Below are 144,179 nucleotides of genomic sequence, written 5' to 3'. Positions count from 1 at the left end.
ACTAGCCACACTTTACATTTCTGACCACAAACCTCAAGTGGGCACTCAGCTTGCCCAGAGATCCTATGTTTCTCTACTAAATTCACTGCCCCACTTTCCAGATGAGTGTTTCACATCTTCTCTCTTCTCCAACCCTCAACACCTCCTCCTTGTTCCCCGCTGTTGGCTAACCACCTCCCTTCTTATTTTGCTGAGGAAATAGAGGCTTGCAGGAAAAGTGTTTGTCATCTGGACCCTCATCCCTGCCTTCCTTTCTTACAATGGATGGCCTCCCCTCTGGGTCTGGGCCAGCCACTCCACTCAACGCACCAGATTCCAATCCCGTCATTACTCGACGACTTTGCCCCAAATCATCCCTCTCCCGCCTGTGCTCCACGGCTGCCCCTATCAGATCTTTCTCATTAGCGTCAAAACTTGCTATCATCTCGCACACTTGAAAAAACAAACTCTATTTTGACTCTCTTTAGCTCCTGCCCCATTTCCTTCCTCCCCACATCCTCACCCCCATTTCCCGCTTAGCCCACCCCAGCTAAACTTTTGTCTCTGCCACTCCATTGAAACTGCACTTGTCCAAGGCCTCAATGGCCTCCTTGTCAGCACATCCAAAGGTCAGTGTCCTCTCATCTTATGCAGCCACGGAGAAATCGCTCCTCCTTGAAACCTTGGCATCCAGCACGCCACACTGGGCTGCTTTCCTCTGGCCTCGAGGGCAGCTCTTTCTCGGGCTCCACCTCTCCTTGACCTCTCAATGTTAGCATGGTGCAGGGACTTCTTCCCTATTATGGTCCCTCCCTCGTTAGATGCCATTGAGAGGCTGGAGCCTTCCAGAGACAATGGGGAGCAGAGTAGAGCAGAAACAGCAGCTCCAGCTCTGGAGCCCCTGCCTGGGTGGGAATTGCCCCGATGTGCCAGGTGATGTAGTTGGTAAATAATCCTCTGTGCCTCCGTAAGATGGTGCCTTACCTGGGCTCTTCCCAAAGCAGAGTGAGACAAAGGCTTAAGTGTGAGAAGGTTTTTGGGGGGGCACAGGCCCAGGGAGCAGGAGTGAGGCAGAGGAAGAGTGAAACAGGGATGGAAGGCTGCTGATCAAAGGTGTGGGAACAAGGTAGCCGCCTATGGGTGACTGCTGCTCAATCCAGGAACTTCGAGAAGCTTTATGAAATGTTTCAGAACCTGTGGGAAGAAGGAGGGGTACTTATCCACTGGCTCCGGCCAAGTTATCCTGTGGACAGGAACACCCCTGCACTTCTGGGTGGTTTATGTGTCAATGCCAAGTGGGTTTCATGGACGTCCCCCATGCTGTGGTGTCAGGAGGTAAGAGGCATGTGGAGGGACACGGTAAGGCTGCATTTGCACGGCACCGGTCAAGCCCTGGGCAAAACCGGTAACCGCAGCAGTGGCTGGACCCAGAAGTGAGAAGGGGGGCATCTGATGTGCCCAGTACAGACAGGAATAATGACGGAGCCTTCCACATAGGCCTGCTGGTCCTTAGCATCTGGCCATCTCCATGCTGGTGACTCTGACCCTGACATTGCCCCTGCCTAGTAGACATCTCAGAGGCCTATCTTGTCCAAAAGAGAGCTCTGATCCCCTGTCTGTCCCCCACCCCAACTTTTCTTCCAGTCTTCTCCACTGCAGTTCAATGGCCTGGATTCATCTCTCTCCCCCACTTCTCACATCCAATTTATCATCAAACCTTAGCTCCAAAATATACCCCAGTTTGACCTGCTCATTAATGTCTGTCACAAAGCGACCACCAGCCCAGGCCAAGTGGCCATCCCCTCTGGCTAGCCCACCGCAGTGACCTTCCAACTCTCTCCCACCTCTGCTCTTGCTCCCTTACAGTTTATTCTCCCACAGGAGACTGAATGATAATGTTACTCCCCTGATTAAAGCAGCCCTCCACTAGCTTCCCATTACCATATTTATTTATTTATTTATTTATGTTTGTTTGTTTGTTTGTTTTTAAGTAGGCTCCGCCCCCAGCATGAAGCCCAGTGCGGGGCTTGAACTCATGACCCTGAGCTCAGGACCTGAGCTGAGATTAAGAATTTGACACTCAACTGACTGAGCCACTCAGGTGCCCCTTCCCATTATCATTTTTAAATAATGGCTTTATTAAGATATAATTCACATACCATACAATTTGCCCATTTAAGGTGTACGATTCAATGGGTTTTTTTAGTCTATTCACAGGGTTATGTGACCATTAACCATAATCAATTTTAGAACGTTTTCATCACCCACACCAAAACCCTGTAACCACTAGTATTCCCTGTCCATTTCCTCTCAACCCTCCCAGCCCTGGGCTAATCTACTTTAGAGACTAATCTACTTTCTATCTTTATAAACATGCCGATTTTGGACATTTCACATAAACAGAATCATGCAATATGTGCCTTTGTGACCAGTTTCTTTTTCTTGTTGTTCTTAGGTTAAGACCCACACTGCTTGCTGTGGTCCGGTGCCCACCTGAGGCCCCCCAGCTTGCTGTCTGCCTCTCCTGGTCCACCTCCCCAACCTCACTAATTGTGTTGTGGGCAGGCCCCACTCCATCCCCCTCGGGACCTCGACCCTTGCCTTTGCCCTGAAGTATCTTTCTCGGATCTGCGGATGGGCTGTTCATGATTCAGATGTTTGCCCAAATGTCACTTCCCTTTTTTCAGCCCCACCCGTTCCTACTCTTTCCCCTTATTGTCTGAAATGTTTATTTCTTTGCTTACTTACTTGTTTACTGGCTTTATCCTCCTGCAGACCCCCTCCATAGTGTAGGCATTTTGTCCTGTTCACACCTCCTTCCTCAGCACCTAGAACAGCGCTGGCCACGCAGTTGGTGTTGGGCCTTTGCTGCACAAATGATTGGATAATGCTCCTGGGAATCCCACTGAGAAGTTTCCACAATTCCTCCCACTCACTAAAACCCGCGACACACCTTCAAAGCCACGAGTTGTTCCTTCGGTCTAATGAAAACGCTCTGTGCTGTGGTTTACATTTATTCTTTTCCCGCTGGATATTGTGGTCCTCACTCATGTACACGCCCTGCCCATGCACACACACCAACTAAACTCACTTCCCTCAGGTTCTCCTCAGAGATTCTCTTCTTGGAGCCCCTCACTCACCTAGGGAAGGGTACTCTTCTTATCGGCTGTGGGGGTTACTGCTCCCACACAAATAAAACACCATGGTCTGGGACACCCAGTCCTTAGCTATCTGTGCACCATCATCGGCAAAGCAGAGCGTTCAGGGCTCCTGCTCTGGACTTGGCCTTTTCCTTACCTCACTGCTTTGGAGCCCCAATATTGACTCCTTCCTTTCTCTTTAAAAATCTCAGCCTCGGGGCGCCTGGGTGGCTCAGATCTGTAAGCGTCTGCCTTCAGCTCAGGTCATGGTCCCAGGGTCTTGGGATCGAGCCCCACATGGGGCTCCTGGCTCAGCGAGGAGCCTGCTTCTCCCTCTCCCCTCTGCCTCTCTCCCTGCTCATGCTTTCTCTCTCTCTCTATCTCTGTGTCTCAAATGAATAAATAAAAAAATCTAAAAAAAATAAAAAAATCTAAATCAAAATCAAAATCTCAGCCTGGTGGGAAAATAGGCCTCTCATGCATTGCTGGTGGGAATGAAAATGGCACAACCTCTATGGAAAACCTCTAAGTTTGCACAAACCCTTGGACCCCGGTACCTAATGCACATGTGAAAGGACACATCTGGTACTGAGTGACAGCAAAAGCCTGGGGACTGACCACCTAGTGCCTTTATTTTTTTTTTTAAAGATTTTATTTATTTATTTCAGAGAGAGAGAATGAGAGATAGAAAGCACGAGAGGGAAGAGGGTCAGAGCAGGAAGCCCGACGTGGGACTCGATCCCGGGACTCCAGGATCATGACCTGAGCCGAAGGCAGTCGCTTAACCAACTGAGCCACCCAGGCGCCCCACCTAGTTCCTTTAACAGAGGAGTGCCTTAGAACAAGGAACACTCTGCAGCTATAAGAAAAAATGGAGGACCTTCTTTGTGTGGATAGAGAACAATCCCCAGAACATATTATCAAGAAAAACCATGATTCTGTAGTCATAAACTACCTATGGAATAGTAAAGAGATAGACTAAGAAAATACATTTACATAAAGAAATACCAGAACGATATGCAATTCTTTTTACATGGGGAATGGGAATTGTTAGGGAAAAATCAGAAGGAAGACTTCTCTCTGAGATTTTTATGTCATATTGGAACCATGTGACTGTATTACATACTTTAAAATAAAGTAAATACATAAAAATATATCGAAAGAATCACAGTCCTATTTGAGGGGTTCTCATTTTCTAAGGACTTTAAGATCTCTCAAGACATTGGAAGTGCTCAGTAGTCATGTTTGGGTGCTGATAGTAACCCCCCACCATGTTGGCTATGAGGTGAGCTCACCAGGGAGCCTTGTTTATTCATCAGTGTGTTCCCAGCAGCAGCCTAACAGCCGGCACACAGTAGGCACTCACTAAATACTTGTTGAAAGAAATACAAAGTAAACGCATGAATAGAAAGAGCCCTAAGTCGATAACAGAGACTTTTGGTTTGGGCGAAGGGTCACTACTGATATAAAACAGTCAAAATGGATGAATCTGAGCGAGGTGAAAAACCATGCCGTTTATTTACTTATTTATTTTTAGACTTTATTTATTTGAGAGAGAGAGAGAGAGCATGAGCGGGGGTGGGGCAGCAGAGGGAGAAGCAGACACCCCACTGAGCAGGGAGCCCGAGGCAGGGCTCCATCCCAAGACCCCGGGATCATGACCTGAGCCAAAGGCAGACACTTAGCTGACTGAGCCACCCAGGCGCCCCAAAAGCCATGCTGTCTAAATCAGACGCAAGAAGGTAGCACTCCAGATGTGTGCCATAGCTCTCCCAACCAGAGATTTTCTGGAATGTTCTTTTTTTTTTTTTTAAGATTTTATTTATTTATTTGAGAGAGAGAGAGAGAGAGAGAGCACATGAGAGGGGGGAGGGTCAGAGGGAGAAGCAGACTCCCCGCTGAGCAGGGAGCCCGATGCGGGACTCGATCCCGGGACTCCAGGATCATGACCTGAGCCGAAGGCAGTCGCTTAACCAACTGAGCCACCCAGGCGCCCTGGAATGTTCTTGACACCTGCACTCTGGACAACCATAATGAGTAAATGCCAAATATAGTGTAATAACAGCCATGAAAGCATAAATAAATAAACAAACAAATAAATAAATAAATAATAACCCAGCATTGTCAGGGTCACCTCATCATGGGCCCTCTCATCCTAGCCCCCTCTTTTCAGCTCAGCGTTGTCCCACAGGGCTTTGCCCCAGATGCCTGAGGGCAAACCATAGTAGGCATCTGACTCCCAGCCAGAACTCCCTGCTCTTAGCCACGTGGCACTGCAGCAAATGGGCCAAGCAGAAATCTGGAATATACAATGGCCTCCTGGAACTGGCATATGTGGTTGGCATTGGTTATACCCTGTCAGGAGTGTCAGGTTACGAGGGAGCCAAGAGTGAAGCTTGCCTGGTGCCTGCCCAGCAGTCACCCTTACCTCCTCCGGGCCTCGCTGCCACCTTGCAGCAGACCTTTTCCTCAGGCAGGGGACTGAGGACCAAATCCGGGCTTCTGCGGGGCCGTCTCTTCCCCCTCCTCCCCACATCTGACTCAGGGGTTTCTGCAGATGGGTAGCTCTGTTTCCTTTCAAGCTTCCTTTGCCAAATAGCCCTCCCTCTTTCCATCCTGGGTGGGGGAGTTGTCTCTGAGGGGGAGCTGGGCTTTTTCTGCAGACTGGAGGCCACTGAAGGCCTGAACCAGAGGCCACAGGGCCTCAAAGGGAAAGTGTTGTATTGAAGCAATTTGCCTGGAGCTGAATGTGAGATAAGCCAGAGCCCTGGGCGCTGTCACTGCCTGTGCCTATCAGATTCCCACCTTCCCATTCTTCCAGCTCCTAAGTCTGGGCTCTGGACCCAAGGGAACTGCCCTCAACTGTTGCCTGGGGTGGAGCGCTCCATATGGCCTCAGCCAGATGCCCCCCCCATTCGGATGCATGCCCAGAGGCCGTGGGTGAGGCACCGGCCGTTGGGCAGGCTATTACTTATGGGCTGAGCCTCGGGACCCTCCTCCCTCTTCCTGGGGAAATGGCCTAGCAGGAAAGCTCCTATGCTTTTTGCTTCATTGCCTCACGAGTAGTGTTCAGAGATATCCCTGGAGCACATCGGTCTGGCCCAGAGGTCAGCTAGGTATCAGTCCGGGCTCTGTGGCAGCCTGCCCTTTTCTAGGCTGGACAGGAACAGAGACTGCCGGGGTCCTAGCATGGTGGGTTCAAGGCTGTCTTGACCAGCAGAGTCCTGGCTCTGCCAAATCTCACTTCCTCCTCTTCCTTCCTGTCCTTCCCTCTCACCTCTCATACTCAACTCACCCTCTCCTTCAAGAGATCGGCTCCTCCCCTTCCCCAGGGGGAATGTCAAGCCCACACTAATGAGGCCATCAGCTTCTTCCAGAAGTCAGCGGTACTGGAGCAAGGGAGAGGCTGAAAGGCCCCATGGAGAGGGTCTTGGCCACCTCCCAAACTGAGTCCCTGCCTTTGGCTCTAGCAGAAAGCCCAGCAGACCCCTCCCGTCTTTGGTCACTCAACCAGAGCACTCCCTGTGGCCAGTCCAGGTCAGAGGGCTGCAAGACCCTCCCATGCCAGCCCCAGCAGCCTGACCCAGGGTGAGGAGCCCCTCCCAGGCGCCTCGGGCCAGGGGCCTCTCAGGTTCCCTCCAAGGGAGGGGGCTGCTGCAGAGCCAGCTGCAGCTGTGGGAAACCACACACCGCAGCCTGCAGGTGCAAGGGGCCTGGGGGAAGGGGAGAGGATTAACTATTTCTTGGGAGCAGGCCTTCTCCATTCCTTCCATTCCCTGACTGTGGCTGCCCGAAGACGCTGGTTACCATGCTCGGGAGCGTGGGCCGGGTACAACACCACACAAAAGTCAAAGAACTTGTGATCCAGGGATGTGAGAGAAAAACCCCTACCTGAGGGTTCCTGAAGGCTGCAGACAGACGCCAAGGCCCCATCACTGACTCTGGCCCGGCTTCGGAGGCCACTGAGAAACCTTGGGTATCATGTCCCTTTTCGTGTCTGCCTTCCCATGTCATGGGACCCTCCTGGGGAGAGGTGAAGGGGAGCCTCATCCTCAGAGTGTGGCACGGCACACCACACACACCTGCCCCTCCGTGGGTCTGCCCACTGAGGACCCCTCCTAGGGCTGCCTCAGGGAGCTGTAGGCCTGGCCTCAGAGGAGGGGCTGGGGGCTGAGCAGACCTACTCCCACACAGCCCAGGGCTCCCAGTGGTAACCATTAGTGTCGAGTAAACCATGGCTCGAGTAAACCATGGCTTGGTCACTGCTCTGGGGTTGTCGCAGGAGCTGGAAGCCATTCAAGGGGAAAACTTTCACATCGTTCCCAGAAGGGCTCCTTACAGCTCTGTCTGTCCCCAGAGGTTCCTGTGGGGCTTAAAGCTGCCCATCTGCCTGCCTGCTTGCCCAGGTTGGTCTGACTTCTCATCCTGCCAGTGCCCAACAAGAGCAGTCTTCTGGCAAGAGGCGCAGAGGGTGCAGGATCCTGTGGGAAAGGCCAGCCTTACCTTTGTTTTAAGCGCCCCCCCCCCCGCCGCCTTCTTCCTGGTCTATATAACTCATCCTCCTACTCTCTTAATCTTCCCTAAATGTGAGAAAGGTGACATTTTCTAGGAGGAAGAGAGTTCATTCTGCACACAGGTCTGAGCACCCACTACTTGAAGGCTGTGCTAAGGCTTGGAATGAAGGTTGTGCTGAGGCTTGGAACGTAGACGTGTCCTTGCCCTTGGAGGAGCTCACAGTCTGGTGGAGTAGACATTCACACTCTGTTCAGAGAGATCAACAGTCATAGTCTATTCAGAGAGATAGACATTCACACTCTATTCAGAGAGACAGGGCTCTTCAAGGGAAGGCACCAAGTTCTTCAGGGACAGAAGAGAGGTCAGTAACAAAAGTCTATAGAGAGCTCACAAATGTTATACAGAACACAAAGGGCTGGTTGAAGCAGAAAGGGGCAAGGCAAGGTGCTTAGGATCAAACTGGGGAGATAGGAATTGAGTCACAACACAGGGCAATGGGGGACTGACTGACCCAAAGGGCGTTTGGAATTCAGAGCAGGGTAACTCCCCACTGGGGTAATCAGGGAAGGCTTCTAGAAGGAGGTGGTATTTGAACTGGGCAGAATGACAATGGGCTAAATTGAAGGAGGGCAGACCAAATCATAGGGGCCTTGGTGCCAATTCAGAGACCGGGGGATGCCTCTTCCTTCTCAATGAAATACCTTGGTGTAAATTAACCACATTAATTAAACAAGATCAAAGAGTCTATCATGATACTAAAATCTAGGAGTTGTCTCTCCTGCTTTTCCTCTGCCTCCACTTCCGGGAGGGAGGCGGGGTTCCTCCTTCTCCTACACATCAATTTCTGACATAAATTTGCCCCTTCCTACCTTTCCATCCTCAGCTCCACTTTATTTGCCCTACAGGAACAGTCCGTGATTAACCATAGTATAATAAAAATAATATATTTGGTCTTTGTCCCCCTTTCCTGGCACAGAGCTTCAAAAACCCCTGTTATTTCCTGAGTCATAGGAATGTCTTTTGTTATTCATAACGAGCCCTTTTCACCGTCCCTGTTCGTGCTAATAAGATGACTCATGGTGGGCTCTTGGATAGTTTGAAGGGAGGGGCTGGCCCTGCGGGAAAGACATTGGGAAGGAAGGCTGGGAAGGTGTGATTGGAGGGCTGGAGATTTCATCCCTACCCCCTCCCAACCTCCCTCCGGGCAGAGGACGGGACTGACATGGAGTTCACTCCTGTGGTCAATGATTTAATTAATCCTGCCTATGGAACAAAACCCCATATAAAAACTCTGGACACTGAAACCCAGAGAGCTTCCCGGTTGGTGAACACACTGATGTGCTGGGAGGGGGAATGTGCCCAATTCCACAAGCAGAGGGCAGGGAGCCCTGCCCTCCCCACCCCCACACCTTCCCTATCGGTCTCTTCCCTTTGGCTGTTCCAGAGCTGTATTTTATAATAAAGCTCTAATTATGAGTATAGCACTTTTAGTGAGTTCTGTGAGTCATTCTAGCAAATTATCAAACATGAAGTGAGATAGTGGGAACCCTGAATTTGTAGCCAAGTCCTACAAAAGGGTGGGCAACCTGGGGACCCCGTTTGTGTCTGGCATCTGAGGTAAAAGCAGTCTTGGGGTCTCTGCCCTTTAATTGATGGGATCTGACCCTAACTCTGAGGGGTTAGTATCACAACGGACACTGAATCAAATTGCAGGACACCCATTTGGTGTCAGAGTTGTGTCAGTACAACCAAAGGGGCCTCCTTATAACCTTCCCATAAATCACATGTACTCCTAACCCCGCCTCTCGCCTGAAATGGTGCTCTCACTTCCCACATCTGCTACTTGGGGAGGCTTTGTTTTTCCAAACCCTTTCTTCCCTTCAGAGCCCACCTCCTTCACAACTTTGTACTGGAGTTGCTGCCCTGAAGCCCCTCCTTGTAGGCAGAGGTCTTCCCTTCCTGCTAGACCACCAATATTTTGTGGTGGGGCTTGGCGAGTGCCTCAGGCCAAGGAGTGGCTTAGTAAATGCTCCTTGGCGAATGGGAGCTGGGAGCGGGCTGCCCTGAGTGAGGAAGGCTGCTAGCCTGGCCAAGCAGTCCTGGAAGATGAAGGCCTCTACTGCAGGCCTCTCCACCTCTCTCCTTCCTCCGTTTCTGTGAGCAGCAGTGTGTCGGGATGGGCCAGGGCTGGGCAGTGGAAGGCTCTGGCTCTGGAGCTCCCAGCATCATTGGCCTTGTTGGTAAATATAGAGTTTTGGCATCTTGTCTTTTGTGATTGCCAGTGCATACCCAAGTCAACAAACACAACCCCTCTTATTGTGTGTGTGTGTGCCTATGTTCATGTATATGGATGCACACATGCGCGCGCGCGCACACACACACACACACGCATACAGGTGGGAGCATGCCAAGCCCATGTCTACATTGCTCAGGGCCGCAGTTGAGAAGCACTAAACATCATCTTGGTTTGGCTTTCCTCCTCTCTCCCTTTGCTTTTTGCCAGCATTGGTCTTGGCAGCGTGCAGCCTTGTAGATTAAGGCCAATGGAGCCTGGCGTGTTCCCCCTCTCCCACACCCTTGCCCCCTCCCTTCTACTCTACACACTCCACCCCAGGCTGAAGCTGCCTCCAAGAGGTTGTGGTTCCTTTTTCAACAGCCCCAGACAGAGTCTCTTTCACCTAAGCCACATAGGTAATCTGGTGGGAGGCCAGAGAGCCTGGAAGATGAGCAGGTAGCAGGTCTGTGGGAGCTAAGCTGGGCTCTTCTTCTCAGGGGCTGCTGGGGCCTGGGAGGTCAGTGTGGAAGGTCAGAAAGTAAACGAGATGCATTTAGGAAGTCCGAGGCCTTTGTCACACCGCCGCCACAGGGAACTGGTCTGAGCCAGCAGGCCTAGAGGCTTCGGAAAAAGCATGACTTCTGTGCTATTTGGACCCCCACCTTCTCTTCCTCTTCCAGTCTCCACCACCTTGTAAAGCCTCTCCCAGCATACTCTAGGTTCGAGAAAGGTAGGCTGTCACCTACTATACCATCATGAGAATATAAACGTTTGTGGCAAGATTTAGTTTTCACTGTGGCCTGAAAGGATTAATCCCCAATTGAAGGAATTTTAAGGAGGAGTTTATGTGGGGAGGAGCATTGGGAAGGCTGAGATCTTTCCTTCCTGGTTTCCACAGCCCACCACCGTCTCCTTTCAAGGGTGCCCCTTCTCCCAGCTCATTCCAAATTGGGGGTGAGGGGCTATAACTGAGGAATGAACTCAAACTATCCTGAAGGATTCAAGCCCTTCACTGAGCATGGGAGAATCCTCTATAAAATTAGATCTTTTTGGGCGCCTGGGTGGCTCAGTTGGTTAAGCGACTGCCTTCGGCTCAGGTCATGATCCTGGAGTCCCGGGATCGAGTCCCGCATCGGGCTCCCTGCTCAGCAGGGGGTCTGCTTCTCCCTCTGACCCTCTTCCTTCTCGTGCTTTCTATCTCTCATTCTCTCTCTCAAATAAATAAATAAAATCTTTAAAAAAAAAATTCAGATCTTTTTGAGGTAGTTTCAGTCCAGCAACCTACATCTCTTTATCATGGGGATCTGGGGAACCCAAACCATTCCATCTCAGGTCCTAAGCTGAATCCAATTCCATTTTCTGTAGGCCTCAATCAGCCTCCCCTTCTGGCATCTCTCCCCCACACCCCCCAAGCAAGCACACGGCTGCTTCGGAGCACCTGATTCTCGCACCCTAAACCTGGACAGACCCCAGAGCTCACCAATTCCAGCTCCCCACGTTACAGGGAGGAAAGGGAAGTCCAGCCCAGTCACACAGCCACAAAGTGGCAGGATTGAGAGTAGAACTTAAAGAGTTTTGACATTTAGCCAGTGTTCTTTCCGCAGACACTTTGTTCACAGATGGGGACCTAATTATTTTGGGGTTTTTTTAGGTCCTAATTTTAGAGACGTCACTGGAAGTCCCGGGATGAGGTCCTTATTATGAATCAGTCCTGTTTGCCCCCAAAGCTCTTGTTTTGGGTTTTGTTGCCTCAGTGAACTGCAGCAGGGCTCCAGGGGAGGAGGAGGAGGCAGGGGTGAGGGGGGCTGCTGAGCCGTGCCATGGCTCCGCTGGGCTCCCAGCCTGGGCTGATGGGGGCTTGTCCAAACCGACCTGGGGAGCAGATGTGGGCCCTCTGTCCCCAGAGCTTCTCAAAGAACAGTTTGTTCTGCAGGGGCTGCAGCCGGGGTGGAAGGAGAGTGACAGACACCAGCACAGCCCTGGGGCCTGCTGCAGCTGCTTCCTGTTGTCAGAGGGCTCCTCGACTGAGGGGCTGAGCTCCTGGGCACCCCCATGCCCTGGCCTAGCACTCCATGCGGTCAGCTGCCTCAGTGGGCCAGCCGCGTGCCACGGACACAGAGACAGACAGACGGTGTTCAAGGGGAGCAAGCACAGAGGAAGGAAGGAGCTCACGGCCGGGCACATTTCCAGTCTCATTCCTGCGCAGACAGGGTCCTATTCCTTGAAAGTACACGTGCATTCCTGCCTTGTCTTCCATTCCCTGTTGTGAAGACCTTTCCCGCCATCTCTGCAGAACCATCCTCCCCAGCCTGTGGCCCTCCCCTCGGCCTTGTCCACAGTGACTGCCCCTGCCTTCCCACCAGCCATATTGGACCGTCCAGCATGAGCATGTGGGCCCCAACCTCGCACTACCTTGTTCTGTGGTTTGACATTTTACCTGGGTTTGTTTTGTCTCTTCTTTAAGACTTAAAGACAGGAGAATTTGGGTCCCTAACCGCTGCCTCCTTCTTCAAACAAGATCCCTTACAGAGCTGAGCTCAGAGCTGACCCTACCCTAAGGGCACAGTAAATCCCCCTGGAGGTCTCAATGTCTCAATGTCTCTGACTTGATTCCTGCCTGACACGCAGTCACCTCAGACCAGGGTACGTTGGGAGGAGAAGGAGGACGACTTGGGCTCCCCTCCCCAGAATTTTCTGCCTGTTAGTCATGATACCTCATTACAGGAAGCTGACCAAGGCCTTGTCCGTCTTCCGGCTTGCTTCCAGGTTCCCCTCTGACTGATACGGAGCATGTTATGGGGCTGGCCTGAATGGAGCACCTCCTGCCCTACGAAGAATTTCCCCAGTGTGACTGCTTGCAGGTGCGTGGAAGAGGAAAAAGGGGTGGGCACCTGCCAGGTGGCCCCCACGCCCGACTCCAGGGCACCGTTCCCAGAACATTACCAGTGGGAGCTCTCCAGCCTCGGTCCTCCTTCAACCCAAATCTCACAAGGGGCCTGGATTATTCTCCCCAAGGGGTCTAAGAGGGGCTGAGGTAGGGGTGGAGTGAGCAGTCACCCGGGACTCTCAGCCCAGCGCTCTTCCCCCCATTGTGAAATGGCCTTGGATGAGGGCCAGGCAGGAAGCCGCCTCTTATGGCCTCTAATCCGAGGCCTGGCGCCCAGGGTGTGAGGATGGGCCCCAGGCTCTTCCTTCCCAAGGGAAGGCCCAGGCTGACACTGAGCCCACCTGCCAGCAGACAGCCTGAGCCGCCCTTGGCGGATCAGGAAAGGCCCATGCCTTCCCTTCTGCCCTCTGTTCCAGCCCCATGGGGCATCAAAGGGGTATAAAGGGCAGTGCAAAGTGCATGGTCCTGGGGCTCAGGGCTTCCAGGCTCTACTCTGCTATTACCAAACTCTGTGATCATGGGCAAGCCACTTTCCTTCTCTGGGCCTCAGTCAGTTCTTACTTGTGAATAACCGGACGGTAATGGGTTGGACTAGAAAGATCTTGGAACCTCTTGCAGTTTGATATTGTGACTCACTAAAGTCAGTGATTCATTGACGTTATTAGCAGGATTTGGCTCAGATCTGACAGTGAGTCTGTTCATTGTGTTTGTCTAGGTTTCCTTATATAAGTCTGCATCTGTTGGTCTCTCAGAGCGGTGGAGTGGGCTTCCCTGGACAATCAAGGTTGAATGATGGCAGAGGCCAAGAGATGAACAGCATCTGTTACTTTTGGGAGTTAGGACACCTGAGTAATTTGTGCAGAAACTCTTGCTATATAATTATCTGTCCTTGACTTCCAAGGCAGGAAATTAAAAATGTTGGGACCCCTACTCATCGTGAATAAACGGGCTCCTCCTCCTACACACTAAACTAAAAGTAGGGGGAGGAGGGAGCCTGGCTGGGACTGATTGAGCAATAACCATGCCTGCTTTTCTCGGTCTCGGTTTCCCCTTGTATATTGGTATTCCCCTTGTATATTGGAGAGGGCATGTGGCAGCCCTCTCCTTCCTGAGGTTTAGCAAGGAAGGAAATTATCGATGAGAGGGGGAGAACCTGTTAAAGGTCACTGTTTCATGAGTCCCACCACTGGATTCTGTACACAGCAGACCTTCCAGGCACATGGACCAGCGGTGTAGTCTATGGAGGTATTGGGAGTTCCTTTGTACATCCCCCAAATCCCAGCACCTGAAATCCCACCATTAGAGTCTTCTCTTTGTTTAAGAAACTTTGCCTAAGTTTCTTCCAAAAATTGTGTGTGAAGTATGTAACCATCTGTCGTGAACCTGTTAGCATGATTAAGTCACCAGATGGGTTGCCTCTGTGTGGCTAGCTGAGGTCAAGGAGAGACTGGGGTTTTGGTGGGGTAGAAGGGAGGGTGTTTTAGAGGACTGAGTATTTGTACTCAGGGCACTGCCTGAGCAGGAAGGGGGGAAATAATGATGAAGCCCAGCCTTCCTACCATGCTTTCTCACTTATGAAGTGCTTTTATATACATTATCTCTTTTAAATCCACCATAACAGTGTGAGGAAGGTATTCCCATTTTACAGTTGAGGAAATGGAGGCCCATAGGGTTCAAAGAAGTGATTTTCCTCCAGAGAGAGCTAGAAAACGCTGTGTTGGTCTAGAGTGTAAGGATGGAGGACCAGACAGCAGGACTTTGCCAGCGCATGTGGTGGTGGGGTAGGGTGCGACTGGAATGGGGCTTGGGATAGGGATCCACACCAACAAGGAAGGAGGGGATGGTGAGATGTAGAGCATGGAGTTCCAGGTTTTTTTTTTTACTCTACCAAGAGTTGGCCCCTTTTCCAACTTCCCTCCTCCTCTCCATCTCCCGCGCCCCGTCTCAGCACCTCTTTGGACATCTGAAGGGCCCTGTCTTCACTGAGCTGCTGAAGGCAGCGCTCATTTGCCTGTTCTTCTCTTGCACAGGGACCGAGCAGCAAGGTGGGAGGCTCTGAAGGCAGCTGGCCCAGATTCAAATCTCCATTCCACCTCTTACTAGTGTGTGACCAAGGCACGCCATTTCACCTCAGCCGGAAAATGAACATAAAACAACACTTCACCTCACAGGATTATTATGAGGGCTCAAGAGAGAATATATTTAAAGCGCCTAGAAACGAACCTGGCACTTAGTAAATTCTCAAAAAAATAGAAGTGAGCTATGATCTGAGAAAAAAAATAATCCCTCCCCTAATGCAGACCTCAGTCTGCTTCCCGTGACCCCAGCACCTAGAATAGTGCCTGGCACAAGTGGGTGCTGATTTAGTCCTTGTTCAATGATTGATGAAAGTTTCTTTCCATTACATAGAAACCTCTAGCCTCAGCAGAAGTGATTTGGAAAAATAATGACAGTCTTGGATGTTCTTATGGTCTGAGGTGATGGGACAAGGGCTGGGAAGGCTGGGACCGCCTGCGGCTGTGCTTGTCTGACAAGGTCAGGGCGTCCCCTGCTGGCCCCAAATTGCCGCTGCATGCTGGGCCCAGTGGGCTCTCTCGCCCCTGAAATGCCCACCTGGAGGGAAGGCGTGGTGGCATTGCCTACTTCTCCTATCTCACCGTGAGTAAGGGGAAGGCCTGTGCTCACTGCTGACACTTGTGGGTTCTGGAAACTTCCCTCGGACCCTCAGGAGAGAAGCAGTAGCTCTCATAATTTTGTAAGTGGGAGTGACCATCACAATCTAGTCTAAGCCCTTAACTAACAGTGAAAAAATTTTTAAATACATATTTTGGGTGCTTCCTGAGTCAGCCCTTTATATGGATTATCCCACTGAAACCTGAAAACAACCCTTTGGGTAGGTACTAGGCAGAGGAAACTGAAGATAAGTAACTTGCTCAAGGTCCCACATAAAGTAAGGAGCCAGTGGCTGACCCAGGTCCCCTGACTCCCAGTCCAGTGCTTTCATGCTGTCTCTCCAGGACACTAGACCCAGGACTTCACTGGAGCGGCACAGGCAGAGGCAGAAGTCCCTGGAGCCCAGTGTCTCAAGAAGATACCCAGTGAACCCTTGTTGATTGGCTGACTGGAGGAAGGAATAAGGTGTCTGGTTGGATTTGGTCCAGGGAGTGTGACTGCCAAGGCTACTGGGAGGATATTTGCTGACACTGGACACACAGACTCCCAAGACAAACCCTCATCTCGCCCCTGGCTACCCCTCTGGCCATCTCTAGGATGCTTCCTCCAGAGCTAATTACCTCCAACAGATTCAGGGGCTCTCCAGGCCTTAGGACCCCACTTCTGTCTCCCTGAACCCAAACCCACCCATTGCCATTCCCTGCTGCATTGTGTTGATTCCCTCTCTCCTTTCCCTCATTCTGAGCTGACTTCAAGTCAGCACAGCGGGGTTACAGTGAGGCAGTTCAGAACGTGGGGCCCTTTTCAGAGTGAAACTGGAAACAGGCAAACTAACACAACATCTGGCAGGGTGGGCACTAATCCATGCATATTGTGCTGTGATCTGCGTCAGTGGAATGAATCCACCTTGACAAATAGGAAGGGGGAAGGGCAAATTCCCATCTTAAGTGACTGGGGTATAATAATGTATGCCATAGCTCATTTATTCCTCCCCATGGCCCATTGAGGTAGGCACTTGAATTACATCCCTATTTTACCGGTGAGGAAATTGAGGCACAGAAGAATTTAAGTAAATTTGGAATAAGCAAAAATAAATAAATAAATAAAAATAAAAATTCTTGCCTATGGATATACAAAAGAATTCCGCTTAACCATCCTCTGTTGTTGAAAGTTCGATTTTTCTTCCATTACATATTCATTTCAATATATCTGCTCTATGAGTATGCCTGCTCTTTGGATTCTCCTTTGAATGGGTTGCAATATCTACCCAGTTCCCTCATTAACAGTAAGGTAAATAGGGGCGCCTGAGTGGCTCAGTCAGTTGGGTGTCCAACTCTTGATTTCGGCTTAGGTCATGATCTCAGGGTCCTGAGATCGAGCCCCATGCCAGTCTCTGCACTCAGCAGGGAGTCTGCTTCAGATTCTCTCTCTCCCTCTCCCTCTGGGCCTACACCCAGCCCCCACCCCTTGTGCACGCAAACTCTCTAAAAATAATAATAAGGTAAATAGATCTTGAGTATGTGTATGAGAGTCACGACTTCACTTTTTTTTTTTTTAATTATCTTTTAACAGGGCTCATGTAATTTGCCTCCAGTCACTTAGACAAAAAGAGGTAGAGCAGTATGGAGGTTCCTCAAAAAGTTGAAAATAGAGCTACCATACGATCCAGCAATTGCACTACTGGGTATTTACCACAAAGATACAAATGTAGGGATCCGAAGGGGTACGTGCACCCCAATGTTTATAGCAGCAATGTCCACAATAGCCAAACTGTGGAAAGAGCCAAGATGTCCATCGACAGATGAATGGATAAAGAAGATGTGGTATATATACACACAATGGAATATTATGCAGCCATCAAAAGGAATGAGATCTTGCCATTTGCAAGGACGTGGATGGAACTGGAGGGTGTTATGCTGAGTGAAATAAGTCAATCAGAGAAAGACATGTATCATATGACCTCACTGATATGAGGAATTCTTAATCTCAGGAAACAAACTGAGGGTTGCTGGAGTGGTCGGGGGTGGGAAGGATGGGGTGGCTGGGTGATAGTCATTGGGGAGGGTATGTGCTATGGTGAGCGCTGTGAATTGTGCAAGACTGTTGAATCACAGATCTGTACTTCTGAAACAAATAATGCAATATATGTTAAGAAAAAAAAAAGAAGATAGCAGGAGGGGAAGAATGAAGGGGAGTAAATCGGAGGGGGAGACAAACCAAGAGAGACGATGGACTCTGAAAAACAAACTGGGGGTTCTAGAGGGGAGGGGGGTTGGGGGATGGGTTAGCCTGGTGATGGGTATTAAAGAGGGCACTTTCTGCGTGGAGCACTGGGTGTTATGCACAAACAGTGAATCATGGAACACTACATCAAAAACTAATGATGTAATGTATGGTGATTAACATAACAATAAACAATTTAAAGTGAAAAAAAAAAAGAGGTAGAGCGGGATGCAAACCTAGGCAGTCAGAACATGGCATCTGTGTTTATCACCCTCACTCTATATTCCGGGCACCGCAAAGCTTAATTACATTAAGTAACTGCACTTGTAAATTAATCAACTTCAACCTAAATAAGACCCTTGACCCTACTTCAAACTCTAGCCCTAAATAAAACCCAATAAATAAAATTGTAGTCTGTCTGAGGAAAGGACACGTGCGACCAGAGCATTTGGGAGAGATGATCTTTGGTGGCACAAGCAGGACAGACACTCCTTTAGGCCCTTAGGCCCCTACGCTGCTGAGGAGCTCGGGGGATTTTTCTCTCCCAGGTTTTCCACAGCAGCTAAGGTTAGTCAAGTAGATGCCGGTGTTCTGTGCTAAGGGGCTCCGTGTTGCTCTTGGTGCTGCTTCGGCGTTTGCTGAAGGCCCCAGGATGTGGGAGGGGATTTGGGAACCATTTTTATTTCCCAGTTCTCCTGAGGGTGAGGGAGAAGGCGCAGGAAGGTGTCTGGCTGCGTGACTCGGAGACAGTGATCCAGCTCCCTGCCTCATGTATTCCTCTGCTCCAAGGGTCAAAAGCCACCAACTTAATTGCAAGGTAGGATTTGAGGTGCTTGAAAACATTAAAATTTATGTCTTATTGATATAGTCTCTTAATTTCATTGTTCACTGGGCTAACTTCATTCCTGACTAACCATAAACAATTCCATTTTTTTCTCATTGAGGAATTTCTTTTCAGATACATATTTTTATAAAGCAACTCACTTTTGTTGCAATATAAAAGCAATTATTGCTTTTGTTCGTTGTTTTAAAATTTTTAATCTAAAAATTTTAAATTTAACCATGTTATTTTTTTCATAGTTATATTTGTGATTCCTTTTATTATTTAATGATATTGGTTTTCCATTTATGAAAAATGATATATAAATATGTTTAAGTATAAAATGAGTCAACTTAAAGAAACATTTTAACTAATAATACAGGTGATATTGGGATAATGGCAGAAATCAAGGTGGTGTCCAAATGACGGAAGGTGGCTGGTCTATAAATAATAACACTGTTGTTTATTACTGTTATTGAGCATTCATTCTTCTTTTTTTAAAGATTTTATTTATTTATTTATTTAGGGGGGGCGTGCACAAGGGGGGGGGGGGGCAGAGGGAGAGGGAGAAGACTCCCCCCTGAGCAGGGAGCCCGACATGGGGCTGGATCCCAGGACCCTGGGATTGTGATCTGAGCCGAAGGCAGACGCTTAACCAACTGAGCCACCCAAGTGCCCCTTGAGCATTCAGTCTGCCAGCATCAGTGCTATTGACATATTCTGTAGTGCTGTCCAATAGAATCTATGGTAATAGAAATGCTCTATATCTGCACCAGATGTCATGCCGGATGGCTGGCATGACTAATGACTCTCGAGTGGAACTGAGGTGTGACTGAGCCCATGGGAAGCAGTGAGATATGTGCACATTGAAGCCTAATCTGGATGAATCCCCAGATGAATAGTGGCCTCTGGTGCTCCTTAAGGGCAGGGCCATTTCCTTCACCCTGGTGCCCCCAGCAACAAAGTCACGGCTCCACAGAATATTGCTCAATGCTCCATGAATGATAGAAGTTCAGAGCACAGTGGTCATCATTTAGGCCAACACAGCACTGTACCTGGTTCCACCTAAATTCATAACACAAATATCAAGGGGGCCTTCATATTCCCTGGCAATCTGACAACACAGCTCAAATATGTTCACTCTCTGATGATTTCACACTTTCTTTCAAGCGTACCCTTTGCCCACTTCTCACCCTAGGCTGTTGATTTTGTGTAGCAGACCCATGCTGGCTTTTGGTTCTCTGGGATCTGAACCTCTTTGTAATCCCCCATTGTGTGGGTCTTGGTGAAAAGCAAGTAAAATAAAAGGGTCAGAGAGTCACTCTCTCACCTGCCCCCAGGACTTGGGCTCAAGTATAGACCTAGGGTTGGCCAAACTGGAGCTCCCAGCTAGGACTCTGACTTCTGAGCCAATGATACCAAGACCCAGGGCTGTTTAGAGGCTATTCATAGTGGTGGTCATCACAGAGTAGTCCTGTGCTGGCAGGCCTAAAGGAGGGGGACTCACCAGACTGTTCCCATCTGTTCTAGTCTCATGACATATGAGACCCCAATTTTTATGTATAACTTTGACCTCTTTCCTGAGCTCCAAACTTGTATATTCAGCTGCTTATTTGATAGTTCTACTTGGACATGTGCAAAATAATGATTTAAAAGAAATATCTATTTGGTCATTCAGATGACCAGAATATATTTCTCAGATGTATTTGCTCTTCATACACAGTTCCTGAAAACATCTCAGAGCCATAAAGGCGAAAAGAATGTCATTATTAACATTTATCATATCCTTTAATAAACTGATAAATGTGTTTCCCTGAGTTCCGTGACCTGCTCTAGCAAATTAATTGAATCTGAGGTGGAGATCGTTGGAACCTTTGGGCTAGTGACTAGCATTGGCAGTGGGAGGTCAGGGAGCAGTCTTTTTTTTTTTCAGGGAGCAGTCTTACAGGACTGAACCCTTAAACTGTGGATTCTGATACTATCTTTGGGTAGACAGTGTCAGAATTGCTTGGTGTTGTGTATGTGGCAACCTCCCACTGCACTATGACATTGGAATTGGGTCTGGGAACCCTAAAAGAAGATGTAATACACATTTCAGATAGTACATGACCAAAACAAAACTTTTAATCTTCTTACAAAACTTTTTACTTCCCAGATCTTTCCTATCTTAGTAGATGGCACGACCATCCACCCAGTTGTTCAAATCAAAAAACCTTTGACTCACTCCCAATTTCTTTTTCCTTCTAAAGTTCACATCCAATTGTGCATAAGTCCTGTTGATGCTACCTTCTAAGTATACCCTAACCTGATTGCAAACGTGCTTGCACCTGGACTTTCGCAGCAACCGCTGTGGTAGCCCCTCCTACTCAGCCAAGATGTCTGTGTCCAAATTACTGGGAATCTATGAATATGTTACCTTACATGTTTAAGGGATTTGCAGATGTAATTAAATTAAGGATCTCGAGATGAGGAGATTATCCAGAAAGGCCCAGTGTAATTACAAGGTCCCTATAAGAGGGAAGCAGTAGAATCAAAGTAGTAGGAGATGTACTGGAAGAGGTTGTAATGATGGAAAGAAGGGGCCACAAGCCAAGGAATGAACGTGGCTTCTGGTAGGACAATGAAACAGATCTTACCCTGAAGCTTTCAGACACAATGCAACCCTGCAGACACATTGATTTTAGATTTCTGACCTCCAGACATGTAAAGTAACAAATTCATGTTGTTTTAAGCCACTATGTTTGTGGTGATTAGCAATAGGAAGCCAATACAACCCTCTAATTGGTCTCCCCATATCCTGCCTTGTCATTCTACAGTGCGTTCGCCACACCACAGATGGAGGGAGGGGGTGCTTTTAAAATGTAAATTAGATTGTCACTGTCCTCTTTAGAAACTTCCTTAACAAGCTTCTTTGTGGAACAAAATCCAAACTCAGCCTAGCCATAGGCCCTTTATGAGCTGGTCACCTGTTATCTCTTCAAGCTCTCAATAGTCCTTCACTCCTCCTTGTGGACCCAGAGCAATCTTGTGTCTTCATCCGGGCCTTTGTTCTAGCCATTCCGTGTGTCTGAAACACTGTCCCCAGATCTTTGAATGGCTGGTCCCTTTAGCTTTTGGCTCAAAGTTCTGCTCTAAGAGATTTCCCTGACCCCAACCTCTCTCTCATCTGTATCTGTTGTCTTCAAGGTCTCATCATTATCTAAAACTATTCTTGCTTATTTCCTGCCTATTCCTTTAACCCCAGTTAACCCAGGAAACCAGGAACTTCGCTTATCCTGCTGTATCCTCAACCCGACAACAGTGTCTGGCTCAGGCAAAGAGACCCTTGGTAAAAACCCCTTGTATGATTAAATGCTTGACTTCACAGAGGGCCTGGGGTTCAAGTTGGCTACTGGCAGAGCAGGGCCTGGAAATCAGGTCTCCTGCTTGAATCCCGAGGTGAAACCAAGACTGGGCTCCAGTCCCTCTTGAGAGAGCTGGGCTCAGCCTTTATTTAGGGCACCAGCCTGGTCAGAGTAGATAGGAGAGTTCAGAGGACCGTCATGGGAACTTACTATAATGATGACAGTGATAATGGAAACAACAATAACAAAGGCAGTTAATGCTTATGGAGCACTTTCTGTGTGCCAGGCACCATTCCAGGTGCTAAATTAATTTACTCTTCACAATCACACTCTGAATTGGATACCGTTTTTGTCACAGGCTCAGGAAACAGAAGCACTGAGCTGTTAGGTAATTTGCCCAACATACAGCTGAATATACTATAGGTATACTACAGGTCTCCATCAAAGCCCTCTTTCGCGCTTGTCACTCCCTCACACTGACGCGGGTGAGAGAACTTCGAAGCTGCTGAAACCCCGGGCCGCCCGAGGGCCCTACAGCTGGTCAGTCTACGCGGGCGGGGGGAGGGGGGGCGGGCCGCAGAGCGCAGGCGCTGGTGGAGGGAGTGGAGAGAACGGAGGCAGGGATTGGTGGAAGAGTTGAAATCTAATAGCGGAAGTCCCGCCCATTCTGGGCGAAGCTTCCGGCTCTAATGGCTTGGGCCTTATGCTGACGCAGGGGAGCTAGCGGTGCCGGGATGGTGCTGCTGGAGAGTGAGCAGGTAAAGCCAGAGGGTCGGCTGAGGGACGGATATAGTTTGGGCCTTAGCTGGGGGCCTCTGCCTTCTACTGCGGGAGGGACTGGGACTTGACGGGGCGAGGATTTGGGACTGCTTAACGGGGCCCGGCTTGTGTTCCAGTTCCTGACGGAGCTGACCAGACTCTTCCAGAAGTGCCGGTTGTCGGGCAGCGTGTTCATCACCCTGAAGAAGTGTAAGCAGCTGTAGACGCAGCAAGGCCAGAAGGAATTTGGGAGGCCGAGCAACGCCCCGGCCGGGCTGCCCAGTGTCCCGGGGTGCCCAGTGTCGGGAACCAAGGGCGGAGTCTGCCGCGCATCCCCGCCTTCCCCCATATTCCTCCCCCCCCCTTACTGGGAACATTCAGGGCTGGGGGACCTGAGCATTAGGGATTGTGGCGCCTGCGACACCCCAGCATTTAGCTACCCAAGCTGGTTCTGTGTGCACCAATCAGAGAGGGCTTCTTTGGGGGGGGGGCGGGTCAAGGATCCCAAACCCCCGCCACCATTAGTGAGATTTAATCTGCTTTGCAATTGCTATGTTCCCGTTATGGAAATAGCAAGTCGTTTCCCAATTTTGGCCAAATTTGATGTAGTTAACAGATCTAGAGAGGTGGAGATGAATTGGGTGTCGTCTTCGTATCCCTTCCCTACTTACTAACGTGTTGTCTACCTGTTAACGTTTGTGGCTGTGTTCACCAGGATGTGTTTTTCATGCAGATGATGGCCGAACTAAACCCATTCCAAGGAAAGGTTCTGTAGAGGGCTTTGAGCCCTCAGACAACAAGTGTCTGCTAAGAGCTACTGATGGGAAAAAGAAGATCAGCACTGTGGTGAGTTGGATTCCTGAGAGTACAATTTTGGAGCGGGAAGACTTGAACTTAACTGAGGATGGGCATATCTGAACCAGGTTTTTGGCTAGTAAGGGTGTAGCTCCCCAGCTGTTTCAGGATCAGGGCCATCTTTTATTACCCTAGTAGGAGGAAATTCAAGAGCAAAATGAAGTTGAAGAAGTGAAATACTCATTGGTTCTACTGAAGTTTTTGTGGAAATAAAATTAGCATATTGATCCTTACACATAGTGGCATTATAAGGAGCAGTTGGCATAAATATTTGATTCTTAATTCCCTTTACTGGGTTGGGCCTTCAATGAACAGTTTCTAGGTACCAGATGATTTTACTTGTAAGCTGATAATTTGCTTGAGTTTGTGGTTGACATAGCATGCATGTAGCTGTATATTAGGCTTGCTACTAACAAACAGAGAATATGAATTTAGTCAGCAGCCCTAGTGTTCCCTTTCAAGGTGGAGGTTGAATGTGGCAAAGCAATAGACTTTCTGGATTCTGAATGAATGCTTCTTTACTTTGCTGGAGCAAAACCAGACTGCTCTTCAGTCCATCAGGATAGGACATTCATGAGAATGTAGACCATAATTGATAAGTCTCCCTTTACCAGTTATCTTGAGAGGACTTTTATAGTAAAGCAGACTTGATGTGGTTTTATTTTATTTATTTATTTTTTTAAAGATTTTATTTATTTATTTGACAGAGAGATAGAAAGAGAGCACAAGTAGGCAGAGCGGCAGGGAGAAGCAGGCTCTCCGCTGAGCAGGGAGCCCGACATGGGTCCCGATCCCAGGATCCTGGGATCGTGACCTGAGCTGAAGGCAGACGCTTAATGACTGAGCCACCCAGGCACCCCAAGCTTACGTGGTTTTTAAAAAATGAACTTGGGTATCATGAAATGTGAAAACCTTGGGAATCTTCAGAAGTAGAATTTCTCTTGTGGTAGCTTGCATTTTGCTTAAATAGGCCTGAATTAATGGAAGGTAGGTTTAAAATAAGATGAGGGAGTAGTAAATATATCTTGCACAAAAGATTAAAATGAAGTTCTCTGACCTCTCTGGAATCCAGGGAGAAAGTCAGTGCCATGTGTGTAAGAAATTTCAGAGGTGAGAAGCTTAACTTCTTTAGGAGCCCCCTTCTGCCTCTTTCCCTTCTTGGTACAATTCTTATGAGGAAAAAAGTGCAGAGTGGCTTTGCTTCCTCAGGCAAAGTAAAGTGGAGGAGAAGAATAGCTGTTAGTGTATTATGACCCCTAAAGTTGGAAAGATATATTTTAAAGATTATGATGTTGGGGTGCCTGAGTGGCTCGGTTGATTAAGTGGCTGCCTTCGGCTCAGGTCGTAATCCCAGGGTCCTGGGATCAAGGCCCGCATCGGGTTCCCTGCTCAGTGGAGAGCCTGTTTCTCCCTCTCCCTCTGCCTGCCTCCCTCTCTGCCTCTCTGTCAAATAAATAAATAAAATCTTTAAAAAAAAAAAAAAGATTATGATGTTGTTTTAATGAGGTTTTTGAGTTATTGCCTGCGGTGAGACAGAGGATTCCTATATGGGTAATAGAGGTGCACCTTTTATTTCTTTCCCTTTTCCAGGTGAGCTCCAAAGAAGTGAACAAGTTTCAGATGGTGAGTGTCTGGTGTTCCCTGTATGCCCTTTCTCCGGGCAAGAGTGAGCACAAAATTGAACACTGGGTTAAGAATGATATTTCTTATGTTTTGCCAGTACTTTGAGTAAAAGCTGCCAGGGTTTGATTTTTTACTTTCAACACTGGTATTGTCTTCCTTTTTAGTTTTTTAAGGTAGATTTTGCATTCAGCTTCAGATTTGTTCTCCCTATAGTATAGTTAAACAAGAAGTTGCCTATAGTTTTCCCTTTTTGGTTAAAAAATGTCGGAAGCTGCTGTAATGTGAGAGTGTGTTTTCCTTTTACACCATTTTGCATAGGATACAAATATCCCATGCTATTACATGCTTTATCAGGTAGATAGGCTTTCTAATATTGACTACTCTAAATTCACTGTGGAAATGGGGGCAGCTGCTCCACCCATTTGCAACTCTTCCCACTCAGTTCGTGCCGTGTGTCTTTTAGGCTTACTCAAACCTATTGAGAGCTAACATGGATGGGCTGAAGAAGAGGGACAAAAAGAGCAAGAGTAAGAAGAGCAAAGCAGCGCAGTGAAGGGCACCGGATATCCTTCTTTCACCAACTGACTACCGAATTACTGTTTTTCCTTTGGTTTTTACTTATGGCCACCAAGCTACGTTTCTGGTTACCCTATAGGAACTTTCCATGTGAGATGAGGGTCATTTTGGATGGAAGAAGGGCTGCAGTGTTTACAGGATAGTTGTGAGAAGCCAAGTTTATTTTAGAATTGGCTAATTGGTCTGTGTTGTATTGTTGTATATCCTGGGATTATAAAGTCTCTGTAGCCATCTGTGTGAAGAAAAATGGATCATTAAACCTGTATTTATCTGCACTGACCATCTCTTATTTGTTACTTTTCCCACCCCCTATTAGTAGTTTCTGGCAATAATTACTAATTCTGGAGTGTTATGATTATGAATAGGCTTTACCCCTGTGTTCTGGGTTATTGGTATTAAAACCTGACAGTTTGGGGCACAAGGATGGCTCAGTCGGTTAAGTGGTTTCGGCTCAGGTTGTGATCTTAGGGTTGTGAGATTGAGCCCCACGTTGGGCCCCAAGCTTAGTGCAGAGTCTCCTTGATTTTCTCTGCCTCTCCCTCTCCCTGTAACCCTCGCCCCCACTCATGCACTCTCTCTCTCAAATAAAATTTTTTTAAAGATTTTATTTATTTATTTGAGAGAGAGACACACAGATTGTGAGAGAGAGCACGAGCAGGGAGGAGAGGGAGAAACAGGCTCCCTGCTGAGAAGGGAGCCTGACATGGGGCTCAATCCCAGGACTCTGGGGTCATGGCCTGAGCTGAAGGCAGATGCTTAACCAACTGAGCCACCCAGGCATGCTTCGAATAAAATCTTTAAAAAAAAAAAAAAATGACAGTTTTATAAAAAGCTGTATTCTTCCCAACTGGCTGTATAATTTAACATCCTTGTTCCTTTCGCAAATTTGAATGTGTTCTCGGAGCCTGGGTGGCTCAGTCGTTAAGCGTCTGCCTTCGGCTCAGGTCATGATCCCAGGGTCCTGGGATCAAGCCCCGTGTCGGGCTCCCTGCTCAGCGGGAAACCTGCTTCTCCCTCTCACACTTCCCCTGCCTGTGTTCCCTCTCTCGCTATGTCTCTCTCTGTCAAATAAATAAACAAAATCTTTAAGAAAAAAAAATTTTGAATGCGTTCTCATAGCCAAATGAGACTTTGCTTAATCACCTTAAGGATAAGCACATTACAGAATCAGCAGGAATAATGATTCCAAGTTAAATATGATACTGTATTTCTTTAAGCCCTTTGGTTGGGACATTTTCTTTTTGGGGGGTGGGGGGAAGAATATTTTACTTTTTTCAAGAGCACAGGTTGCAAGATGGGTTATTGGGTAATCTCTACTAGATTTCTTAATACCTGCAGCCAAATGAAAATTTTTTTTTAAATTCCAGTATAGTTAACATACAGTGTTGGAGTAAGTTGAGGTGTACAACATAGTGATTCAGCAGTTCTATCAGTGCTCATCAGGATAAGTGAATTTTTAATCCCCTTCAACTATTTCACCCATATCCCCACCAACCTCCCCTCTGGTAACCATCAGTTTGTTCCCTATAGTTAGAGTCTGTTTTTTGGTTTTCCTTTGTTTTTGTTTTGATTTGGTTTGTTTCTTAAATTCCACATATGAGTTTAAGAATATGGTATATGTCTTTCTCTGACTTATTTCACTTAGCATTATACTCTCTAGCTCTGTCCATGTTGTTGCAAATGGTAGGATTTCATTCTTTTTTATGGCTGAGTAATATTCCACTGTGTATATTTATACTACTTCTTATCCACTCACCTACTGATGGACACTTGGGCTGCTTCCATAATTTGGCTCTTGTAAATAATGCTGCAATAAACCTACGGGTGCATGTACCTTTTCAAATTAGTGTTTTTGTATTCTTTGGGTAAATTCCCAGTAGTGCAATTACTGGATTATATGGTAGTTCTTTTTTAATTTTTTGAGGAAACTCCATACTGTTTTCCACGGTAGCTGCACCAGTTTGCATTCCCACCAACAGTGCATGAAGGTTCCTTTTTCTCCACATCATTGCCAACACTTATTTCTTGCGTTTTTGATTTTAGTCATTCTGACAGGTTGGAGGTGATATATATCTCATTGTGGTTTTAATGTGCATTTTCCTGATGATGAGTGATGTTGAGCATTTTTGATGTGTCTTTTGGCCATCTGTATGTCTTTGGAGAAATGTCTTCATATTTTATGTCCATTTTTAATTGGATTAATGGGTTTTTTTGGTGTTATGTAAGCTCTTTATATATTTTGGATACTAACCCTTTATCTGATATGTCATTTACAAATATCTTCTCCCATTCATTAGGTTGTCTTTTAGTTTTGTTGACTGTTACCTTTGCTGTGCAGAAGCTCTGTATTTTGATGTAGTCCCAATAGTTTATTTTTGCTTTTGTTTCCCTTGCCTCAGGAGACATATCTAGAAAAATGTTGCTATGGAAGATGTCAGAGAAATTACTAGTTGTGCTCTCATCTAGGACTTTTGTGGTTTCGGGTCTCACAATTAAGGTCCTTAATCCATTTTGAGTTTATTTTTGTGTATGGTGTAAGAAAGTGGTCCACCTTTTCTCAACACCATTTGTTGAAGAGACTTTCCCATTACATTATCACGCCTCATTTGTTGAAGGCTAATTGACTGTGCGTCATGGGTTTGTTTCTGGGCTCTCTGATCTGTGTGTCTGTACTGTTTGATTACTACAGCCTTGTATCTTAAAATCTGAGATTGTGTTATGTCCCGGGTTTTTTTGTTCTTTCTCATAATTTTTTTGGTTTCTTTATGGTTCCATACAAATTTTAGGATTGTTCTAGTTCTGTGAAAAATACTGTGGGTATTTTGATAGAGATGGCATTAAATTTGTAGATTGCTTTGGGTAGTGTGGACATCTTAACAATATTTGTTCTTCCAATCCATAAGCATGGAATATCTTTCCATTTGTGTCATCTTCAATTTCTTTCATTAGTGTTTTATAGTTTTCAGAGTATAGGTCTTCTCCTTGGTTAAGTTTATTCCTAGGTATTTTGTTATTTTTGGTGCAATGTAAATGTGATTGTTTTCTTAGTTTCTCTTTCTGCTAATTCATTGTTAGTGTATAGAAGTGCAATGGATTTCTGTATATTGATTTTTGTATCCTGCGACCTTACTGAATTCATTAATCAGTTCTAGTAGTTTTTTGGTGGAGTCTTTAGGGTTTTCTATGTATAGTAGTATCATGACATCTGCGAGTAGTGAATAAAGTTTTACTTTCTTGGGGCGCTTGGGTGGCTCAGTTGCTTAAGTGTCTGCCTTCAGCTCAGGTCATGATTCCAGTGTCTTGGAATTGAGCCCTGCATTGGGTTCCCTGCTCAGCCGGGAGCCAGCTTCTTCCCCGCCCCCCTTCCCCCGCCCCCTGCTCGTGTGCTGCTCTCTAATAAACTTAAAAAAAAAAAGTTTTACTTTCTTACAAATTTGGATGCCTTTTATTTCTTTTTTTGTCTGATTGCTGTAACTGGGACTTCCAGTACTAAGTTGAATGAAAGTGGTGAGAAAAGACATCCTTGTCTTTTTCCTGGTCTTATAGGAAAAGCACTCATGTTTTCACCACTGAGTATGATTTAGGTGTGGGTTTTTCATATATGGCCTTTATTATGTTGAAGTATGTTCCCTCTAAACCTATCTGTTGAGGATTTTTATCATGAATGGATGTTTTATTTTGTCAAATGCTTTTTCCGCATTTATTGAAATGATGTTTTTTTAATCCATTCTCTTGTTGATGTGATGTATCACATTAGTTGATATGTGCATACTGAACCACTCTTGCATCCCAGGAATAAATCCCACTTAATCATGGTGAATGATTTTTTTAAAATCATTGTTGATTCAGTTTGCTAATATTTTGTTGAGGATATTTACATCTGTGGTCATTAGAGATATTGGCCTGTAGTTCTCTTTTTTTGTGGTGTTTTGTTTGTTTCATTTAAGTTGCTCCACACCTAGCATGGAGCCCAGCGGGGGCTTGAACTCACGACCCAGTGATCAAGACCTGAGTTGAGATTAGGAGTCAGATGCTTAACCAACTGAGTCACCAATGTGCCCCATGTTGACTTTTTTTGACTACTGATTTAATTTCATTGCTGGTAAGTGGTCTGTTCAAATTTTCTATTTCTTCCTGATTTAGTTTGGGAGGTTGTATGTTTCTCCTAGGTTGTCTTAATTGGTTGGCATTTAATTTTCATAGTATTATAATCCTTTGTATTTCTGTGGGGTTATTTCTCCTCTTCCATTTCTGATTTTGGAATCTTTTTAATGAGTTTGGCTAAATGGTGTCAATTTTGTTATCTTTTCAACGAACAAGCTCCTGATTTCATTGATCTTTTCTATTGTTTTAGTTTCTTTTTTTTTTTTAAGATTTTATTTTTATTTATTTGAGAGAGAGAGAATGAGAGATAGAGAGCATGAGAGGGAAGAGGGTCAGAGGGAGAAGCAGACTCCCTGCTGAGCAGGGAGCCCGATGTGGGACTCGATCCCGGGACTCCAGGATCATGACCTGAGCCGAAGGCAGTCGCTTAACCAACTGAGCCACCCAGGCATCCCTTGTTTTAGTTTCTATTTGGTTTATTTCTGCTCTAATCTTTATTATTTCCTTCTTGGTTTGGGGTTTTGTTTATTCTTTCTAGCTCCTTTAGGTGTAAGCTTAGGTTATTTGAGATTTTTCTTGCTTTTTGATGTAGACCTGTATTGCTATAATCTTCCCACTTAGAACTGCTTTTGCCACACCCTGAAGATTTTGGACCATTGTATTTTCACTTTCATTTGTTTCCATGTATTTTTTTATTTCCTTTTTGATTTTGTGGTTGACCCATTCACTGTTGAGTAGCATGTTATTTAGCTTCCATGTATTTGTGCTCTTTCCAGATTTTTTTTTTTAATTTTTTTTTTTAAAGATCTTATTTGGCAGAGAGGGAGAGAGCACAAGCAGGGGGAGCAGCAGGCAGAGGGAGCAGCAGGCTCCCCGCTGAGCAGGGAGCCCGATGCGGGGCTCGATCCCAGGACCCTGGTATCATGACCTGAGCCGAAGGCAGATGCTTAACCCACTGAGCCACCCAGGCACCCCTCTTTCCAGGAAGATTTTATCTTGTGGTTGAGTTCTAGTATCATAGCATTGTGATTGGAAAAGATGCCTGGTATAACTTATTTGTTGAGGCTTGTGTTTTGGCCTAATACGTGATCGCTTCTGGAGAGTGTTCCATGTGCACTTGAACAGAGTGTATATTTTGGTGTTTTAGGATGGAATGTTCTGAATATATCTGTTAGATTCTTTTCTAGTGTTATCATTCAAAACCAGTTTCCTTGATTTTCTGTTTGGATGATCAGTTGATGTAAGTGCCGTGTTTAAGTCCCCTACTGTTACTGTTATTACTCTTGACTACTTCCTTTGTAGTCAAGCAGGTAGCAATACCTGCTTTAGGTATTTGGGTGCTTCCATGTTGGGTGCATAGTTTTGTTACATCCTCTTGTTGGATTGTCCCTTTATTGTTATGTAGTGTCCTTCTTCAGTCTTTTTTTTTTTAAGATTTTATTTATTTATTTGACAGAGCACAAGCACGGGGAGCAGGAGTGGGAGAGGGAGAAGCAGGCTCCGAAGGAGCAGGGAGCCCGACGCGGGGCTCAATCCCAGGACCCTGGGATCATGACCTGAGCTGAAAGCAGACGCTTAACCAACTGAGCCACCCAGGTGCCCCACGATTTTATTTGAGAGAGAGAGAGAGAGAGAGCGAGAGAGACTGGGGGGTTGTGGGGAGGGACAGAGGCAGAGAGGGAGGGAGCAAGAATCCCAAGAAGACTATGTGCTGAGCACAGAGCCCAGCACAGGGCTCCATCTAATGACCCTGAGATCGTAACTTGAGCCGAAACCAAGAGTCAAGACACTTAATAATCCAGGTGTGACCCAGGTGCCCTAATATTCTTTGTTTTAAAGTCTATTTTGTCCCATGTAAGGATTGCAAACCTCCCCCCCTTTCTTTTCACTTCCATTGGCGTAAGTGCTTTTCCATCCCTTCAGTTTCAACCTGCAGGTGTCTTTGGGACTGAAATGAGTGTCTTGTAGGCAGCATGTTGATGGGTCTTGCTTTTTTATCCATCTGTCACCCTTTGTCTTTTCATTAATCCATTTGCAAAGTAATTATTGATAGTTATGTACTTATTCCCATTTTCTTATTTTTATTTAAATTCGAGTTAACATATAGTGTAGTACTGGTTGAGAATTTAGTGATTCATCATTCACATTTAACACCCATTGCTCATCATAAGTGCCCTCCTTAATGCCCACCACGCATTTAGCCCCTCCCCCTACTACCTTCCCCTCCCCTTCAGCAACCCTCTGTTTGTTCTTTATAGTTAAGAGTTACTTATGGTTTGGGGCACCTGGGTGGCTCAGTCGGTTAAGTGTCTGCCTTTGGCTCAGGTCATGATCCTGGAGTCCGGGGATTCAGCCTCACGTCAGCCTCCCTGTTTAGCAGGGAGTTGGCTTCTCGCTCTCCTTCTGCCTTTACCCCCACTTGTGTTCATGGTCTCTCTCTCAAATAAAAAAAATCTTTAAAAAAGTCACTTATAGTTTGCCTCCTGTTTTTATTTTTCCTTCCCTTCCCCTATGTTCATGTGTTTGGTTTCTTAAATTCCGCATACAAGTGAAATCATGTATTTGTCTTTCTCTGACTTGACTTAGCATCGTACACTCTAGTTCCATCCACAGTGTTGCAAATGGCAAGATTTCATTCTTTTTGATGACTAAATACCCTGTTGTGTATATATACCATATCTTTATTCAAAAGTCGATGGCAATTTGGGTTCTTGCCATAATTTGGCTATGGTTGATAGTGCTGCTATAAACACTGGAGTACGTGTGCCCCTTCAAATCAGCGGTTTTGAATCCTTTGGATAAATACCTAGTAGTGCAATTGCTGGGTTGAAGTGTGTGCAGTTCTAGTTTTAACTATTTGAGGAACCTCCATACTGTTTTCCAGAGTGGCTGCACCAGTTTGTATTCCCACCAACAGTGTAGCAGCGTTCTTTTTCTGCATCCTTGCCAACATGTGTTGTTTCCTGAGTTGATTTTAGCCATTTTGACTTGTGTGAGGTAGTATCACATGGTGGTTTTGATTTGTATTTCCCTGATGATGAGTGATGGGCATTTTTTCATGTGTCTGTTAGTCATTTATGTGTCTTCTTTGGAGAAATGTCTGTTTATGGCTTCTGCACATTTCTTAACTGGATTATTTTTGGGGTGTTAATTTTGATGAGTTCTTTATAGATTCTGGATACTAGCCCTTTCTCCAGTATGTCATATGCAGAAATCTTCTCCCAGTCCTTTGGTTGCCTTTTAGTTTTGTTGCTTGTTTCCTTCATTGTACAGAAGCTTTTTATCCTGATGTCCCAATAGTTCCTTTTTGCTTTTGTTTCCCTTGCCTCTGGAGATGTGTCTAGGAAGAAGGTGCTGCGGCTGAGGTCGAAGACTTTGCTGCCTGGTATCTCCTCTGGTATTCTGATGGTTTCCTGTCTCACGTTGAGGTCTTTCATCCATTTTGAGTTTATCTTTGTGTATGGTTTTGTTACTTATTTTATGGTCGTTTTTGTAGTTCTTGGTTTCTTTCCTCTCTTGCTCTCTCCTCTCTTGGTTTGCAGGCCTTCCTTAGTGATATTCTTTTCTCTGTTTTTTGCATATATATTACTGGTTTTTGATTTGTGGTTACCATTAGGTTAGTATCTAACCTCTTAGGGATATAGCAATCTATATTAAGTTGAAGTTCACTTAAGTTTGAACCCATTCTTTACTCCTCTCCCTACCACAGTTCTAGGTATATAGTGTCATACTTCACTTCCTTTTTTGCTGTTTCTCCCTTGACTGATTTTTACAGATACACGTAGTTGCTTTGGTGCTTCCTACTTTTCTTGTGCCTCCTATGATTTTCCCTGTCCACTGAGTCCTCTGTAACGCTTCTTGTAGGGCTGATTCAGTGGTCATGAATTCCTTTAACTTTTGAGAAACTCTTTACCCAGCAAGGCTATCATTCAGAATAGAAGAGAGTATTCTTGGCTGCAGGCTTTTTTCTTTAAGCACTTTGAATTTATCATGGCACTCCCTTCTGCTGAAAACTTAGCTGATAGCCTTGCTAGGGTATGTTAACTGTTTGGCTTTAAAATTCTCTTCATTACTACTCTGTGTCTTGATGTGGATCTTTTTGGGTTGATTTGTTGGGGGTGGTTTGGGCATTTCCTTAGTCATTAGAATTAAGGGAAAAACATGGCTATTTTCTTGTGTTCTAGCTCCACCAGACCTTCAGAGTTAACAGATTTGCAACTTAAAAGCAGCAGATACATGAAAGCGTTTATTATGTTCAAAAAGATGAATTTATATATTACACATGAAAAACTTACAAAGCTCAACTTTGTAGGACAGCTTCTTACAATGTAAAGTTAAAATTACAAGAACTGTACAACATTTCATAGTATGAGCTCCTGTCTTTTAACAAGATAGTGACCATTCTTTAGGATTAAAACAAGATCCGGTAGTAGTCATCTCTGTAGCTGTACAGGAATAGCACGGACACCCTGCAAAAGGGAAAAGGGGAGAGCAGGATAATGAGTGAGGAGCAAAGTTAAAACAAGTTACTTTTAGGACACTTAACTGTAAGAGTTTAGTTTAAAAAAAAAAAAGATGGAAGGCGAGTGACTGAAAAAAAATGACATGTTACAGAAGCTCTGACTGGCACGGGGTCTGTATGTAAGGCCCTACATAAGAGGAACCCCGTTCACCCACAGGTTTTCTTGTTGCCTTTGAAGCAGGTGGCAACAGGAATGACCGGCATTCTGACAAGAGGACCTACAGCAAAGCAGCCACAGCAGTTCCCTTGCACGCAGACATTGCTAGGAGTTACCTGGGTGATGACAAATTTAAGTGGGACGGCTACTCCTGGCAATGCTGTGTTTTGTTACTGACAAATTGTTACTGTGATTCATAGTCCTGAACGAGATTTACTGATTATCAAGTGCAGTTCTAACATAATGGTTTATCAGCCATCAAACCTCAGCAAGACAATAAAATGTGTCACTTTAAACCCCTTGAATTTTAACCCATGTTGAAACTTGCACTACTTTAGCATTAACTTACTTTTTTTCCACTTTGATGTTATAAATTTCATCACAGACTAATTTGAGGTATCTCTGCTTTGGCAGGCGTGACAGCAGCTGCTTCACAGTTGTATTAAATGCCTGTGCGTCAGCATCCCACTAGGAAAAAAGAGATAAGACTTGATAACAGCTACTAATGTTTATTAACTGGCTTTTCCTGGGTCACTGATGAAATGCCAGTGCCATCCCCCCTTTAAGTGTACTGAAAAAATACCAGTTATAGATGATAGAACTGGTGGGGCGACTGCTGGGGTTCTTCCTTTGAAGCATCAGTTTTCTTTACAGCAAGACTCCTTGTTAGATCCTGATTAGCAGTGCTGCAGCCACAGTCTGCTACTGTGACTTTAGAGCAGTTATTTCTGCCCATTTATTTTGTGGAAAATGGAAGTAACACCTCTGGCTCATAAAGCAGTAATTGCCAGCACAGTGGTATATATGCTTATTTACAAGACCACAACAGAAAATGTATGAAATGTTACTTCTGGGGCAAAGTTCATTTATTTCATCTAATTTAATCGAAATCCTCTGGATAGACAAAAGTATTCTTTAATAGGATGTTAAAAAAATCCTCTGTAGCTGTGATTATAATTCGTTATTTTTGCTATTAAGAATGCTTATTCATGGGACGCCTGGGTGGCTCAGTTGGTTAAGCGACTGCCTTCGGCTCAGGTCATGATCCTGGAGTCCCGGGATCGAGTCCCACATCGGGCTCCCTGCTCAGCAGGGAGTCTGCTTCTCCCTCTGACCCTCTTCCCTCTCGTGCTCTCTATCTCTCATTCTCTCTCTCTCAAATAAATAAATAAAATCTTTAAAAAAAAAAAATGCTTATTCACTCAGCATGAACACTACATCAAAAACTAATGAAGTACTGTATGGTGACTAACGTAATAAAAAAAATGCTTACTCAAATTTTTTTAAAGTTACTAGGCTATTTGATAAGAAGGCTACCCATTTAAAAACTTTTAAAATCCGGTATGGTTAACATATAGTATTATTAGTTTCAGGTGTACAGTACAGTGATTCAATGATTCTGTATATTTACTCCCTGTTCATCATGAGAAGTGTACTCTTTAATCCCCATCACCTATTTACCAATTCCCCCACCCACCTCCCTTCTGGAAATCATCAGTTTATTCTCTATAGTTAAGAGTGTTTCTTGGTTTGTCTTCTTATTCCTTTGCTCATTTTGTTTCTTAAATTCCACATATGAGTGAAGTCATATGGTATTTGTCTTTTCTCTGGCTTATTCCACTTAGCATTTTAGTCTCTAGCTCCATCCATGTTGTTGCAAATGGCAGGATTTCATTCGTTTTTACGGCTGAATAATTTTCCATTGTGTGTGTATGTATTTGTGTGTGTGCGTGTGTGTGTATATATAGATATATATAGATAGATAGATAGATATATATAGATATATATATATATATATATCTGTATGGGTACACACACACCCATCCCCGATAATCAGTGGACATTTAGGCTGCTTCCATAATTTGGCTATTGTAAATAATGCTGCTGTAAACATAGGGGTGCATGTATCTCTTTGAATTAGTGTTTTGTATTTTTTGGGTAAATACCCAGTAGTGCAATTACTGAATTGTAGAGTAGCTCCGTTTTTAACTTTTTGAGAAACCTCCATACTGTTTTCCACAGTATTTGCACCAGTTTGCATTCCCACCAACAGTGCACTAGGGTTCCTATTTCTTCACATCCTCTCCAACACTTGTTGTTTCTTGTGTTGTTGATTTTAGCCATTTTGGCGGATGTGAGGTGATAACCCATTGTAATTTTGATTTGTATCTCCCTGATGAGGAGTGATGCTGAACATCTTTTCATATGCCTGTTGGCCATCTGTATCCTTTCATGTCTTCTGCCTATTTTTAATTGGATTGTTTTCTGTGCTACCCATAAAAAATTTTTATATAATGAACTCACTTAATTTTTACAAAAATATATTCCATATAGTTCTAGATCTACATAAGCTTCCCTAGTTGAAATGAAGGTCTGAGGCAGCATTGTATAGTGGTGAGGAATACAGATTCCCCTAGCCTGCCTAAGTTCAAATCCTGGCTCTGCTAGCATTACTAGTAACTGGTTGACCCTGAGTAAGACATTTAACGTCTCTTCCATTCTCCGTAAAATGTAAAATGCTTCGGCTTCTGTTTATCTATATAATGGGCATAACGGTAGCTATCGCTCAAGGTTGTTATGATTATGCTTAGAGCAAGGCCTGCCAGAGCCTGACACACAATAAATGTACGAGGTGTTAAAATAATCTCTGAAACTTAGAATTCACTAGAAAAGTATGATTCTCTCAGAATCTGATTTAGTAATATCTATGTCACATAAAAGGAACAATGTAATTAAATTCCTCGAACTGTCCAAAAGTATCACTAAGAAAATAATGCCATTTTCAGTTATGTTTTGGCAAATTAACAGCAAAGCTTTGGAATTTTAAAGGCCACAATGCACAAGAGCTCATCTTGCTTACCTCTAATGATAAAAACTGTAAGATTGTTTCTTTGGGTAGATCCACCTGTTGATACACAAAGATGTATGTCATCTGTCAGGGGACCTAGGCAGCACATACTGACTTGTCACAAGAGTGTCAGCTTGGATGGAGCAACGTGCACCCGGGCTTGCGGAGTCTGGGACGCTACCGTGCTCTATCAAATCAGGCACACGTACATGAACCATGGAGTGGTACGTTGTCAGCACTGGCGAACAGATACCCTCAGAGGCTTGATGCTGCTGCTGTACTCCATGTATTTTTAATAAGGCAAAAGTCTGAAGCATTTTAGAAAAATGGTGATTTTGGTTTTTACTCACCCTGCCCCCCAATCTTTCAGAGGGAGAAAACAGGAGAAACAAACACAAAACCTTTCATTTTCTCCCCAGTTTTTACAGATTTAGATTACATGTGGTTCGCATCAGTGATAAAAGGCCTGCATCCCCACACTGTGCATAGGGAGCAACAGTGCCCTGACCTCTGAGGAAATGACTTTGATGACAGGGACCCAGGCAGTCCTCAAAATGTTAAAGAGAGCAACTTACAGCCAAAATTTCAATTTCACTGCTTTTCTGATGTAAGTTGGCAAGGGAGGTCTGAAGTCGTGTTTGTACCTAAACAAGAAGACGACTTGTCAGAATTCAAAACCTGTCAACACAAACCATCTTTCTCGCCATTTTATTTCCTATTGTAGTAAACAATCATGAGTGACAAACTAAGGCCTAGAAGGGCTCCCAAAGATTATCTAAGGACTTGAAAAGATGAGTGCCCAGCCTATCCTGATCTCAGGAGAAATGAGATTTTATAGCCTGTTTTTAGATTTTATTTGTTTGACACAGAGAGACAGCTAGAGAGAGAACCCAAGCAGGGGCAGTGGGAGAGGGAGAAGCAGGCTCCTGGCTGAGCAGGGAGCCCAACGCGGGGCTCAATCCCAGGACCCTGGGATGGAGCCCAACGCGGGGCTCGATCCCAGGACCCTGGGATCACGACCTGAGCCGAAGGCAGACGCTTAACGACTGAGCCACCCAGGCGCCCCTATAGCCTGTTTTGATAATTTAATAATCCACCTACTTACTTCTTTATAATTTTAAAATGACACCTAAAACCTCATTGAAACTGCACGTGAAAGCGTGGGGATTTGGGTATTCAGCTAAATTTGGAAAAAGGGGAAGGTCACAGCAATGAGGACATGGAACTGAAATATGGTAGTAGATGAATGCAGCAGAAAGATGTCAAAATGAGTTGCCATGCACTATACTGAGAAACAGGAGTGCATACAAAAATGAGGTAACTTAATCTTTTGTATTTCAATCTAATCACATTTTTTAAAAAATATTTATTTATTTATTAGAGAGAGAAGCAGACTCCATGCTGAGTGTGGTGCCTGGCTCGGGGCTTGATCTCAAAACCTGAGATCATGACTTGCGCTGAAATCAAGAGTCAGGAAACTTAACCACCTGAGCCACGCAGGTGCCCCTCTAATCACATTTCTAAATAATGACTGCTCCAACACCCACTTGCCAAGTGAAGCCAGTGTCCTGAGTGAGCTCATTAGCTGGAGGATTGCCCTGATCTTTCCTCCCTATTTAAATCCTTCAGGGATGCCCCCTCCAGGAAGCCTTCATCTATCATCCAAGGAGTCACTGATCTCCACCCCGGCCCCATGTCCAACACTCACCTTCAGTGTACCTAATTCAGCATTCTGTTATTGCTCTTCTGTTGTTCTCTAACTGTATACTACATATGCTCCTAAGGTTAAAAACTCTTCGAGGATTGGGGCACCTGGGTGGCTCAGATGGTTAAGCGTCTGTCTTCGGCTCGGGTCATGATCCCGGGGTTCTGGGATCGAGCCCCACATGGGGCTCCTGGCTCGGCGGGGGGCCAGCTTCTCCCTCTCCCTCTGCCTCTCCCCCTGCTCATGCTCTCTCTCTCTCTGTCTCTCTCTCTATCTCTGTGTCTCAAATGAACAAATAAAATCTCAAGAAAAAAGAACTGAGGACTGGGGCCATGCCATATGTCTCTTAAATTTTATGCGGCATTTCACACAGAATCAGGCAGATAGCAAATACCAAAAACATGTATGCAGGGAGAAACCTGCCTCAAGTCTTGGAGTAGATCTCTTCTGCTTTGTTTGTTAGAACAGAAACAAAGCAACCCCGCCTGCCATTAGATCCAGATCAGAAAGTCTTCGTTTAGATCTAGTAATTCGGACAGTAGGTACTTCTAGGTGCCCATAATGTACACGGATACCTCTTAAGAGGGCACATGGGACAGAATCCTAACACCAGAGAGATGCTTAAATTTTCAGAAGCCATCAAGTTAAGGAAGTGGGAAGAAAACTTTCCAGGAAACTGTTTATCTTCTTTCCTGTTTTCTTCCTCCTTTGTAGCTTGACATTAGAAAGCTGAGGAAAGTGTATGTACCTGAGTTTCATACCGCCGCCTAGTGCTGGCTGACAGCTTCTCTGGGGCTATCACACTCACAATGGGAACAACTGCTGCTCCATGGATTTCAAACAAACCTGAAACAGAGAGTTGCAGAATTTATGGTCTTGTCCCACTTTCTGTAACACACCACAGAGATGGCAGAGGTGATTAGTAGAATCCACTCTGGTGTGATTCTATGGGCTAGATTCTGTCTGGGCTTTGTTTTCCATCTCTGCAACTAGCTGCACTTGACCTGGAGGAACCCAGAACCCTAACACCCAGTTTTAGTGCTTCTGTCAAGACTCCCGGCCTTCTCTCAGGTGGGAGTGGGGGTGGAAGGTGACAAAAGCATAGGGAGGCTGTATGAGTCACCAAAACCTCATGAACCTAAGGAAAAAAAAAAAATCAAACTTGCTATCTCTCAAACTCTAATACTTTAAATTCCTCAAAGCATTTGAAATCTGACAGTGGCAGAAAGTCAACGCTAACAAACCAAAAAGACCCAGTTCTGTTAAAAGCCAAATATGTCGTCTTGTGGACGTAACTGGGACATTTCTTTTTCAGTAAGGCTGGCAGATGTGATGAAACTAAAGACCTGTCACCACCGCTCCCTCTTGGCTTTCATGAAAACAAAACGTATACATGGTCTTTCTCAAGGTTCTTTTTTTTTTTTTTAAGATTTTATTTATTTGAGAGGAGCATGAAGCGGGGGAGGGTCAGAGGGAGAAGCGGGCTCCCTGCTTGCAGGACTCGATCCCAGGACTCCAGGATCGTGACCTGAGCAGGCAGTCGCTTAACCAACTGAGCCACCCAGGTGCCCCTCAAGGTTATTTCAATATATTATTCTTCAATCTTTGTGGGGAAAATTCCCAGGAAAATTAACCACATTTAATCTATACAGTAAACTGAGTCAAAGGAAGATGAAGCAGTTGTGAAAATAAGACAGGAAGACAGAGCTGTATTATGATTAGAGGAACCACCAAACTCCTAGTCATTTTCTCAGATGTGAGTTTCAAAGCATAAATTCCATTTGGTATAATTAATTGTATATGTTACTTTAAAAATACATTTCTGATGCAACAAGGAGTTAGCCACAGCAGTGTTTATAGCAGCGCGCACGCATGTGCACACACACAGCATTATGTTTAGATTCTAATTAGTCAATACCTGAAGCATTAGAAAAGGAGCCCTTCAGATTTTGCACTGCAAGATTATCAGAAGCTTCTCTAAAAAAAAAGCAAACAAAAACAATTAGAAAACAGTCAATAGAGCAACACAACAAAGATACTTTAAAGTGAGCCATTTTTTCCTATTAAATGTAAAAATTAAATATTGGTTATTAGTGGAAAAAAATTTGAACTTAATTATGCTTTTGGTCAAGAGCAAGTAAAAATTATAAAGGATGTCATTTCAAATTAAATGCCTAAAGACAACATTTTGATTTATTCAGCTGTGTTTGAAACCCTGGCTCAACGTAAGAAGCTGATTTCAATGAACTATAATGGGTGTTCTTTCCGCTCCCCTCACAATACAAGGAAACATTAGGGAGGGCATGCCCCACCTTTATTAAAGTGGCAGCAACCTTGGTGATCACCTGCAGGAGAACATTTAATAAATAAGGAGATTCTTTCAAAAGTTGTGAACGGATGTTCTTTAAAGATTGAATTAGCTTACAGCCTTTGAGAGACACAATAGCACTCTATCTTGGGAAAACAGGGAAGTAATCATGCGCATGGAGGAAAGATTTTAAACTTCCCTGCTAAAACTGAATCCCATCTGGGCCTTTTATGTGTCTTAAGATATTCAGGTCATTTTATGTTTGCTCTTCTACACCTCTGCCTTTTTTGGAGGATCAGTAATCCTAATATCTAGTACTTCTAGAACATTCTATATTCCCTCAAAAGAAGTGTGATGGTGAATTTATTCAAGCTAGGTGCAGGTGGGAGGGAGCCCAGGGTGAGGGAGGGAGAAGAAAGTAAGAAGGTTTGTTTTATATAAGCCATGGTTTTTCACTGTTGGCACTATTGACATTTTGGGCCAGATAATTCTTGGATGGGGGGGGCGGTTAGTCATTATGCATTGTAGGATGATTAGCAGCATCCCTGGTCTCTACTAGATACTAGTAGCACCACCAGTTCTAACAACCAAAAATATCTGCCAACAGTGCCAAATGTCCCCTGAGAATCATTGATATAAGCAAAAAAAAAAAAAAAAGTATTTTTGATTATAAGCATATATATATATATATATAAAAGTTACACACTTATAGAAATTTAAAGAAAATTAAGATCCCTTGTAATCCCACTAACCAGAAATAACTACAGTTAAAATTTGGGGGGCGCCTAGGTGGCTCAGTCGGTTAAGTGTCTGCCTTCAGCTCAGGTCATGATCCCAGGGTCCTGGGATCGAGTCCAGCGTCAGGCTCTCTGCTCAGCGGGGAACTTGCTTCTTCTCCCTCTCACTCTCCCTCCCATGCTCTCTCTCAAATAAATAAATAAAATCTTAAAAAAAAAAAAATTTGATACATCATTCCAGACAATGTACGGGTTATGTATTTTGGTTTTAAAAAACAGGATTATATATCTCTTTATCTGTGGACAGATTTCCATGTCAATAAATTCAGCTTTACTAGAATCATTTAAAAAAATTTTTTTTTTTAAGATTTTATTTATTTATTTGGCAGAGAGAGACACAGTGAGAGAGGGAACACAAACAGGGGGAATGGGAGAAGCAGGCTTCCCGCGGAGCAGGGAGCCCAATGCGGGGCTCGATCCCAGGACCCTGAGATCATGACCTGAGCTGAAGGCAGACAATGATTAAGCCACCCAGGTGCCCCTTAAAAAAAATTTTTTTTAGGTAAACTCTGCGCCCAATGTGGCCCTCGAACTCATGACCCTGAGATCAAGAGTTGCATGCTCTAGTGAGAGAGCCAGCCAGGTGCCCCTAGAATCATCATTTTTAAAGGCTGCACACCATTTCATTGTATTTACTATAATCCAAACAATCTTCTACCAGTCGATGTTGTGATATTGTGAGAGATTCTCCCAAGTGTGGTCCAGGGACCTCTGGAAGTTCCTGAGATCCTTGCACAGGTCTGCAAGGTCAAAACAGTTTTCATCATAATATAAAATGTTATTTATTTTTACAGATTAAAAAACCTCTTCTAAACCTCTACCTTTTTGGGGTCATCCTTTCACAAATGTGTCATGGAAGTTTCCAGAGACTGTATGATGGGTGATAGCACAACAGATTGAATGCAGACGCAGATAGTGACAATCTAGTTTTTTCTATTAACGTGTTAAAGAGATTACAAAAATGTAAAACAATGCATTATCTGTAAAATGTCAAATTGTCATTCTTCCAAAATTTCTTTTGTTTTAGAAAATGGGTTTATTGTTTTATTTTTTTAAAGAATGTTAATTTGTGTGAGAGAGAGCATGATGGAGAGGGGGAGGGAAAGAGGGAGAGCGAGAAGCAGACTCCCTGCTGAGCAGGGAGCCTGGGCTGGATCCCAGGACCGTGAGATCATAACTGGAAGTGAAAGCTGATACTTAACTGACTGAGCCACCCAGGTGCCTCCCTCGGGTTTATTATTTTAAAATAAATATTTTTAAAATGTGTTTTAATCTCTAACAAATTATTGTAGATATAACCCACATAAAGTTCTTTGGTGCTCTCAAATAATTTTTAAGGGTATAAAGTGGTTCTGAGACCAAAAAGATTGAAACTGTTACAAGCAATGCCTTGCTAGACTCTTTGTACATACCCCCATGGAATAATTTTTACTATAAACTCCTGAAAGTAGAATTACTGGGTATTTCTTTTTAATTTTTAGTTTTAAGGCAATTTTAACTTCGTTAAGAGAGTTGAAACAGTTTACATTTCCATCATGAATATATGACATCTTTTCCCAGAATATATTAATCTTTCAATTACTTTGACAAAACACTACCAAAATTTACTAATTAACAGACCAAATTTTGGCTCCTTGGGCCTTTCAAACTGATAAAATATTCTCTGACATGTTATGAAAAACAAACCCTGAAACTATGATTAGTCTTATACAGGGGGTCACACACTTAAACTGCTGATCTATTCGGAAGCAACAGAATGAATGATCCATTAAAAGTTATCCTGATGTATCTTCATTTCCCAAAAGGATCAAATTGATTTTTAGAATAAAGGTACAGAAGTTCTACAGGTATTCACAGCTGGTTTTTGGGCTTTTGTTACCTGATAGTCCTTTCATCACTGACTTTAGTTCTGAGTTTCTGCAAAACGTGGTCTATAAGATCAGACTCCTGCACATGTTTCTCTGTTTGTCTTTCCCTCTCAAAAGACTTAACCTTAAAAAGAATGAAACAGAATCAGTTTCTGAAGCCAACAGGCTGAATCAGAGTACAAAACTAAGTCAACAGTTGAGGTTGGTGGTTCTCACCAGGGGCGATTTTGCTCATCACAGGACATCTGGCAATATTTGGAGACCTTTCTGGTTGTTGACAGCTACAGGGGGTGCTACCAGCAGCTCGTGGGTAGAGGCCTGGGGTGCTGTTCAACTTCCTATAGGGCGCAGGACAGCAGCCCCTACAATCATCTGGCCCCAAATGTCACTGTGGCTGTTAAGAAACCCTGGTATAGACTAGAAAAGCTTATCATTGATGAGAGGATTTAAAAAAAGGCCAAGACTAACCAGCTCCTATTTCATTTGATTCTTCCACATATTCTTCCCCTTAAACATCCCCATGGTCAGTCACCAGTTTCCACAGGACTCCCCTCTCCACTCCAAACTCAAGTCCTGTCACCCACTTCTATGGTACCTGCTCTCTCATCTTCACTCCACGGCCAGCACCCAACCTTGACTTCAAACAGCCTTATGTTCTTCCCACTGCTATTTAACACTCACTCGGTTCCATGCCACACACCCCTGCAGATGAATTTTTCTCACATACTGCTCTGATGTCCCCGTCTGTCCAGAACACATGCTGGCTCCCCACTCGCTGCTACATAAAGTCCAAATTCCTTGGTTTTGCTCTCCATGATCTAGCTAAAACCATTCTCTCCTGCTGAAGTATCCTTCTTTGCAATCCTTCTGCTTCACCCAAAGTAGACTTATTCGGGGTAATACCAGAATACTTCTCTTCTGGCCTCCCTCTTTGGAACAGGCTATTCACCATTACTTCGCCATCCTTCTGCTTAAAAGTCCCTTTCAGCACACATCTCTATCCTGCCCATCCATGAGGGTCCCCCATAAATCTACCTCTACCCTGCAGACTTCCCTGCCACCTCTGAGGTAATCTCCCAGGCTGATGAACCCTCAGAGAACTTGCACTGTAGGACTCTCGTGGCATTTAGCACTGTCTAGCTCATAATCATGCATGACTGTGTTATGTTCCCTACCAGATTATAGGATCCTTAACAGCAGGGCCTGACGCGTCAATGTCCCTATATCCTTTAGGATCTTAAATTCCATCCCTCCCACACTGTGAACACTTAAAATGCATTTGATGACTGGATGAATGAAGTGATGTCTTGCCCTTCAAATATGAAGATGACGCAAGATTCAAAAGATAGACAGGCTGGAACAATGTGCTAGAATGAACAAGATCACATTTAATGGAGATTAATATGAAATCCTGTAATGAAAGCCCTCATTGTAGGTGGCCAGCCAGACATGGTGATAACTGAAAAGGCCAGTGGGTTTTAACTGCTAAGTTCAGTACAAGCCAAAGAGCCACATGATTGCTAAGAGTTCACTAGTAAACTCTCTGGGGAGAAATAGGGTATCTGGAATGAGGGAGGTCAGAGACCATTCTCATTTAGTTAGAATATGCTTAGAGTGCTCTGTAGAACTCTAGTATCACATTTAAAGACAGACATTGACAAGGCATGTCTAGCGGAGGTTAACCTGGAGGGTCAAGGATTTGGGAAATCATGTTATGAGGAATGGCTTAAGTAACCAGAATGTTTAAACCAGAAAAGAGGACAGAGTGACATGGCAGTCGTCTCCTACAATTTATTTGAAGGTAGCTGAGAGGGGGAAAAATTAGACTTGTTATTTTGACTACTCTAGAAGATAGAACTAAGACCACAGAGTGTAAATTTTGGGAAGGAAACTGATTCAAGTTTTTAAAATCCGTTAATCATTTTCGCAGTGTGTTATGGTACAGATTACCCAGCAGAAGCTTGATGGCAGTCACTGCTCTGGAAGAGGCCTGATCAGTAGTTCTTAGGGTCACTTATGATTTTGTGACTAACAAGCAGACGAGTAGTGGGGACTTCCAAATCTTCCCATAAAGGATAAACTACTACAAGAAGTGCCTTCCTGCCTTAAACAATTACAAAGTCAGAGAAAACACATAGGACAATTGTTTCTCAGACCTTAGACAACAAGCAGTGGAGGACTATTTTCCAAAATATGGTAAACAAAGTGCCCTACCAGGGCTCGTTTACTGTGCTGAGGGAGCCTGCAGATTGCAGCACAGGAACGCAAAACCCAGAGACCGGGAGTCTTGCCAAGGTGGGGAGACAGTTTAGGTAGACCCAGATGGCTAGAGACTGTGAGGCAGAGGACTGGACACAAGAGTGCTCCACACTCACATCAATTTCTGAAACTCTGTGGAGAAGTCCCCTCAATTCTTGCCAGAGAACTGATCTGTGCATTAGTGAAAGAAAACTGCCCAAGGCTGGGGAAACAACCACCAGAAATGAGTAGGCGTCATAATTTCTGGAATTCACAGGGCTGGGAATAGTTCTTATTATTCTTATCAGGGTGGAGAGACCTCAGAATACACAGGGCAACAGGCAGAATCCTCCTAAGGGTATTGCCTTACTAGTAATGGGGCTAACTCAGGCCTAGACTAACGGCTGCCCTGGATCCACCCTAACAACGCATAAAATGAAGCCTGGAAAAAGATCAAGCAATTCAAGAATTTTAACTACACCCCAGAACAAAAAGCCCAACGGTATTTATAGGGACATAAAACCTAGCACCCAGAAATGTAAAATTCATAATGTCCAACAACTAATCAAAAGTTACTGGCAGGAGGGTCTGGGTGGCTCAGTCAGTTAAGCGTCTGCCTTTGGCTTAGGTCATGGTCCCAGGGTCCTGGGATCAAGCCCACATTAGCCTCCCTGCTCAGTGGAGAGTCTACTTCTCCCTCTCCCTCTGCCTCTGCCTCTGCCTACAGCTCCCCCTGCTTATTCTCTCTCTGTCAAATAAATAAATAAAATCTTAAAAAAAAAACTACTGGCACACAAAGTGGTAGGAAAATATGACTTATAACCAGAAGAAATGATAGATAGATTCAGAAATGATGGAATTAGTAGGCAAGCACCTTAAAACAACTATTTTTTTTAAAGATTTTATTTTTAAGTTATCTCTACACCCAATGTGGGGCTTACACTTATGACCCTGAGATCAAAAGTCACATGCTCTACTGACTGAGCCAGCCAGGCGCCCCTAAAATGACTATTTTATGTAAAGGAAACAAAAACGCTAAGAGAGAAATGGAAGATATAGAAAGACACAAATATAAGAAATGCAATGGGATTAATAGCAGATGAGATATTGCAAAAAAGATCAGTGAATGGTCCCGAATAAAGCAAAGGGAAAGGGAAAAACAGAAAACGGAGTCTTAATGAGCTGTGGGTCAGTATCAAATGATTAATATACTATAATCAGAGTCCTACAAGGAGAAGAGAAAAAGGGGGGCACCTGGGTGGCTCAGTCATTAAGTGTCTGCCTTCGGCTCAGGTCCTGATCCCAGGGTCCTGGGATCGAGCCCGGCCATCGGGCTGGGCTCCCTGCTCGGCAGGAAGCCTGCTGCTCCCTCTCCCTCTCCCTCTCCCTCTCCCCCTGCCTGCGTTCCCTCTCTCGCTGTCTGTGTATCGAAAAATAAAAAAATAAAATCTTAAATAAAAAAATAAAAATTTTAAAAAAAGGAAAGAAATCATGAAAGAAAGATAGTTGGAAAATACCCAAATACTGGGAAGTTAAGCCACACACTTCTAAATAACCTATGGATCAAAGAAGAAATCATCAAAGAAACTAGTAAGTATTTTGAACTAAATGAAAATGAAAGCATCACATATAAAAATGTGCAGGATGCAACTAATGCAGTACTTTTTATAGCATTAAATGCTTATACTTAGAAAAGTAAAGTCTAAACTTACTGATCCATGCCAGGTGCCAACTTTTTTTTTTCCCCCTGTAAAGGCTCAGGTAAGTATTTTAGGCTTTGCAGGCCACATGCTGTCTGTCACATCCTTGTTTTTTTTTTAAATAGAGAACATAAAAAAGATTTGTAGCTCACAGGCCATACAGAAATAGGCTGTGTGCCAGATTTAGCCTACGGGCTGTAGTTTATCTACCCCTAACCTAAAGTTCCACCTGAAGAAACTGGAAAAGGAATAAACTAAATCCACAATTAGCAGAATGAAGAAGAATAGAATGGAAATCAGTAAAATAGAAAACAAATGAACAAAAAAATAAGAGAAAAATCAATGACATCAAAAGCTGGTTTTCTGAACAGACAAATGAAATTGATAAACCTCTAGCCAGCCTGGTGAAGTAAAAAAAGGGGAAGGATGGGAGACATAAATTACTAACGAGCAGGAATGAAAGAGGGGATTATCATTACAGATCCTACAGATAGTAAGAGAGAATATTTGAAAATTTAGATGAAATGGGAACATTCTGGGGAAGATTAACTACTCAGACTCACTTATTCAGAAAGAGGAGCTGAACGGCTCTCTGTCTAGGCCCTTGTGGCTTCACTGCTGAGTCTGACCAAACATCTGAGGATGAAATAATACCACCTGTACACAAAAATCTTTCAGAAAACAGAAGAGGAGAGGACACTGTCCAACTCATTGATGAGGCCAACATTACCCAGATATCAAAACCTGACAAAGACATTAAAAGGGGGAAAATACGTTGATTTTTTTTTCCCTTAAAAATAGAAATAAAGGTTAGAAGTTGGTATATTTATGAGCTTTGTTAAGTTAAAGGTAACAGTAAAACTGGTTAGGAAACAGCCACAGGATATGCCAACCAGCAGGTATCAGTGTGGTCATTATTCCTATTTTCTTAGATGAAGCAAGGGAACAGAGGTAGAAAAGTAGGAAAAACCTACTGCCACTATTTTTGATTTTTGATTTTTTAAGCTGGAAGGGAAGGGTTCAGATTCACTGTCTCTTACTCTACAGCCTTTCTCCAAACACAGGCCCAACAAATACAATAATGGATTTCCACCCACACCCAAGGCCAGGGGACAGTGGGAAGTTGGGTGCTCCCAATACACAGTTTGGGAAATCTGACTGTGAACTGTGAACCATTTCCTTGGGTCTGTACCTTGACATAGCCTCCTCCTTTATCTGAGACGAGGGCCACGTAGGTGATTTCGTGATGTCTGCAGTATTCCTGTAGCTCCTCTTGGGACTGAAACAAACACAGCACGTGAGATAAACACAGAGCGCCTAGAGCGGCTTCAAGTACTTAGGGAGACTGAAAACACGGTGTCCAGCTGTATTTTCAAAGGGATTTACTAACCTGCTGACTTCAGGAGCTATTAATATGAAGCCAGAAGAGTAAGAATTCAAAGGAGCAGTAAGACCTTGCTTTTCTTACTGTCACTGTTGTCCTCAGGGGCCATGGACAATCAATGTGCTCGGGACACAGTAAGAGGTTTTCAAAAGCTTCAAATCTTGGTGCAAGATGCCAAAATTACACAGTACACACAGATACAACGAGAAGGCCTTTGAGGAAAGCCATGGCAACAAAAAACAGCAGACGGTGTAAAGCAGAAGTGAAGCCTAAAGCCACCAAGCGGCGGAGCAGGGACGCCTGCAGGTTCTGCCGCGGGGCAGGACTGAAGTCACGGTTTCTGCAAGAACACTCCTCTAACAATTCATGAAACAAGGGAACCAATGGGGGAGGGTGCTGCTCTGTCAAATGATTAAGAATCATTGCTCAGCAGACTGAGGAGGTTTTCCTAACACACACCAAGACGGACGGCAGCAGGAGGGAGGGTGGAGGTTCTGCTTCCCTGGGTGTCTCCTCAGGCTCTGGGGCGCCTGAGTGGGGGCGAACTGGATCGGACGCCCTTTTGTGACCTGCTGGTGGCAGGGCAGACGTCCTCCACAGGCGCCCCTCTCCGAAGGGCAGGCGGGTCCAAGGCCGCTCCTCTCCTCACTTCCACCCCCAGAGCAGGCTGCGGTGGGAGGCCTGACAGACAGCCACCCACACAGGCTCAACACAAAATGCCTTTGGGAAGTGGGCGAGGCTGGATCCCGGCCCTGCAAAGACGTCGCAGCGTCATCCCTGGGTGAGTGTGTTCACTTCTAGGGGCAAAGGAACTTTGAGTTACGGATCTTGAGACAGGGAGGTGGCCTGGGTCATCTGGGTGGGGCCCGTGTAATCGCAAGAATCCTTGCGAGAGGAGACAGAAGGGTCAGAGTCAGAGATGGAAAGACAGAGAGAGGTTTCGAGAGAAAAGAAAGTGCTACACTGCTGAGTGTGAAGGTGAAGGACGGGACTACGAACGGAGCGGTGCTGGAGGCCTCCGGGGCGGATAAGACAGGGGAATGGCTTCTCCCCTCAAGCCTTCTGAAGGAACGGGCCCTGGTAGCCACCTTGACTGGAGCCTAGTGGAACTGGTATCAGACTTCTGAACGCCAGAAATGCGAGCTAACCGGCCTGTATTGTTTTAAACCACGGAGTTGTGGTCCTTGTTTCTGTAACAATCAGAAACCAACACCGGAAGTCACTCTAACCGGAGAGAAGTTGAGTTTGAGAGAACCCTACTCTAAGGCTGGGGAGGACGATCCGCCACGGCAGCCAGGATGCACGCGCTCCACTCAGGGGCACTTTGTGCCTCATTACCTGTGACCAGTCATACATGATTTGTGCCGTAATTCCCGCAGACCAGAGCTTCTGGGTTAGGTTGATGGCCCTGGACGTGGACATCTGGCCAACACTTACGATCAGGAGGTCGCAAGAGCTTATTGTAACCTGGATCAGAAAGAGAGTGGTTACATTTAGAGTAGGCAGACTGTGGGCCTGTAGGAGGGAGGCAGCACTCATGTGAAGAAAGGCATCTCAAAATCTTGTAAGCGACAGAAGTCTGGGCTTCACAATGACATAATAATAAATAAATTAAAAAAAAAAGTCAAGGGGCATCTGCCTTCGGCTCAGGTCATGATCCCAGGGTCCTGGGATCGAGCCCCGCATCGGGCTCCCTGCTCAGTGAGAAGTCTGCTTCTCCCTCTCCTACTACCCCTGCCTGTGTTCCCTCTCTCGCTGTGTCTCCCTCTGTCAAATAAATAAAATCTAAAGTCAAAAACCTTTTATATTAGTCTTTTTAGAAAATTATTTCAGCTATCCTAAGCTGGCAAGAAGATATTCTTTTCCTCTGGGAAAACTAATCTTGTCTGAAACAAAAAGGAAAAAGAACCATTTATAGCTCTTAGAGTGCAGCAGGATTTCTGAACAAGGGGCTTTGACGGGCGTCTGCCAACATCTCTGCCTCACATTTACAGAGTCCATCAGACACGAGGAGAGTGAGCCCAGGCAAAGACGGATGAGCTGTCTGAGGTGCCCCTGAGAGAGGCTAAGGGCTTATACGCGAGGACGGATGCCAAGTCCTAGGCTTGTCTATCATGGCAAAGATGACCTCCCAAAGCCTCGGTCTATTGCCACATCCAGGGCTCCATATAAAGGACTATGAAATGAAAGACCGCTCAGAGCCCACTGGAAAGCTGGAAGGCAAAACTGGAACTTACAGGCTCTTCCATGTTGAGGATCGCTGCAGATATCTTGTCTATAGCTATGCTGACCCCAACAGCAGTGGGGACTGGTCCCAGAGCCTGGGGTCCTCTAAACTGGGGAATCTGGGAAGAAAGGCACAGCTTTGGTTACGAAAGAGAGCAGAAACTGTAGTCATAAGCAAAGCAATGGCTGGAGGGCACACACCTGTCAGCAACTTCTCATCAAAGGGTTCAACCAAACAGGAAGTACGTGTGTGGTGGGGGTGCTCAGAGAGAGAAGGGGGCCGGGGGAGGGCAAGGTGGGAGCATGCACCCGTGCCAACGGGGCAAAGGTAACAAGTGCTGCGCCTGGAGACGCACCGTGGAACACGGCGGCCGCCTAGCCACACGTGGGCTTCAGCATCTGCAACGTGACTACTCCAAACGTATGTGAAGTACACAGACACTGCAAAGACGCAGAATGGGGGAAAAAAAGAGGATATAAGATAGCTCATTAATCATATTGAGATGTCTGATTACATACCGAAATAGTATTTGGGGTATATTGGGTTAAATAGACACTGATTTGCAAAAGCTTAGAAAAAAATGTAAAATAGCTCACAAATTTTGAAAATTTCGGGGCGCCCGGGGGGCTCAAGCAGCTAAGCATCTACCTTTGGCTCAGGTCATGATCCCAGGGTCCTGGGAATCGCGTCCCGCATCGGGCTCCCTGCTCAGTGGAAAGCCTGCTTCTCCCTCTGCCTGCCACTTCCTGGGCTCATGCTCTCTCTCTCTTTCACAAATAAAAAAATAAAATCTTAAAAAAATTTTTTTCTTGAAAATTTGGACTGTATGTTGAAACAACATTGTGGATATTTGGGTCAAATAAGATATTATTAAAATAAATTCCACCCATTTCTTTTTATTTGCTTTATGTCCCTAGATAATTTAAAATTACATAGGTAGGTTCTTGATTCTGGACCAAGACAGGAACACTTCTCTCTATTCCTCCTGCTAAGTAGAGCTAAAAATCCTGGACATTACTTATAAAACAAATATAAGAAGACTATGAAGTGAAGAAAAGGCAGCACACGGGCACGGGAACTGTGGGATCTGAGGGTAACACATGCTGACAACCCAGATATGCCAAGGAGAACCAACAGAAGGTCCCCAGGAAGCCCACTCTCTCTAGCCAGAACATCAAGAAAGGGGCAACCCGGCAGGGCCGAAAATGTTTATATAACCCCTGCCCTGCTCCAGCCAAACACCATAGGAAAAGGCCCGCCCCCACCAGCAAAGGCTGAGTGGGGGCCCACACCTTTACCCAGATGTAAGGAGCCCCCCGTCTCTCACCAAGCCCCAGCTGGGTAGCATCAGAGAAGACTAAATGGGAGCCAGGACTTTTTTATCTGCCTGGGGTAGTGCTCCCTACCCTCCAAATAGTGTCAGGAACTGAAAGATTACAGACCCTCACGTCTACCCAAGCAGTAACGAGGCCAGGTGCCCAAGGCGGCTGAGTAGGAGGCTGGAACTTTCCCTGCTCTCCAGCAGTCTCCTGCCACTTCACCCACCCCTCACCATAGTACCAGCAGAGGCATGTGGGAACAGGAACAGGGCACCCCTCCCAGCCTAGGGATGTTGAAGCAAGCAGAGTAATGAACCTGAATCTTTACCCTCGATCAACAGTAGTAAAGTAGCAAAGTGGCACCTCCTGCCCCTACTTGTGCTCTTGGGGAGGCCTGCTAAACCTAAAGATCTAGCTAAGCTCCAGAGTCTCATAATACTTAAAATATCCAGGGTACAAGTGAAAATCACACATCATGGCAAGAACCAAGAAGATCTCAAAATGTGTAAAAGACAATCAACAGACACCAAAAACAGGATGACACAGATGTTGGAAATATCTGACAAGGATTTTAAAGCAACCACCACGAAAATGCTTCGACAAGCATGACGAACAGGCTTGAGATGAAAAAAGAATAGAAAGTCTCAGCAGAGAAGGAGGAGATAAAAAAACCTCTGGATGGGCTCAACAGCAGAATGGGGAAAACGGTGGAAATAATCAATGAAAATGAAGATGAAACAATAGAAACTATTCAATCTGAAGAAGAGAGAAAACAGACTGTAAAGCCGAAGGCCCCAGAACCTCAGGGATATAGCAAAAACTTGAACATTTGTCATCAGAATCCTAGAAGGAGAGCAAAAAGAGGGTAACACGTAAAAGATATTAGAAAAATATGCCCGAAACATGTCTTTACTGGTACTGTGGGGAGGGTGGCCTCGTTACTGCTTGAGTGCAGGTGAGGGTCTGTAATCCTTTCGTTCACCCATGACACTGTTTGGGGGTGGGGGGCACTACCCCAGGCACATATAAAAATCTTAGCTCCCATTTAGTCTTCTCTGATGCCACCCTGCTGGGGGGCTTGGTGGGGGGCCCACACTGGAAAAGGACATAAAGCTCTAGATTCAAGAAGCTGAGATAATCCCAAAGAGTATAAATCCAAAGAAAGTCATGCCAAGACACATCATGATCAAATTTCAAACTAAAGACAAAGAAAAAAAATCTTAAAAGCATTGAGTGAAAATCAACTTTCCTATAGGGGAAAACTCAAACAACAGCCCATTTCTCATCAGAAACCAGAAATTTGGGTCAAGTACAACAGACTTTCTTCTCCTCTTGAGTTTCTCAGCATTTGACAGCTGGAGCAAAAGCCTAACACTGTCTGATGTGAACCTCAATGTATGGAGAGGAAATATTTAAGACAATTATATTATAAATGGCTGGAAGGGAATAGGGACCTCCAGGGAGGTAAAGGTTCCATACTTCACTTGAACTAGTAAACGTCAGCACCCACGGATCTTCATGGTGACAGAGGAGCTGTGTATCTCGGTTGTGGTGGTGGTGACGAGACCCCACACATGCAGTAGCAATGGCACAGAGTTATACACATACAGTGTACCAACGTCCGTGTCCTGGTTTTGATTATTTTATTCTAGTTCTGCCAGATTTAGCCATTCAAGAAAATGAACAAAAGGCATGCAAGATCTCTCTGTACTATCTTTGCAACTTCCTGTAAACCTGTAATTATTTTAAAATAAAAAGTCACAAACACTACAAATGTGGTTCACAGTACTTTTCTATTCCTAGCTAAAAAGCATGCAGGTGTTCAATTATACCACTGGTTCAATTTTTCTGAAGGTGTGGAATATTTCAAAACACCACCTGAGAAAGAAAGGAAATTAAGCCAGACTCTATCAACCAACAAATCCGGGGTGAGCCCTCACCAGCAGGTCGTATCTGCCGCCAGCGGCAAGGATTTCCGATACAGCCCTCTGCCTCCGTCTGATGACCGCCACAAATTGGAAGATGACTCCGTTGTGCTGTTGCACCTTGTAAACCAAGCCCAAATTGATTGAGACCTGTGAAGTACAAGCCCATGCGGACACGTCAAGGGTGTGGTTTTCCATGGGTAGCGTCAGAGCAATCAGGAATATGTCTAAGTACAGCCTGCGAGGTGAGGACTCTGCTCTCTTCAGGAATCAGCGCTTGGCTGAGGCTAATTGACGTCGTCAGACTTGCCGTACGATAGGAATTGTGATGCTTGCAAGGACATTCTGATTGAAGCCAAAATTATTACCAGAAATCAGAAGTTCCCAAATGGGGAAAGCAGAGTTCTGGCGGGGGGGGGGGGGGAGAGAACATGTCCTAGCATTAACTCAAAAACCCCATTTTGCCCTGTGCTGGCACCACAGGAACCCAGCGGTGGCCCAACCTGTAACTTGATGCCGAGTTTCTTCAACAGCCCGACAATCTCCTCCAGGTCTTTTAAGCCGTACTTCACCAGTTGGGCAATGCCTGTTTTCTGTTTTATTAACGAATTTATTGCTGGTGTTACATCTTGCAAATCTCCCTTCTGCTCGATGAATTTGTAGAGTCGACACAGCTGGGAAGCAAAGGGGCACATTTAGCTTCCGATCCATGGCAGGGAAGACGCATTCCACATGGTGTTCGGACACAAGGGGGACAGAGCGGAGCTTGTGCTCCCGCCAGGAGCAGGGATTTTGTGGTCAGAGGCCATTTCAACCTTTACTGGGAACCTGACTACGAATTACCCTTTTCCAGCAGCTCAAAAGCACCTCACAGGAGTGCTCTGGGCACCTACTCCCAGTGAACGCTTGCCCCCAGCAGAGCAGTCCCTTGTACTAGCTGAGCCACCATGACAAGACTTCCAAGCCAGGATTGTTCTTTTTTACCTTCCTCATTCTCATCAACTCCCGTTCCTGCAGGCACAGAAACGGGGAGGGCGGTGGGGGGGGGGCACACAGGAAGGCAAAGTCTGACTGGTTCTAATTCTACTCTGAAGTAGCCAGAAATTCCCTCTGCTCCCTTTGCTTGAATCATCCTGTTTGGAGCCTTGGGGTGCCACTCGGGTGTCACCTCCCACAGACAGCCCCCTGATCCTTCCCTCCCTCTGGCTCACCCCTCCATCCCAGCTCCCAGCCGCTGTACCCATCGTCTTCCACACGAGGGCAATGGCTAGAGATGATCTGTGGGCCAGGCCCAGTCCCTGGCCCACAGCAGGGGAAGGAGGAACTACAGTCTAAACCAGAAAGAAATTTCCACTTGAGCTCCTGCGAGTTAAACAGAATTATAGCTATTTTAAGACTACATAAGCATGACCTGGTTCAACGATAAATTGGCACATGGAAACAGAGATGAATGAAAACTCAGATTAATTCAGTTTAATGTAAGAATCATACACCACATGTATGTTTTTAAATCCAAAAAGTAATATAATCTCAATTTCCTTACTATACTAAATGTTTTTCTTCTTAAAATAAAAAACTATTTCTTCTCAAATTTTAACATTAAATTACCCCATTAATAAACTACCAGAAGCACTAGAGTCGCTATCTCCAGATAAGCTTCTTCACCCCATCATCCACAAACTCCATGTGACTTGGGACAAGTCATAGCATCTCTGGGCCGGAGGTGGCTCATCTGTAAAATCAGAACACTGGGCCAGACACTGGCTTGCACTATTTCTACTTCCTTTTCTAGTATCTTCAGAGTTCCATTTTTAAATAATGACAGCACCAAATGTCTTTATTAGGTGCTAATTTTTCCATTTTTAAGCTAATCAAACGTACAACTTTGAACTGATGCTCATCATCAGATAAGCAGAGATTTAACAAAAAGAAGCTGACATTTTAGCAACTGAGGCAGCTATCGTGTGCAAGTGTGAAATATGTTTGAAATGTGACATTAGTTCAAAGAAACTTTTGGGCTTGAGCCTTCAGGTAAGGAATCACCAGACTGGGCAGTTTCTTGAGCAGATTCTTCATGCTATTTATATATGGAACTATTTCTGCTCATAGGTATGTGCTGTGTACTTGTCTAGAGAACTATGTAAATACTGTGCTTCATATTAAAATATTTTATCACTGGTCACTTTGTGTACCATTAATATCTCCTTCTCTATTAACATCTAAAATTTAACCTGGCTTAATTTCTCGAACTCCTAGGCTGTGTAATCTGGTTGACTCTCCCTGACTGCATGCTGACTGCTATGAGCTCCAGTCTGTGTGTGCAAGTTTGGTTAGAGAGCCGAGGGTAGACAGATGCTGCACGGAGCCCCCCATGGCTTTTTAAAAGGCCAATATGAATTAAGTTGAGGGCAGCCTATGGAGTCTTCAGCTGACTCCTTTATGCCTAGCACTATGTCCGCCATACTGTAGGTGTGTAGGTCAAAAGAATGAGCATTTCTGCCTGGCCTGTGTATAGTCATATTTTAATCTATCCTATACATGAATTTGCTGATCATCATAGGATCATGTCATTGAGTGCCCCACCAGGGCTGAGGGCTTCTGGGGAAGTTTTAAAGAAGTATCTCTTCTTAGGCACCTGGGTAGCTCAGTTAGTTGGTTAAGCGACTGCCTTCGGCTGAGGTCATGATCCTGGAGTCCCGGGATCGAGTCCCACATCGGGCTCCCTGCTCAGCAGGGAGTCTGCTTCTCCCTCTGACCCAACCCCCTCTCATGCGCTCTCTCTCTTTCTCTCTCTCAAATAAATAAAATCTTTAAAAAAAATTTATAAAAAAAAAAAAGAAGTATCTCTTCTTATCTAAATATTCAGGAAAATGTCAGAAATCCCCATTGTCTTCAGCTATCCAGTGACTCCATGAAGTATGGGTTACTGTGCCAAAGATTAGAGACCAATCTGATGCCTGCTGAGAGAACAGGACAAACCTGCTTACCCCATGAGATAGTCCTCATTGCCACTGGGATCAAATGTTAGATCTTAGGGGTAAGAAATGTACCAGAAAAGCAGGAGCTTTAATTCAACTCTGATGTGTTGGAAGATCGGGGGGTAGGGTAGTGGGGGAAACCCAGATGGATGTGCAGAGCTCTGTGCCTCATTCCAGTCCCCTAGGATCTGTTCCAGAAGAGGACAACCAATACTAGACCCGCTCGCTCAGCAGGAGGCTCTGCCGAGCACGGCCCCGCACAGGGCGGGAGAGCAAAGCAGCTGGTGATCCAGAAAGAACAGGATGATGACCCCACGGTGAACAGCAGCGTGGAGAGGCAGACTTTGAGCCCAGCGCTGGGCTCTCTTCCCCTAGTCCCCGAGGTTGCCATGGAACCTATGAACACTTAAGGGAAACCTGTCTGTGAGGCGCCAGCGGACAGCCCAGCCCTGTCTCACTGCCTTGAGAATCGGGGTACCGTAAGTTACGGAGAAAGCTGTAAGAGCTCCATCACTGGGTACTTACACTGTTAGACGACAAAGACAGATTACAAAACTTGGCTTCCACTTCTCTCCTCGTCAGCTTTTCTGTCTAACGTGGAAGGGAAAGGGAACAATGAGAGTCACCAGATTTGGCCCTGAACATAAAGATATGCTCTCCAGGCACATTCTGACAAGTATATACCCTCCATTTTGGACAAACTGCTCCTAATCATGAAGGATGGATTAATTCTTTTTCCATTCACATAAAATTAACGTCTTTTTTTTTTTTTTAAGATTTTTAAGTAATTTCTACACCCAATGTGGGGCTCAAACCCACAACCCCGAGATCAAGAGTTGCATGCTCTAGTGAGCCAGCCAGGCACCCCTAATATGTGTCTTAAAATATGAAAACTCCTGACATAAAAGAATTAACCTTGCTGAATGATGAGGCAACCCAGAGCTGGGCAGGCCGAACCAGGGGGTTTCTGTCTGGATGGCGAGGGAGTAATGGATCCATGTCCCTCTAGCAAAAGCTGTGCGCTGACAGGCAGTTAGCATGTGGCTGTGGGATATGAACAAGGATGGCGTGCAGCCCCCTTGCACAATCCCTGGGGTCCTCGCCAGCGTCCGACGGACACACTGTGTCCGCTACTGCCAACGGCAGCTGCACTGCAGGGGGCGGGGACAGACAGTAAAACTAGGACCCCTGATGTGCACCTGCCGGATGAGAGAGAAGCGACTTAGGCTTTTGGTGTCTAGAAAACAGCCTGAGGCGCCCGGGGGGCTCAGTCGTTAAGTGTCTGCCTTTGGCTCAGGTCATGATCCCAGGGTCCTAGGATCGAGCCCTGCATCGGGCTCCCTGCTCAGCGGGAAGCCTGCTTCTCCCTCTCCCACTCCCCCTGCTTATGTTCCTTCTCTCACTGTGTCTCTCTCTGTCAAATAAATAAATAAATAAATAAATAAATAAATAAATAAATAAATAAATAAATAAAAATAAAATAAAACACAATTTTCAGCGACTCCCCTCCAGGCCCTGCCTACGTACCACAGAGCACCTGCACACATACTGGAGAGCAATGAGTACTACGATCTGGCTCAACTGGGAAGAGTAACTGGAGGGGCTATTGCCCCGGCCCCGCAGGAAGCAGGTGCTAAGGCTCCAGCCGAGGGCTAAACCACTCTCCCCCAATTCAACCAAAAATCCCAATGACCACATCTATAAATGACTTTACTGATAAGTACAGGTGGGTTGGAAGAATTAAGCAGAGGGCATAAGTCCTTTATTCTCAATACAATCACTCCCTCCAACTGTTTGTTTTTTTTTTTACTTTAGAGAAATGAGGGAAGGAGCTAAAACTCCCCATTCAGTTCTATGGTCCCATCACTAAGAAAACAGTTATGGGGAAAAAAAAGTTATGAACTATTATCATCCTTCAATATCAAGTCGAAGGAATTAAATGCTTACCACAGCATCATACAGAATAACATAGACTTGACTGAGTTTCTCTTCTGGGATCCCACAGTGTAGGAGGATTGCTTTCAATAACATGGTATGGTTCAAGGAGATACTGTAATTTCTTTCCTAGGATACGAAAAGAAAAATTATTAGTTTCACCATAAAAGCAGTACAGGTATCTGACCAAAGCCAGCAGCTTGTCACCAACTTACCATCCAGGCGGCAGACTGTGGAAGGACTGAATTTTGGCATATTGCCTCCTAGTTTATTTTCTCATAAACATGCCTTTTACATTGTCATAATCAAAGAGTATAATATAATCAAACCCTTCATCATACGTATCTAAACCACTTCGGTCCCCAGCTCTGGTGAAAAGCCTGAATGAGCCCACACAGTCTTCAGCAAGGGAGAGGACAGGGGTCAGTAGTCAGTCACTGCCGTTCAAGGACAGGCTGGGGAGCAACCGTGGTGACGGGTAAGCGCTCACAGAGTAGCGAGCGGCGAGCCGAGCTGGGGCCAGCGGGCTCTACAGAAGAAGGGGCCGCCTCGCCTCGGCTCTGCCCTCGAGGAGCAGGTGGCCTTTCCCCTCGAGGGCAGGGAGGGCGGGGAAGGAAAGGTGGCCGGCCAACCGATGAGGGCGCAGGCAGGCTCCCGGGGCAGAAGGGGCGCCCACCACGGCTGGGAAGGCGGTCCTTCTAGATGAGGAATGCCACGACAGGCACAGCAGTTGGGGAGCGGGGGGCGGCCCCGTGTGTGGGACCCAGAAGCAAGGCCTGAGGAGAGCCAGCAGTTGTACTAGAAGCAGTCTCCACCGGTGAGGCGGGACGCCGGCTTGACGCCAAGTGAAGCTGGGGAGCTGAGAGCCAGGGCGGAGAGCAGGAGGGGACCAGAGAGGGTGCGGAGCAGGGTGACCGTGCTAAAAGCATCCTAGGAATCTGAGCTCATTTCTCGCGCTGTGGAAGAATGGGCAGAGCAACAACACCCTTCCCCCAAAATAGGTGAAGACAAAACCCACTCCTGTCAAGGCAGGGGTGAGAGCCTGAGAGAAACCCACAAGTAACCTCATCAAACTCTTCTCCGTTATCCTAGTAAAATGTGGCCCACTGCCGGCACCAAGTGAGGGGCAGTTCTGTTGTAGGCATGCCTCCCCCCCCCCCCACAGCCCACCCCTGGGTCAAGGACTCGAGGGGGGTGACCTCAGGACATCAGACCCAGGAAAGTAACCTGAAGTGCCGGGAACTCCTGGATGATCTCACAGATCGTGTAGATGACTTCGGCAGTGGGCAGAGAGCTATTGGTGGTAGACGTGACAATATCGAATGCACATTCCAGAAGCTCTTTGGGATGAAATCGGTCTAACTTGCGAGGTCTGAACACGCGCTCTATGCAGTATCTGGAGAGAGAAACCCAGAAACCCAGGTCACTGCTTACTGGAATCATATACATGCAAGAGATCGTTGAACAAGAGAAAAGAAACAGGAGAAAATTAATCAGTGGTATAAGCAAGAGACCTTAAAGACAGATTTAGGTGTCAATTCCTAGGGGGGCCACTATTAAACTATGGGGCTTCGTTTTTTTTTTTCATGTCTGAAATAGAGATAAAATTGCACAGAAGAAATAATTTTACCTTTAGTACTTGCTCTCTACACAGGGATACACCTAAGGACCATGACTATTAATTAATTGTTCACACGCAGCTGAGAATAAAAGCACACAAAGAGCTCTGACTTCGTGTGAGGAAAGGCTTTAAAGTAGGGTGCCTCACTGGCAACAATACTGCTCCAATTTATGAAGATCTCGCTGCTCGCCCTCTGCAGGATCTGAATGTACAGAAAACCCTTCTCCACTGCTAAGTGCCCGGAGGCTCCGAGCATTCGGCACACCTGCTGGGTTTACTCCATTTCTCTACAAACAGCTTTTGTTCAGTTACCTGTGGAGGCAGGTTTCACACAGAGACCGCTGGCCATTTGTCCCTCCAATTAAGTTTTTAAAAGGGGCCATGTGGAATCAAGAACAGCCATATGTTTTTGTCAAGCAACCATTTGTGAAAATAATTAGTTCTGTTGCTTGGGAACGTTAGAAGGCAGAGAATAGACGGCAGGAGCTTCAGGGTACCTACCCTGCAACAGCTACATGATCCGCTAAACGGAAGGCTGAGTCTTTGTCACCCCGCAAAGGGGTACTGTGGCTGAGCACTGGGACCATATTCCAAACTCACTACTTTAAACCCAAAATTCAAACCCCAAATTCGTTGCTGTTTAAGGATCACCGATGATACAACATCCTTCTTTGGTTTCTCTCCCACATCCACCAAATAAAGCCCCCGGAGTTTCGTACCGTTTCAAATTCAATATATTATTTCTTGCCACGTATCTTGCAAAAGGAATCTGAAACACAAAGTTTCAAGGGTCAACGTCAAAATGTGCCAACAACCCCTCCTTTTGGTTTTTTTATTAATAGCTTTGTTACGATATAACTCACATACCAGAGAGTCCTACCCTTTTACAGTGTACAACTCAGTGGTTTTAGTATATTCACAGAGTAGTGAACGGCTCGCCATTCACGTTCCTGAAATGTTCCTGAGGTGGTCAGTCGGCAGTAGACCCCAGTGCTGAGCATGCCACCAACCTTACTCACTGCATTTCTTAGGATTTCAAATTTGAGCAAAATTCACTTTTAATTAAATATGCTCTGTCCAATTTTATTATGCCAAGTTAAAATCAGTGCAAGTTATCTGGTTACCTGTGACTTTTTTCCCCTTTATCTATTTTTTCATTCCCCAACCCCCCCACCTCCCCTCTGGCAATCACCAGTTTGTTCTCTGTAGTTAAGGGTCTGGGTTTTTTTTGTTTTCTAGATTCCAGACAGAAGTGAAATCATACAGTGTTTGTCTTTCTCAGACTTATTGTACTTAGCATAATACCCTCTAGTTTCATCCATGTTGTTGCACGTGGCAAGAGTTCATTCTTTTTATGGCTGAATAATATTCCATGGTATGTATATACCACATATTCTTCATTCATTCATCTATCGAAGGACGCTTGGGGTGTTCCCATAGCTTGGCTACTGTAAATAATGTGAATTATGTAAATAACTGAAATGTTTTTTCAAGTGTGATTTATGATAATGCAATCAAAATGGGTCTTCTCTATTATGGTGATTTCCCTGATTCTCCCGTGGTCTTCCAGGTGAAATTCTTACCCACCCACTAATAATAACCACAACTTATGAAATTACTGTCAGATTGTCCCAAAAGATCTAACATCGTGCCATTTACTATGGATCAAATTCTTAAAGGGTACTCACTTTTTCTTTGGGGGGAATGACTATTAGATCACAGAAAGCAAGCTGATGTTTAAAAATCTGGACTTTAGGGGTGCCTGGGTGGCTGAGTAGGCTGAGCGTCCGACTCTTGATTTCAGCTCAGGTCATGATCTTGAGGTCATGAGATCCAGCCCCGCATCTGGTCCCATGCTCAGTAGGGAGTCTACTTGAGATTCTCTCCACCCTCCCTCTCTCTGTTCCACCCTTCCATTTGTGCTCTCGCTCCCAAATAAATCAATCTTAAGAAAAAAATCTGCACTTCAGTCTCCTGATGTCTAAAGAATAAACAGCCATTTTTAAGTATAGCAATTTAAATATTTTTATCCGTCCAATGGGTGAAGTCGAGATACCTTTTCTCTGCGTTGCTTTATTATGCATGAGGCTGAACATTGTTCCAGAGGTTTATCAGCCCCGTGCATTCTCTGAGAACTGCCTGGTTATATCCTTTGCTCATCTTTCCACTTGTCAGCGCTTTCTGTACACGAGGGGAATGAAACTGTCTTGTCTCATGCATGTACAAGACTGCAGATGGGGTCGTCAGTAGGCCACACTATGTGAGTGGGTAACCCGTCAGAGGAACCCTGGGGATCAGAAGCAAGCAAGCACGAACAGAATTCAGCACACCTCATTCGCAGAGGCACTTGCTGTTAGGAGAATTTAACTGTTCTCTGCATTAACACGTTAGGAATTTAGTGAAAATCTAGCTAGGAGGTGAAGAAAACAACTGTGCTCATCTGTGGCCAGGGCAAGCCGCGGAGGTCACTCGGCAGAACTCAACCCTGGGCGCAGACGTGGCATTGGCAATGCAGGGGCCCAGGTTCTAGGGTTGTAAGCACTTGTGCTATGAGCAAGCTGGACGTACACAAGGTTAGATGTTCACTGAATTCCAGTGATGCTCTCACCCCGATAACTCCCTCAACAATGTGTTTCCTAAAGCTGATGTTTAGAATATAAGCCGAGGGGGAAAAGTGATGGCTAAGGGTAATCCACCCGTGGCCAGACATGGCATCTGGCCTGCCCCAGGGCATTCCCAGCCTCACCCGCAGGTCGAAAGGAAGCATCACCAGCATCCCGCTGTGGTCCATGAATAAGGCGGCTTCATTGTGCTCATATATTTGCCTATTTTGGGGAAGCAGTAGTGGGGTACACAACTGGACAGCTCCTACACCAAGTTAGAAAAAAATAACTGATCATCAAGGCAACTGAAAATGAAACACAGACCTGACTGTGAAGTCATCTGCTACCGGCCGCTGAAATCACCAGCAAGCAGTCTTCAGCTCTCTGACTCCACTAATGGACAGCTCATCTGAGGTCAAGTTTGTTAACCAGTCTTATTTCTGACTCCACAACCCAACTGTATTTTAGTAACAAGTCTCTAATATTCAAATCTTCTCCTCAACAAGCTGAGCGTTAAAAACAAGCTTAAATTTCACATGAAGTCAAGTGCCTGGTACTGAATTTAAAGGTAAATACAGGGACGCCTGGGTGGCTCAGTCGGTCAAACATCTGCCTTCAGCTCAGGTCATGATCCCAGGGTGCTGGGATCAAGCCCCACATCGGGCTCTTTGCTCAGTGGTGAGTCTGCTTCTCCCTCTCCCTCTGCCTCTCCCCCCAACTCCTCATACTCTCTCTCTACCTGACAAATAAATAAAATCTTAAGTAAATAAATAAAGATAAAATATGGTTGCAGCCAAAATCTATTAACAGTGCTTTCTAATGATGAAACAAAACACTCTTTGAAAAGGCCTATGATTTTTTTAAAAAGGACATACCGTGTCTTTTAAAAACGCGGATGACAGTGTCACACACATGTTGCTGTATCTTGGATGTACGGATTGAGAAGCCCTAAAATATGACCAATTAACATGTCATCAAAGCCAAATCAAAAGGACCCCCTAAAATATTCATCTGTAGCTTGTAATAAGCATCACATTACTTATTCCCAAGACCATAAAAGAAACGTCAGCAATTAGTCCCTTTCTGAACATGCACAGGGAGGAAGAAAAGCAGTACATCCCGCTTTAGGAAGGCCACCTAAAGCTCCAACTCCAAACTCTTCACCATGTTGATACACAGGCCTTTCAGAGAGAGCCAGTCAAATACACACGTTCTCCCTGAGGATTCTCAGGGATACCATGGAGCAATCAAACATTTAATGGCATCAGGCCTCTGCTCACATACTAAAGTGATCCACTTTATATATATATATAATATATAATTTATATATATATTTATTTTGTAGAGAGCTTTCCTTTCCATTTGTTTCTTATTACATAAGTAATACCATTTCACTTGAGAAAATTTAGAAACAACAGACAAGCAAAAAGACAAAAATAAAAAAGTCACCTATAATCCTCTAAGCATCTTTCTACTATTGCTAGACAGCCAAAGCTGGTTTGGCCCTCGAGAGCTATACCAACCTTCCACAAATCTTACCACTACTTTCTCTCCTACTCTTGTAAAATTACATCATTATTTTAAGCATACAGAAACACATGAAGAGTATGACAAATATCTGTTGTTCACCCATCTAACTTTTCCAATTTTAACATTTTTCTATATTGTTTCAGACTGTTTTTGTTTGAAAAGAAAAAAAGAAAGAAGGAAGGAAGGGGAGGAAAAAGAAAAAAGAAAAAGAACAAGTTGCTAGCTATGCCTCAGAAACCACCTGGGAGCTTTTAAACAGAGACTCTTGGGGTGCCTCACGCCCGGACATTCCAAGTCACCAGATCGGACGGAAGGACTGAGTGTTGGAATGGTCTGAAGGGCCTCCCAGGTGCACCTCCAGGGGCAGCCAGCGTTGGGAGCTACTGACCAGATGGTCTGGATCTCAGCTGGTTAGATGGTTTCAGCTCTGGGCAGCTGGGCCAGGGCTCAGTTTCCAAAAGCACTGCTGCTTAAACTCTTGGGTAGATGGAAAAGAGGGTGGGTCGGGAACTCCTTAGAGTTACATTATTAAAATCATGGCTCTGAGGGGGCCTGGGTGGCTCAGTCGTTGAGCATCTGCCTTCGGCTCAGGTCATGATCTCTGGGTCCTAGGATCAAGCCCTGCATCGGGCTCCCTGCTCAGTGGGGAGTCCTGCTTCTCCCTCCCCCTCTGCCCCGCCCCACCACTTATTCCCTCTCTCCCCCAAATAAATAAAATCTTTAAAAATTTTTTAAAAATAAAAATACAATCATGGCTCTTCCCAGAATAATGCATATGCACACATTCTGCATATACGGACCTCAGATGAGAACCGCATGTTGGGAGGCATTAAAGGAATCCATGAAAACTAAGGAACTGACTTGACCCTTCTGTGAACCGAGTTGCACTCTCTTTTGGCAGGACAGCTGAAGCCCACCTTCGGCAAGTTGCTGTCGTAGGTGTAATCGATGGCTGGGGAGATGCGCTGGGAAAAGATCTGGGCCATCATGGTGCGGTAGGCCTTCCCGTCCACATTGGCGAGGGTGTGGTGCAGAACTTCGTGCAGCTCCGACTCCTCCATCTGGGGTGGGGGCAGCAGCTCACTCTTGAGCAGTTCTGTGGCTGTGGGCCGCTTGGCGGGATCATGGTTCAACAGCCAGGAGATGACAGATTTCTATAATGAAAGCCAGGCACGCTGGTGACCCGACGGCAACAGATGCTGCTCCGGAATGCTGACAAGCTGGTGGTTGGCTCAGGCCAAAGAAAAGACACCACACTTCTTGCACTAGTTGGTGCATTTTAGTTGGTATTTCTGAAATCTCTGCATCTGTCATTTCGCCCTTCCCTGCACTTCATTATGGCCACACAGTTGTGCAACAGTGTAACAGGAGTGTTTCTTAAAAGGCAGAGACACTGGGGCACCTGGGTGGCTCAGTCAGTTGAGCGTCTGACTCCTGATTTCTGCTCACGTCATGATCTCGGGGTCAGGAGATCAAGCCCCGCGTCAGCGGAGAGTCTGTCTCTTTCTCTCTGTTCCTCCTCCCCTGCCTCGTGCTCTCTCTCTCTCTCTCTCTCTCTCTCTCTCAAATAAATAAATATATGACAGGGGGCCCTATTTATATTTTACTGTTATAAACAACCAAAAAAATCCTCAACTCAAGAACTACAAAGAAGCAGAACTTCGGCCATACTCATAAACACACAAAATACTATCTCAAAAAAGGTGCAGGAACGTAAAACAATTATCTCTAGATGCCTGATTTTAGAAATTATAATGCAGAGCAGCTGCTGACATCCTCCTTACATCTTGTTTTCATTTTTTCTTCTCCACTTATGCTATCTGTATTAATACCACTCCCCTGGAATTCTCCTGATTTATGTTACTCATTTACCATGCCTTCACAGCCACTACCTCATTAAGCAGGGAACTATTGGAAACAACCCAAACCTTGAAAGGTTTCTTCATGTGTCCTTAACTCTCTCATGTACAGTAAGGACTTAGAAAGAGAGAAATACTTGGGATCAGAAACATCTCAACTTTTAGGTCAAACTTATTAAGTGTTTTCTAATTATGTATTTTTAATACACTCTCCTCCCAGCGGCCCTCCCAATGCCTACCTCTGTCTTAGGCTGAAATTAACACACATGTAAAGAAAGGAACTGACAGGATACAGCTTTTATGAAAAGCTATATTAAATTAAACTGGTAAAAGTAATACCCTATTCAGCAATACAGACCCCGTTACACTGCTCCCTTTCTGTTGTGGAGCAACAATTGTGTTATTCAGTATAGAAGCACTTTCTAGGCTGCCTCCTTTCAGATAAAAAGCAATGACCGTGATGTGTCGGGGGAGCAGGGGTTGCGGTCCGGGGACCAAGTCGTTCCAGCCCAAACACACTGAGTGCGTACCTGTGAGAGGCGAGCAATCATTATCGAGAGAAATGGTTTGTACAGTTGCTCCCATGTCTGTAGTTTAAGAAAACAGACCCCACAGCTGCCAACATGTGGGACTACTGAGTAAGACTGACCTTGTTACAGGGAGAGGCTATGAAATGAACATTTAATTCATGACATCTGGAAACAACTCCGTTCAAATCAATGATAACAGGGGCGCCTGGGTGGCTCAGTCATTAAGCGTCTGCCTTGGGCTCAGGTCACGATCCTGGGCTCCTGGGATTGAGCCCCACATCAGGCTCCCTGTTCCGCAGAAAGCCTGCTTCTCCTTCTGCCTCTGCCCCTGCCTCTCTGTTTCTCATGAATAAATAAAATCAAATCTTAAAAAAAAAAAATCAGTAACAGCTAACTAAAGAAGCAGAAATATTAACAAGGTGTATTATCCAGTGGTCCTTCACTAACAGAACAGACGAGGCAGAACGGGTCCCTCTCGCCATAAATAAATGTCATGTTAAATACTTCCGAATTACAGGATGCCAGTGCTGATATAAATAAAAGGTACTTAATCCTTTTATTTGACAGGTGGGGAAAATTAAAGTCTCGATTAGTTAAGTGACTCGTACAACCGGATACATCACAATAAGCAAGAAACTGCAAACTAATGCCATGCTCTAGCTAGGTTTCTGTCCTCAACATTAGTGATTTAAATAAGGGAGTTTGCCTTGATTATCATTAAGGAAAGTCAGTTTCAGGAATAAACTCCCATATGCCAGGAGTATGAACCACAGAAGCCTTCACCATGACAAACCGCCAAGCACGAAAAAGCAATGCACACCAGAGGCACAAGACACAAATTCATTGACCATTATTCATTCAAATCAGCTGGGTGCCACAGACCCCATGACATGAGTTACATATATGCATACTCAGATATTTCTAGTACGGAGAAGAAAGTATTTTACTTTAAAACTATTAACATCAGACTGACTAGTCTTCCCCTTCACAATCTGAGCTACTTTAACTACAAAATGGAACAAAATTATAATTTTAAAATGTATTTTTTTCTTAAAAAGTTCCAAGCTTTCTCTAAAATAATGAAATCTAAAAGCATTCTCTTTTTCTCCGATAGCTAAGCCAAGGTTCCAAACAGCACTTCAAAAGCACAATGAACCACACAAAAGAACCCTGGAGTTTGCTAATTTTCTGTGCCAGTCCTTGGCATTTTTTTTTGGTGTGTTTCAAGTCTAATAACATTTTAAGCATTTCACCTTTTGATATTTTTTCCCACACTGTTCCCAGGGCACAAGGGAATGAGTGGCAAAAGATGACTAATTGAAAAAGAAGAAAAACAGTAATTAAAACCGAAGAGTGAAGACACTGTAATGAAACCATCAGAAAATTACCTGCTTTGTATGCTCTCCATCATCGAAGTCTTCTGGAAACTTAGGCGAAGTGGGCTAAAAGAATATAATATTCAAATCAGCAAGTGCTTGGCAAACTGCCACAGTGAGAGCATTTATTCCCCAGAGGTAAGAAAATCAAGGACAGAAATGACAAAGTAAGACTCAAAGTGATACCTTCTTGAAACCCAACACCCATTGTTCCAAGTACATACAGGTTATTTTAATACAAACGTGACCCAAATGACAGCCTCAGAGATAGAAAGCACCTCAGCTGAGGACAAAGTATTGTAAAATCGAATGATTTCAGAGGAAGACAAAGTAACTTTAGTAAACACACAGATGAAAAGAGGCAAAAAAAACACCAAAGCACCAACAAAGAGCAGACAAAAAACATTAATACTGAAACCTCTATCTGCTGAAAAGCTCTCGCCTTTCTGTTAAATAAGATCTCAATCATAACATGAACTTGCCAGTTTGGTTTTTTGGTTTTTTTCTCTTTACAGTTTAGATATTCTTGAAATGAGGGAACAAAACATGGATTCTAGATTAAAGACAGGCATTTCATCCAGGACATAATTCTGTAAGAGCATTCCAAGGCAAGGCAAGGACATGGTAATCACTTCACTTATCTCCAAACTTTGTCAACACCACAGTCCATGCTGTACTGGAAATAATTCAACAGTTTTCAAAAATATCTAGAGGAGTGTTTTCAGTGTCAGCGTAGAGGACTGTAGCTCAGGAAAAAAGAAGGCTCCTCGCATCTCTTGCTCATGAATTGCAAATCTCCATCACCCTCACTTGCGCCTTCCTCTCTACTTTCATCCTCGTGCTGTCTGCAGTGGGCATCCGTAGCCTCAGGCACTGGTGACGTTAGTTTCTTGCAGTTTGGGTAATAACTGAGGCAAGGATTAATCCCAAGAGCACAGAGGGAGATTTCTCTGGGCAAAAAGAAGTCCAGCGGCTGACATCTTCCTCACACCCTTTTTAACGTCTGGGCATGCAGGTATTGTTTAGGCATCACCACCACGTCCACTAAGTTGGAACCTTTAATTTCTAGAAATATCCATTATCCTTATAACCTATTCCCACTGTTGCAACTATATTGGTATCTGCAGAATTTCTGGATCCCTCCTTTGTTTTAAAACCAAGGGAGGGGGGCCGTACCTGGTGGCACAGTTAGTTAACTGTCCGACTCTTGATTTCAGCTCAGGTTGTGATCTCAGGGTGGTGAGACAGAGCCCCGCGCCGCATGTGGAGATTCTCTCTCTCTCCCTTCCCCTTTGCCCCCCCAAGCCCCCCGCTTGCACTGGCAGGCACTCTTTTGCCCTCTCTAAAATGAATAAAATCTTAAAAAAATATAGAAATATAGGTAATAGTAAGACTGCTTCTTTCATATTAAAAATACCCTGCGTTCAATTCCGATGTCCATGCTAAGATTTGGGTTGCTGGAAATTGAGGCATTAAAATATCTGATACGTACATCTCTGAGTTGGTTGAGAACAAAGATCCTTTCTGAGGCCGTGACCATGGGGTGATAGGACATCTCAAAGAAGATAATTCCCAGACTGAAGAGATCCACTTTCTAGGGAGTAAAAGGAACTATATTTAGACAGTCTTGACATGAATATGTCATTTACCAGGGAATTAGAGGACGAGCACTGTTAGCTGGAAACAAGTTTGCATAAGGGAAAAACAAGCCACGCTAGGAAAAAAAAACTTGGGTTTCTTCTAAAAAACAACAACAACAACACAGGTATAAAGTACAGGTAAAATATTTGGTACGACTCAACACTTCTGAAAATTCATTGTCACTGGTTTAGCTATATACGCAGACACAGAAAATCACTGGCTCAACACTGAGAGTCATCGCTGAGGAGGAAGGACAACTGAGATCTGTCGAAGCAATCTGCCGTGCACCTTTACAGATCATCTCCAAAGTGGAACGCAGACCAAAGCCTGCTGTTGATACCAGAGGTCAACTACTGATTGCAAAGCGATACCCATGAAGACAGAAAAATGGCACCACAGAGAGCTCATGTGACTAATCCTAACAGAATAGGGAAATGCCACTAAAAAAGAAAAGGGGCGAATCCGTGCCGAGGGTCAGGTTGGGAGATGCTGAGGGGAGGAGGACGTGCAGAAGGCAGCGTGCCTGAGGTAGCCGGCACAGTCCTGCTGAGGCGAAGACTGTCCACGGCAAACGGCTCACAGGCACACAAGCCACATTCAAGGGCAACTCTGGCATGAATTTGGACTCGAGGATTAGTAGGAGAGACTCTAATTATCACCAGTGACCTCCCAAGCCTTAAAAACAAACATTTGCTGTGGCATTTCCTACACACTGGCTGTAGAAAATGTGAAACATCCAGAGAAGCACCAAGAAAAACAGCACTCACTCATCATCCCACTGCTCAAGGATATTTACTACTCTATGTCTGAGATAGTTGCCCCCCGCGAGGTCTTTTTAAATGCACACACACACACACACACAATAAAACTAGAACCATACATTTTGTAACTTTTATTCCCTTAAGGTAGCACGAATATTTTTCATTTTTCTAAAACATGATTTTAATGACATACTGTACTCAATTACATGGAAGTCTCATAATTTATTTAACCATTCGTTTTTAAACACCGGTATTTCTCACTGTTCTAAATAATGCTCTGATGAACCCCTTTCATACCCATCTTTTTAGATGTTGTTGTTTCCTCTGGGTAAATTTCAAAGGGGGTAAATGCTCAGCCAAAGGGTCGAAAGAGCCTCTAAGAATTTCATTACATCTTGCAAACTGAACTCCAAGAGGAGTGCCCCGCCCACCGCACCCGCTGGGTATTTGGTGGTCTGTATAACTCCATGTCACTGCCCAGCGTTTCTTGTCAGAACCCGAAACCCAGCCCTGGGTTTCACTGTGAGCCTGAAAATCATGCTCTGATGTGAACTGCCTGCCTAACGTATTTTTGAAATTTAGGGCGCCTGGGTGGCTCAGTCGTTAAGCGACTGCCTTCGGCTCAGGTCATGATCCTGGAGTCCTGGGATCGAGTCCCCCATCGGGCTCCCTGCTCAGCAGGGAGTCTGCTTCTCCCTCTGACCCTCTTCCCTCTCGTGCTTTCTATCTCTCATTCTCTCTCTGAAATAAATAAATAAAATCTTTAAAAAAAAAAAAAAAAGAAAGAAATTTAGCTCTACACTCTCACCCTAAGGGATCCCATCCCATCTCATGGCTTTAACTCCTATCTGTGCGTCGATGACTCCCAAATGGATACCTCTGATTCGGACCTTTCTTCTGAACTCAAGTCCTGAGCCTTCAATAATCTACTGGACATCTCTAACTGGATCTCTCATCAGGCATTTCCAAATTAACATGCCCCCAAATGGAATTTCCCTTCTGTCTCCTCTGTCTCTCCCCATCTTGGTCAACTAGCCTGCTCCCAGCTGCTCCACCGGAAACCCGAGCACTGTCCTATCATCCTTCCTTCCTCTTCCCAACGTCTGCTCCACCAGGAATGCCTGGCAACTCCCCTCCACAACGTGTCTTACTCAAGCACACTTCTCCCCATTGCTACTGCCACCACTCTGGTTCCAGCTAGCAGCCACCCCACCTGACTTCCACAAAGCCTCCAGCCGTAGCTGGAGCAAACTCTCTTGCTCAAGACCCTGTGGTGGCTCCCTGTGCACACTCCTTACCATGACTCAGCTGGCCCTGCATCACCTAACCCTGGTCTTCCTTTCCAGCTTCACTTCATGCCTCTCTCCCCCATCACGCACCACGCTGTAGCTGCTTGGACGTTCCTTTTGATCATCTCCAAAGTGAGAAGGGAGTGCTCACTCAGAGTTTTCTCCCTGTGCATGCTATTTCTTCTGCATATCATTTTCTCCTCAGCTCCCAACTTCATGTGGCTTTCCCTTATCTTTAAAGCCATCCTCTTGGGGAAGCCTTCTCTGGTCAGTTTATCTGAAGATGATGCCCCTGTTTTTCTCTGGTCACTGGAGTCCATTTCTTTTCTTAACAATTTGTGATTATTTTATTTTTCTCACTTGTTTACCGCCTGTTTCATCCACCAAAGGCTAAGCTCCCCAAGGGCTGGAATAAGACACCTGTCTGTATTCCTGGGGCCTAGCTTAGGACCGAGGCTAGTGCAAACCCCCTTTGGATGGATGGACTGTAAGGTCCTTAGCAACAGGGCCAGCTTCAGTGGAATCGTCAACTCAACACACGTGTGGATATCTATCAAGGGAATGAATGTTCCCTATTTCAGTTGGTAACTAACACCAAATGGTGTGATCTTGATGTCTTACTACTATCTCCCTCGTGAGACCTCCCCGTCCCAGAAAGCTTCCCCTTTACCTGGTTGTATGTGGGTCTACTGCTTCCCTGGACCTCTGGGCTTACATATAAAGCAGTACCAACCATCCCAGTCAAATGACCTGTGTGGAACAAGACAAAGGGAAACCTTTCTCATAATGGGACTTAAGAGGTAAGGCGAATTTTTATTTAAAAAGGGGGGGGGAGTTCTTAGGAGTGAGGTATGATCTGTTAACTGTTCACTGCCTTCAGAGGAAGCAGCAGCATGCATTTCACCGAGGGATTAACCCAAAGTCATGTATGGCCACAGGAGGTCTTTGCTGTTGCAGAGAGGTGGTACAGACAGAAGATCCCAGACGTCCCAGGTCATGAGGTAACCTCACATTACCGTGTGGGGTCAGAGTGTAACTCTATCCATGAGAGCCAATTATTCTACAATTATTCTAACTGAAGCTCTAATTTCTTGAAGTTTCGAGGAACAGTTAATATAGTGAAGAGGAGAAAAAAACTAAAGCATGTTCATGATTTTGTTAATGAGTAATTGTAATCTGCTTTAGAATAAAATCTTTACAGATGAAAAACAGGTTTCAGATTAAGAAATTTTATACTGTGCACAAACAATGAATCATGGAACACTACATCAAAAACTAATGATGTAATGTATGGTGATTAACATAACAATAAAAAAATTTAAAAAAAAAAAGAAATTTTGTACTGTGTGGCATACTTCAAATTTTCCTAACAGATCTTATGTTGAGTGTTCCTGTCACAAAATTAAATAGTAATAATAATAATAATTAAGAGGGCAGGAGGAAACTTGAACGTTATGGGTATGTTTACAACATAGATTGAGGTGGATGGTTTCATGGGTATATATTATCTCCAAGCTCCTCAGGTGGTATACATTATATTTGCAGTTTTTTTATGTGTAAAAAAAAAGAGAGAGAAAGAGAGAAAATAAGGGAAGAAAACCCTTGTGGTCTGCTTTTTAATCCATTAATTGAATATACAGTCTTCTGGATTTACCTGAGGGGTCTGATTTAATCAAGTGATCCGCCGTATCATCTTGCTTGCCGTCAGCCTAAAAAATACAAGCCAGCCAACTATCACTATTAAAATGTTATGTTATTCCACAGGAATGGCCTCTCCATTTCTAAATCAAGACTGAATGAAAAATTACATACAGAAAACAGAATAACTACAATAATGCTTTTTTCTGTGCTCTAAATAGTTTTAGTTTAGTTAGCCTGCTAATGCAGGACTTCCTGGAAACCCCCCGAGATTAGGAAGGAGAAGGGCACGTCACAGAGGAACTCCTCCTTCAGGCGGAAAGCCCCAAAAGAGAAACCAATTTATTTTCACATTGCGAATGCCAAAGCAGAATCGATTTACTAGGAAGATTCCGAGCATATTAACAAGCACCACAAACTCGCTTTCTAACTTTCCCACTGCTGTTCCCTGATGTGGGTCCATGTTTACTCCTTTCCTAGAGGCTGGTCACCAGATCTTCTCCACTGTCACTGCCAGCCCCTCTCAGGTGGCCTTGCCTTTCTCAGCTCTATCCGTGACAGCACCATCTCACAGACTACCCTGACTCACCGCTCCACAGGCTCCTATCACAGGCACCACCGCACGTAACAGCACCCTTCACATCCTCAACAGCAGGCACTCTTCCGGGGACTTTACCCGTACCCTCATTTCATCCTGCTGCCAACTCTCGGAAATAGGTTCTAGCATTAGGCACGTTGTATAGTCGAGGTACCAAGAGGTTAACTAACCTGCCCAAGGTCATGCCACAAAGCAGTGGCAGGGAAAGGATTATAGCCCTGGTCAGGGGGCCTCCTCAGCCTGTGCCTTTATCTACTCACTACTACAGCCTCCAGATATTAGGTTAAATTCTTTGGTTTGGGGGATCAAGATCCCCTTCCTAAGGCCCTTCCTTGGTCTTAGCGCTCTTCAAAATGCCCCGCTGTTCTGTTCAGGACCACACCCTTACTGTCCCCCTTCCATTTCCTCCCTCTCCACTCCTAACCTCACCTTCTAGTTTTGTCCCTATGGTTGTTCTTACCACTGATTTAAATTTCTGACCACCCTTAGAATTAATGGCATGTACTAGAGATTTTGTGCCTAGTAACTCTGACTTTTAAGACACTTCCTCTGGGGGCGCCTGGGTGGCTCAGTCATTAGGCGTCTGCCTTCATTCAGCTCAGGTCATGATCCCAGGGTCCTGGGATCGAGCCCCGCGTCGGGCTCCCCGCTCGGCGGGAAGCCTGCTTCTCCCTCTCCCACTCCCCCTGCTTGTGTTCCCTCTCTGGCTGGCTTGCTCTCTGTCAATTAAATAAATAATCTTTAAAAAAAAAAAAAAAAAACTCTTCCTCTAACACTTAAGGCCTGCCACCTATAAGACTCCCCAACTTCCCAGCATCCTCACTGCTCCCCTAACGCTTCAGTTTTAACCAACCAGACCACATGCTGGCCTCCCAACAGTCATGTCTGTTCACCCCAGGGCCTTTGCTTATTCTGTTCTCTCTCTCTCAGATCTCTGGCCCTGCTCTGCCTTCAATCTGAGCCTGCTGGCCTCCCACCCATCCGTTAAGTCCCATCCAAAATGCTCGTTTCTTTATACTGCCTTTCTGGGTCCTCATAACCACGTCAATTTTCTCCTGCCTTTTGCTCTTATATCACTATTTCTCTCACTTACATTATTTTAGCTTTGCATGTTAAACAAGTATTCTATAATGATGTCTAGGACTGGTTTTTCTGGTGTTCCATGGTTTTTTTAAAATAATTTTTATTGTTATGTTAATCACCATACATTACATCATTAGTTTTTGATGTAGTGTTCCATGATTCATTGTTTGTGCATAACACCCAGTGCTCCACGCAGAACGTGCCCTCTTTAATACCCATCACCAGGCTAACCCATCCCCCCACCCCCCTCCCCTGTTCCATGGTTTTTTGAGCTCTATTTCCTTAAACTACAGAAAAGCCCCTCAAGGGTAAAGCATCTAGCCCAGTGGCTGGCATGGTAGACCAAACAACCAAATTATTTCATAAAGTATTATATGCCTTTGACCTAAATATCATCCACAAACCAATAATTTTATGTCTTTCAAGTGGAACACCCTCTTGTTCCACATGTAGTATGTAGTACTACATGTAGTTCATGTACTACATGACACATGAACTACAATGTATTCATCCTTTCAAAGCCTAAAGGATCATTTGTGGCTCACCCCTTCAGACTCGCAGAATTTCCTGGGGATTACAGAGCAGAGTTCAATCAACTCATAACCATGAAAGTGTTGCCAGACAGGATAATCAAGGCACACGGGTCCATTTTTTAGGCATAGTCTAATCTGAAAAATACTCACAGTGAAGGCTAGATGGTCTGTCGCTAAACCAAAATCACCTATTTTTACATGGTCATCGGAATCCAAAAAAATGTTGACAGGCTTCAAATCCCGGTGAATCATTCCCTGATGGAAGAGAGCAAAGAACTGTTTCCCAAGCACAGTTTATGGTTCACCTGTTTCCTCATTTCAAAGGCCAACCTTTGCAGATGCAGATGAGGTCTTCTCCCTCACACCGGCCCAGGCTGTCTCGGCCTGTTCACTTGCCCCCAACTGTCCTACCAATGACCTTGCCACCATCTCCCCGTCCACCTGCTGGTGGTCCTGGAGGTGGTCAAATCCAAATGGTTCCCTGGTGGCATCCATGGGCCCCCTCTACCAGGTTCCCAATCTCTCTCTGTGGCATCACAAAACCCTGCTGCATCTCTGGTTGGGGAGACACACACCACTTTCATTCCTTCTCCTATTCTTCTCTTCATACTATTTCCCCTGCTTCAAAATTTCTTGTTTTCTCCACTCATTTGAATAGTGCCAACAGTTCCAAGTGCCAACTCCCCTACAAAGCATTCCAGAGTGATTCTAATTCAACTTGTATCCCCAGCACACGCGTAAGTGCTCAATGATTAACTGTTACATGAACTTGGCTTTCTCCCCTTCCTAATGGCATCCTTATGATGCTTACTGTCTCAGGAACTATACTATAGGAAATAATTAAAAATAATAAAAACACTTTATTGTATGATCTCTTTACCGTTACACGAAGGTAAATTTTGGCTCCTTCAAAAAAGACCAAGTCCCTCTCAAGTATGGGGGTTTGCTACATCCTTGTGCCTGTCTGCATTTCTAGATGTGGCAAAGCATTAGATACCCAGCAGATGATTAGCAGATGCTGAGCAAATTAAGATGCAGAGGAAGAGTGCACATGGGCACAGTTCTAGTATGCCGGGTGATACCACAGTAACAGAGTTCTAACGGCCATCATTAGAATTCATTTTGATTTCCAACCTTGCAAGCTTACCCCACCAAATCATTTATAAATTAGACATGTGTAAATTACCATCCTGGCTTTTTAGTATGAATATAGGACAGTGTAAACATTCTAAGGTTAAAGAAAATTATGCAAAGGAAAAAAACATGTTTACACTGCCCGATGCATCAGATGATCCCATTTTTAAAATGTAAGCAGTGTTTTATCCTGAAGCTAGATCCATTAGCATGTAGACTGTCATGACCAAGAATTTTTTTATATTATATTTTACAATATTATTATATTATACGATATATGTTATAAATATGTTATAAAACACATTTTATATTATGTGGTGAGCTGTGTTTCTCAGTCTCATCTCTACCCTTGCTAGATGACTTTCTGATTTCGCAATGGTCCTAGGAAGGACAGGACTAAGCCAAGTAGAATCAAATAACTGGGCCTTTATTAATCACACTCACTTTATTCTAAACAACTCAAGGACTCGCCCTTGCATTTTATGCGTGTTGAAACATTTCCGCTTAACCCAGAGGTTGGAGAACTCTAAAGGGCCAGATGAATATTTTACACGTGATGGGCCATACAGTCTCTGTTACAACTATTCAACCCCACGGCTGTAACACAAACACAACCGTAGGCAATATGTAAACAAACAAGCATGGCCCTGTTCCAATAAAACTTTATCGTGGACACTAAAATTTGAATTTCACAGAATTTTCATTCCAATCTTGAAATATTCTTTTGATTTTTTTATGATCCTTTAAAAATGTAAAAGCTGGGCATCTTGGTGTCTCAATTAGTTAAGTATTTGACTCTTGATCTCAGCTCAGGTCTTGATGTCAGGATTTTGAGCTCAGGTCTTGATCTCGGGATTTTGAGCTCAAGCCCTGCACTGGGCTCCATGCTGGGTGCGGAGCCTACTTAAAAAATGAAAAAAATTAAAAAAAAAAGAAATGTAGGGGTGCCTGGGTGGCTCAGTTGGTTAAGTGTCTGCCTTCGGCTCAGGTTATGATCCCAGGGTCCTGGGATGGAGCCCTGCATTGGGCTCCTTGCTCGGTAGGGAGCCTGCTTCTCCCTCTCCCTCTGCCTCTTCCCCTGCTTGTGTTCCCTCTCTCTCTCTCCAAATAAATAAAATCTTTTTTAAAAAAATGTAAAAGCCATTCTTAGCTCACGGGTTGTGTAAAAGCAGGTAGAGGTTGGATTTGACCCCATGGCCACAGTTTGCTGACCCCTGTCTTAACCTTTAATCTTTTCTTTGAACCGGTATCTTATACTCTTTTGTCTTTTGACATGTCTGACCTATAAAAATAAGTTTCAATATGCCCAAAATTTTCCCTCTGTTTCTGTTTTTCTCTAATCTCACAGTATTTTTTTGTCATAAGTTTTATATAAACCTAAGTTTTCAGGCATGAAATGTTATAAAGTTTACTTTCTCATGGATATATGCCAGTCCATCCAGAATCTCTCGAAAAAGCCTCCAGAGTCTGATGGTGTCCTGATACAGCCCCTGGTCAATGGTGTCACGCAAAGTGCTCTTCTCACAGTACTCCATCTGGGGACAAGAACAAATCAGTCAGCATTTGATTGTATAGGGTTTCCATTAAGGTAGACAAAGGCAATTAATGTAATCCTCCATTTTAAAACATGTGCCATGGATTTTAAGTAGTTAAAGGCAAGGCTTAATTTTTTTGAGAAAAGAAACCAATAGTATTTGGAAAATTGGGGGGAATAGGCATTATCACAGCACCCCAACATAACCATTTTAATTTTTATTATTCATTAAAAAATAAGACTTGTTTAAAATTTTATCATAAATAATTTATTTTTCAAATAATGAAAAAACTGAGAATTAACTAAAATTTTATTTCTTTTACGTGATTGTTTCCAAACCCAAATTTCCAAGAAAGGCTAATTAAAAATCTAATGATGTCAACGGCCTTTCTCATTTGTACTTTGAATTAACGACACTGACCTTCAAGTCTAGAGCAAAACATTATAAATATCCAAACATCCAGGACAAGCCTCTTTCTCACCCCTTCTTAAATATTAATGTATCAGAAAACAATGCAGTATCATTTACATCTTCAGTCAGCACGTAGCCTTTGATTTATGAAACTGGCCTATGGGTTTCAAACCAGTGCCAGAGTTGAGATTTCTCATGAAGAAGGATTTCACTGGTTTTAAAGAGACGACCATCCCCTCATGCTCTGAATAACCACCTCCAGACTCTGATTCATCCTCGAGCCCTCACGAGGGCCGGTGACTCCCAGACTGTGATCCTACCACACCTCCAGACACACCTCCCCTATGTCCTTCTGACTCCTAACTGTCTAGAGACTGAATGCACGGAGTACAGACTTAACAGTTAGTGGTTTAGAGGACAGATGCTTTATCCTGTGTGTGAGTGGCACCTCAGAGATGTTTATATTACGGAATAATTAAAAGCAGCCACCTAATTAGTCTCTTTTGAAACACTACACTTGTCTGAGACTTCGCTTCTGGCACATACTACTGTGTCTGACACTTAAAAGATCTGCCTACTTACCGATAGGACTGCAAATACTCTTAAGGCCCCATGGCCCTATTCACTTAGGGGAGAGGCAGAGTGTTCTTAAAGATGTGATTTCTTTCACTCTTCACAAGTCATTGAGATAGGCAGACGCGCACAGAATGCAAAAAGAAACTTGCCTGACAGCTGTGACTGGGGGGCCCAGGATGAGAACTTACACAGCCTGAGTCCAGAGCCCATTTAACCACTGCCCTATGCCATCTCCTGCTACAGTGCAGAAAACACGAGTTCAAGGTTAGGGGGCAGGGCCTCCGTGCTGCAATCCTCTCTGGTCAATTCATCTTTGGCAGGGCCGGTGATCCTCCTCTGCCCAGTGTCTTGCTCTAGCCTCCTGCGACATCCCCACCAGCGACCACCAGGAGATGCTGTGTCACCGAGCCGCACGCACGCCAGGGCCTCACCTGGATGTACAGGTAGTGCCTGGCTTCGACGGCCGCCGATGGCTCACTTTCATGGCAACTGCTCTTCCCACTGCAGTCTTCATCCTAATCCAAGAGGAGTGCGGGAGAACTCATAAATGGAAGCTGAAATGGGACACGACCATCACCATCCTCAAGTCCTTTGTGCCTGTCCGCCACACACCCAGACATCCTGTCACCTCAGAGGGGAGGTCTGAGCAGAACGCAGCCACTGTCCTTTAGATGCTTCCAGCATTTAAAAGGCAATTGCACTATTACCTGAATCTACTGTATAGTTTACAGGTATGTCACTATATAGCATAACGATAGGGGAAAATACGAAATAGGTAGGTATTACAGTTGTGCGATCTACAGAAAGATTCCAAGTCAAGGGCGCCTGGGTGGCTCAGTTGGTTAAGTGACTGCCTTCGGCTCAGGTCATGATCCTGGAGTCCCAGAATCTCCTGCATCGGGCTCCCTGCTCAGCGGGGAGTCTGCTTCTCCCTCTGACCCTCCCCCCTCTCATGCTCTCTCTCTCTCTCTCATTCTCTCAAATAAATAAATAAAATCTTTAAAAAAAAAAAGATTCCAAGTCAAGTCCATTCTTTCTTACCATGGATATCTTTCTATGGGTAAGAAAGGAAAAATGTGTACAGGCTAATTTCAGACTTAATGGAGTATCTTTCTTTGATGGTAGCCTTACTTTGGAAACAGAAGATGAGAGATCCATCTTTAGCTAAATCAACTTAAATATGATGATATTACCAAAAGGCACACCGCCCTCTGGGTTGCACCACTGAGGGAAAAGCACTCAGCTGCCACTTAACTGTGACTGATCTTCTGGAATGCTTTTCCACACAGCTAGTCTATTCTTCCCCTACGCTCATTTTCTTACTCTTGTCCCCCCCCCTTTTTTTTAAATTTTTTTTGGGACTCCTGGGTGGCTCAGTTGGTTGAGCGTCTGCCTTCGACTCAGGTCATGATCCCAGGGTCCTGCGATCGAGCCCCGCATCGGGCTCCCTGCTCAGTAGGGAGTCTGCTCCTCTCTCTGCCTGCGGCTCCCCCTGCTCGGCTCTCTGACAAATAAATAAAATCTTTTTTAAAAATGAAGTTCTTTCATTCTTCTCATAAATGTTTTTAAGTATTTCCCCTCAACACCACCACCTGGGGAAAAAGGACTGGCTGAGGAAAAAGCATTAGGCAGCATTTGATGGTTTCTGATTTACAGTTTGTTTATGGAAGCATTTCTCAACATTTTTCCTTTAGCAAAGGAAAAAAAAAAGCTCCTCTGTTCTGCAAACAATCAAGTTCTACTGCTGAATCATTTACATACCCTGGGGATTATCTGTAGAAGACTTAATCTCTTGGAGGCTTCTACTCATCAATTAGAATGCCCGTGGGATGCTGCCCTTAACTGAGCAAAACCAGGATTATAAATTTGGTGCTCCCATAATAATTAAATGCATAACTAATGCTAAAATCAAAGCAGTTGGTTATAATTTGTAATTTTTTTAAAGATTTTATTCATTTATGTGAGAGAGAGAGAGAGAGAGAGCATGAGCAGGGTGAGGGGCAGAGGGAGAAGCAGACTCCCTGCTGAGCAGGGAGCCCAAAGTGGGACTCGATCCCGGGACTCCAGTATCCTGACCTGAGCCGAAGGCAGATGCTTAACTGCTTGTAATTCTGTTTTTATTTCTGGAAATACAGTCATGGCACTCAACCCCCTCTCATGGAAGTTTCCTCTACACCCACGACGGACACTCCTAGTTGTCAGTGCCACGCACCAGCATTCAGGGGCTCTGCTGGTCTGGGCAGAGGAAGATGCAGAACTGAGTGAGTGGGGTCCAAGGCCTGGAACAGTGTTTTTCAAACTTTTCAGACCATGGTCCACATGAAGAAATGTATTTTATATCACACTCAGTTCACATACTCACGTGAGACATGGTGTACAAACAGGTTACCTTTCCTAGTGTGATGCATGGTCTCCACTCTTCCCTCGGCACTAAACTAGTTGGTTGTGGCCCTGAAAACTGATTTCATAGCCTGTTACAGGATCATGACTCAGTGCTAAAACACTGTTCTAGATGATGGTTTATGAGAATAAATAATCTGGATTAATTGGTCATGGAGGCCAACATAACTCTACAATAAGGCTGTTTAATTACTTAAATCTATCCCTCTCCCCAACCACATCAAGTTCCCCCAAATCTTCTGGCAGATGGTTTTCATTTAAAGGAACAAAACAAAAACCAGCATGTCAATTTACTCCTCTCTTCTAAAAGCAGGTATGTTCGGTTAGGGGGACAAATTTAGGCCCCTAAATAAACAGAGGCGTACCATATATATTACATAATCGTGTTTCTCTATCTGCCTATCAGAGTGAGGCTTGACTGTTCCACCTGGGGCTTATAACACCAAACACTTGTCTTCTTACAAGCCCACCCCTGATAAAACGGTGTAATTTCTATTTATATATTTACCTGATTCTGACTCTTACTGTTCTCATCTTCAAAGATGATATCACTGTCAGAATCTGAAGCAGGTCTTAAAAAGAGAAACGGAGAAATTCTAAAGAAATTAAATTCCCTATTATAATTCCATAGCTAAGAGTTAAGATCAACTGTATCCAACTGGATAGGATGAAATCAAACGAGGAAAGTCAAGACAGATCTGGGTGGCTTCTGAGATGCACAAACTTTAGGATCATAACTCGACTTTTTAGAACGGCAGTTGGCCCTATGTCAGGATTCCAGGTTAGTTTTTAAATGTACCAGAGTTGGAAGCCCTTATGCAAAAGAATGCTCTTTAAAAACTTTCTATCAATGGTACTAAGATGATGAGGTATTGAAAGGAATTTCTATTTTTCCTGTCTTCAGGGCTTGGATTTTGGAGATCTTTTGAAGACTATAGGGAATAAACCCTTTGGACTGAATCTGGTTCCTCTCTCAACACACAATGCTGTAGGTCAACATGATGATAGCCTGGGTTTCTAACCGAATCCCCTCTCCCGGGGCGTGGGCCTGGCGCCCCCGCCGATGCTCTTACAGGAAGGGCTGGGGGAAGACGCCCTCGTGCTCATCGTCGTCGTCGTCATCCTCGTCGCTGCTGGAGCCCGGGCCGGCGGCAGGGAAGCGGGCGCTGGCTGAGCGCTCGCCCGACGTGCTCCACTCCACGGAGCTGAGGATGGGCGGCGGCGCGGCGGCCTCCAAGCTGCCCGGGCCGTCGGGGCCACTGTTGTGCGCCGGCGGCTGGGACGAAGCTCGCCCATCCCGTGCCTGGGGCCGTGAGTCCGAGTCTGAGTCCAGGGGCAGCATCCCCGGGCCCACCGGCCGCTCATATCTCTCGATCCAGGCGTTGTAGTAGCGCACGATGTTCTCATGGTGCAGGCGCGACAGCAGCGTCACCTCGCCCTTGATCCTGCGGAAATGCCTGCTGGCCGGGTTGATGGGGATGCGCTTCACCGCATAGCAGCAGCCGTCCAGCTTGTTCTGTACCTGCCGCGGGGAGGGGAAGGGGAAGGAAGCCGGTGCCCGTCAGCCACTGGGAGCCTCGCAGATCAGCATTTGTAGCCCGTCACCCCATGCCCTCCCAAGGGGAGCCCGCAGTTCTCAGGGAGAAGCAACAGCTACAGTCGAGAGCCACACAGTTTGACCTCTTAAACTGGATAAAGTCTTGACTGTCGAAATCTGTAGGAAACATCTCACCCCAAACGACACCTATATTTAGTTTAACAAGAGACCTGGAGAAAACATGACCTCCATTTTAATCATTAATTTTACCAACAATTACATTCCCGCTTTTCCAATATCACATCTGATATCTCAATTCTAAGAAATTATTATTTTAATGCTGTTTAAAAAACACTCATTATTTCTGGGGCACCTGGGTGGTACAGTTCCTTAAGTGAGGTCTCTTGGTTTCGGCTCAGGGCATGATCTCAGGGTTATGAGATCCAGCCCTGTATCAGCTCCGTGCTCAGCAGGGAGTCTACTTGAGATTCTCTCTCCCTCTCCTTCTGCCCCTCTTGCTCATACTCACGGTCTCTCCCCCATATCAAATAAATAAATCTTAAAAAAAAATACTAATTATTTTCTAAAGTCAATATGAGGTTTCAGAATTTTAGTTTCTCCCCAGGCTTTTTTTTTTTTTTTTTACACTTCAAGTCACTGAACACAAATTTAAACTCCAAAAATGTTAATCTGAATACAACTTCTAATTCCGGACTTATCAAGCAGTGTAAACTTGGGCAAATGATTTAATTTCCTTGAAACTCCATTTTCTCATCTGCATATACGCCACTCCCCTCACCTCAGAGGTGACTGACTCTAAGGATGAAATGCGTGAGGTGAGTAAAGCACTTATGACCAAGGCCTCATTGAGCAAGGGGCTCAGTAAAACGAGACTGGTATCAACACAATTACTGCCCACTGATTTTGTTTATACTAAGATGTTTGTTAACTAAGATTTATAATTGATATGTTTTAAGACCAGAATAATGTGATTAAGAACACAATAAAATAAAGACAAGTAAAATACAAGAGAAAGTTTCAAAGTCTCCACAACCTGCACAGAGATGCTTTCTCCTGGGCAGTCACAGGATGCCACTGGGTTGACTGAAGTTAACTTTTACAAAATTCTGCTCACGAGAATATTCCAGACCCAATGTGCAGGTCAACTGAGGTGATGAAAAGGAACAACTCCCATGAGCAGAGGGAGGAATTAGCTGATTATAAAATACAAAATAAAGCATCATTCTGATAGGTTTTGATTAGAATGAAAAAGGACTACTATAAAATTGAGTTTCAGATTACCTTTGTGCGGAAAGTGGCAAAACACCATGCTTTTGAGTAGAACAGATATAGGAATGAATGCTGATTTCTCTCTTACCGCATGTATGTAACCTCATACAAATTATATAACTTCTCTGAAGGTCAGTTCCCTCATCTGAAAAATGGGGATAATACTTATTTCGTAACAATGTCACGAAACTGAAAGACAAGGTTTGTGAGCCACCTGGCATAGAACCTGAAATATGGAACTATGGCCCTGTGTTCTTTTACTGCTATATCATTAATAGAGTAGGAAACCGTGGTTAAGTCTTGGCACTGTCTTCAACCTTGAGTCTCAGAACACATCACGAATGCCTGGAGTCATTGACCGGGGTGTGGAGCTCACTCTACTGCACACTCCCAGGGATTCACTTATTACAGTGGAAAGGTGCCTGAACCATAATGGGGCCAACTGCTCATGAAATGCCAGATCACTGAACAGAATGCCCTACCCTAACCCAGAAAGAGAGATGGAATGTGAGGGCTGTGGCCTCTCAGAGGGAAAAACCACAAGAGAACTTAGGAGCTTAAATTACTAGACGTTTTCATTATATGAGCCTACTCATCATTTTTAAGTACTTGTAAGGAAATGGAGTTTGATAATGTCTCACGTTCAAGATTTGAAAATACAAACAAGTTAAAGGACCTGATCAAAATGACGGCGTGAGTTAAAGGAATAATATATACATTAATCACCCGCTCCCCTGAACAGCACTGGGATTACCCAATCAAGATATCTGCCACAGTAGGTCTATTTAACCACCTAACTATAATGTCTATACTGGCATGAAGAAAGTTGAAAATTTTCTATGATCCTCTAACTTCCTTTCGGAAAACGTAAGATTGTCTTTCTGTCCCTGACTACCACAGAAAAACTTTTTATTTTTTTGGGTTGTTCTAAAAGACCTTCCACAGTAATACCAGTAACCTTTCCTGATAACACTCTCAGAATCCTCAACAGGCGTACATGCCCTCTTGATGGTGGGCCATTTTATTCTGTGAAAGGTAACATGTCTTATATGGATTTAATCAACAATATTAGCCTGGGCCTCCTAAAGTCAAAATACTTAAATTACGCAAGAATAGCTGAAATCTCTTTCGCAAGGGGCAGGTAATCCTAAGTCACCCAACTAGAACAAAAAGCAGAAGAGAAGACCTAAGAACAGCACACCTTCATAATGCACCACTGATTTTCTTTCTCAGTAACAGGTGGAAAATAAAAGCCACTGAGACCATCTGGGGCCACTTCCCAGTGAATTCCACCTCAGCTCTAACCTTGCAGCCCTTTTATCCACAGCACCTCTAAAAGCAAATGGGACAAAAAGGACAATTTTCTTTCTGAACCACAGCACAGCAAAATGGTCTTCACGTAGAGGGCTTGGCTCCACTTGAAGCCCTGGGACAATCATGTGGTTTTCACGCTAATGCACTGCATCACGCAAAGAGGAGGAAATGATGCATTCTTAATGTGTCCACTGTGACTTTAAGTAAAGCCTTTAACTCTGCAAAGGCGACGAGGATCATAGGTTCAAATGGTCATTTTCCTTCTCTCCCCACTCACAAAAAAGAGCTCCCTCAGTCTGCGGAAAGGGAACCGAGAAGGAACTCGGAAGGGCCTGGGCACAGGCACAACTCCATAGCACACCTTGATGACGGCTCCAAAGGCCCCTTTGCCGAGAAGCTGTAACTCTTCAAACTCAATGAAATACCGGGAAAACGGTCTCTGTGTCTCACTGAAGAATGCAGCACTGGGTAGGTGCTTACTAGGAATAACAGTCTCAACATAATCTTGTCCTCCAGAATCTGAGACAAAGCAAAATGGGAGAGGCAAACAAGGCATCAGAAAAAGAGCAAGAGATGCAAAACCCAACAGTAAAGCCGGGGCGGGAAGAAGAGGACCCAACCCGTAGTTTGAACAAGGACCTCTTACCTGGCACGGACCCTTCAGCACTTTTCCTCATCTCATTCTTCTTCAAGTAGGTAGAATATACCCAGGTTATGGGCGGGGCTAAGTCAGACACACACATACACACGGACGCACATGCGCGCACGCACACACACAGACACACACGCGCACACAGACGCACGCATGCGCACACACAGACACACATGCACACACACGCACAGACACACACACACACACACACACGCACACAGTAAAGGAATGACTACTCGCTAGAGCCAGAACCCAACCCTGGTCTCCTGACCCATCCCCAGCTCTACTGAGGTTCCTTAATCTGTTCCTTGAGGAGCAACAGGGAAATCTAGTTCCGTGGCAGTAAGGTGACAGGACAAGAAGGGTACCCGACACTAAGAGAGGCTACCCGAACGGACACTCCAACCATCGAGGCTGGAAAAACCAGGACAGCAAAACAAGTCTGTGCACACAGTACACATGCAATGAATGGATTTATGTGCAGCTCAGCATAAAATAGATAAAATAAATGATCCAGGCAGTCTGTTCCAGCCTTAGGCTTCTGCGTTCTTTCAAAATAATTTATGTCAAACAGGCTTCCAAGAGAAGAGTGGTAACAGACTCACCTTCAGGACTTTGTTCCAATAAAGACATTTTCGGCTGCGGACTGATAAAGCTGTGTTTCAGCAACTGCTGGGCATTCCATCTTTCCTTGTCATCCAAGCAAACACACCTCAGTGAGAGGGCAGAGAGAATCTCAGCAACACAGAAAATGATCACTGATCTCATTAATCCAAGGGTTTATTTTTTTATTTATGGGTCTATTTTAAGGTAAATACACATTAGAGAACTCATGTTGCTTATGGACCCAAATGCACTCTTAAGTGAAAACATGCTAAACACCAGGCTGGGTGTAAGTGGGGAATCAAAAAATACATAGTCTCTGCAGCGCCTGGGTGGCTCAGTCATTATGCGTCTGCCTTCGGCTCAGGTCATGATCCGAGGTTCCTGGGATCGAGCCCCGCACTGGGTTCCCTGCTCCGCAGGAAGCCTGCTTCTCCCTCTCCCACTCCCCCTGCTTGTGTTCCCTCTGTGTCCGTCAAATAAATAAATAAAATATTTTTTTAAAAAGACAAAAAATATATAGTCTCTAGGAAGACTTACCTCATGGAACAATTTTTTTTTACAGGTTTAAGATAGCACAAGTTACGAATTTTCACACCCAATAAATAGTTCAGTGACTTGCCATCCTACACTAAGCTTCTCCAGGGACCAGTGAAAACCAAAGCTTTCCAAAAGAAAAGCAAATCTGATGGCTGATGCAGGGTGGGGCCCCAATACAACAAACTTTGGATGAAGCCTGTTCATGGTATGATGTAACTTGGTAGTTACATCATACCATGTAACTGTGACAAAAGTAGTCTGTGACTTACTTTTAAAAAGTCCCACATTTTATCATATACTTCTTTTCATTCCCATTCCTAGAACCTTGTTTCTAATAAGTATAAGTCATTCTTGTTCTTTAATGAAGACAAGCCATACCTTTAACCCAGTGGTTCTTAAGGTGGGGTCCTTGACCAGGAGCATCAGTACCAGTATGACCTGGGAATTTGTTACAAATTCTATTCTAACCCTGTCCTAGTAAATCAGCAACTCTGGTGGTTTGGGCAGTAATCTGTGCTTTACCCTGCTGTCCAGGTGGTTTCTAAGAACCACTGTTCTAATTAAACTCTTTGACTTTTTTATGACAATGACCCAAGTAGCACCACTTGGTGGCACCTGACCCTAATTACCAACAGTGTATTTAAAAGAACCAACCAACTTTCACTTCTTTGTGGACCCTAAGGAATAGCAGGGAGGACATCAGGAGAAGGAAGGGAAAAATGAAGGGGGGGAATTGGAGGGGGAGACGAGCCATGAGAGACTATAGACTCCGAGAAACAAACTGAGGGTTCTAGAGGGGAGGGGGTGGGGGGGATGGGTTAGCCTGGTGATGGGTATTAAGGAGGGCACGTTCTGCGTGGAGCACTGGGTGTTATACACAAACAATGAATCATGGAACACTACATCAAAAACTAATGATGTAGTGTATGGTGACTAACATAACATAAAAAAACAACAACAACCATTATTGTGAATTCTGTACTTACCACATGTAGCTATAAAGTGGTGACAGTAACTACCTTAAATTAGGGTAACATTTTATTTTTTTATGTCAGCACTAAAATGCAAAGCACTCCTAATTTCATACCTTGAAAAGGACAAGCTCACAATAAAAGCATTTCTGTAAGATACTGGTTTTTTCCCCCTAAATTCAAGATTAATTTTAATTACATGAGTAAAAAAAAGTACAAATATTAAAACATTACTGATTATGATAAAGTCTTTGACTAAATCCCCATCTCTCTCCAATTCCTCTCCTCTCCTTTAGTGTCTGTCATTCCAGACTTTTGTTCTATGCATTTAACACAATCGTATAAAAGATAGTTTTGTTTTGTGGATATATTGTGGATATATATATATATATTTTATGACATCATCTTATATTATCCTCAACTTGCTTTTTTCATTTGCTCATGTAAAAGGTTCTATACACAATTCCACTGGTGGAGGGCTGTGTGTGTGGGGGGGCACCAAGCAATTCTCGAATGCCAGCTGGGTGGGTAGTCTACAATTCAACTCAATTCTGACACTACCTACCTGGAGATAGCATCAGATCCCACAGGTTGAGGGCTCATTCCTTTAAGACTGCCCCCAACCCCTTGCAGATCCCAATCGCAACCTTGCTTTCAACCAACCAGCTAGAGACCTGAGATTCCAACAACCCCCTCCTTGGGTTCAAATGGTCTGCTAGAGCACTTCACAGAACTCAAAGGAACTTTTTTTTTTTACTAGATTACCAGTTTCATATGAAAGGATATAGCTCAGGAACAGCCACCTGTTCCTGCAGAGAAATGTGTTCACCAACCGGAAGCTCTCCAAACTCCATCCTTTTGGGTTTTTATGGAGGCTTCGTTATATAGGCATGACTGATTAATTCATCGGCTACTGGCGGACTGGAAGTTCCAGCTCCTCTCTATTCATGGGTCTCATGTCAGCTCTCTGGGCAACCAGCCCTGATCCTCAGGTGAGTTCCAAAACTCACCTCATTAACATAACAAGAGGGAATGGTTTTAAGAGCTTGTGCTTGCCAGGCACATGACAAAGCATCATTAAGTCTGTGTCTCAGTTAGGTCAACTGCAAAAACGTAAGAATAGCATATAGAGGGCGCCTGGGTGGCTCAGTTGGTTAAGCGACGGTCTTCGGCTCAGGTCATGACCCTGGAGTCCCAGAATGGAGTCCCGCATCGGGCTCCCTGCTCAGCGGGGAGTCTGCTTCTCCCTCTGACCCTCCCCCCTCTCATGTGCTCTCTCTCTCATTCTCTCTCTCAAATAAATAAAATAAAATAAAAAAAAGAATAGCATATAGAGAACAAACTGAGGGGTGATTGGGGGGTGTGGGGGATGGGCTAAATGGGTGATGGGTATTAAGGAGGGCACTTGTGACGACCACCGGGTGTTATATGTTAAGTAATGAATGACTAAATTTTATACTCTAAGCCAATACTACACTATACGTTAACTAACTGGAATTTAAATAAAAACTTAAAAAGAAAAAAGAAGGCATTGAGATTTTTATTGGCCTCAAGTTTCCAAGCCAAAAAAAAAAAAAAAAAAAGAGCTCTGTGCTTGAAACAGCAGTGAAGACCAAATATACTTCTCAGTATAAATCACAGTATTACACACCATGTTGTCTTAGAGATCTTTCCAAGCCCAGTACTTCAAGATCTCTTTGAGCTTACCAGAACTTATTCACATTATATACACATTCTCCTATTGTTGATCATTTAGATTATTTCCAGTTTTTCACTTGTACAAAAAAAATGCTGCAATGAACATCCGTATACACTTCCTGCTGGGTTTCTCAAGTCCACTGTCACCATAACTCAACTGTGACAGTAATCAAGAAAATTTTAAAACCTACCAAGAATGAATTGTATCTTTAAGAGATTTTATAAGCCACCAGGGTCTCAGTTAAAAAGATGAAATTTTCCGAGCCAATCATTTTGGCACCAGAGTAGCTCTAAGCAGCAGAGGCAAATGCTACATCCAGTAGCATCCAGCTCTGAAAAGGGATAAAATGCCCCGGAACTTCCCCGTTAGATGCACTCTTCTCTCTATGGAGGATGCCGGTTACACCTAACGCTGCCTCAGTGTAGGCCCCTTTATAGGTGTGAGTGAGCTCACTTAATCCTCACAGCCACCTCGGGAGGTAGGCAGTGCTCTTATTATTAAATCATTAAATTAAATTATTAAATCAAAATGATCCATTTTACAAGGAGAAACCTCAAGGTAGAGAGTTTCAGTACTCAGTGAGGAAGGAGTAAAGGTGGGACCTGGGTCCAGCCGTTTGGCTCCAGGCTGGGCTCTTTCCTATCAGAGACTGATATGGAGCAAAATCTTTCTCCAGAGCATATTCACTAACAAGTAAAAAGACAACTACAAATGAAATGTTATGCTTCTGTTCTTGGTGAATGATTTTCTTTCTTTTTTTTAACTGAGGCTGGACGGCAAAGGAAGTAAAATAATACTGTGTGGGCTCCTCCTTCACCAAGTCGTCCATCAAACCAATCTAGGATGAGAGAAATACACAAAAAAATCTAAAGAACAACCATGTTAAACAGAGTACGAAATAGTGCTGATCTCAAGTTCAACACGCACAGTGTTGAGTGACTCTCTAAGAAAACTAGGAAAGTTTTAGTTACTGAGTCTGTCATTTTGCTGTTAAATATGAGAGATACGTTGCACATAAACTTCCCAGTGCTGTTTTTTAAAAAATACATAATGCTATTTGCTAAATTACCCTTGACCCATAAAGGGTCGAAAGCAAAAGGTGACATTTTGAAGAATGAAATGAGTCTATCAATGGTTCTGTCACCGTATTTCCATTGATGTCCTTTTAGCCAACCTCATCCTCAGGGTGCATTTAAATAAAGATTTTTAAAATTCTATCACATTTAAGAGAAATTGCAAAAGATTTCTTTAGAAATCTTAAAATGTTTATATACTTGGAGAACACAGTTTATAAAGAATCAAAGTTGGCCTCTTTCCACGACTATACATCACGTCTGCTTCAGTTTTACACAGAAACTATCTTATTTAAACAGAAGTGCAGGGCACCTGGGTGGCTCAGTCGTTGGGCATCTGCCTTCGGCTTGGGTCATGATCCCAGGGTCCTGGGATCGAGCCCCACATCGGGCTCCCTGCTCAGCGGGAGGCCTGCTTCTCCCTCTCCCACTCCCCCTGCTTGTGTTCCCTCTCTTGCTGTGTCTCTCTCTGTCAAATAAATAACTAAAATCTTTAAAAATAAATAAATAAATAAATAAATAAATAAATAAACAGAAGTGCAGTTACTTTCATTTGTAGGATGTAGATAATGTAGGAAGTGGATAAAAGTGAACGGCTGGGAAAAAGAAATGAAGTGAGAAACAAGACAGAGTGCTGGAAAGGGACGAAACCAGTCCAGCTCAACTTCCACAGGAAGGCTGGACAAGGGGCGTGCCTGGAAAAACCCACATTGAAGGATCTTATTTTTCGTTTAACAGAGAAACTGAGAGAACCTAGGTCTGGCTTGGACAGGGCTGAGAGGCAGGGCTAAGCTGGAAAGCACTGAAGGGAAGGACCTGGACAAAAACTTTAGGCCTATGTGAACCTTTCATAAGGATTCTCTCAAAGCAGTCAGATTTGGTTCTGCAATGAAATGTGCACCTGGAATTTACAGGTGTCGAAAATCCTATGGCTCGTGAGAGGAAGTCCCTGCACTCGATCACCTGGCTGAATGAGACACTGCTAATGAAGAACGGTTAAGAAAGGGGAGAACTGTAATTCTCCCAACGCTGTTTTTAGATAGGAGGCCTTGTCTCTGACCCCTTAGGAGCCAGCCGCTGAGGTAGACAGAGACGGTCTTCCATTTGAAATACCTGGGGCACTTCTCCCTGTGAACTTCCTAGATATACCAGGCACTCCCCAAAAGCAGTCTGAAAATCTACTACGAAGCCCAAGTGAATTTAGGAGAATGTGCAAGTGAAGGGAATGGAAACGGTAAGTAAATCAGAACCTATGCAGCTAAGAAAGGGTTGGAAGAACAAAGAAGAAACTCCAATCCTGTTCCTCACTTTTCAGGTTAAACACATCACTCAGATGCCGAGCACATTCAAGCACAATTACAAGTTCAGGAGCAGGGGCGCCTGGGTGGCTCAGTAGGTTAAGCATCTGCCTCGGGCTCAGGTCATGATCCTGGGGTCCTGCGATCGCCCTTAGCAGGGCATCTGAATGTCTCTCTCCTTCTGCCCCTCCCCCTGCTAATGCTCCCTCCCTCTCTCTTTCAAATAAATAAAATCTTAAAAAAAAAAAAAAAGTTCAGGAGCAAAGTGCAATCAGATAGAATCTCAATGATACTCACTTCTTTAGAAAATCCTGAAAGTCAGCTGGTAGGTCACGAGGGATGGTCACGGGGTACTCTCCACATTCTTGTCCTTGGCTGAGGAAGAGCAGCAGAAGGCCTAGACACCAAACATCCCCTTTCTTGCCCGTTTTATAAGGTAGGGCACTGTCACTAAAACTAACTCGGCTTTGTTCAAACACATCCTCCTTGCAAATGTCTGCTAGGCGCTTAGAAATGCTGTAGTCCGTAATCTTGACATTGCCCTCTGCATCCACCAGGACATTTGATGCACGCAGCACCTTGTGTACCACATCGTTGCTGTGCAAATACTCGAGGCCCAACAAGAGCTGAGCTGTGTACCTGCGGAGCTGATGCACGGGGACGGGGCCTGAGTGGCTCAGGTGTGCAGCCAGGGAGACACCATTAATGTGCTCTGATAAGATGTCCACCACGATGGAGTCATCATGCTCTTTGAGATTCATTGCAAAGTAGCGTACTACATTTGGATGGCTCAATTTTACCAGTGAGCTGAATTCCGTTTCTGCCCCTTGAATCTGATAAGGAAAAACACCACTAAGATAATATTGTATTGATCAGCATTAACTGGTATTTCATTTCAAAGGTAAAATATTTAATAGAAAAAAATAAAATATTTAATAGAAAATGTACTTTCAAAGGAGAAGGAATATGTTCTGAACTATATCCTCCCCTAAATTATAAGGCCAACCTAACAGTTCATAAAGATGAAAGCAATTTAATTAATTCTCCACTTGTGATCTCAAAATCTAGTGTACAAATACTATAAAATTAGTGAACAGCTTTTTTTTTAAGATTTTATTTATTTGGGAGAGAGAGAGAGTGCAAGAGAGCACAAGCACGGGGAGCAGCAGAGGGAGGAGAAGCAGACTCCCCACTGAGCAAGGAGCCCAATGTGGGGGGCTCAATGCCAGGGCCCCGGGATTATGACCTAAGCAGAAGGCAGACACTTAACTGACTGAGCCACCCAGGCACCCCAAAATTAACCAGTTTTCTCTATTTTTTTAAACAGGCTCCATGCTCAGCATGGAGCCCAATATGGGGCTTGAACTTAAGACCCTGAAATCAAGACCTGAGATTAAGGGTCAGACACTTAATCCATTGAGCTACCCAGGTGCTCAGGTGAACAGCTTTTCAAAAAGCAATTTCTCTTGCCATAAGGCCAGCAGAAAAAAAAGGAAAAAAAAAACAAAACATTAATTTTTTAAAAAACCTTTCCTGATCAGGCTGACTGGCTGGCTCAGTAGGGGCACAGCATGTGAGTCTTGATTTTGGGGTTTGGGGTTCAAGCTCCACATTGGGTGTAGGGATTACTTAAAAATAATTTTAAAAAGTCTTAAAAAAAAAAAGCCTTTCTGATTATAAAGCAGCAACGTCAACCTTTTTAATAAGTACTAACACAAAAGAAGAAACTGCACAAAGTACCTATATGGTCACTACCCAAAGACCACCATTATGATTTCAGTGCCTTTACTTCTAGTTTTTTCATCATAAATACACATTTCTAAACACAATGCTTTCCTACTGTTTGTAACCTCTTTATGATGTAACTCTGTGATATGTAATGTTAAATGTTCTCCTTAGACTCAGAATTATAAATTAACGTTCAAACTGTCTAGTCCCCTAAAATTCAGTTTTGATGCAAAGATTTCAAAAGATTGCAGAAAGCACGAGAATGAAGCTATTTAGCCCCAGCTGGGGACGGCTATTAATGCCATAAGAGGGGCGGACCACAAAGTCTGACCCTGTTTTGTGAGTGTTGTGAAAGAGGCAGCAAGGGGCTGAGAAAACTCAGAACTTTCTCTGTTGGGAAAGAGGGCGGGTCCCCCACCATCCCCTCTGGTTAAACAGATCTCATACCATTCCGGATCATCTTTGCTAGCCAATCAAAGGCACAGCTCTTTTGTTCTGTCACCTCGTCAAGTTCGAGGTGGGGCCTCTGCTTGAGGGCCACCTCGGATGCCCACCTGCTTTTTGCACTTATCAATCTTCTCCTTCTCTTGACTGGTAAGGAACGGACCCATTTTTTTCTGCCACCGAAGGACCCACTCATGCAACAAGACAAAATTGCCAGTGGCCGTTTCCAAAGCATTGTAAACTAATTTTCCAAGCGGCTCATCACTTCCTGCACATTGAAAAAAAATATAATGAAATCTCATTGGTCTATTTTCTGTGGGGGTAAAGAAAGAGGGGCTGTATCTTCACGTACTCAACAGTGGATACCATATGCTACCTATAAAAAATATGACTGCATGTAATACATGCTCTTTTGTGACCAAATTTTTTTTAATTTTTATTTATTTATTTGACAGAGAGGGACACAGTGAGAGAGGGAACACAAGCAGGGGGAGTGGAGGAGGGAGAAGCAGGCTTCCCGCCAAGCCGGGAGCCAATGCGGGGCTCGATCCCAGGACCATGGGACCATGACCCGAGCCAAAGGCAGACACCTAACGACTGAGCCACCCAGGCGCCCCTTGTGACCAAATTTTTAATATTTAACAACATATTCTGAACTCTTAAACATTAATTTTTATAAAGGGACAATAATCAACCATGAGATTTTAGTCTCAGATCAGTGTTTTCCTCTACCAGCCATTATTCACAATATTACTTTCATAACCGGTTCACTCCTGATGATGATGCCTACCCTCATGGAGCTAAATACCAACTAATGTGACGGAAGGAATTTGGAAATGGGAGCACTCCATCAAAATTATTCCATCAATGTAGATTAGTATTAAAAACACGTTTTTAATAATTTGGAAATATGAATATATCAATGATCTTCTTGCTACAAAATCTGAATATGTTCAGCAAATCAAACTGGCCAATGGTTTGGGAGAAGGAACCAGAAATGACAGTTTAAATTTAAAGCTGGAAAGATACATTTATTTAGTGATAGGCATATGATTTCCACTTGTACCTGGGAGAGCAAAATTTCTGTAACACCAATTTTCGTTAAAGACTATGATAGAAAATTACCAAAAAATTGGAAATGGAGAAAAATATCACCCACAATATCACCATTTTGTTTTCTCTTTCAGGTCCCTCTACTCTTTTATTCTAATTTACCAAATCATAGCAAAAAAACAGGGTTTCTCAACCTTGATGCTAGTGTCAATTTAGACTAAAATCTTTTGTTGAAGAGGGCTGTCTTGTGCACTGTAGGACATTTAGCAGTATCCCTGGTCTCTACCCACTAGATGCCAGTAGCACCCCTACCCTCATCTTAACCATGGAAAATATGTCTGGACATCCACAAATGTCCCCCAGGGAACAAAACTGCCCCCAAATGAGAACCACTGTTATACAGTATTTTGTCTTTTTCTCTTAATATACAAATAATAGTTTTCCATGATGCTACATTGTCTTCGTAACAAAAAAATGTTCTAAAGAAATGATGGTAATTATTTTTTCCATTTAAAAATGAAACATAGGAGTGCCTGGGTGGCTCAGTCAGTTAAGCTGCTGCCTTCAGCTCGGGTCATGATCCCGGGGTCCTGGGACTGAGCCCCACATCAGGCTCCCTGCTCAGCGGAGAGCCTGCTTCTCCCTCTCCCTCTGTCTGCCTCTCTGCCTACTTGTGCTCTCTATCTCTGTCAAATAAATAAATCTTCAAAAAAAAAAAAAAGAAAGAAACATAACCTGTATTTATAACACACAGTGGTCTTAGCAAAAATACGTTGGAGAAATGTGGCTGAATTAGCTCACCTAGACTTTTTAACTGAAAAACAGTTTTTAACCTCATAGAAATGCTGGCAATTTAAGAAATTTTAATTAAAATGATCTGTTAGGCTAGTTACAAATAATTCCTGGCATTCTTAGCCTAAGGGGAAAAAACCTTGATGTGTGAAAATTCGTCAACCAAAGGCAGCAACCTGTGAAATGTGGGGTCTAAGCACTACACAAGAGGAGCCACATGATTTTAATGTTTATGGGATGGAATGTGATGTTATTTACAGAAAGCCTGATTAAATGTGTGCATTATATAGTACAATGTCTTGCAATCTGTGTCTCCTTAATTGGAACCGGGTGGGTATCTCCTAATTGCTGACTGGAGGGTTTTTTTTGTATTATAGCTTTGTTATCATCACCCTCCTCTTGTCACTTTTTCGTGATGGGGGTAATAAAAGGGACAAAAGAACACACTGCGATAAGGCTAAAGGAAGTATGTTACCAGAAGAGTTCTGACTGAGACTCTATTATGTGCTAACGATCATTTGGACAGATAGTCTCTATAAGCGCTTTATCCATCAGCTTTCTCTCTTTCTGTAACAGCTTTAAGTTGAAAAACAAAGGTTAATTAGTTCATCTTTTATGAAAACATTTTGTAGAAAATCAGGACATATTTTAAAAATCAGACCTGTTGTGAGAAAGCAAAGTAAGTAATTTACTTGATGGTTTTATTAAAAAATGTTCCAATTGCAAATGTGTCCCCTAATGAGGGTATTAACTAAAGTAAATCGGTCTAATGCATACTAGTGGGAATAAGAGACCGAGGGAAGGTAATAAGCAGCTGGATTAATTTGCCTTCCTGGTTTCCCCATGTTACTGAACATAGTTTTATGTTGCCAATTCGGGAGTCTGATATGCCTGAGTCAAGGAGAGTCTCAGGCCCAGGATCGTGAGCCTGCTTAAATGGCTGCTTTGTCTGAATACGGCACACCGTGTGTCCACATGGTCCTGTACCATTCAGGTTGCTTTCCGTAGCCAAGGTTAAGTGTCCGAACTATTCAGATATTCAGTTTCTTCTCCCTCTTATCTGCTGCCTGTTCCCTGGCAACTCCCCTGCTAATTTGGATCTCCTTAAAGCGGATGGGAAAAGACACCAAAAGAAAGTAAATTCAATTTAGATAATCTGGCTGTTGGCTTTGGTAAGAATATTCATGGGACTGAAAATTAAATTTTTGAATTCACTACATACAAGTGATCCCTACACCAAGTAGTGCCTGTATCTGTATGGCTGAAAAAAGATGTACATTTAGGGCAAAAGAGGTAGACACTGAAAACTTCATTTTAACATAAACAATCCAAATCACAAATTGCCAAACCAGCTTTACTCCAAACAGCCTCTAGTAGACAAAACTGCTAAATAAGACATATAGAAAATAAAGTGGTTTTCCTGGTCAGGAATGCCAAGCAGGAAAATGCTATTCAGATGGATATCAACGTAAGAAAATTAGACTTGGTCATTAAAGATCACAGGCATTAGAACTCACATATTTCATCAGCAACAGATGCGCATGATGCAAAATTCTACTGATTCCTATTTCGACCACTTCGGTTTCAAAAAGCTTGACCAATTATAATAATGACAAATTTTAAATTACCTTTAAGCTAACAGTATTTCCAAAGGTTAAGTTTTTATTTCCATCTTACCAAAGGGGAAACCTGAGCGGTTTCTCATTCTGGTCATTAGGTGATGGGAACCAGAATGACTTACCGACTTAACAGTCCTCCCTGCATCAAACAATCTACCCCATTCCTTCATGATTAACTTTTGTTGTTAGAGTATTTTAAATCAATTTAGCTAGTTTACTCACCAATGCATTTCCCTTTGTAAACCATGAGCTGATCAGGACTCCCCATAGAGAAATACAGGACTTCGCAAGAGCCAGGAGAATCTTCGCTACTACATATAGAATACTGACGTTCTCGCCTTAAAAACAAATTTGGACAACGATACATTTTTTTTTTAACTTAAGGTTAACACAGGAAATTCTTGCCTCTCCATTTTCTCCTATTTACTAGCCCACTCACCATCTCTACTAGGAACTGAGTTGAAGTGCTAATGGGATCATTAGCACCTCACTTCACTGAGGTCTTCTCCATATGAACTCTACAAACCCCTAACTGTATCTGTGCTGTCCAACAAGGGAGCTACTAGCCACATGTGGCTATTTAGATTTAACTAAAATGCAATGAAAAGTTCAGGGACACCTGGGTGGCTCAGCTGGTTAAGCGTCTCATCTGCCTTCAGCTCAGGTCATGATCCCAGGGTCCTGGGATTGAGCCCCACGTCAGGCTCCCTGCTCAGCGGGAAGCCTGTTTCTCCCCCTGCTTGTGCGCTCATGCTCTCTCTCTCTCTCTCTCTCTGGCAAATAAATCAATAAGATCTTTAAAGAAATTAAAAGTTTAGTTCTTCGACAGCAGTAGTCAAATTTTAGTACTCAATAGCCACAAGCAACTAGAGGCTACTCTACTGGACAGCACCAACAGGGGACATTTCCATCATCACAAAAGTTCTATAGCAGTGATTTAGCTCAGTCCCACCGTGATCCCACATCTCTGCATTCCCACACACTTGCATGTCTGGAGAAAGCTGCAAATGGGGGTTCTGGAGCACTACAAATTCCTAGTCTCCGTTTGGGCCCCAACCATTGCATGCTCTCATTCACTGCCCTACTTGTCTTTGGTAGATATGCTCTGCCATTCCCCTTTATGACTTCTCCAACAACACTCAAAGCCCACCTTGTCCTTCCCTCTTCCCCATTTTCTGCTTTTTTTCTGAGTGAGAAGCAACAGCTGGGAAGCTAGATGATAATGCAAAAATAATCAGGGAATTATGAATATAAATACAATATAAATGAATAAATTGGCAAAAGTTGTAGGGGAAGAGGCAAAGGAGAGAGCTCCCAATGGTCAGGATTGGACACCTGTACAAAATGTTTTCATGAGGCACAGGGACAGATCTCTAGAAAGCAGCCCCTTCACTCTAAGCATGATCCTGCCTTCTACTTTCCCTCTTAACATGAAGCAATGGGCAGTGAAGCGCACACTTTCTATTCCACCTATAACATTTCTTGGCATCTGCACCATTCTTTCTTTTTCCCAGACTCTGAAGGACAGTGATCCTCAGTTCCACTGCCTACAGTCTCCTCTGTAATCTTGGTCCATCAGCTAGACCCTGTCTCCTAAACGTCCAGTATGACCCTCCATCTAGGCTCCAGCCCCTCAGACTATAGCTCTCTCCCAGGTCCACACTCCCCTTCCTCAATCCTGTGCTCCCACCCCCCTTTTTCGTTTTCGAACTTCTTTACTTGCTGTCTCTACCTCTGTGCCTTCTCTTGAATCCTCATGCTACTGCAATGTCAAAAAACCACCACCACCCTCCTACCCTCTCTCAATCTGGTTTTTCCCCTTGGTTCTTTTATTTTGGTTGGTGGCACAGTCATCCATTCTGTCTCCGGTCAGAAACATGTACACCTCCCTGAGCAACTAGATCTCCGTGCAGTTGATCCCTGAGTACGACTCTCTCCTCTCCAATTCTCCTGCTCCCTTCGGGTGATCGCCACCTTTGCCCGGACACATGCAATACTCCATTATTAACTAGTCTCTCCACCTCCAGCCCTACATGTCTTCCCCCACCCCAAACCCCTCCCACACTGCTGACAAGATCTATTATGATTTGAATTTCTCATATCACACATGTGTCTACATATCTGAAACACCAGGGAATGACTAATATACTGTACTTGTTTAAATTTCTACTTCTGAAGTTCTTTGTGGGGGCACCTGGGTGGCTCAGTCATTAAGCGTCTGCCTTCAGCTCAGGTCATGATCCCAGGATCCTGGGATCGAGCCCCATATTGGGGCTCCCTGCCCAGTAGGAAGCTGGCTTCTCCCTCTCTCACTCCCCCTGCCTGTGTTCCCTCTCTCACTCTCTGTCAGATAAATAAATAAAATCTTTAAAAACAAAAAAAAGAACCTGGAAAATTGGGGTTTAAAAAATAAATAAAAATAAAGCTCTCTGTGAAACCAAGGGCACACTAAAATTTATGGAGAAAAACATAAAGCAAAGGTTTAAAATGATATGAAGGCTTATTAACATAAATTATCCAGAAGCATCTCTACATCCACTCTGTTCCCTCCAAAAGATGGTGCTAACAGACATTTTAGCCTATGTCATCTTTATGCTGTTTATAGTGTGTCAATGCTTGGTTTAACAGTGTTTTAGAATATTAATTACCGTATCATGACTGTTAACTACAAACACAATGAGAATGTTAAGAGTTCTGGTATGAAAAGATGTAACATTAGGACTGAAATAAAAATCAAGAGAATTTTAAAAGTGAAAGTATCGGGGCACCTGGGTGGCTCAGATGGTTGAGTGTCTGCCTTCGGCTCAGGTCATGATCCCAGGGTCCTGGGATCGAGCCCCGCGTCGGGCTCCCTGCTAGGCAGGGAGCCTGCTTCTCCCTCTGCCTCTGACTGTCTCTCTCTCTCTCTCTCTCTCTGACTCTCATGAATAAATAAACATTTAAAAAAAAAAGGGAAAGTATCAAGAAAACCACCAATGTGGTACAAAAAGAATAGAATGTTTCACAGTCGTAATCATTCTGAAGGATAAAAAGTAAATCTCACAAAGTTTGAGGAGAAGGAATCAAGAGACAAAATCCAATGTCATTGATGTTTCCTGTTTTCACCCAAGAAATGTATATATACTGGGTGCTCATATTATCTGTTTTGGACTCATCCAGAATTGAATTTAGAACTAGCTTTAGGAACCTAACTCACTCATGAATAAAACAGCTTCTGAACTCCATCATAAATAGCCATCCCAGGGGGCGCCAGCATCTGACCTTTGATTTTGGCTCAGATCATGATCTGCGGGTTGTGAGGTTAAGCCCCAGGCTGGGCTCCACACTGGGCATGGAGCCTGCTTAAGATTCTCTCACTCTCCTCCTCCCTCTGTTCCTCCCCGACTCCCTCTCCAAAAAAAAAAAAAGGAAAAAAGAAATAGCCATCCTAATGTAAACAAATGGAATTTAGCAGCAATAACACGGGTCTCATTGTCAAGGGTCTATTCTAGATTACGGAAGGTTCACAGGGGGTTGTGGGTATCATTAGGAACATCACCCATGCTATCAGTTTGTCCAAATAGCTGTGGCAGTACGCAAAGATAAAGGGTGTTTTAAACAAAATTGCCAAATATATTTTTTTTAATTTTACTTATTTTAGAGAGACAGAAAGCAAGCAGGGGAGGAGCAGAAGGAGAGGGAGACAGTCTCCAGCAAACTCCTTGCTGAGCACAGAGCCCGATGCGGGGCTTGATCCTGGAAGCCTGAGATCATGACCTGAGCCAAAACCAAGAGTCGGACGGTTAACCAACTGCACCACCCAGGTGCCCTGAAAAGGTAACTGTTTTTAAAAGCCAAGTAGCAAGAAGAGACGTGGCAATCTGTCAAAGGGGGACTTCAGAATTGGGCTCCCATCCAAACGACCACTCTGCTGACATGACAAATAGTATAGATGACACGGATGGGATAGAAAAGGGAGACTCTCACCTGAGACATACGGAGGGAATAGGACGGTCTCACCTTCCTGCCTAATTCACCCCGATGCCACAGAAAACTCTAGCTATTCATCCCTTGGTTTGAAACTCAGGGCAGCTTTGGGACAGAAAGTTAGTAAGAATTCCCGATATTGTTTAAGTTAAGGTGAACTAGTCTATGCCCTTAGGCAGCCAAGTAGAGGAACAGTGATCAATGGAGGATCACAGGTTTGGAAAGATGTAGCGAGGATCCCCTCTTCTCCTACCCACATCTTTCATATAGTTCAGTGGTTCCCTAGCTTTTTGGGGAAAATGGAGGGAATCCCACATCTTATACACTTCATAATCTGTTCTCTGTAAGGATGAACAGCCAGCAGTTACCATACCCGGTTTTAGGATCAGGAAAACAAGCTAGGAGATGAGCCAATGTTGTTTGATGGTGGAGATAGGTGATGTCTCCTAGACTCTGGGCTACAATACACCTTAGTAACCTGGAAAGAAGGCGGCTGTGAATCTGTGGGAAATAATTCTCTTCCATGAACTACTTATAGCGACTTTTTCTTTTTTCTTGGCTTCTCCTAAAATGTCTGAAGTACCTGTTTATGAAGCACACTATCCCTAAGAAGAAGGCAGGGACTGGGGAAGAGTGTGTCTGCACTTCACAAAAGGCAATTTGACACTGAATTGTATACTTGAACATGTTTAGTTTTATGGTATTTAATTTTTTTTTTAAGTCAATCCTTCAAGGGGGAAAAAAAGACAACTTGAAGGATACAGAAAATGAAGTTCTTCCACAAAAGCAATGACTCATCAGTGAAAAGCTGGGCCAAAGGGCCAGGTCCTTGGGGCATCAGGCTGGCTCAATCAGTGGAGTGTGCGACTCTCCATCTTGGGGTTGTGAGCTTGAGCCCCATGTTGGGTGGAGAGATTGCTTAAAAATAAAATCTTCAAAAAAAAAAGACCAAGCCCTTGAGTAGCAAGCCTTTCTTTCTACTAGAAGAGTGAATGGTTTTCTGTTCTCTCATTTTTTTTTTAAACAATAGAAACCTTGGGCACCTGGGTGGCTCAGTCGGTTAAGCGACTGCCTTCGGCGCAGGTCATGATCCTGGAGTCCCGGGATCGAGTCCCACATCGGGCTCCCTGCTCAGCAGGGAGTCTGCTTCTCCCTCTGACCCTCTTCCCTCTTGTGCTCTCTATCTCTCATTCTCTCTCTCAAATAAATAAATAAAATCTTAAGAAAAAAATACAATAGAAACCTTTTGTTACTGTTTTTTATATAACCCACAAAAAAAGAAAAGCAGAGTTGCCCTGGTTAAAGAGGCTGCAGACTCTAGAAGTGCCAAAAAGACAGTATCTGCCTCCTTCCAATGGGCTCTCCTTCTTCCCTCCCTTCATCAGATGTTTAGTGAACACCTACTATGTGCCTACCAGGCCCTGTTCCAGGTCCTGAGGAAAACACAGATGAGGCCCTTGCTCTTGTGACCTCAGGCTCTCATGAAAGGAGAAAGACACTAAAAAAGCTAACAAATGAAGATGTTCAGCTAGTGGTTAAGTGCTATGCAGAAAAACAAAACAGGATTGGAGAACAGGTGCCTAAGCAGGAAAATGGGGTCTCTGAGGTCACATATGTGACCTCAGGGGAGAACTGAAGGATAAAAGGGAGCCAGCCACGCCAAGTACCAGTAGGACAGCATCCCAGGCAGGGATGAGCAGGGACCCTGAGATGGGGAGGAGCCTGGTGTGCTCAAAGGATGAGAGATGAATATGACTGCAATACACCGAGGGTGAAGACAAGGACAGAGCGGGATGGAGTGAGATGCGAAAACCACTCCTCTACTATTGCTCCCGTGCTATCCACTCTCCGCTCGTACCCAGGAAGAACTTCCTGCACTGTGAATCCGATGAGATCTTATTCCTATGTAAAACCCCCAAAAGCTTTCTCATTACACCTGAACTCCTGAACTGGCCAACAAAGCCCTCTGGGACCTAGCCCTGCTTGCCCCATTCCCGCTACTTCTAGCCACACTGTTCTATTATTTGATGAGCTTTGTGCATGACAAGCCCATGCCAGCCTCTGGTCTTCTGCACCTGCCACCCTCCAGCTCTGGCTGGCTCCTTCTCATCATCTAGCTCTGGTACCCCCCCAACCTAAAACCACTCTCCTCTAGCCACTCAAGATCCAATTGTGTACTCTTTCCTCCAAACTCCCCATCTAAAGTAGCCATCCAGCCTCTCCTCACCATAGCCTCTTCTTATTCTCTGTAGAGCACTGATCACTATATGACATTTTCTTCTTTGCTTGTGGACAGTCTCCTCCAACCAGAATATAAGCTCCATGAAGCCTGAGTCCTTCTTGATCTTGTTTACTGAATGCCCAGGATTCAGAACAGTGTCTGGCATTTAGTAGGCACTCATTATCTATTGAATGAATGGATGAACATGGTTCTAGATGTTATTGCTTTTAGTCACAGCCAATTCAAATACTGCCCTCTTGACAATATTGATGACGAGGTCATCTCTACCAACTCTACTAAATGTATCCACTAACTGAAAGAATAAAATGGAACACTTTGCTTATTTCCTTTGGCTTCCCAACCACAAGAGACAATGAATAGCAAAGAAGAAGAAGAATCAAGAGTATATCATGAAGTACTTTGGTTCATCAAGGGCTTTCTATTTCGTAACCAAAAAAGCAACTAAACTATTAAAGAAAAATTTCCTTCCCTACTCAGTAGCCAACACAGTGGCAGAGCTCTATGCAGGTATGTGCAACAATTTTGGCAAATAATAGATGAAAACAATCTCTTTTCATATTCCTTCTTGGATGCTCATGGACTACTGTTCTATCTAAGACATACAAATGTTATTCCACAATTACATAAAAAGTTATTTTACCTATGTCAAGGGGAGAGATTTTCCCATCCTCTAATAAACTTGCTAATATGATCTGATTTCAAAAGCAAGTCTAATCTCAGACCCAGTAACAGCCACAAAAATGGAAATGTTTAAACCTTAAAAAATTGCTTTTTGTATAGGCAGAAACACTTCTTCTTAGCACTGATTTATTTCTGTTTCTAACACAATAGGAATTTGACAAATACTTCCTAGTGAATTACTCTGACAACTTCCAACTATGTTGCCTACTGTGAGCCCAGTTGCAAAAATACTCTAAACTGGTGTAAGGAGTTATAATCTTAAAATGGAATTGAAGCCAGAAACAGGACTCAAGAAAACATTTAGTTCACCTTGACAGTAGGTGGTTAACAATACCAAAATTACTTCTAAGGTGATTTTTTTTTTTAATTTTTTTTTTTTTAAAGATTTTATTTATTTATTTGAGAGAGAGAGAATGAGAGATAGAGAGCACGAGAGGGAAGAGGGTCAGAGGGAGAAGCAGACTCCCCGCCGAGCAGGGAGCCTGATGTGGGACTCGATCCCGGGACTCCAGGATCATGACCTGGGCCGAAAGCAGTTGCTTAACCAACTGAGCCACCCAGGCTCCCAAAGGTGATTTTTTTTTTAAAGTAGATAATTAGGGGAAAAAATAACAAACAGATAATTAGGGAAAGAACTGAAATGGTTCTTATAAATAATCTATCTATAACCTGAAAGTTTATGTAAGTCTTTTGTTGGTACCTAAAATGTTTCTTTTCACTGAAGGAAAGTATTAGTTTTAAATGCTGCTTAGATTCTCGCAAGAGATAAACACATAAAGCTGATTTATAATAACTACACTATTTAATCACCCACCCATTCATAAATGGAGTCTGCACTAAAATTCCTTTGTGCCCACAGGGGTTTACAACAAACAGAGAAGCTTCAGTCTTTAGTAGAAAAGGATGTGGAGGAAGAGGTAGCAGGTTTCATCTTTCATGTGATATGTGATATCTGATGACAGGGAACAACCCCAGAATACCTCTGAAAATGGAGAAGCCTACTGTCCTCAGCTGTAACGGAGAGAGGCACCCTGGCAGCAAACTGGGGTTCCCATTCTCATGTAAAGGATCTTCTATACCTGTGCCCATTTTGGAATATCTGTGGTGGGACCTATAGAGTTACAGATTGAAAACACATACAGTGTGAAATTTCACTGGATGATGATTCTGATGGAAGAAAATTTAAAAAATCACTTACTCAATAATTAGATCATTAAAAGTCAGATGGAACTGCATTGGAGGCAAGACTGTGAAGTGTTATAGGCCACTGTAAAGAGGAATGAGCTATAAAACTAGTTTAATTAAAGATAACTGGAATGAGTTGTTGGCATCACAATTAATATAATCACAAGTTATATTACAAAGCTGTAGTAATCAAAATAATATGGTACTGGTACAAACACAAACACATAAATCAACAGAACAGAATAGAAAATCCAGAACAAAACCCATAATTATATGGTCAATCTTTGACAAAGCAGGAAAGAATATCTAAAGGGAAGAAGACAGTCTCTTCAAAAAATGGTGTTAGGAAAACTGGACAGTTACACACAAAAGAATGAAATTGGACCACTTTCTTACACTATACACAAAAATAATTTCAAAATGGATTAAAGACCTAAATGTGGTTCCTGAAATCATAAAAAAAAAATCACAGGAGAGCTCACAGGCAGTAAGCTCTCTGACATCATCCGTAGCAACATTTTTCTAGACATGTCTCCCGAGGCAAGGGAAACAAAAGCAAAAATAAACTATTGGGGGGCACCTGGGTAGCTCAGTCTGTTAAGCGTCTGCCTTTGGCTCTGGGATCAAGTCCCGTATCAGGCTCCTTGCTCAGCGGGGAGCCTGCTTCTCCCTCTCCCTCTGCCTGCCACTCCCCCTGCTTGTGCTCTCTCTCTCTCTGACATAAATAACTAAAATCTAAAAACTAAAAAATAAAATAAAATAAAGATTTTTAAAAAGATAAACTATTGGGACTACATCAAAAATAAAAAGCTTCTGCACAGCAAAGGAAACAATCAACAAAACTAAATAAAAGGCAACTTACTAAATGGGAGAAGAGATTTACAAATGACATATCCAATAAAGTTAGTATCCAAAATACATAAAGAACTTCTACAACTCAATACCCTAGAAGAGAATAATCCAATCAAAAAATGGGCACAAGACATGAACAGACATTTCTCCAAAGACATACAGATGGCCAACAGACACATGAAAAGATGCTCAACATCATGTACCATCAGGGAAATGCAAATCAAAACCACAGTGAGATATCACCTCACATCTGTCAGAATGGCTAAAATCAACAACACAGGAAACAAGTGTTGGCGAGGATGTGGAGAAAAATGAACACTCATGCCCTGTTGCTGAGAACGCAAACTGGTGCAGCCACTGTGGAAAACAGTATGGAGGTTCCTTAAAAAGTTAAAAATAGAACCACCTTATGATCCAGCAATCACACTACTGGGTATTTACCCAAAGAAAGAAGAACACTAATTCAAAGGGACACATGCACCCCTATGTTTATTGCAACTTTATTTACAACAGCTAAGATATGTAAGCAGCCCAAGTGTCCATCAACTGATGAATGGATAAAGAAAATGTGGGGCGCCTGAGTGGCTCAGTTGGTTAAGCAACTGCCTTCGGCTCAGGTCATGATCCTGGAGTCTCGGGATCGAGTCCCGCATCGGGCTCCCTGCTCAGTGGGGAGTCTGCTTCTCCCTCTAACCCTCCCCCATCGTGTGCTTTCAATCTCTCTCTCAAACAAATAAATAAAATCTGGGGCGCCTGGGTGGCTCAGTCGTTAAGCGTCTGCCTTCAGCTCAGGTCATGATCCCAGGGTCCTGGGATCGAGCCCCGCATCGGGCTCCCTGCTCGGCGGGAAGCCTGCTTCTCCCTCTCCCACTCCCCCTGCTTGTGTTCCCTCTTTCACTGTGTCTCTCTCTGTCAAATAAATAAATAAAATCTTTAAAAAAAAAAAAACAAAAAACAAATAAACAAAATCTTTAAAAAAAAAAAAAAGAAAGAAAGAAAATGTGGTACACATACACAATGGAAAATTATTCAGCCGTAAAAAATGAAATCCTGCCATTTGCAACAACATGGATGGAGCTAGAGAATATAATGCTTAGTGAAATAAGTCAGAGAAAGACATAAACCGTATGATTTCACTCACATATAGAACTTAAGAAACAAAACAAAGAAGCAAAGGGAAAAAAATAAGAGAACAAATCAAGAAAAGGAATCTTAGCAACAAAGAACAAACTGGTGGTTACCAGAGGGGAGGTGGGTGGGGAGATGGGTGAAACAGGTGATGGGGATTATGGAGGGCACTCGTCATGATGAGCACTGGGTGAGGTATGGAATTGCTGAATCACTGTATTGCACACCTGAAACTAATATAACACTGTATGCTAACTAACTGGAATTAAAATAAAAACTTAAAAAAAAAAGGATACTTGGAATGAGTTGGAACAAATGAAAATTTTGTTTTATATTGCCAATGCATTAAGATTTATAGGCTTTGAAAAAGTTACTAAATCCATTCCCTGAAAATTCCATCACATGTCACTACAAGTTGTCTTCTCTCTTCTACAACCTTCATCCTTCGAAACAAATCAGAAATCCCAGGGACTTACCTCGACCTTCCAGAGGAGTTGGTCCGATGTTTACCATTCCCCACAAAGTCGGGAGCGCCTCCATGTAGACCAGCAGCTGGTCTGTGTCCTCCCGGGTCTTTCCTAGAGTTTTGATCTTGGTTTGACAAACTAGCAATTTCCAAACGCTCCTAGAAAAAATAAACGTAAAACCTACTTTAGATACAAGTCATAAATCAGAGACAATCACGGTACCTAATCATTAATTCAGTAGAGAGTGCAAACTTTCTTTAAGCTGAATGCTTTCAAGTGTAATAAACTTGAACTTTTAAAAATTTAACGTCCAGAGGTGCCTGGGTGGCTCAGTCGTTAAGCGTCTGCCTTCAGCTCAGGTCATGGTCCCGGGGTCCTGGGGTTGAGCCCCGCATTGGGCTCTAGGCTCAGCAGGAAGCCTGCTTCTCCCTCTCCCACTCCCCCTGCTTGTGTCCCCTCTCTCGCTCTCTCTGTCAAATAAATAAATATTTTTTAAAAAATAAAAAAAATAAAAATTTTAACATCCAGCTATGTACTGCTTCAAGGACTGAAGACCAGGTTACAGTATGAAGATAATGTGAATTTTATAAATGAAAATGCTTAGAATCTTACAAGATGGGTAGAAAGTCAGGGAGAAAAGCAAGAGGCGGTGAACAGACGGAGGAGGCTTTGGAGGTAGGAGCAGATGGCTGGCAAGCAGGTGGGATCAGAGTAAGACAGAGCTGGTGGAAACAGTCACATCACCTTACATTTGTGTACGGCTCTGTACTTTCACAGAGGGCAGGACATTTCTCTGTCGGAATAACTACATGAGATGGAAGGGAGGCATCACCAGTCCCATTTTAAGACACACTTAGTGTCACTGTCAAGGTCACAGAGCTGGCAGGAAAAACATCAAAGCTTTAAGCCAGGTGCTGCTTACTCGTACATCAGTGCCTCCTCCCACCACCCCTTAGGAGTTGCCCTTAAGTTAAATACCATTAATTCTACAAAAGAGAATGAGTAAGATTTTCTCTGGATTTCTCCAAACACAGGTAACTGGTGTTTTGACTGAGCTGAACTCTGGAAAAATACAGGAAAAAGGACTTTATCCTTTCCACCACTGCTTTTTAAACCTGCCCTGTTGGATCCTTCTTCTCCATCACCGAATGAAATCTCCAGCAGATCTGTATGATTTACATTCACTCTTCAGTTGAACAAATATTTTATTTTCTAAGTACATACTAAGAATTCCAGTCTGGGTTAATTATCAAAGCTTCCATCTCTGCTCTCCCTTGACTCCCTATACACTACTGTCATTCCATCAGCCTGTGTCATCTATAGTTAACATACAACTCTAAATTTTGCGTCCTCTTTGGAGAAACTGAAATACACAACGAATGATATTTGGGGATTTTTTTTTAATGCTTCATTTCCAGCTTTACTACTGATAGTAACACAGGAGAGGAAAACATGATCGATGGACAGAAAAACATTTTATGTTTCGCAAAATGTAGACTATTATAGACTGATAGAGTACCTGCTTAGCCATTTCTTTTCTTTTTCTCTCTTCTTTTATCTCTTCTGTCCTTCTCTGAATCTCATGGAGGATTTCCCGTTGCTGAAATAAATCATACTGCATCAAATGCCAATCTCTGAAACCCAGACAACATATAAATTCTACAATCACAAAAAAAATCTTTCGCTTTTTTTTTAAAGATTTTATTTATTTATTTGACAGGGAGTTAGTGAGAGCAGGAACACAAGCAGGGGGAGTGGGAGAGGGCGAAGCAGCCTTCCTGCGGGGCAGGGAGCCTGATGGAGGGCTCGATCCCAGGACCCTGGGACCATGACCTGAGCCGAAGGCAGACGCTTAACGACTGAGCCACCCAAGCGCCCCTTTTGCATTTTTTTTAAAAGATTTTATGTACCCATTTATTTGAGAGAGAGAGACAGAGTGAACGAGCGCGGGGGGAGGAACAGAGACAGAGAGACAAGCACACTCTGTGGCGAACTCGGAGCCCGTCAGAGCCCGACGCAGGGCTCAATCTCATGACCCTGAGATCATGACCTGAGCCGAAATCAGAGTTGGACACCCAACCCACTGAGCCACCCAGGCGCCCCCCAAAACACCTTTTGCATTTCTATGATTCAAGCCCTCCCTTCCTAAAGATCTGCTTATACAGAACTGTACAACAAACCACTGTTTCATCAGTTATGATGCAATACTTGTTCGTGTTTTGTAAGGTTTCCAGACTGTGGGGGAGGGGCGATGACTCCCCACTCTTCACATTTCCACGTGGAGAGACTTTCGTGACAGCAGGACGCCCACCTTGACGTAGCACCTCCCCTTTGATATCTCCCTGTCTGTGGAGAACAAGCGCTGGTGTCTGCTACCCGCCACAGAGGGTGGGGCCCCGTTGGTGGAGGTGGGCTGAGCTGTCCTCAGTGCCGGGACCTGGGGTGGCAGTGGCTCAAGCACCATCCCCATGTGCCACAGACTTCAGGTATGTTCTCTAATTTTCTCAGCATTAAAAGCGGTATTTTGATTTCCATTCATTTGACTCATGTATCTATGACTCAAGTGGGACTGAATTTAGGTTGGGAAAAATAGTGGGGTTTTTCGTTTTTGTTTTTGTTTTACGAGTCCCCTAAAATTCCAGGTTGTGGATATCAAAACCATTAAGAGACTCACCAATATCAGCAATAATACAAAATGAAAAAATGCCCCAAATTTATAGGTAAACAACAAGACTGCTAGATAAATATCCACTATCTAATAAAAACGTGCCTTCCTAAAAACGATGAAAATAAGGAACTTTAAACTCTAAATGATAACTAGGCAAAAAAAAGAACCAAGAGCAAGAAGCTAAGAAAAGCAGAATAACAAAACCCCGGAAGTAACTGTAAGAAACAGTAACCTCTACGGGAAGAAAACTATAAAGCCTCACCAAGAGATTAAGAATAAGCAAACAAACATTCCTGGATAGGGAGTCTGAATATTGCCAAGGTGTCAATTCTTCCTAAATGAACATGTAAGTCTAGTGCAGAGAGTTTGATTTTGAGAGAGCGATCCTGTAGTTCATCTGTAAGAATAAATGGTGAGAAAGGCTAAGGGAAAAAGAAAAGCATAACGGAAGGTGAAGGGAAGGGCACTTGACTTTTCAGATATTAAAACAGCATAAAAGATATGATAGGGACTCAAGAAAAAAGATGAATTGAACAAAATGGGTAATTCACAAATAGAGCTTCATATATATATAGTTAAAATACACCTTAAAGGAAGTTTACAAATCAACTAAGAAAAAATGATATTTAATGTGTCAGGAAATGTCTGGGAAGGAAAAAAAAAACACTTCAGACGCTCATTTTTACAACCCACCCCCCAAAAAATTCTAGGTAAGTTGATTAAAAGACTGAATAGAGGGTCACCTGGATGGCTTGGTCGTTAAGCGTCTGCCTTCGGCTCAGGTCATGATCCCAGGGTTCTGGGATCGAGCCCTACATCGGACTCCCTGCTCGAGGGGAAGCCTGCTTCTCCCTCTCCCACTCCCCCTGCTCGTGTTCCCTCTCTCACAGTCTGTCTCTGTCAAATAAATAAATAAAATCTTTAAAATAAAATAAAAGACTGAATAGAGAATAAGTTAAAAATCAAGAAGGAAACTTAGGAAAAAGAAAAAAGAAGGAACCTTGGATATGTACATTATCTTTGATTAAAGGATTTAAAAAGTAACACAGGAGTGTACATCCTTGTGCAAACAGATTGAAGAAAAAATATAAACGGTCACGGCACATAAAAAAGGTCAATCTCTGGTTTTTGCTACTCATTTGGACAGTAGATACCCGTCCCACAGAGGGAAGAAAATAGCCTATAAAGCTCAGTGAATTCCTGCACAGCTTTATAGGCTCAAAAGACCCCAAGAAGTTTGGTTAAACGAACTTTTTCTCTTCTTTTCTTTAAAGACCTGGACTAGACTGAAGGTTGTAGGAGCAGCATTGCTATTTGTGGGGAGGAAACCACTCGCCGTATTTCTCAGTTACTCTTTGGGCCTCCTCTGACTTGGATCTCCAAGTGCTTGAAGCAAAGGCCCAGCAAAATTTAAATAAAGATTAGCATGTAGGCAGAGAGAGAGTAAAGACCAATAGCAGTTCGCCGTCTTCCGGGCCCAGTCGCCAGTAGTGATGAGGGTCTCACCTCCTGCTCCACCTTCTGCTTGGCCTCCAACAGCCTCCGCTGCTCCTCCTGAGCCCGCCTTTCCAGCATTTCTTCATGGAAAGACTTGGGAGGGGGCTTGTTATGCTCGCTGAGAAATGATTGCACATGGTCGGCCAGTTCAAATATCATCACCTAAACATGTAGAGGAAAGTCAACAACAAATGGTCAAGTGATGGGAAGACAGGGCCCAAAGGAGACGGGAAAGCATGCAGGCAATCAGAGGCCCACTTAAAATGGTGATACGACACTATGATATGACACGTTCTGAGTTAGGTATCTGAGGCAATCACAGCAGGGAAAAGCTTTCACAGGTCTCCCCTTCTGTGCTGCTATCAAGACAAATCACTAGATAAATAAAAAGCTTCCCTTTTCTTTTACAGTCTTCCTCAACTTTACTGGCATCTTCTGTAGAGTAAATCTGATAAAATATTTTTATCTGGACAAAGAAATCTGATAAAATATTTAACACTGCATAAAAATGAAGTACTTTCCCAACTAGAAAACCTGTCTACAAAATGACAGCCGAAGAATCACTGCCACAGTGAGAACTTCCATCTGTCTGTACAGGGTACTGAAAACATTCTTTGGGGTACAGAGGCAAATACTTAAAGGCCTCACTAGCCCCCTGCTAGTAACAGGCCAGTGGAGGCTAATCAATACTAAGAGGGCATCCCATTTCCACTTAGGGAAGCATTCATGGATATTACCAGAAGGATGAACGCCCCCCTCTCAGACACTGTTTATGTCAACACTGGAGCCACTTTCTCATACCTGTAGGAGTCATAAATCCTACCTGTGCTGGTAAACTCATGAAACAAGGGTTTCCGGAACCCTACGCTAAGTGACTGCCCTAACCCCAGAGAGGTCAAGAGTACCAAGCTCCTTCTGCAGATGATGACCACCGCTCTGAAGTTCCTTTTTCCTCAATTACAATAAAGCAGTTTAAAAATTCTTATTTCTAGGGGCGCCTGGGTGGCTCAGTCGTTAAGCGTCTGCCTTCGGCTCAGGTCATGATCCAAGGGTCCTGGGATCAAGCCCCGCATCGGGCTCCCTGCTTGGCGGGAGGCCTGCTTCTCCCTCTCCCACTCCCCCTGCTTGTGTTCCTGCTCTCGCTGTCTCTCTCTGTCGAATAAATAAATAAAATCTTTAAAAAAAATTCTTATTTCTAAAGGGACTTAAGAGGGTGATAATTAGTAATAAAGGCCACTATACACAAGAATATAAAGTTAGTTCACGTGGTGTTCATTCCACCTTTCTCTCAAGGAGTAATGCAAAGACACCTCAGGGGGAAGTTAATGTATTCTTTGATTGTAGCAGAAGCTGTGGCATTCACTGGATGTACTTCACTTTACAGTTGACAAGCACTCGTCTGGAGTTTAATAGGCAAGTTCTTCAAAGAAAAGCTCTTTTAAGAAAAGCTGGGGAAGGTAGGCAGTTTCTATTATGTCAAAGAGAAACCACTTCTACACCAGAAAAGAGACAGGAGCCATGCGGTGGAGGGTTTTTCTTTTGCCAATCAAATTGAATGACTAGAATTTTCTGTACAAACACATCAGATACAATGTATGTAAGACTAGACGAAAATAAACTCTCTCCAAACTGGCTCTTGTCCCCCTCCCCCTGTGGATCTACACAGCTGATTGTCCTGCCCCTCTCAGCACTCTGCTCAAATGTGACCTCATCAGAAGCCTCTCCTGATCTCCTTATTTAGAACAGCCACTCTACCATCCCTTCACAATAAGTATCTGTATTAGTCAGGGTTCTCCAGAGAAACAGAACAAACAGGAGGGGGGGGGGGGGGGGGGGGGTGTGCGTGCGTGCGTGCGTGTGTGTGTGTGTGTGTGTGTACAGGTGCGCATGTGTACAGCAAGAGACTGATTTTAAGGAATTGACCCATGCAATTATCGAGAGTCCAGAATATGTAGGGTAGACCAGCAGGCTGGAGACCTGGCAGGTCTGGTCTGACAGCCATCCTCTGATAATTTCCCCTGCTTCCAGAAAAGCCAGTCATTTTCAGTTAAAACCTCAAGCAACTGGGGCGCCTGGGTGGCTCAATCAGTTAAGTGTCTGCCTGTGGCTCTGGTCATGATCTCAGGATCCTGGGATAGAGCCCTACATCGGGCTCCCTGCTCGGTGGGGAGTCTGCTTCTCCCTCTCCCTTTGCCCCTCTGCCCCGCTCTTGCTCTCTCTCTCTCTCTTTCTAATAAATAAATAAAAATCTTAAAAAAAAATTTTTTTTTAAACCCTCAAGTGACTGGATGAGGCCTACCCACATTATGGAGGATAATCTGCCTAACCCAAAGTCTACTGATTTAAATGTTAACTTCATCTAAAAAAAAATACTTAGAGAAACATCAAGAGGGGCGCCTGGGTGGTTCAGATGGTTGGGCGTCTGCCTTCGGCTCGGATCATGATCACAGGGTTTTGGGATCAAGTCCCACATCAGTCTGCTTCTCCCTCTCCCTCTGCACCTCCCCACCCCGCTTGCACTCTCTGGCTCTCTCTCTCGTCGAATAAATAAATAAAATCTTAAAACAAAAAAACAAAAAGCAAACAAAAAAAAAAACAGAGAAATCTAGAACGATGTTTGCCCAAATATCTGGGTACCATGGTCTAGCAATTTTGACACATAAAATTAACCATCACATCTATTGCAATATAGCTGAAATTAAAAAAGGGACAACATCAAACACTGGCAAGGATGTGGAGAAATTGGATCACTCAGACACTGCTGGTGGGAATGTAAGGTGGTAGAGCCAATCTGGAAAAGTCTGACAGCTGCTTAAAAAACTGAACATGCAGCTTCCATATACCAACAACTACACTCCTGGGCATTAATCCAGAGAAACGAAAACTTACCTTCACATAAAAACCTATAATGATGTTTACAACAGCTTTCCCCCCCCCTTTTTTAAAGAGAGAGAACGTGAGGGAGGGGGCACAGGGAGAGAGAATCTTAAGCAAGCTCCATGCTCAGAGCGGAGCTTGACCTCACAACCCTGAGATCATAACCGAGCCAAAATCAGGAGTCAGAGGCTTAACCAACTGATTCACCCAGCTGCCCCCACAGCTTTATTTTTAATAGCCAAAAACTAGAAACAATTCAGATGTCTTTCACCTGGTGGATGGCTAAATCAACAGTGGTATATCTATACCATGGAATACTATCTAACAACTACTGATAAGTCAAACTATCTGGATGAGTCTCTAAGAGAATTATGTTGGGTGAAAAGAAAGTCAATCCCAAAGGTTACATACTGTATGATTCCACTTATGTAACATCCTTGAAGCTGAGTAAAAGGGTACATAGGACCTCTTAGTATTAGATCTTAAAACTGAATGTGAATCTGTAATTATCTCAAAATAAAAAGTGTAATTTAAAATAAAGCCCGGGCGCCTGGGTGGCTCAGTTCGTTGAGCGACTGCCTTCGGCTCAGGTCATGATCCTGGAGTCCCGGGATCGAGTCCCGCATTGGGTTCCCTGCTCGGCGGGGAGTCTGCTTCTCCCTCTGACCCTACCCCTCCTCATGTGCTCTCTCTCTCTCTCTCTCTCTCATTCTCACTCTCTCAAATAAATAAATAAAATCTTTAAAAAATTTGTTTTAAAATAAAGCCCAAGAAAGGGCATCAAAAGCAAGAGTAAACAAGTGGGACTACATCAAATTTTAGAACTTCTGCACAGCAAAGGAAACCATCCACAAAATGAAAAGGCAACCTACGGAATGGGAGAAAATATTTGCAAAACATGTTTCTGATAAAGAGCTAACATCCAAAATATAGAAGGAACCCATAGAACTTTAACAGCAAAACAAAACCCGAAATGATCCAATTAGAAAATGGGCAGAGAATCTGAATAGACATTTTTCCAAAGAAGATATAGAGATGGCCAACAGACACGAGAAGTTGCTCAACATCACTCATCATCAGGGAAATGGAAATCAAAACCACAATGAGCTATCACCTCACACCTGTCAGAATGGCTGTCATCAAAAAGACAAGGAATAGCAAATACTAGCAAGGATGTGGCAAAAAGGGAACCCTTGCGCACTGTTGGTTGAAATGAAACTGGTTCAACCACTATGGAAAACAATATGGAGGATCCTCAAAAAATAAACATAGGACTATGATATGATCCAGTCAGCAACCCCACTTCTGGGGACATATGCAAAGGAAGTGAAAACAGGATATGGAAGAGATACCTGCAGCCCCATGTTACTGCAGCATTATTCACAACAGCCAAGTTAAGAAAACAACCTCAGTGTCTGTCAATGGATGAATGAATAAAGACGATGTATATAAATGCAATGGAACATTATCTGGCCATGAGAAAGGATGTCCTGCTGTTTCCAACAATGCGGATGGACCTTGAGGACATTATGCTAAGTGAAATAAGTCAGCCAGAAAAAGACAAATACTGTATGATCTCACTTATATGTGGAATGTAAAAAAGCCAAACTCATAAAGACAAGAGACTGGAGTGGTGACTACCAGGAACTGGCAGGTTGGAGAAAGGGGATGTTGGTCAAGGGGTACAAACTTCTGGTTATAAGACAAGTAAGTTCTGGGGATCTAATGTACAGCTCAGTGATCATAGTTAAAAATACTGTATTGTGAAAAATAAAGCAAAAATATTTTCCAAAAAAATCCCACATCATGAATCTAAGAGACCAGAAGATTCTATAGTTGAATTTTCAGTATAACTCCTCATTATTTTTCAGTGAGACATTAGACTATATTAGAAAGAACTCTGCAGGGGCACCTGGGTGGCTCAGTTGGTTAAGCATCTGCCTTTGGCTCGGGTCATGATCCCAGGGTCCTGGGAAAGAGCCCTGCATGGGGCTCCCTGCTCAGCGGGGAGCCTGCTTCTCCCTCTCCCTCTGCCTGTCTCTCTGCCTACTTGTGCTCTCAATCTCTGTCAAATAAATAAACAAAATATATATAAAAAAAGAGGGAACTCTGCAATCATCCCCAGGGCCTACTTTTTTGTTCAGGTTGTTCTATAATCACTCTGCAGCTCAGCAATCACTGAAAATCTTGAGAACCGTAACCTAGAGGTGGGTCACGCTGTGACTCCTGGGTTATAGAATGCAACTGAAAACCTGTCCAGTCACTTTAACAGACGTCCAAAACAGACACAGAGGCCTGGGATAAGTCCTTACTTAACTCTAATGTTTTTGGTTTGTTTTTTTTTTTAAATAAAGATTTTATTTATTTATTTGACAGAGAGAGATACAGCGAGAGAGGGAACACAAGCAGGGGGAGTGGGGGAGGGAGAAGCAGGCTTCCCGCGGAGCAGGGAGCCCGATGCAGGGCTCGATCCCAGGACCCTGAGATCAAGACCTGAGCCGAAGGCAGACGCTTAACGACTGAGCCACCCAGGCGCCCCGACTTAACTCTTCTGTTTTAACAGGATGGTATTCTTAAGCATGAGCTGCCTTTCCTAACTGCCTAAGTGAGGAAAAGATGGGTCATACTTGAAGAGAAGTGGTCTGGCCTAAGAGACCCACGATAACCCACTGCCCCAAGAAGTCACCTAGTCTAGCCTTCTGGAGAGTTCTGCCACCCAAGGGGGAACTCATGTACACCCTGATGTGCAGAGGATTACAAAAGAATACGGAACTAGATGGAAATGCTCAAGTACAAAAGGGACGTTGATTAGTGGAGTATGTGGCTAATCACTGAGAAGGCAAACAATGAGCTCTTCTGGTGTGTAACCGGGAGAGGTGGCAAGGTTTGGTCTGAAATCACTTGTCTGCAAACATTTTTCAATGTAAACATTCAAGTCAAGATCAGGTTACGATGCCCGGTCCAAGGTGTGCCAACAGTGGCCAGGTTCACGTGGAGTCCTTTCAGAAAAATTCTGAGTCGTCAATGTACCCTCCATATACACTCTCCAATTTGTCATTCATAAAAACTGTACATTAAAGAAATACAAGTACCAATGTTCACCTTTGTACATATCAATAAGAAACAACATTCCAGTCAACACTGGGTTTGAGGTGCCACGGAAAAACCTCTTAGCCCAGGAGAAGGCAGGAAGGTGAACACTGGTGAACGGGATGAGAATTCTACTGTCCTGTTACAACTCCAGTTAAACGTATCTTACCTCTCCACAATGTTTTTTGGCCACTTTCTCTAGGTGGGATTTTAACAAATTAACACTTTCATTTGACAGACCTTTGGCATTCTTTAACTCTATTTCAGGGACTCTGGAAAAGAAAGAGACAAAAAGGAGTTACTCCAAAAAGTATGGCCTCTTTGCATAGTATTTGCTAGGTCCAAGCACTGAGCACAGGGATTTCACACAGGCCTCTCTATACCCCTAGCTGCCTCTTCCTCCATTTCCAAGGATTACAACTGTATCCTAGCAACTCTGTCAACACAGTGTTTGACATGGGGTCACCTGCAGTCCCTGGGGGAGAAGCTGGTCCCCCAGATGACTAGACTGAGTGGGCCTGATCCTGGCTTGCCCCCCAACATCCATTAACCCCGCTCTCACAGTTCACCCACAGGAGTCCAAGTGCTCCAGGCTCATCCGTGTGCTCCAGCACAAAGCAAGACAAGCACAACCAGGCAAGAGGAAGCCTCAAATGGGGCGCCTGGCTGACTCAGTCGGTAGAGCATGTGACTCTTGATCTCGGGGTTGTGGGTTCGAGCCCCATGTTGGGTGTAGAGATTACTTACAATTTTTTTATGTATGTATGTATGTATCTATCTACCTACCTATCTATTTATTTGACAGAGAGAGAAAGCACGAGCAGGGCGAGCGGGAGAGGGAAAAGCATGCTCCCCGCCGAGGAGGGAGCCTGATGCAGGACGCGATCCCAGGACCCTGGCACCATGAGCTGAGGCTTGACGCTTAACCATCTGAGCCACCCAGGTGCCCGAGATTACTTACAATCTTAAAGAAAAAAATGAAGCCTAGGTGATCCATCCAGCATTCCCACCACGTGCCCTGTCACATCACTCCTGATTGTCAACGAAGTGGAAATGCTCACTCACCCACTCACAGCTGAATCTACCTGGGGGTGTTGTGCACACTCTGCTATTACAAGGATGCCGAACACGCCCTTCTTCTCCCTGCCCAGCACAACCGACACTCAACGCTCTCTATTCAAAGTTTACACAGCCGCTCCTCAGGTTCCCCTTGGTTCCCAATCAAGAGATATCCAGGAACAATTCACGGAAATCAAATAGGTTTTATTTAATTTTACTGAAGAGAAGATGACTACTTCCTACCAAGCATTTCTGAGTAACTGATGGTATTTTTATCTTAGCAAAGCCTTTACGATTCACTGTCTCTGCATTCTCTCAATGCTTCAGTGTGACAGATGGCTACAATCATGATCTACTCGGATAGATGGAAATCTGAGAGAAAGGGAGTTGATATATATGAGAAAAAGAACAGAAATGCCATAGAGTCCTGCGTCTACGTGTGATCTAACCCAGGACTCTGTCACAGTGGCATGGAAGACTATTTTGCAGAAAAAGTGTTCCTGTATCATGTCATCTCAAAGGATAAGAATGTCCCCCCCCAGTCAAGCCCTACATAATTTCTTTTTAATTCAGCAGTCATTATGTAGCAGTATTAACAGAATGATGAAAAATCCAACTACAATACTAATTAAACTTAAAAAATTTTTTTTCCTGCTTTCTCTTTATGCCTTTGGCACAAAATTTATAATTTCATGTAGCTGATATTATAATGTCTACTCTGTAGCTTTTTATAATTATTTTCATGGTTTTTTTTTTTTAATCATCCCATATTATTTTTACCAATTGGACACATCAAGATTTACCAGAATGGCCCTCCAGCACAGTGGTTCCCAACCAGGGCTGACTGTGCCCCCAGGGGATGCCTGTCAATGGCAAGAGGGAAGAGAAACTCCACACCTCTTACCACATTCCTTCGCTATGCACCTCTTTCACTGGGCTGCTCCTGCGTTGTATCCTTTATAGTAAGCTGGTAATTTTAAGTCAAGTGCCTTTCTGAGTTCTACACGCCGTTCTAACACAGCATCAAACCTGACGAAGGGGTTGAATGAGCTCACAAATTCTTGGCCAGCTGTTCAGAAATACTGGTACATGCAACTGGCGTTTAAATTTTGTGGAACTGAGCCCCTAACCCAGGTCTGCAGTAACTATGCTAGCTTGTGTCAAAACTAACTGAAGGGCGCCTGGGTGGCTCAGTTGGTTGGGCGACTGCCTTCGGCTCAGGTCATGATCCTGGAGTCACAGGATCGAGTCCCACATCGGGCTCCCTGCTCAGCAGGGAGTTTGCTTCTCCCTCTGACCCTCCCCCCCACATGCTCTCTCTCTCTCTCTCATTCTATCTCTCAAATAAATAAAATCTTTAAAAAAAATTAAAAAAAAAAATACTGAACTGAATTGCTAGACACCCAGCTGTCAGAAAACACACCATCTATTTGGTGTCAGGAAAAATAAAACCAGAGAGGCGCGGCCTTATTTTTCTTCCATAAATTTAATTACCCTTTAACCAATTCATGGTTAACACCTGGTAAACACCTACTCTATCACCTAACACATGGTAAACACCTACTCTACCTACTCTAGGCACGATGTTAGAGACAAAAGAGGGTTATTAAATTCAAGAAACTCCTCTTGATCTATCTGTACTTTCATCTTCTCCATCAGCTGTTAGGATAACAAATTCCATACATTTCCCACCCACTCTGTAAGGCTCTGCTTCCTTCCTTGTATTTGTCACCTGATTCCCTGCACAGTAAGCACAAACCACAAAATGTCATCTAAGCCCATCTGCCTTTTGAAGTGGAATGTCTGAGGAAAGATTACACGGAATACACACATATTTCGAAAAGATGATACTTGGCTACTGACTGCCAGTGCTTTTGCTCTGTCAGTGGTTCTCATCCAGAGGCAGTCCACGTGCAGGGGGCGCCTGGGTGGCTCAGTCGGTTAAGCATCTGCCTTCGGCTCAGGTCATGATTCCAGGGTCCTGGGATCGAGTCCCGCATTAGCGGGGAGCCTGCTTCTCCCTCTCCCTCTGCCCCGCCCCCCTGCTCATGCTCCCTCTCACTCTCTCTTAAATAAATAAATAAAATCTCTTTACAAAAGAATGTATGTGGGGGTTTTATGGTTGTCTCATAGACTGCAGAGCACTCGTAGCATCACTGGCTGGAGCCAGGGTGTTATACACCATGCATCACGGCCCAGCCCCACACAGCAGAGACCCATCAGCAGTGCCCCTTGTAACAGTGTGAGTCAAATCTCCTTTTTCCTCTACAAAGTAAAACTCCCATTAGGGCCAAAAAGCTATTCTAAGTCCTAATGCCAACTATACTTTAAAACTAAGTGTACAAGGGCACCTGGGTGGCTCAGTCGGTTAAGCGTCCAACTCTTGACCTCAACTCAGGTCTTGATCTCAGGGTTGTGAGATCGAGGCCCGTGTCCGGCTCTGCACTGGGCAGGGAGTCTGCTTGAGGATTCTCTTTCACTCTCCCTCTGCCCCTCCCCACCCCCTAAAACAAAACAAAACTCAGTATACAAGGGCTCTACTAGTCCTCCTGACTTTATCCTTTTCTCCTAAGACTGTTCCTCTTCCCAATTTATGAAGAATTAAACAAAAATCAACACACGAGAGGGGCGCCTGGGTGGCTCAGTTGGTTAAGTGTCTGCCTTTGGCTCAGGTCATGATCCCGGGGTCCTGGGATGGAGCCCCGCATCTGGCTCCCCGCTCAGCAGGGAGTCCGCTTCTCTCTCTGCTCCTTCCCCTGCTTGTGCTTCCTCTCTCTTTCTCTCTCTCAAATAAATAAAATCTTAAAAGAAAAAAAAAATTTTTTTTAATGAACACACTAGAGAAAGCAAACAATTAATCATGGAGCAAACATTAGTACCTGGAGTGACTATTCTACAACTATAAGCAGACTTAACATGAGACAGGTTTCACGAAATGTCTACTGCGGACGTAGTTTCAGTGAGATATACATGATAGGAAATGAAATTTTAAGGGGAATAGAGGCAGAAAGGAGAAAATACCATTCATGTGTCTGTTTCTATGTTGTCAAAACAGAGAAGTGGTATCACATGGAAGGTATTTATAAATGTACTCACACATCTGGGTAGGTTGGTGGGCATCTAACCCTCAAATCCACTTGCACGTATACTTCTTCACCAGTCAGACCCTGAGGGTACAGAACTAAATTGATTTCAGGGGGCTCACTGACCTAAAAGAGAAAAAGAAAATCTTTTTTTTTTCCCCACCTGGAGAGCCAATTATTAGCAATTAAGATAATGAGCATCTTAGCTCGAACTTCTACTTTCTAAATATTATGTGCAACTGTACTTTTATACAGGTATTCGGTTATCTTTGCCTAAAGCATGATTTAAAAACAAAACCCGTGCCAGAGATTGCATCTTCCTTTTCAAAGTTATCTAAGAGGTGAAGCAAAATGTTCCACGGAGCATCTCTTCATTCACATGTTATGGAGTACCAATCGTGTGGTTATGCATGGGTACCATTCTAGGAGTAGGCTATGGGTACAGGGGCCAATTTGGACAGATATGGGCCCAACTAGCCAACACACATGAGAAGACAAGTACGTATTCGCCACAGTGATGAGTGCTACAAAGAAAATCAGGCAGAGTAATGGAAGATAGCGGTAAGGGCGATTTTCAGACAGGTGGGTCAGGGGCCTCTTGAGCAGAGGAAACTTCAGTTGAAACATGAATACTGAGATAATGACAAGTGAAAGCCTTAACATGGAAATCTGATGGCTCTTCTAAACGTGGGTATGCTCTCACCCAACTGCTTTTTGCCAAAGAAACCAAATACTCCATTTATTGTTCTTTATTAAATATGCTTTTTCCAAAAAGGTTTGAGGCACTTTATATTATCCGTATATCGTTAAGAGAAGGGAGGCTGAGGGAAGAAATATTTAGTCTCATGGTCCAGGCACTTAACCAACTCTGTATGTGGGCACGGCTACTGTTTTACAGATAAAGCAGCTCAGGCTCAGAAAGTTTCAGTTTTTTGCCCACAGACACACGACGACAAGGTTGGATTTCAGATCCAACTATGGCTCCCAAACCTGTGTCTTTTATCAGCCACTCCCTCATTAGTGCCAATCCTGAGCTGCTGTGACTGAGCCTTGACTTTGTCTTGGAACATCCAGGTGGCCAGGGCAAAAAGGGAAATGTGACACTATTTCACAGAAAAGGAAAAGCACAAAAAATTGGGGGGGGGGCAACAAAGTACATAGCAACACTAAATTCTAACAGGTATTTACAACCTACAGTACCCTGAATTACACGATAAACAAAATTCTCATCAACAATGTGGAAGCTCAGTTTTCATATGGCTTTATCCTAATGCTTGCTCAAAGTTGCAGGGTCAGGGTTCAGGAAAGCACAGATCTGTGAACGTGGTGAAACGTCCCGTGACCCATGAGGTTTTCCATGTGCTCAGTCAGCCATCTCACCTCATCACCCACAGTGATGGGTGTGGACGCTGTCAGGCACTGTGAGCACAAAGTGAGAAAACAGACGTGGTTCCAGCTGACTTCCAGTCTGGCGGGGGAAAACAATTAACACGTAAGTTCAAGTTCAGAAAGTCCTACTGAAGAGAAGACGTGAGTGATGGAATCAGCCACTCCATAATATGCCACTTTGGTTTAAGGATTATTTTGAGCTAAGGGTACTTGAAAACAGAAGGTGCAAGAAGGGCCCTCTGACCTCCTCTTTCCTTCCTGAAAACAGGAGATAAGACGCCCATGTGAAAGATGCCCTCCTACACTGGAAAGAAAGAAATATTCTAGGAAGCCTGGGTGGCTCAGTTGGTTAAGCATCTGCCTTCGGCTCAGGTCGTGATCCAGGGGTCCTGGGATCGAGTCCTGAGTCAGGCTCCCTGCTGAGTGGGGAGCCTGCTTCTCTCTCTCCCCTTGCTCCTTCCCCCTGCTCATGCTCTCTTTCTCTGTCAAATAAGTAAAATCTTTAAAAATAAAATAAAATAAAGATTTTATTTATTTATTTGAGAGAGAGAGAAGAGAGGGGGAAGGGCCAGAGGGAGAAGCAGACCCCCCAGTGATCAGAGATCCTGATGCGGAACTCGATCCCGGGACTCCTCATTATCAGAGAACATCGAGGCCGAGAGAATTCTGTACAAACAGAACGTGGCAAAATAACTCTCACCTTTCTTCAGTCTCCCCATATGTTCATTACTTTTCCACAACTGCCTCTCTTTGTTCAGCCTACCCTGTAAGCGCTTAGGCCTGGCCGCGTCACTGGGTCTTCATGTGCCCATGGAGTTTCCCCCGTGCGTGTAAATATCTGTATGTTATTCTCCTGTCAGTCTGTCTCATGTCAATTTAATTCTCAGACCTAGCCAGAGACCCTACGGGGATAAAAGTCCTGTCTAGTCTCCCTACACTCTACTTAGAGAATGACCCGCAGTGGGCGTGAGGGAACATACTTGGGCATGGTCATCAGGAAGACCTGAGTACACTGCACGGAAGCTGAGACAAGCCAGAGACCGAGCATTCCAGAGGAGGGAAGAGCACATAAAGAGGTTCAAAGTGAACATGAGGTTGATATATCCCAAAAAGCCCAAGGGAGGCCAGTGTGTCTGGAACATGGGAGGGAGGGGGGACACCAAGTAAAGCAGGAGAAACGTGTACTTGAGATAAAGCAGACAAAGAGCCTGGGCCTCAGGGAGGGAAGGGAAGTGTCTTCTCACAGATGCGTCTGAGGCTGAGTAGGGTGAGGGCAGAGAGCATCCAGTGCTGGGTAACGCGGGGCTGCAGGTGCCCTTGCCAAGAGCGGGCTCTGTGGGCACCGAACGCAGACCCCGGTGTGCCGAGGAGTGAACGCTAGCTGAGGGGGACCACTCGGCACAGCTGCACGAGGCCTTCAAGGAGATTTGGGCGTTAAGGGCACAGAGGATGGGGCCACAGATGGAGGAGGATGCGAAATCAAGGGGAAAATCTCTTGTTCAGTCTTAAAGATGGGAGACACTAAAGCATGTGAGGATGTTGATGGGAATTTTATGGAAGAGTAGGAACGAGACAAAACTAGGATCGGTGGGAGGGCAGACAGTGATGAGCACAAGAGAGACAGGAGGAGGGGCCCTTCTCTAGAAGGACAGAGGACGCAAGAAGAAAAAGCAGGCAGGGCGCCTGGGTGGCTCAGTAGGTTAAGCGACTGCCTTCGGCTCAGGTCATGATCCTGGAGTCCCGGGATCGAGTCCCGCATCGGGCTCCCTGCTCAGCAGGGAGTCTGCTTCTCCCTCTGACCCTCCCCCCTCTCATGCGCTCTCTCTCATTCTCTCTCTCTCAAATAAATAAATAAAATCTTAAAAAAAGAAAAGCAGGCAGAGACTGGTGGGTTTCCTCAGAGGAACCTCAAAGGTTTGAGCGTGAGAATGAATTAACAGGGCTCCAGGTCTCCTGTCCCCCTCCAAACAGGGCAGGCCAGCCGTGCTCTGAGTTGGATCCAAGACAGAATTTTGCACGGGAAGCATTTAGAGAAGAGCAGTTAAACAGGTAGCTGCTATAGGAAGAAAAGCAAAGACTATTGCCTTGACCAGGCTCCTTAAACAGCCTCTCTTTCGGAAGAACTTTTTATTATGGAGATTTTCAAACAAAAGCTAATAATGATATAATGAACTCCATGTGCCCACCATACAGTTTCAACAATTACCCGTTTATGGCCAATATTGTGTATCTATATGTTGCCTCTACTCCCGACCACGACCTGAGATTATTTTGAAGTACATTCTACCAATTCATCTTTGCCGCGTTACTGTTACTCATTCTCTAACAAGAATGCAGATCTGTAGGAGGTTATATATGTCCATTTACAAACGTAAACACTGAGAGAAAGGCTAGTTAGACTCAAAATTTTACCAGTGCTTTCTCCACCAGATCAAACCTTTACAGGCTTTCTCATCTCACAGGCCACAAATTTCGGAGAGATATTATGATCACCAACTAGTAATTTTATCAAGAAAATACTTTTTGGGGGTGCCTGGCTGGCTCAGTCAGTAAACCATGTGACTCGATCTCAGGATCGTGAGTTCAAGCCCTACACTGGGTGTGGAGCTTACTTAAAAGAAAAAAAAGGGGCGCCTGGGTGGCTCAGTCAGTTAAGCATCTGCCTTGGGCTCAGGTCATGATCCGAGGGTCCTGGGATCAAGCCCCATGTCAGCGAGGAGTCTGTTACTCCCTCTCCCTCACCCCCTCTGCCCACTTGTGCTCTCTCTCTAAAATAAACAAAATCTTAAAAAGAAAAAAAAAGAAAAAGAAAATGCATTTTTGCTCCTTCTTTATTGTATATATTATACCACTTTAGAAAATAATACTTTAGTATCAGGAGTAGAAGGAAGTACAAAAATAGAGCTCAGTCATATCTTAAGAAGGGTCAATTTATCTTATACTAATACATCTTCACTTACACATTGTTCTGCCTTTCATTTTCTCACTTGGTTGTTGACCAATGAAAAATTTATTTCAGAACAACCAATGAGGGGGTGCCTGGGTGGCTCAGTTGGTTGAGGGACCAACTCTTGGTTTTGGCTCAGGTCATGATCTCAGGGTCCTGGGATCTAGCCCTGCATCAGGCTCCCTGCTCAGTGGGGAGTCCTGCTTCTCCCTCTGACTCTCCTCCCTCTCGTGCTCTCTCTCTAATAAATAAATTTAAAAAATTAAAATTAAAAAAATAAAAATAATAAATAGATAAAATTATCAACAAGCCTTATAAGTAGAAACTGCAAATATAAACCAAAGGATAGGTCTTTCCTGGGCCCAGGATGGAAATGAACTTGTAACATATAGACAACATACACCACATAAAGTGAGTTATCCCTGCAGAGGCAAAACAGGGAATCTGGTTTAACATTCTGTTTTGTCTTTATGTAGGAAGTGAAGAGCGTTGTGAAAAAAATAAATGTGAGGGCGCCTGGGTGGCTCAGTTGGTTAAGCGACTGCCTTCGGCTCAGGTCATGATCCTGGAGTCCTGGGATCGAGTCCCGCATCGGGCTCCCTGCTCAGCAGGGGGTCTGCTTCTCCCTCTGCCTCTGCTTGACACTCTCCCTGCTCTCTTTCTCTGTCAAACAAATAAATAAAATCTTAAAAAAAAAATAAAAAAAATAAAATCTATAAAAAAAAAGAAAAAAAAAAGTGAAAAAAAAGTAAAAAAAAAAAAAAGAAAGAAAGAAAAAAGGGAAACGGTACAGAGAGCACGTCACTGTATGCCCAGAGGCCAGGGAATAGGAAGCAAGCTTCAGCAAAAAAAGAGGCCTGCTGGGGGAGTACACATTTTGAAGATATTCTTACTCAAGGGAATGCCTAATGAAGCACAACGGATCCAGTTCCGGACTGCTGGCAAGCCTCAGGCCACTAGGGCTACCATCCTTACATAGGAACACTGGGGCCTAAAGAAGTAGTAAGCACCCTGCAAACACTCCTGGGCTGGAACAGCCATGTCACACCATGCACATCTAGTGTTCCAGTTATTTCCACAATACAGCAACACTAGCAGGGCAGAAGTGGTAACAGTAATGAGCCCAGGTAATGCCAAAACAAACTTCTAAAAAAGAGGAAGGAGTTTTGAAGCAAAGTAAAGAGATTCCTGGATGTGTTGAAGGTTTCAGCTTTTTTTTTTTTTTTTTAAAGATTTTATTTATTTATTTGAGAGACAGAGAGAATGAGAGAGAAAGCACATGAGATGGGGGGAGGGTCAGAGGGAGAAGCAGACTCCCTGCTGAGCAGAGAGCCCGATGTGGGACTCGATCCAGGGACTCCAGGATCATGACCTGAGCCGAAGGCAGTCGCTTAACCAACTGAGCCACCCAGGCGCCCGAAGGTTTCAGCTTTAAGAGGTGCATGAGCCCAGTGGTGGTGGCTTGGATGAAGGAACAGACCCAAGGCCACTGAGGGATGACATACTATTGGACAAAAACCCAACAGCTTGCCTGGATCTGAGTACCACGTGGAACTAACTCAAAGAACGGCACACTGAGGAACGGGGTGTCTGCTACTTTCAAGGCTTTTTCTCTGGCTATTTTTTTTAAGATTTTATTTATTTATTTGACAGAGAGAGACACAGCAAGAGAGGGAACACAAGCAGGGGGAGTGGAGAGGGAGAAGCAGGCTTCCCATCGAGCAGGGAGCCTGATGCAGGGCAAAATCCCAGGATCCTGGGATCATGACCTGAGCCAAAGGCAGACGCCTAACGACTGAGCCACCCAGGCGTCCCTCTGGCTAACAATTTAACTGGACCAGAATGATATTCTTCTCCACAGGGCATAAACTTCAGGGTATTTCTCAGACTATTAATTGTTCCCCCAATATCCATTCTCCCCTTATTTCTTAGCAACAGAACCCCTGATTTTTTAGCTGTATACAGTTCCTTTGCAGCTAACTGTGGCCATTGGGTTAATTTCTGGTTATTGAGATGAACTATGGGCACGTAGGTGGCTCAGTCAGTTGAGTATCTGACACCTTTAGCTCAGGTCAAGATCTCAGGGTCCTGGGATCAAGCTCTGAGTCAGGCTCGTGCTCAGCGTGGGGTGCTTGTCCCTCTCCTTCCCCCTGCTTGCTCGTGCTCTCTCTCTCTCAAATACATAAATAAATAAAATCTTAAAAAAAAAAAAGATGAAAGAACTAACACATGCAACTTCATCCCTTTCTCCTTCCTGCTAACTGGAACGCAGATATGATGGCTGGCATTCAGACAGCCATTTTGGACCATGAAGGGCACATTAAGGATGGTGGAACAACAAATCAGAAAAAGCCCTAGACCCAAAACTTCTGCATGCAGAAAAACGAACTTTGTTAAGTTTTCTATAATATGTAGCCAAACTTGACACTAACCAATACAGGCACACTGAGGGAAAAAAAGAAAGAAAAAAAAAAAAAGAGGTCAGTCAGGAAACAATGACTTTGGAGGTAAGAGCAGAGTATTTGCCAAGCTTTCCTTGAGCAAACTGAGGGGCTTCAACATGTGAAGAGGCTTTTATGCAAGCCATGTTTAGGATACCACGCATGAGCTCATTATTAGGGCATTCAAGGAGTCCTGGAGCTAAACAGGACTTGATTAAAAACGATGGTCACAACCAAGATGTGCTGGGGAGTTGGAAAGGGTAGGGCCTCCTTCAAGTGTTCAGAAGATAAACGGTCATGAGAACAGTGTCGATAAAATTTTTTACTTACTCTACATAAGGAAATAATGAATTCCTGGAATATCTACAGGCAAGTATTTACAAAGTAAGGGATAACCCAAAAAAAATTTGAGAGCAGTAAAGGAGAGGAAAACACAATGCAGAATATATCAGATACAAAATGTACATACTACAAAATATACATTAAAAAAACAATTTGTTACCCCAATGTTTATAGCAGCAATGTCCACAATAGCCAAACTATGGAAAGAGCCTAGATGTCCATCGACAGACGAATGGATAAAGCACAAGTGGTGTGTGTGTGTGTGTGTAAACACACACAAACACAATGGATTATTATGCAGCCATCAAAAAAAATGAAATCTCGGGGCACCTGGGTGGCTCAGTTGTTAAGTGTCTGCCTTCGGCTCAGGTCACAGTCCCAGGGTCCGGGGATCGAGCCCCGCATCGGGCTCCCTGCTCCGCGGAGAGCCTGCTTCTCCCTCTCCCACTCCCCCTGCTTGGGTTCCCTCTCTCGCTGTGTCTCTGTCAAATAAATAAATAAGCAAATCTTAAAAAAAAAAAAAAAAAGAAATCTTGCCATTTGCAACAACGTGGATGGAACTAGAGGATATTATGCTAAGTAAGTCAATCAGAGAAAGACAATTATCATATGACCTCACTGATATGAGGAATTTGAGAACCAAGACAGGGAATCACGGGGGAAGGGAGTATCATAGATTACTACAGTAAGATGTGACTCGTATGTGCTCTTCTTAGGATCATGAAGCCAGATACACACTCCTGGACTGTGATCAAATAACCAAACCACTCCTCAGATGTCTAAAAAGGGGAAAAAGTGATGTAAACTCAATTCTATTTTTTTTAAGATTTTATTTAATTTGACAGAGAGACACAGCAAGAGAGGGAACATCAGCAGGGGTAATGGCAGAGGGAGAGGGAGAAGCAGGCTTCTCGCTGAGCACAGAGCCCAAAGCGGGACTCGATCCCAGGACCCCAGGATCATGACCTGAGCTGAAGGCAGATGCTTAACGACTGAGCCATCCAGGCGTCCCAATGTAAACTCAATTCTAAAAAGTAAGAGAGGTAATGCTCATTTGGACTCATCGAAACAAACGAGCTGAATCTTCAAGAAACAAAACCCAAGGATCTTAAAATACCCCAAAGGATTGGAACACTGACCTCAAGGGTGTCTTCCCAGCACAGTGCATGCCTCACAGAGGAGACCTCGGCCAGTGCTGGGAGACATGCCTGCTGTCCAGTCTGAACCTGCTTTTCTCTGGACACTTCCTAACACTCAGGCCCAACAAAATAAATTGGTTTAAGAATGTGTCTGTTTCTGTTAAAAGTACTGGAGTGAAAAATAAGACTATTAAAAATTGAGAATTTTGGGCGCCTGGGTGGCTCAGTTGGTTGGGCGACTGCCTTCGGCTTGGGTCATGATCCTGGAGTCCCGGGATCGAGTCCTGCATCGGGCTCCCTGCCCTGCAGGGAGTCTGCTTCTCCCTCTGACCCTCTTCCGTCTCATGCTCTCTATCTCTCATTCTCTCTCTCTCTCAAATAAATAAATAAAATCTTTAAAAAAAAAATTGAGAATTTTGTTAGTGATACCACACTGCAGCAAACCTTTTGGTTGCAAGGCTGAAGCATGAGGGTTAATGGCAGCCCATGATTAAATTTCACTGGATTGCAGGGGGCGCCTGGGTGGCTCAGTCGGTTAAGTGGCTGCCTTCAGCTCAGATCGTGGTCCCAGGGTCCTGGGATCGAGTCCCGCATCGGGCTCCCTGCTCAGCGGGGAGTCTGCTTCTCCCTCTCCCTCTTTGTGCTTGTTCTCTCTCTCTCTCTCTCTCAAATAAATAAATAAATCTTTAAAAAAAATTCACTGGATTACAAGATAAGCAGCAGATGAGAAGGTTTGGGAAATTAATTAAAACTACTAACAATTTTCTGTTGCACAGTAACATAAATACGCTTAACTCTACTGAACTGTACTCTGAGGAATGGTTAAGACGATAAATTCTATGCAATGTGTTATTTACTACAATTATATATAAAAAAGTTACACGATTCAAAGCACTTTCAGGTGTTTGGCCGAGAACTGTTACCTAGGACTCCGCGATTCACATAAAATTCTGATGGCCAGACTTGGCTCAATGTGGCCTCTTTCTCACACGCTTTAGATCTCATATTCTGTGAAGTGGAAAGAAACTAGTCTGTGTGAGAAAAGAACAAATCCAGAAATAAAGTAACATGTGCAAGCAAGATAATCTGGGCAAGTTTCTGGTTTTAAGTCTGCAAAGAAGTCAAAAATAAAAATGATGATAGTAAAAGCTCAGAAAAAGGAAATTAGGTAACATTCTTCTATAGTTTGTTTTTTAAATTTGATTTATTTAAACCTAAAAAAACCTAAAAACAAAAAACAGTTCTCCCATCCTCCCCTCCGCCCTCCAAGCAAACACCAATCTGTTCTCTGCCATCTATGAGCCTGGCTTATATTTTTAGATTCCACATATAAGAGAGATTATACAGTATTTGTCTTTCTGATTTTATGTTAAATGCTTTAATCACTGATTTCCCCCATATTATTTAAATAATAGCTCCATTTTAAACATATGTGAAAACAGATTAAAGACCTAAATGTGAGAGGTTCTTAGCAACATTTTTCTAGATATGTGTCTTCAGGCAATGGAAACAAACGCAAAAATAAACTATTGGAATTATATCAAAATAAAAAGCTTTTGCACAGGGGCACCTGGCTGGCTCGGTTGGTGGAGCATGGAACTCTTGATCTTGGGGTTGTGAGTTCAAGTTGGGTTTAGAGATCACTTTAAAAAATAAAATCTTAGGATGCCTGGGTGGCTCAGGTGGTTAAGCGACTGCCCTCGGCTCAGGTCATGATCCTGGAGTCCCGGGATCGAGTCCCACATCGGGCTCCCTGCTCGGCGGGGAGTCTGCTTCTCCCTCTGACCCTCCCCCATCTCATGTACCTTCTCTATCTCATTCTCTCTCTCAAATAAATAAATAAATAAATAAAATATTTTTAAAAAATAATAAAATCTTAAAAAAAATTTTTTTGCACAGTGAAAAATGAAACAAACAAAAAGACAATCTACTGACTGGGAGAAGATATTTGCAAGTGATATATCCAATAGGGATTAATATCTGTATATAAAGAACTTATACAACTCAACACCAAAAACCCACAAATAATCCAATTAAAAATGGGCAGAGGACCTGAACATTTTCCCAAAGACTTATAAATGGATGAGGCTGGGGCACCTGGGTGGCTCAGATGTTAAGCGTCTGCCTTCGGCTCAGGTCATGATCCCAGGGTCCTGGGATCCAGCCCCACATCGGGCTCCCTGCTCGGCCAGAAGCCTGCTTCTCCCTCTCCCACTCCCCCTGCCTGTGTTCCCTCTTTCACTATCTCTTGTCTGTCCAATAAATAAATAAAATCTTTTAAAAATTTTTTTAATAAATAAATAAATAAATGGATGAGGTGCCTGGGTGGCTCAGCTGGTTAAGCATCCAACTCTTGATCTCAGCTCAGGTCTTGATCTCAGGGTTATGAGTTCAAGCCCCATGTTGGGCTCCATGCTAGGCGTGAAGCCTACTTAAAAAAAAAGAAAAATGGCCAACAGACACATGAAAAGGTGCTCAACGTCACTAATCATCAGGGAAATGCAAATCAAAACCATAAGATATCACCCTACACCTGTGAGAATGGCTAAAATAAAAATTGTAAGAGGAAACAACTATTGGCAAGGATGTGGAGAAAAGGAAACCCTGTGCATTGTTGGTGGAAATGTAAACTTGTACAGTCACTGCAGTAAACAGTATTTTTTGAGGTTACTCAAAAAATTTAAAAAAGAAATACCATATGATCTAGTAATTTCACCACTAGGTATTTGCCCAAAGAAAATGAAAACACTAATTTGAAAAGATATACACACCTCTATGTTTACTGCAGCATTATTTACAGTAGCCAAGATATGCAAGCAGCCCAAGTGTCCATCCATAGATGAATGGATAAAAAAGAAGTGATCACACACACACACAAATGGAATATTACTCAGCCATAAAAAAAGAATGAGATCGGGGCACCTGGGTGGCTCCATCGTTAAGCATCTGCCTTTGGCTCAGGTCACGATCCCAGGGTCCTGGGATCGAGCCCGGCATCGGGCTCCCTGCTCTGCGGGAAGCCTGCTTCTCCCTCTCCCACACCCCTGCTTGTGTTCCCTCTCTCGCTGTGTCTCTCTCTGTCAAATAAATAAATAAAATCTTTAAAAAAAAAAAGAATGAGATCTTGCCATTCGTGACAATACGGATGACATAGAGGGTATTATGCTAAGTGAAATAAGTCTGATAGAGAAAGACAAAAACCCTATGATTTCACTTATATGTGGAATCTAAAAAAAAAACAAAAAACAATAAACAAACAAAAAGCAGAAACAGACTCACAAATACAGAAAACAAACTGATAGCTGGCAGAGGGGATGGAAGTGGGGGAACGGACAGACTGAGTGAAAGGACGTAGGAAATCCAGGCTTCCAGGTATGGAAGGAATACAGGAATAAAAGAGGATCAAAAGTACAGTATAGGCAGGTGGCTGGGTGGTTTCGTCCGTTAAGCATCTGACTCTTGATCTCAGCTCAGGCCTTGATCTCAGGGTTATGAGTTCAAGCCCCGGTTTGGGCTCCATGCCTAGCATGGAGCCCACTTAAAAAAAAAAAAAAAAAAGTACAGCATAGGGAATAGAGTCAATGGTATTCTAATAGGTTATATGGTAACAATAGTAAGAGAGAATAGCTACACTTGTGGTGAGCATGGCATAATGCAGAGAAGTGTAGAATCACTGTCCTACGCCTGAAACTAATGTAACATTGTGTCAACTATACTTCAATAAAAAAATAAATGAACATGAAAATATTCAGAATCTGAATTCTCCCCAAATTAAATATATGTAATGTTATTCCACTAAGAATGTCACCATAAGTTTTTGAACTAGGCAAGTTGATTCTGAAGTTCATATGGAACAAGCTATAGGGGTGCCTGGGTGGCTCAGTTGGTTAAGCTTCTGCCTTTGGCTCAAGTCATGATCCCGGGGTCCTGCGATCAAGTCCCGCATCAGGCTCCCTGCTCGGCGGGAAGCCTGCTTCTCCCTCTCCCACTCCCCCTGCTTGTGTTCCCTCTCTCTCTCAAATGGGTAAATAAAATCTTTTAAAAAAATTTTTTTAAGTTTGAAAACAAAGTTATGAAAGAATTAAAAGAAAACCATGAAGACTTCATTTTTTAGTGACAATGGAGTAGGGAAATCTTTTCTAGGAAAAAAAGGGGGGGCTATAAAACAAAAAAAAATAGGTCATTTTAACTATGTTAGTTTTAATCACATAAATTACGTAAGTATCAAAATGCACATGGCTAAATAGGGAAAAACATTTCCAACATATGACCCATACTGCTAATTATTTTTTAACATAAAATAACTGACAAGTGACTAACAAAACAGGTAATATATGGGATGCCTGGCTGGCTCAGTTGGTGGAGCATGCTACTCTTCATCTCAGGGTTGTGAGTTTGAGCCCATGTTGGGCATAGATATTACCAAAAACAAAACAAAACAAAACAAAACAAAACAGGAGGAAAAAAGAAAACAGACAACACAGTGGGGGAAAAAAGTGTTTCATTCATTTACTGGCAAAGATGAAAAAGCCTGCTGTTTACAATGCTGGGGACAATGTAGGAAAACAAGGACTCTCATACACTGCTGGTGGGCCCAGAGACAGAAGCAGCAAGCTTTTGGGAGAGAACTTTGCAACAGGTATCAAATTATAAATTAAGAGACCTTTGCTGACATGGAAGATAAGCCAAGATAACTAGTGCTACACGTATAACTCTAGAGTAAATTGTATTTTAACCTAGTAGTGTCCAAACTTTAGTATGTAAACTAATTATTAGCATTCATTCCCAAAACGTTTAGTTATCTATAAATGATATTACAAATGCTAGTAAACTGAAACCTCTGACACCTACATTCTAACACATCCCCTAAAAGAAGTCAAAGAACCCTGAAGTTTATTCAGGCCAATAAATTCTGACTTGAATTTACTGGCAGCAAATTTGGCCTGACCTGACAAGAGGCTACTAATAGCCTTTATTTATCCCAGTAATGTGAATATTTGAACATTCAGGTTTCATTGTGTTTAATTTTGGATGCTGCCCCCCACCACCACCCCCCTGAGGTGTTAGGTAAGCTATGGAATGTGTACACATGAACTTGAACACAAACACCTCTGAATTTTGAAACCAGACAGGTCTCTAGGGTTTTGGATAAAGGACTGTGGACCCACCTACTCTTTCCCGGAAGACGGGCACACGGGTGATAATAAGTACTTGCTGAATGACCGCACTCTGATTCATTGTTAATGGCCAGCAGTTACTTGCCTATGAGGCCTATGAAAGTGTTCAGGCTATTCATCCTGTGCTATGGACCACAGACAGCTATTTGAATTCTTCTGCCTGCCATTTACAGTTGTTTGCTTTTGTTAATCTTCTACCTGTGTTAGAAAGGTCACCCACTGTAAATTCTGGGATTACTGATACCCCTACGGACAGCAGCTCTTTTTTCCTGTCTTTTCGTAGCCTTAGAACTAGATAGCTAAGCATGTATAAAGCAAATAAAAGTGGCTCTGGGGGCGCCTGGGTGGCTCAGTTGGTTAAGTGTCTGCCTTCGGCTCAGGTCATGATCCTGGGGTTCTGGGATGGAGCCTCAATTTGGGCTCTCTGCTTAGCGAGGAGCCTGCTTCTCCCTCCCCCTGACTGACACTCCCCTGCTTATACTCTCTCTCTGTCAAATAAATAAATAAATAAATAAATATTTTTTTTTTCAAAAGAGTGGCTCTGAAGGAGGTCTTACAGACTTTGCCTTAGTCATGGGTAGGTACACTTTGTGACTCCCATTTTGGCTGCTTAATGGGCCTACTTACTGGTTCTATGTTTATCACCAAAAAGTTATATTATTTTTAATATAAGGATGTATAAGAGGAATATTTACATTTTTACTACTTCAGGTTTAAAAAAAGAAAAAAACTTTTTGAAATTAAGCACCAGAAAAGCAAGTTTCCCGAGGGCAAGAGGTTTGATGTGTTTTGCCCTGGACTGTGTTCCGGATGCCTAGAACAATAAATATTTAATGAAGGAAGAAGCACTTTGAGTGAAAGGAAGAATGTTTTTGCTCTGACAGCTGCAGAAAATCCTATCTGTTAAGGAAATCCCGGATACAGGCAGATGCTGTGAAATGCAGGAATGACAGGGAAGGAAGAGACTACCTTTTAAATGATATTCAGAGACAATTCCTCAAGGATCGGGGAGAAACCATCAGTGTCAGCTGCTTATAATGAGCCTTTACTCCCAGACAAAAGGGAAAATAATATTTTAAACCAAATGCCATTTCAAAGGTCTAAACTCAGCGCACTCCTCCATTACGACTAAGATGAATGTATTCTATACTCTCTAAGTGCCTTCAAGGAAGTTGCTCCAGGCCCGAAAACAGTGAGGACGCCTGAGGAGTACAGTGGGGTTTACAGGGTTTATAGTTCTGAACACAAGGGAGGGTGAGACTTGAAGGGAATAGTGATGCGGGGAGGGGGGGGGGGGGGGAAAGGGAAGGGTGTGGAAAGGCCCCCCCAGGGTCCCCGGAAAAAAGTTGCAACGGACCTCTATGATGCCCTGTTGTATCAAACTCCAGGGCTTTCAGCCCGGGGGGAAAGGGCAAGACTGAAGGAGGCGGGGATGTTAGGCCTAGAGTGGAAATGAGAAGTGTTAAGTAGGGCAGAGGAGCCAACCCGGAGAAGAGGCTGGGAGAGAATTCGGCCGAGGTGGGGGTTCTGAAGACCCCGCCGAGCGGGTGCAAGGACAAAAAGTAAGCGTGGGTGGAATCGGGAGGGACTAAAGGACTGAAGAATCGTAAAAAGGGCCGGTGGCTCGGTGTCGGCGAGGCCGGGCCGGGCCTGGCTGGGGGAAGTCGCGCAGAGGAAAGACTGGGCCGCAACACCCCAGCACCGCCCGGACCAGCCACATTCCTACCGATTTGCACGCGTCCGGTCGCAGGTCCTGGAAGTCGGCGCCGTAGATGGCCTCCAGAGCCTGCAGCTCATGCTCCTGCCGCTGCGGGTAGCTCTCCGGCGGCTCGTCCCGACCGCGCCCGGGGGCACCACGGCCCCCAGCCATGGCGACGCGGTGGCCCAGGCCGGGCGGCCTTGTGGGGGCGGTGATGGGCACCCGGCGGGCCCCGGGGCTGGGCTCCGCTCTCCAGACAGGCGGGTGGTTGGGGCTCAGCGCCGGGGGCAGGTCCGTGGGTGGGGGCTACGCGCCAGGGCGGGGCTCCGCGCGGGGGGCGGGCCCGGGGGCTGGGCGGAGCGCCCAGAATTGGCTTCAGCGGCGGGAGGACCAGCTCGCGGAAGCAAGGGAAAGAGGCCAGGAGATGGCCTTGCTTATTTATTGCGGGAGAACTAGAGCAAAGAAACGTGCAGGAACGTGGGAAAATAAATCAGTCAAAATGGAATGATAACGCCGGATGTTTTCACGAAATGCCTGGAACTTCTTTACTCCATCACAGATAGTGAGAGGAAACTCAAAAGGGCAGACTTTGGTGGGTTTTCAACTCACTTAGGTTCTAACCTTAAACCTTCCCGCAAGACTACTAGGAGTAAAGATCGTGACCTTTACTCAGCGTCCTCTCAGCTTTGTGCCCCCAAACTCATCCCTTTAAGGATGGATTCACCTGCCCTTTGTCCTTACATTCCCATCTTTAAGAATCTTCATTATCACCTTGCAATTTCAACTTTAAAATATCGGGATGCCTGGGTGGCTCAGGTCATGCACGATACCAGGGTCCTGAGAGGGAGCTCTCCATCAGGCTCCTTGCTCAGCAGGGAGCCTGCTTCTCTCTCTGCCTGCTATCTCCTGCTTGTGCTCTGACAGACAAAATATTAAAAAAAAACAAAAGTGCAACTGAAAGATGTCTTTCCTTCAGCCATCTTTATGAACTACTAATGAAGGAGAGTTGGAAGAAAGGCAGGCAGAGATAAGGACCCCGCCCTAAGAGGAAACCACCCTTAAAAGGATTTTACACCACCCTGGAAGGAGCCCTCCACCCTTTCCCAAGTGATAGGTAGATGACAAAAACCTGATTGGGTGACAGATGCAGGGAGGATTAATCAGATTAAAACATCCTGCCAACAATCCCAGAAAAACCCCTAGATCTAAACGCCAAATCGGTGACCCTCTCTGGTCCCTTCCCTGTTGGGAAGCTTTGTGCTATTGCTCAATAAATTTTACTGTCCCTCAATAAACTTTGCTTGGCTACCCACCACTTTTCATCTGGTCTCCCTCTTCATTCTTCAAAGCATTGTGACCAAGACCCACAGGCAATGAAAGACAAAAAATCCTGTAACACTACAGTTCCATGAAGAGAATTATGTTGTTCCATGCCCAGTTTACTTAATGTGGAATTATGTCTTTGTTATAATCCTGCCTCCAAGCATATTTTTTTCTTTTCTTTTTTTAAAATTTTATTTGCTTGAGAGTGAGACAGACAGAGAGCATAAGCAGGGGGCAGAGATCTGAGCAGAGAGCCCAATGCAAGACTTAATCCCAGGACTCTGGGATCATGACCTGAGCTGTAGGCAGACGCTTAATGGACTGAGCTGCCCAGGCACCCTCCAAGCATATTTTTCTTTTTTTTAAAAGATTTTATTTATTTATTTGACAGAGACACAATGAGAGAGGGAACACAAGTAGGGGGAGTGGGGGAAGGAGAAGCAGCCTTCCCACCGAGCAGGGAGCCTGATTTGGGGCTCCATCCCAGGACTGGGGTCATGACCTGAGCTGAAGGCAGACGCTTAACGACTGAGCCACCCAGGCGCCCCTCCAAGCATATTTTTCCAAGTGCCATTTCCTTTATCTACCTCTCCTACCCCTATACTGTTTGCTAAATAATGATAACTTAAGTATCTTGCTGTCATCTATTCACTCATTGCTGGCCCAGATAACAGAGATATCTGGCCCAGATAATATGATAACACAAACACACTAGTTCGACCCAAAGCCTCTTCAAACTGTCTTCTCCTTCCTTCTACTGGGAGCTGTTGTTTTTCCAGCAATCTTTATCTAGGTAAATGGTGCCACTCTGCCCACATTGACCCAAGCCAACGATGTGGTGTTCTGGATTCCTTTTCTGTCAACTTTCACATTCAGGTAGTCCATTTCTTCAATCTATCCCCTTCACTCCATCCCATTACCACTAACTTACTTCACACCACAATCATCTCTTCCCTGGATGACCTTAACAGCTCAAAAAACAGTCACTGTCTTCATCCTTGATCCATTTGAAGCCATTTTTCCTACTGCAGCCAGAGTAATGTTATTAAATCACAAATAGGATCTCACTCCAATCTTTAAAATCTTTCAACTTCTCCGTTGGTCTTTTACTTAAAAACTCTAGTTATAGAAAATTTGAAACATATGTCAAAGTAGAAGAAATATTATAATAAACCCTCCTATACTTGGGGTGCCTGGGTGGCTCAGTCAGTAGAGCATCTGACTCTGGATCTCAGAGTTGGTGAGTTCAAGCCCCACACTGGGTATGGAGCCTACTTAAAAAATAAACAAACAAATAAATAAATAAAAATAAATAAACCCTCCTGTACTCATTACCCAGCTTCAACAGTAATAGGTATCTTGCCAGTCTTATTTCATTTCTCACCCTCCACCCCACCTCTGTAGGAGTGAATCTCAAAGAATCTCAAACATCATTTTTTTCTATAAATACTTAAGTATGTATCTCTAGTAGGTCAAAGACTTTTTACAAACATAATATGCTTACAGCTTAAAAATGTAACAATTGTGGGCACCTGGGTGGCTCAGTCGTTAAGCGTCTGCCTTCAGCTCAGGTCATGATCCCAGGATCCTGGGATCGAGCCCCACATCGGGCTCCCCACTCCGCGGGAAGCCTGCTTCTCCCTCTCCCACTCCCCCTGCTTGTGTTCCCTCTCTCACTGTGTCTCTCTCTGTCAAATAAATAAATAAAATCTTAAAAAAAAAATGTAGCAATTGTTTAACATCATTTAATACCCATCTATATTCAAAATCCTCAGTTTGTCTAAATTAAAATCTGTACTGGGTGATGGACCTATAAGTGACATAATTGAAACAATCAGCAAGATTTGAAGGGGGTGGTGTCTGTGGACTAGATGACAGTATTGTATCAGTGTTCATTTCCTGACTTTAATGGTTGTACTGTGCTCATTTTAGAAAAATGTCCTTGTCCGTAGGAAATTTCCACTGCAGTCTTAAGGGGTAATAGGAATATGCAATTAGCTCCCAAATAATTCAGAAAATGTAGGGAGGGATTATGATTAAGTCAAATATAGAATGTTGACTATTGGGGAATTTAGTTGAAGGTGTATGAAAGTTCTTTGGATGATTCTTGTAACTTTTATGTAAGTTTGAAGATATTTCAAAGTCAAAATTTCACAATAAAAGAAACAAACTGTTTGCCAAAGAGGTTGTACCATTTTATATTCCCACCAGTTTATGAGAATTCTAGGTATTCTATATCCTTACTAGTAATTGGTATTGTCAGTCTTTTATATATATATATACACATATATTTTTAAATTTCATTCATTTATTTGAGAGAGAGAGCACAAGCAGGGGGAGAAGGAGAAGGAGAAGCAAGCTCCCCGATGAGCAGGAAGCCCGGTGTGGGGCTTGATCCCAGGACCCAGGATCATGACCTGAGCTGAAGGCAGATGCTTAACCAACTGATCCACCCATGTGACCCAGTCCTTTATATTTTAAACACCATAATAGATGTGTAGTAATCCTTCACTGGGTCTTAATTTATATTTTCCTAATGATTAATGATGTTGAACATGTTTTTATGTGGTTATTTGGCATTCGTATATTTTTGGTTTATTCAAATCTTCTGCCCCTTTAAAAAATTGAATTAATTGTTTTCTTATCATTAAGTTTTGAGAATCCCTTATGTATTCTGGAAGTAAATCCTTTATCAGATGTGTGATTTACAAAGATTTTCTCCCAGCCTGTGGCTTGCCTTTTCATTCACTTTTTTTTTTTAAGATTTTATTTACTGGGGCACCTGGGTGGCTCAGTTGTTAGGCGTCTGCCTTTGGCTCGGGTCATGATCCCGGGGTCCTGGGATTGAGCCCCACATCGGGCTCCCTGCTCCGTGGGAAGCCTGCTTCTCCCTCTCCCACTCCCCCTGCTTGTGTTCCCTCTCTCGCTGTGTCTCTCTCTGTCAAATAAATAAATAAAATCTTTAAAAAAAAAATATTTTATTTATTTATGAGAGAGAGAGAGCACAAGCAGGGGAGAGGCAAGCAGAGAGAGAAGGCTCTCTGCCGAGCAAGGAGCCCGATATGGGACTTGATCCCAGGACCCTGACATCATGACCTGAGCCAAAGGCAGCCATTTAACCATCTGAGCCACCAGGCATCCTGCCTTTTCATTCTCTGAACAGTGTTTCACAAAGAACATAGTTCTTCTTATTTTTTTTAAGTCTCCCCTCCCTGCATATAGTTGTTAATTTGAAGAAATTCGTTCCTCAGTTTCTTCTTCTATGAATCATGTTTTGTTGTGATATCCAAGAAATTTTTGCCTAACCCAAGTTCACAAAGATTTTTCCCTATGTTTTCTTCTAGAAGTTCTATGGTTTTAGGTTTTACATTAAGATTCTATCATGCAGTTTTAGTTTAAAAAAAGTTAAATATATACCTACCATATGACACAGCTATTCCACTCTTAGGTATTTAACCCAGAGTAATGAAAGTAATGTATATGAATGTTCATGGCACTTTAATTCCCAAAGT

General features: G+C 44.0%; 2 protein-coding genes across 8 annotated transcripts; one reads left to right on the top strand and one right to left on the bottom strand.

Moving 5' to 3' along the window:
* Window positions 1–22,474: 22,474 nt before the first annotated feature.
* Window positions 22,475–25,944, top strand: SRP14 (signal recognition particle 14). Its single transcript, XM_025884374.2, has 5 exons — window positions 22,475–22,614; window positions 22,753–22,825; window positions 23,349–23,461; window positions 25,061–25,093; window positions 25,557–25,944. The coding sequence occupies exons 1-5, from the start codon at window positions 22,591–22,593 to the stop codon at window positions 25,644–25,646; spliced, it is 333 nt and encodes a 110-aa protein (XP_025740159.1). The 5' UTR covers window positions 22,475–22,590; the 3' UTR covers window positions 25,647–25,944.
* Window positions 25,945–34,006: 8,062 nt separating this feature from the next.
* Window positions 34,007–139,617, bottom strand: EIF2AK4 (eukaryotic translation initiation factor 2 alpha kinase 4). 7 transcript variants are annotated; one of them, XM_073876792.1, is made up of 40 exons: window positions 139,372–139,596; window positions 125,591–125,678; window positions 124,224–124,336; window positions 120,238–120,340; window positions 114,111–114,263; window positions 111,456–111,536; window positions 109,946–110,094; window positions 99,638–99,753; window positions 96,062–96,219; window positions 94,077–94,612; window positions 88,201–88,307; window positions 87,305–87,462; window positions 83,876–84,324; window positions 83,311–83,374; window positions 80,834–80,917; window positions 79,293–79,415; window positions 76,897–77,001; window positions 74,549–74,603; window positions 73,565–73,644; window positions 70,696–70,797; window positions 69,216–69,269; window positions 66,356–66,592; window positions 64,784–64,856; window positions 64,052–64,173; window positions 62,025–62,074; window positions 60,912–61,080; window positions 59,697–59,813; window positions 58,275–58,340; window positions 55,275–55,445; window positions 54,787–54,921; window positions 51,538–51,645; window positions 50,639–50,767; window positions 49,109–49,195; window positions 43,990–44,102; window positions 40,924–40,982; window positions 39,754–39,851; window positions 37,876–37,944; window positions 37,313–37,357; window positions 34,802–34,920; window positions 34,007–34,242 (listed from the first exon to the last, which is right to left on the bottom strand). In XM_073876792.1, the coding sequence occupies exons 1-40, from the start codon at window positions 139,440–139,442 to the stop codon at window positions 34,185–34,187; spliced, it is 4,974 nt and encodes a 1,657-aa protein (XP_073732893.1). In that variant the 5' UTR covers window positions 139,443–139,596; the 3' UTR covers window positions 34,007–34,184. The 7 variants fall into 7 exon arrangements, with proteins under 7 accessions (XP_073732893.1, XP_025739608.1, XP_073732894.1 ...); XM_025883823.2 differs by lacking the exon at window positions 125,591–125,678 and having other exon boundaries at window positions 139,372–139,617; XM_073876793.1 differs by lacking the exons at window positions 124,224–124,336; window positions 125,591–125,678 and having other exon boundaries at window positions 139,372–139,595.
* Window positions 139,618–144,179: the final 4,562 nt, after the last annotated feature.

This window comes from Callorhinus ursinus, unplaced genomic scaffold, assembly GCF_003265705.2.
Source record: "Callorhinus ursinus isolate GAN/ISIS: 27379988/994484 unplaced genomic scaffold, GSC_fseal_2.0 scaffold25, whole genome shotgun sequence".
In the NCBI taxonomy this organism is placed as follows: domain Eukaryota; kingdom Metazoa; phylum Chordata; class Mammalia; order Carnivora; family Otariidae; genus Callorhinus; species Callorhinus ursinus.
This window is presented reverse-complemented; position numbering and strand designations above follow the sequence as displayed.

What these genes read in the sequence shown, in the direction of transcription:
- SRP14 (XM_025884374.2), top strand. Translation starts at nt 22,591, where the DNA reads ATGGTGCTGCTGGAGAGTGAGCAG. An exon ending in TGCTGCTGGAGAGTGAGCAG is followed by an intron (nt 22,615 to 22,752) that starts GTAAAGCCAGAG and finishes CTTGTGTTCCAG; the next exon opens with TTCCTGACGGAGCTGACCAG. An exon ending in AAAAGAAGATCAGCACTGTG is followed by an intron (nt 23,462 to 25,060) that starts GTGAGTTGGATT and finishes TCCCTTTTCCAG; the next exon opens with GTGAGCTCCAAAGAAGTGAA.
- EIF2AK4 (XM_073876792.1), bottom strand. Translation starts at nt 139,442, where the DNA reads ATGAGCTGCAGGCTCTGGAGGCCATCTACGGCGCCGACTTCCAGGACC. An exon ending in GAAAAGAAATGGCTAAGCAG is followed by an intron (nt 110,095 to 111,455) that starts GTACTCTATCAG and finishes TATTTTTTCTAG; the next exon opens with GAGCGTTTGGAAATTGCTAG. An exon ending in ATGGAGAGCATACAAAGCAG is followed by an intron (nt 66,593 to 69,215) that starts GTAATTTTCTGA and finishes CTTTCATTATAG; the next exon opens with AAATCTGTCATCTCCTGGCT.